General features: G+C 39.5%; 1 protein-coding gene across 6 annotated transcripts in view; it reads left to right on the top strand.

Moving 5' to 3' along the window:
- Positions 1-139,204: 139,204 nt before the first annotated feature.
- Positions 139,205-144,179, top strand: part of Igsf10 (immunoglobulin superfamily, member 10) — a 28,983-nt gene continuing 24,008 nt past the window's right edge. Inside the window, exons 1-5 of one of the 6 annotated variants that reach the window (XM_039102267.2) lie at positions 139,205-139,373; positions 139,906-140,004; positions 141,839-141,990; positions 142,411-142,605; positions 144,158-144,179. The exon at positions 144,158-144,179 is cut by the window's right edge and continues 108 nt beyond it. In XM_039102267.2, the coding sequence (XP_038958195.1) occupies positions 141,842-141,990; positions 142,411-142,605; positions 144,158-144,179 (366 nt within the window). In that variant the 5' untranslated portion in view covers positions 139,205-139,373; positions 139,906-140,004; positions 141,839-141,841. Of the gene's footprint in view, positions 139,374-139,418; positions 140,005-141,838; positions 141,991-142,410; positions 142,606-144,157 lie in introns of those variants that run through there. The other 5 variants (XM_039102266.2, XM_039102265.2, XM_017590862.3 and 2 more) reach the window with 5 other exon arrangements.

The raw sequence follows: 144,179 nt of genomic DNA, 5'->3' as shown, positions 1-144,179 counted from the left end.
TAGTGAACCGGTCTAGTTTCACCAGCAGCTTAATTCATAGCTGAAATTAGTGTTAGAAGGTTACTAACTTACTTACTTAGAGAAAAAGATTGCTGGGGACATACTCTAGGTCATACATGGAGTTCCCCCCCCTCTCTCCTCTCCCTCCCTCCCTCCCTCCCTCCCTCCCTCCCTCATTATCTATCCCTCTGTCTCTCTGTCTCATTCTCTCTCTGTGTCCCTCCCTCCCTTCCCTTCTGCTCTCACTTTCTCTCTACTTTCTTACTTCTCTTTCATCCCAAATAAGAAATTTAAATATACCATTTTGGACATATACACAGAATTACTTTAATTTTATACCAGACATGCTAAGATAAACTTTAAAACAGAAACCAATGGTTAGCAAGAGTAAATCTCTTGAGCTACCACAAATCAATGTTTAATTATTTTTAGATATGATTATAAACCTTAGTTCTGAGGAGTAGGTGTTTGATTTTATGCAAAAAGGGTGTTCCTTCAATTTTATTAATCCAAAATTCTCTATAATAAAAAATGAATACACTTGGGAAGCTAATGGAGAAAATGGTGTCTTGCACATTTCATAGAGAAGACAAATTATGTCAGATAAGTCTGCTTATTATATGTGCCTTAATAAAATAGGGAAAAATTATGTTTATTTTCTATTTATATTTCTATAGTCAACAGAGAGAACTTGGAAAATAATTTTTCTTAGGGTGTTCCTTTATCCATTTAGAAAAATCCCCTATAACTCCATTTTACCAGATAAATCTTATTGAATCATTTCTTATAAGGACAAATTATTGACTGTAGAAATAATAATGTACTGTTACTAGAATTAAGAGGATTTGTGTATATACATCAGCTAGTGAGAATACTCTACAAGAAAAGGTGCTGGCTTCAACCCTACCCATCTGAGGTAATCCTCAGAACTCACTTAATGGAAGGTGGTCTCTGACTACTTCAAGTTTTCCTGACATTCACCTGCCTCTTTGGTGTGTCCATCACACACACACACACACACACACACACACACACACACACACGATACATGCATGAATACATAAACAAATAAATGATTTAAATTTTAGAATAATGTCTATATATACACATGAGTTATAAATGCAATTCATAAATTGACTTCCAAAATGTTAAGGAGAAATTTGGAGTTGAAATAGTACTAGAAGTTCCAGGTTATAAGACCAAAATAGATTTAGAGTTAAAAGAATAATTTGGAGAGAAAATATAGGGATGAGAGGACCCATACCAAGAAGGTTCTTACAACTGGAAAGGAAGGAAGGAAAGAAGGGAGGAAGGAAGGAAGGAAGGAAGGAAGGAAGGAAGGAAGGAAGGAAGGAAGGAAGGAAGGAGAGGAAGTGAGGGAGGAAAAAGGGAGGGAGAAAACAACAACACAGCAAGGCAGCTAGGGAAATCGAGATGCTTTCCAAAATGAAAAACGAGGGAAGAAGACTCTCATAATCTCCTAGTGCAAGCCTGGCCTCAACTCAGTCAACCCAGCTTGTTCTGCCATGAGATAGAGTAAACCCAAATGTCCAGCTTCTACTGAAGACCCAAAGGCCAGGCAGCTCCTGAGTGGCCATGTCACTCTGAGCCGACATTTCTTAGTCACCCTTTAAGAGCACACAAAGCCTATAAAAAAAGTAATGCAATCTCCCACTCTGATGGTTTCCATCTTCTTTGATTCCTTGTGGAGAAAATGAGGATCGAAAAATGCAGTTGAATGTTCTTGCTGTGATTCCAGTTTTTCTGTAAAAAAATAGCCTTGGAACAAAATTATCTGCCACAAAAAAAAAAGTCAAAGGAAAGTTCAATAGATATTTGACATTAAAATCAAAAGTAATGTTAATAGTTTTGTAAAGGATCGAAACCACAGTCTAGGAAAAGTCAAAAATGGTTTTTCCAAATCAGCAGTTGTCAAGAGCAGAACATAGTGTCCCATAGTGAACAGATAATTCTTCCATATCTCCTAATCAGCACACAGAAGGAAGCCCTTTTCTTCTAGTCTCTGAATTGTTGGAGGCTTGCTGGCTAAAGGCTAAAGGCAAAATGCTACTGCTCCTGTTTTGTGAGGACATAATTAAATGAAGCTCTTCCATGTCTATGGAAAGCATTTTCTTGATATTAACAGTGAGACTTTTCAGGGAACTTTTCAGTGGGCAAAGCACTTTAAGGGGATTTTTCTGTCCTTATTCAAATATCTGCTTCTGCCATGACCCTAGTTTAAAGGCCAGCTGTCTTACAGTGAAGAGGTTTCTATGGAAGTACAAGATCTACAGACTATAAGCAATGGTAACTAACCTTCTAGCTAGCTGAATCTAGGAGACTGACCACATGGCAAGAGTCAGGAAGAGCATGCTTGTTTGTATATGTCTGTTTATCCTGTCTCCCTCGTCTTAGAAAGAAACCAGGATTAAGTCCCATTAACAACAGGATTCATTCAGTCTTAAAGACCTCCCAAAGGGCCCATATAAGAACTTCTCAGTCATATAATTTCCAGTTTTATTGCTTCCAATGAGGGATTGAACTTTAGCATGCCTGTGAGGTAAACACCATACAAAAAAAAAAATAACTGCCCAAAAGTCATTCATGGAAATTATCCATAACAGAAGATGAGTTTAAAATATTTAAGAGAAGAAAAAAGTTTGACTTAAGTGTGAAGTTGCTGTGCTAATAAGACTGTGAAGACCACAGAGAAGGAAAGGAGTGAATGAGAATATGAACTTCATTTTTGAGACACTTTAACTCCATCCCAAGTTACTTTCAAATATATCTCATCACCCGTTCTTCAAAATAGTTTTTTCCCCAAGTCTACTCACATTTTTCATCTTGATGAAGACATTATTCCTCCTCTCTGGGTAGAACTTTTAAATAGGGGAAAAGGAAAAATGAGACTTAGGAAAACTGAAGGATTGGAACAAAAAGTATTTGGGATTTGTTCAGTTTAGAGATCAAGAAAATAGGCAGATTTAGCAGAAGTCTAAGGGGCTTCATAGAGAAAATGGGAAAGTCCAAGGTGTCAGAAAAAAATGATTTTAGAAACATTTCCAGCATCTAAGAGGGGTGGGGAGGTCGACCATGGGCAGTCTTAGCAGTAAGTCTCTTAGCAATTACATGGCTTAAAAGCTCTGAAAAATAATTCCTACCACCTTTCTAACACATTGTCATTTATCATTGTGAAATTTTGAATGTATTAGTAGCACCACCAGAATACTAAAAACTGTGACACATTAAGGAAAAGAAAGTATTTCCCTTTGGAGTGATTTTTAACAAGAAAGAGTCCAGAATTTATTTGTCTACTTGTGTCTCCTTGTGTTTCTGTTGTCCTCCAGCTGTAATCTGGCATTTGTATGAGTCTACAGCTGTGCTTTCCTGAAGGTTGTCGTATCTGTCTGTCTGTCCCTCTATGGTTATGTGTAAATGTGTATGTGTTTTCCTTTAAAGATTTGTTCTACATTTATTGTGCAATATGGAAAGCATCACATGAGTAAGAATAGGGAGTCATTTACAGAAATCTTTTTGTAAAACAGGATTTTACAAGGGATTAAACTTTGTTGAGTCCAACTAACAAAATAACAAACAGTATTCCAAACATCACCACAAACTGAAAACTTGTGTTTTAAGTTGCTTTCTATGTTGCTTTCGATTTTGGTGGATCTGTGTTCTGCATAGCTGCTTCCACGTATTTTCTCCTGCCTTTTCAGTTAACCATAATTCACTGTAAACACAACAGCAATTGACCTTATTTCTAGCTTAAAAGTATGCTCTGAAGATCACGACAAAATGGAGAATGAGTTCATTTCAGAGAGAAACTCTATCCGCTCATGGCTCTGCTCAGTTGCCTCTAGTTCTCTGTGTAGGGTTGAAACTTCATGAACTTTCCCCAGTCGAGTTCACCGGTGTCACCATTGTTCAACATATGTTTGGTACATTGTGGAAGCAAGAGAGGAGTGCTTGTAAGAGCCAAAGAATCAAGACTTTGCTGTAAGATTGTGTCTCCTAGTAATATCAAGAAAAACACAATTGAGAGGGCACATTGGGTAGACTTTGTACATATATTAAGTTCAGGTTACATTATTGGTATGTCCCTTTAGAGAAAGAAAAATGGAGGATGGAAAAAAGGAAACTGTAGGGACAGAAGGAGGCTTATATTAATCAAAGTATTTCTAAATATTTACTATTCAGAAAAATCCTAACTTCCCTATTTTATAGATCTCTCTAACACCAACCAGTCATGACTCAGATCATTTAACTCATGTTTTCTTATTTTAAAACAATATCCTTGTGCATATAGGCCTAGAGTTATACATGAAAAACTGCATAAAATTAAAATATTCAGAATATATCTGAACCTACTGAAGTTTTAAGGACAGGTATTAAACATTTGTATTATCCTGAGTGAGGTAACCCAGACCCAAAAGGACAAACATGCTATGTACTCACTTTTAAATGGATATTAGTAAATGATAATTATGCTAGCACCCACAGTTCCAGAAAGGCTAAGTAACAAGGAGGGCTCTAAGACAGATGTATGAATCTCCCTAGGAAGGGAAAATAAAATAAATTTTGTGGGTGGACCGGGGTGGGTGGGAATGGGAACAGTAGGGATAGGGTCACAAGGGGGATGAGAGAAAGAGAATAGGGAGAGACAACTGGAATTGAAGGGCATTGAAGGAGTGATTTAGAAACCTAATGAAGTAGAAACTCCCAGGATTTTATGTGAATAAGCCTAGCAAGGACTTCTAGTAATGGAGGATATGGAGCCTGAACTGGTCATGTTCTGTAATCTGGCAACTTCCAGAGGTAGGACAAGGTCATCAATGTAGCCACAAAACCTTCTACCTATGATCTATCCTGCTTGCAAGATATACGGGGCAATGGTGATTCAGAATTGGTGGGAATGGCTAACCAATGACTGGTCTAATTTGGGGCAAATGCTAGGAAAGGGAGCCCATGCCCAACATTGACAGGATGACAAGGAACCCGATTCTGGACAGCCCAGAGACTCATAATAGAGAAAGTTAATAAACTGGTTCCTAATGGTATTCTGCTAAACTTCCAGATCAGTACTTATCCCCGTCATCATCAGAGAGGCTTTCTCTGGCAGCTAGCTGATGAGAGCAGACAGCTAAACTTATTCTAGGAGAGAGCTCAAAGTGGCAATTTCCATTGGGTTCCTCCCCTTTGGAGCTTGAGGAACCCCCAAGAAAGAGGGAAAGAAAGAATTGTGAGAGCTAGAGGTGTCAAGGACAACAGGAGAACACATCCCACATTGTCAAGTAAGCAGCGGTTCACAGAGACTGACGTGGCAGTCATGGGCCTGCATGGGCTCACACTAGATCCCCTGCAAATACATTATGGTTGTTTGTTATCTTGGAGATTTTGTAGACCTAATAACAGTGGGAATGGGGATGTCTCTGACTCTTTTGTCTACTTGGGCTCCTACTTGGTTGCTTCTCCGTTATGCTAATATGAAGGTGAGTGCATAGTCTTATTTTAATATGTTAGACCGTGTTTAGTTGATATCCCTGGAAGGCCTACCTCTTTTCTGAATGGAAATGGAGGAGGAGTATACTCTCCCCTGGGGGAGAGTGAAGAGTAAGGATCTGAGAAGACTGGAGGGAGAGGATTAAACTGCAGTTAGGATTAGTGTATGAGAGAGAATAAAAAGTTTGTATAATCACATGTAGAAAGTGATTTACATATATTATGCTTTAAAAACCACAATGAGCCTTTGAAATATTAAGATAATCAAAGGTAAAAATATAGCAAGAAAACACAACAAAGTAGATGAATATAAAATGAATATAAAATATGTTCTAAAAAGATGTGGGAGTTACATGTAAAGTGAACATGGATATAACTTGGTTATAATTAAAAGTAATTAAAATTTTAAGGGCAAGACTTAATATCATGACATTGAAACTATCTGATTCACTATTTACAACAAGGTATTTTAAGGGACTTTCATTCTTTAAATATATATATATAAATACATATATAATATCATATATATATATATATATGTCTACGGCTCCATATATGGGTGTGTGCATGTGAGTGCAGTGTCTACAGAGACCAGCACAGGTGTCTGGGCATCTGGAACTTAAGTTCAGGTGGTTGTAAGCTACCTGATGTGGGTGCTAAAAGAAATTCAGATGCTCTATAGGAGCGGTAAGCTCTCTTAACCACAGAGCCATCTCTCCGGCTCCAATATTGTTTTCAGTTGCTCTCAGTAGAATCTGAAAAAAAAATCATAGTAATAACTGGATTAGAAAGACAAACACAGAGTTTTTTTCTTCTTCCTAAGTAAGATACTCAAAGCCTATGATTAGATTTCATTTTTGTGTTTTATACATTTTCTCATTGGCAACGCCTTCCCTTGCTAGGTATCCATGGCCTTAATGGTAGGAAAATACTTTCTAAAAGCTTTTTTTTTCCTAGTTGGCACATTCCTACTAAGTTACATAATGATCAGGGAACTCGTTTTATTGTATAAATATTTAAACTTAACACAGCAAGAATATTCCAACAACCACAAGCCTGTGTATAAAAATCTCGGCAAGAAGCATGAGTAGATCTGAGTGAAGAGCATGCATTCACTTGAAATTGTACTGACAAATATGAGACAGCACTTGACCCCAGCAGGGGACCACATCCTAATGTAGGTAAGTGCAATCCCTCTGATGTGACATCTGAAGGGCCTAAGCTGAGCTCTCTTAATCACAGCACTCCTCGATTACAGCCAAGCCAAAGAAAGATTTCCACAGTGAGAAGAAACTTCAGAAGGTCAAATAGAATTGGGCCAATGCATGGTGAATGGGGTGAAACATGGAAAGAAAAGGCAAAGCCTGAAAGAATCATAAGTTGAAGAAGGAACTCTAAGGCCACAGATTAGGAAAGAACCAAATTCATCACCTCCTTGTAAAAGTTAGGAAAATAATATTGGTGAACTACTTAACTCAAAAAAAAAAAATAAGAAAGGAAGAAGAAAGAAAGAAAGAAAGAAAGAAAGAAAGAAAGAAAGAAAGAAAGAAGGAAAGGAAGGAAGGAAGGAAGGAAGGAAGGAAGGAAGAAAGGAAAGAAAGAGAGAGAGAAAGAGAGAGAGAAAACCAAGCAATCTTTACAGGCATAAAAGAGCACACAAAACAGAACAAAACCACATCCTGTTTTAAAATATACCAGTCACCCAGACCATTGCAAATGGAGAATAATATTGCCCATGGTATGAAAGAAACCTAGACTCATAATACCCCAGAAATTAGTGAATAACACACTACAAATTAGTCTACAAAATATAGTCACATCATCTAGAGTGTGCCATTGATCTCAGCCACTTGGGAGACTGAGGCAGGAAAACCACTTGACCTCAGGAGTTGAATACTAGCTCTGACAACAAAGAAAGGGACCCTTTGTCAAAAAGAAAACATCATAGACACTTGCTCAAACAAACTATACCATTTCAAAGACTATGAGTGAGATGCAAATGGGCACATGGGAAAATAAAACTGACATAAGATGTAAATGAGACAAGGGCATAGGGAAATGTAGCATTAAAACAAAGAAAGCATTGGATAAAGAGTGCTTGATGGGTACATGCTACATGAGTATACATACATACGGTGTCTTTTATTAACATATGTAGAGAAAGGGCCAGTAGCTGTAAAAGACGGGGTGACAGGAGAGTTTTACTAAGCAAACAGGAGTATCTGCAGTGATGGAGTTGTCCAGTGGCTCCCAAGTAGTGAAATTTACCTGACGGTATGCATATCAAGTGTAATGAACATTATAATACAAAACATAGGAAAATGAATGCAAAGAAGAAAATAGAAACAAAATGTTAATGATATTTAACAGACAGTACTGATTCATTTAGGGAAGGACAAGCCAACACAAAGAGAGTGAAATCTTCCATAGAATAAAACCAAAGGGAAAGAATAGAATAATTACTTCACTCTTTAATTCAATACTAAGTTAAAATATTTTGAGAGACATCAAACTAAAAATTGAAAGAAAGTATCTAGAGGAAAATATTAATCAAATAGACAACATAATACATTTTAGCAAGAAAAGATCTCTCTTGCAACACCAAATTACATGCATGGAGAAGAAAATTCAATTGACTTCAGATATTATACAGCAACTTTTAGAGCAAAGGGAAAGTTCATATTATCAATAATTCTTTTATTTGACCAACATTATTCTTAATAAGGGCAAGACAAAGTACTACCAATGTCTAAGAAGTCAATACAAATGCATCAGACCACAAAAGTCTTAGGACAGATAATAACATTTAAAATCTGATGCTGGGCTGGGCATGGTGGATTCCTGCCTCTGATCTCTGATCTTACGAGTCTTAGACAGGATGATAAAGAGTTTGAGACAGCAATGGGCTATATAGTTCGACTTTGCCTCAACAGGAAAAATAAATAAATAATAATAAATTATTACTGCCTGGTATGAGAACTTACATACAATGATAGTGATCGTTTCTTTTTGTTTGTTTGGGGGTTTTTTTGTTTTGTTTTTTTTAAAGTCAAAATCATTTATTACTCCTTTATGTGATAGCCAACCCAGTCCCATTAGCTCTAATACAGTCTGGAGAAAAATAACCCAATCTCCCAAGAAAGTCTTGAATCCATTCATGGGGGTAAATTCCCTTATGATCCCAGCTCCGTTTAGAGATTCCATCAACCAAACACATTGCAATAGAGAATTGAGGTTAATGTGAGCATTGGTGAGGCACACAGTATCAAACCACAGCACTGTTTTATAAGGCTGTTGAGGTTAAGACATCCCACATTCAGTTTCTCCCTTACTTTCCCCCTCTACCTCCTTCCCGCCTTTCCACTTTCCGATTCTCTTTTCTCCCTCTCCACTTCCTCTTTTTCTTCCTCACTCTTGGCAAGTTATCTCCATATATGTGTATGTATATATATATATACATATATATTAATATATAGTGTATTTTTTAACATAACTAAGTCACTTTAAAATTTTTTGAAATTGAAATTACATATACTTAATGTGTACAGTGTAATGTTTGGAAAATAGAAATAGACGAGGTGAACTGATTGTGGTAGTTGAGCTATTAACTATGGACATCTTAAGGTATCATCTTTTTTTTTAAATCGTTATTTTTTTGAAAAATTTTTTTATCTTTATTAACTTGGGTATTTCTTTTTTTATTATTATTAACTTGAGTATTTCTTATATACATTTCGAGTGTTATTCCCTTTCCCAGTTTCCAGGCAAACATCCCCCTCCCCCTCCCCTTTCTTATCGGTGTTCCCCTCCCCACCCTCCCCCCATTGTCCCCCTCCCCCCAACAGTCTAGTTCACTGGGGGTTCAGTCTTAGCAGGACCCAGGGCTTCCCCTTCCACTGGTGCTCTTACTAGGATATTCATTGCTACCTATGAGGTCAGAGTCCAGGGTCAGTCCATGTATAGTCTTTAGGTAGTGGCTTAGTCCCTGGAAGCTCTGGTTGCTTGGCATTGTTGTACATATGGGGTCTCGAGCCCCTTCAAGCTCTTCCAGTTCTTTCTCTGATTCCTTCAACGGGGGTCCTATTCTCAGTTCAGTGGTTTGCTGCTGGCATTCGCCTCTGTATTTGCTGTATTCTGGCTGTGTCTCTCAGGAGCGATCTACATCCGGCTCCTGTCGGTCTGCACTTCTTTGCTTCATCCATCTTGTCTAATTGGATGGCTGTATATGCATGGGCCACATGTGGGGCAGACTCTGAATGGGTGTTCCTTCAGTCTCTGTTTTAATCTTTGCCTCTCTCTTCCCTGCCAAGGGTATTCTTGTTCCCCTTTTAAAGAAGGAGTGAAGCATTCACATTTTGATCATCTGTCTTGAGTTTCATTTGTTCTAGGCATTTAGGGTAATTCAAGCATTTGGGCTAATAGCCACTTATCAGTGAGTGCATACCATGTATGTCTTTCTGTGTTTGGGTTAGCTCACTCAGGATGATATTTTCCAGTTCCAGCCATTTGCCTACGAATTTCATAAACTCGTTGTTTTTGATAGCTGAGTAATATTCCATTGTGTAGATGTACCACATTTTCTGTATCCATTCCTCTGTTGAAGGGCATCTGGGTTCTTTCCAGCTTCTGGCTATTATAAATAAGGCTGCAATGAACATAGTGGAGCACGTGTCTTTTTTATATGTTGGGGCATCTTTTGGGTATATGCCCAAGAGAGGTATAGCTGGATCCTCAGGCAGTTCAATGTCCAATTTTCTGAGGATCCTCCAGACTGATTTCCAGAATGGTTGTACCAGTTTGCAATCCCACCAACAATGGAGGAGTGTTCCTCTTTCTCCACATCCTTGCCAGCATCTGTTGTCCCCTGAGTTTTTGATCTTAGCCATCCTCACTGGTGTGAGGTGAAATCTCAGGGTTGTTTTGATTTGCATTTCAACTTGGGTATTTCTTATTTACATTTCAATTGTTATTCCCTTTCTGGGTTTCCAGGCCAACATCCCCTAACCCATCCCACTGCCTTGCTATATGGGTGTTCCTCTCCCCATCCTCCCCGCATTACTGCCCGCTAATAGCCACTTATCAAAAAATTCATCAAGCATTAGCCTCTTTGGGAACCACCAGAACAATAATAAATTAAAAGAATCATTGGACTTATACTCCACATGTATAAAGTGTATAAAACAGAAAACTTAATATTTACCTCAAGGACACACAGTAACTTTCAACTGATTTAAGTCTAGATTTAGATAAAAGAAACTACATTGTTATTTATACATCTATGAATTATCACAAGCTAAACTCCATTGAAGGATAAAAAGTATTATTTATACATTTATATCTGGCCAATATAGAGAGAGATATATAATCATATATAGGCATTAAATATGTCTAAGACCTAATGCATACAGATACATCTAATACACTAAATACATATGTAAATTAAGTGATGACGTGTATATGAGAGTTGTCTGTGGATTCTATCTCAGCAGGGTCGTGAACAGCTTGAACATTGATATTTTGAAATCCTGAAACATAAACAAGCCCAGTACCTCTTAGATCATTCTGACAGATAATATATGTTGGTAGCAATTTCTGTAACTGGGCATCACTGGACACCACTGCCCAGTAAGGGAGATGATCATGATTCGTCTTCGATGGCAGTGAGCAACCTGACCTTCCATGCACAGGCTCACCTTACACATGTCATTTCTATACCTGTCAGGAAGAAGAGCACTCACTTAACAAACCTGAACAGATATCTCAGTGAAAATAGGATACACAAAACCATCTGATTTTTTTTGCAAACTATTTAAAAAGCCTAAAAATTAATCATAAAGGAAAGCAACAGCAATTAAATTTATTATTATTAATAAAAAGCAAATGAATCATACCCCTGAGGGTTTTTTGTCTAACCATAAATTATTTCAGAAGTTCAAACCTCATGGTTATGATGCCTGTTGTTTTTATTGGTGGTGGTGGTGGCATTTAATTTGGCTAATATTCTAGTTTGTTTATCTCAGAGGAAGTTTCAGTCCACCAAATGATGGTATGGACACTAAAATACTCTCTAATTTCAAGATCAAATGTACCAAAAAAAGCCTTTTCAAAAAAGCAAAAAGTTGGGAAAAAAAAGTAACTATGGTTACCACAAATTGATAGCTCATGAGAATAGTTTTTCATCTGTGTTGTATATCTTGGTCTGAGGAGTCCACGCTTTGATTTTAGGCAAGAGATACTCCTTTAATCTTACTAAATGACATGTTCTTACAAGAAATTAGGCAAGTGTATTTGTGGAATAGACGACATGGAGATAATATTGTCTGGCACAAAGACAAGGCTTAAAATTGGAACCCATATATTCTTCTAAAATGTTTAAGGAATAGAAGAGATCTGAGATGGTGCACAAAGTCTCAGTTAAAAAAAAGAACTAGAGTTAAAAATAACAATTTGGAAGGAACAAATATCATAGGCAATTACATACCAAAGAGCTTCTTCTAGCCGGAGCAAATCAATAAAGCAGCTCATACCAAGATTTTCCAAATGAAGAAACAAGACTTTCATGGCTATATTCCAACACTAAACTCAACTTCAATCAAGGTTACCCTGCCATAAAATAGAGTAAACTTATGACCTCCTTCTACCTCACAATTTTCTGAAGCCCCAAAGCCCAGACAGCTCCTGAGCAATTACTCTGAGTCCTTGTTTCTCAGTCTTTAAGAGCCAAAGCCTGTGAAGAGAGCAATTCAGTCTCCCACTCCCCTACTCCGACGTTTTGTCTCTTTGTAGAGAGCATGGAAACCGGGAAAGGGAATAACACTCGAAATATAAATAAGAAATACTCAAGTTAATAAAAAAATAAAAAAAATATCTATAAATAATAGATTTGGAAAAAATGTCTGCCAGGAGAAAACAGGCTAAACTAAGGAAACTTCAAAACCTTTGACATTCAAATTAAAAGGGCTATTAACAGTTTTCCAGTACATAAAGGCCAAGTTCCAAGAACAGTCAGGAATGGCTTTTGTAAGCTTATGGATTGTCAGTGGAGGAATTCCATTAAAGGACAAGTAATTCCCCCACAGTTCCTGATCACCATACAGCAGGGAGCCCTTGTTGCTCCCGTGTTGTCAATACATAATTAAATGAAGCTCTTCCATATCTATGGAAAGCATTTCTTGACATTCATAGTTAAACTTTTCAGTGAACTTAGCCAAAAAATCATTTTAAGGGACTTATTCTGTCTTTAATATCCAAATCCCTACCTCTCCTAATTTAACAGCAATTCACATATCTGATGCAGGCTTCCTTCTATGGTAAACAGGTTTGTTGGTGATTAGTTGTTCTGGATATACAAAGCTAAGGGCCTGCATCTGGAAATGACTTCCTGACTATCAGAGTCAAAGCAGTCATCACATAGCAAGAGAAGAGGAAGGTGTGGTTGTTCATGTGTGTGTGTCTAGTTAGTCTCATCCTCTCATGTAAAAACACCAGGACGCAGTCATGGGGCTACACTTTAGTGAGCAATTTTTTTCTGAATCCTTTTCAAAAGCTAGGTGTCTGATGTCCATAGTCAAAACATTTCCAAATCTAACGGATCCCTGATGTGTCATGAAATTTTGATATTAGTGTGATGGAATTACACTCCAGTTATTTCCCTCCAAAAGTATTTCACAGAAATTATCACAAGCAGGGAGAATAGTTTAAAATGCTAAAGGCAGAAGACAAGGAAATTTTGACCTCATGGTCATTTTGTTTGTTCACTGATATTTACGCTATGAAGACTCTAGGAAGTGCAGGATATGGAAAATGAATGAATGAGGCTTTACACTTCATTTTTGATACATTTTAATTCCATTTCAAACCATGTTAAAACTTAGCTCAACCTCCTTTTCTTCCAAACAGCTTTTCTTCCAAGTCTATATTCATTTTCCAGTTTTTTAGACTTTGTTTTCCATCTCTATAATTTTGTAGTAAAGAGAAGAGGAGAAAGCCTTGGAAAAACTAAAAGGAAAGAAATAAAATTCAGTTTAAATTTGGTTGGTGCATACTTTCATAGGCCAATTAGAAGCTGTGTTTATGTCCATAAAGCTAGTATTATTTCATAATAAAAATTTTATTAAAACGTAGAGTCAATTATATTTCCCTTCCCTTGGATTTACATATGATGAAGCCTGACTGTCCACTGTGATTGTATATAAACATAGATAATTAAGGAGATGGGTATTACCTCTTGGTGACCCAGTATCTATTTCACAGGTTCTTTAAATCATAGATGAGCAGAATAAAGAATTTAAAGAGAGACTCAGAAGGAATACTGAAGAGAAACTTTTTGGAATTTGAAAGGAAACATAACACTATGCCAGGTAAGATGGTGGCTTCTGGAACCGCCAGAAGAAAGGAAAGGGAAAGGGAAAAGACAGAAAGTTAAACTTTAAAGAAAGAAGGAAAGCGGGGTCAGCAGTAGAAGTGAGTAGTTGTCCTCCACAGTGGAGGATGAGAAGAGGAGAGAGCTTGGAAGAAGGGTTGGGCAAGGGAGGAAGAAACAGAGTCCAAAAGTCCACAGCATTGTGGTAACCAGATTTAAAATTTTGAATAGTATATAAAGAGAAAAAAATAGAAAAAGAAAAAATAGAAAATGGGCATGTTTAGCAGTAAGGATCTGTAAGCAATTGTATGGTAGGGGGTTTTAGACTATATGTAAGTATATATAAGATATATATATAAATATCTCATTAAGGGATAAATATTTCTGCCATCTTCTCAATTCATCTTTAAGTATATCATGTTTTTACCGCCTTCTTGCCATTCTCTTGGGTTATAAAATGGGATTTTCCCCTTGTAATAGGACTTTGGTGTTGTTTAGGTAAGAGAAGCTCCTGTCATCTTCATCAAAGAAATCAATGTCTGAGCAGGGAGCAATGTCTAATAATGGGAGTTAGTGACAATTATTATAAGAAAGGACAATTTTTTATTTTTACCTTTCTCAAAATTAGTGCATTACTAGAAATACAAGAGGTAAAGTTCAATGCTGATTTCTGGAAAGATCCTTCCTCAATGATGTTGAAACTTTCTAATATCTGACTACTAATGATATTAAAAATATACAACTCATCACAAAATGGCTAAGAGATACTCTATTTGAGGTCATATTTCAGTGACCATGGATGTGGAACAGAGAAAATTTTCAAATAATTCCTAACTACATTCAGCTAGAGATATTTCATACTTGTCACAATTGGCAATAATCACAAAATTTTATTAAAACCAAAACCTGCTGGTGAAGCTATTTAACCGTGGGTCCCTTCACATGTTCCCATGGAGACCATACCTTGAGACCGCCTCTGAGATATGTGATTAAGTAATAGCTCCTCAAACTACAAATATGTATATCATTTAACCCTGACCCCATTTGTGTATTTATACTGATATTTGGCATATTTTAATGACATTCATATAAGAATTATTTATAAGAAGAAAAGATAAAACTAAAAGATAAAAAGATAAAAGATAACTGTCTATATGGTCTAGCTAAATAATTAGTCAATATATCTACATAATAGATTAGTTCTTTGCAGTTTCTATTTTTCTTATTCTTTCATTCCAACACTGTTTCTTTACTGAATCTCTAGTCGCTAGGTAACCAAAATGCACAACACTGGAAGGCCCCTGCCCATCTGTCCCCAGCATCCTAGGGCAAGAGAGCAAGGAATGATCAAAGCATAGGAAGCACCTAGGGAAGAATTTTTAGTCAGTGAAAAGGCATTTGATTTCTTTTGAGTATGAAGTTACCATAGAAACAAACTGAGCAAGAAGTTAAAAGCCTCTGGCAAATCAAGAAGTAGGTAGATCAACTTTACCTAACCTGCTCAGACAGTAATGGGGGGACAAGGTCTAGAATGTGACTGAAATAGGAGTTTGTTGAGAAATTACAATGGAGTGATCTATCAAATAACTTGGCTGTATAATCGATGGATTGAGAGGACTGAGCAGGGAAAGAAGGCAGCCAATGAGTTTAGAAGTCTTTTTGAAATTATTCAAAGAGGATAAGATGGGAGGTTGGTTCAAGAGTTTGCTGTAAAAATGAGGAAAGATGAGTGACATTTTTAAAATGTGGAGACTAAGGCTAATCTATAGATCTCTAGACTGCCAGAGTCAAGGGTGGCAGTGGAAAGCATGATTCTCAGTTTCTGTTAGAATTGAAGTCGATGTAAAAAAGTAGAATATCCAATAAAAAAATGAGTAATACACAAAAAAGAGGCAGTGTGGACTTTAAAATTCTTTGATATAGCCAGGCAGACATGAGGGTAGTCACTGATCTACATGAGCTCATAGCTACAGATTTGGAAACCATAAAGAGAAAAGTGTAATTATCCCAACCTTTGTTAAATGGAAACATCAAAATGGAATTTCTGAAGTTTCTTAAATCGAAAACATTCCCATGATTTTTCATTAAGAGTAAGAGTAAACAGAGTTTTTACAAATTTGTATTTCTTCTATGGGAAAACGAAAGCCACAGAATGGGCAAAAGTAATGAAGACAGACTGTTCAGCTGGTTTCCAGTTTGGATGAGAGGTGAGTTCCAACCAGGTCTGTTAGAAGCCAGTTTCTACTTGTGTCCGTAATATGTCATATGTGATAAGAGAAGAAAAAAGAGGAAGGAACAAAATCGGTGAAGAAATTTTAGAAAAAGTATTTATTTAACCCACACTTTTCCCAAAATAAAGCTTCTAGGGAAGACAACGATAATATTTTCCTCTTTCCCTCTCTTTAGAGCATGCTGGAAAAGGCAAAAAATAAATCATGAGAGAGGACACATTTTCAATGAGTGAAAGGTCTAGCCATGTTTTTTTGAATTTCGACCCAGGATGCTGGAAAAGGCAAAAAATAAATCATGAGAGAGGACACATTTTCAATGAGTGAAAGGTCTAGCCATGTTTTTTTGAATTTCGACCCAGGACACACACACACACACACACACACACACACACACACACACACACACACACACTTTAGAAAATACATGTTACATAAAGGCTTGGAGCAGTGCACACTTCACATTACAAATATCTGCCATGGTACTGTACAGCTATAAAATTATAGGGAAATTTTAATTAGGAAAGTGAATTGACAGGATATGATCAGGTTGTGAGGGAAACAGCCATGGGATGACACTCAAACCGTGGGAAAGATTTGAAGAAAAAATCATAGTAAGATATTCTGTCCTTCATGTATGTGACTCTCAGCTGGGAAGGTGAACAGAAGAAAGGGAAGGCAGACTGAAGTAAGAGTCATAAGATGATGTGAAGATATGAAGGTGTGTACTTTGAAGAACCTAGCCATAAGTACTCATCAATGTCTTGAAAAGACTAAGAGCTGAAAGATACAAATCCCAGAAGCATTGTACCTTGTGTGACTAACATCATTTTTCTACTCGATGCTCTACTAGGGTATTTCTCTGAAGGCAGATTTGTAACTCATGATTTCATAAATGAAGGTCTGCTGGTATTTTTCTACAGCATACGAAGTGCTGCAGATCACATATATGACTGGGTCCACATCTGCATTTATGAACCATCAAAACTCGTCAATAACTGTGTCCAATTTATTAACACTATCATCAACCTACTCTGCCTTATTCATGTTTGAAAATCCAAGGATTAAAAGATCATTTGGATGATTCTGAGTTCAGCAGTTAAGACTACTTGATGCTCCTGAAAAGTCTCTAGATTCCATTCCTAGCACCCACGCAGTAGTTCAAAACTGTCAATAACCCCCGGTTCCAAGGAATCTGATCCTCTCTTCTGCTTTCTGCAAGTATCAGAAACACACATAGTATGTGTATAAACTGAAAGATGTCACTGCTCAAAGGTATGACTGAGAAGATGGTTTTAACTGTAGCTACTGGAGTGAGTACAGCCAGAGGCATCCGAAAGAATCCAGAGCATGGAGAGAAAGTAGTATTCTGCACATGACCAGCAGACTGGGCCATGGGTATGGGAGAGGGGAAGACAAAGTGAGCAGATGTAAAGGAGACCAAGAAGAGTGGCATAGGAAAGAGGGCCAAAGGGTAAGATGAAAAGAGTGAGCAGATTAGCTGCCACAATGACTGGGTTACCTGGGAATGAGAAGCTGAGGGGGCGAGAGGCCAGCAGCTGATGAAGTTTAGGGTAGGGGCAGAGTGAGAAGAGCTGAGGAGAACAGATCATTGTGATACTGAGGAAGCCTGGAAACCAGCATTCGCTATGGTATACAAATAGATCCCACACACAGATAACAAATACATGTTTATTTTGGACCTGACAGTACTTGTAATTCATGTAGACACTCACTCACACATGCACATAAAATAAAAATAAATAAAGCTTTAAATAGTAAAAATGAGTGTTTTTGAGGCCATCTGTGAGACTTCAAGCAGTCAGGATAGACCACCTCCCACACCCTCATGACCCTAAAGGTTTCCTCTTCTGAACTGACAGCTTGATTCTTGGTAACAACTACTTGATAAACAAGATAACTAAAGACATCTTGAGCTGGAGAAGAAAGAAAGAAACAAAACAAAACAAAGACAGGCAGCCATCAATCTGCAGATTGCCACACTACAGTACCCACTGCCTTTGCAGAGAGCTTTAGTAAATTCCAAACAAAAAGCTAGGTCAAGGGAATCCATCTTTGAAATCCTTCCTGTTGGGCAGTTGTGGTGACAATTGTTACTATTGGTCCAAGCCTTTTTGTACTATTCTCTAGTTCTATCTCTCTTCCCTCTCCTTCTCCCTCTCCCTCTTTTTCTCTCCCTTTCCCCTCTCTTTCTTTCTCTCTCCTCTCCTCTTTCTCTCTCTCACCCCTCTCTTTCTTTCTCTCTCCTCTCCCTCTCTGAGTATCTCTCTGTGTCTCTGTCTTTCTATCTCTATCTCTTTCTCTCTTGCTTTCTCTCCTCCCTGTCCCCCATACCCCTGTGTGTGTGTGTGTGTGTGTGTGTGTGTGTGTGTGTGTGTGTGTGCTTTTCTTGCTGTTCAATAAATTTCAATTGCATGTACACACACCTACTATTAGAATGTTTTATTCTTAGGTCTCATGTGATGAACCTCATGTATTGCGCTCTGGTGACTCTTGATTGTCTAGTATCTTCATACCAATGCTAAGCACTCCCAAGTTTGTTAGCCAGACTCCATAGTGCTCAAGGAGAACACTTAAGTCTCACTTTTTCTCTTCCTAAAAATTCTGAATTCCAAGTGCACATTAGTGAAAGAGTCATCCCATATTTCTTTTTTTTTTATTAACTTGAGTATTTCTTATATACATTTCGAGTGTTATTCCCTTTCCCGGTTTCCGGGCAAACATCCCCCTCCCCCCTCCCCTTCCTTATGGGTGTTCCCCTCCAAACCCTCCCCCCATTGCCGCCCTCCCCCCATAGACTAGTTCACTGGGGGTTCAGTCTTAGCAGGACCCAGGGCTTCCCCTTCCACTGGTGCTCTTACTAGGATATTCATTGCTACCTATGAGGTCAGAGTCCAGGGTCAGTCCATGTATAGTCTTTAGGTAGTGGCTTAGTCCCTGGAAGCTCTGGTTGCTTGGCATTGTTGTACTTTTGAGGTCTCGAGCCCCTTCAAGCTCTTCCAGTTCTTTCTCTGATTCCTTCAATAGGGGACCTATTCTCAGTTCAGTGGTTTGCTGCTGGCATTCGCCTCTATATTTGCTGTATTCTGGCTGTGTCTCTCAGGAGCGATCTACATCCGGCTCCTGTCGGTCTGCACTTCTTTGCTTCATCCATCTTGTCTAATTGGGTGGCTGTATATGTATGGGCCACATGTGGGGCAGGCTCTGAATGGGTGTTCCTTCAGTCTCTGTTTTAATCTTTGCCTCTCCCTTCCCTGCCAAGGGTATTCTTTTTCCTCATTTAAAGAAGGAGTGAAGCATTCACATTTTGATCATCCGTCTTGAGTTTCGTTTGTTCTAGGGATCTAGGGTAATTCAAGCATTTGGGCTAATAGCCACTTATCAATGAGTGCATACCATGTATGTCTTTCTGTGATTGGGTTAGCTCACTCAGGATGATATTTTCCAGTTCCAACCATTTGCCTACGAATTTCATAAACTCGTTGTTTTTGATAGCTGAGTAATATTCCATTGTGTAGATGTACCACATTTTCTGTATCCATTCCTCTGTTGAAGGGCATCTGGGTTCTTTCCATTTTCTGGCTATTATAAATAAGGCTGCGATGAACATAGTGGAGCACGTGTCTCTTTTATATGTTGGGGCATCTTTTGGGTATATGCCCAAGAGAGGTATAGCTGGATCCTCAGGCAGTTCAATGTCCAATTTTCTGAGGAACCTCCAGACTGATTTCCAGAATGGTTTTACCAGTCTGCAATCCCACCAACAATGGAGGAGTGTTCCTCTTTCTCCACATCCTCGCCAGCATCTGCTGTCACCTGAGTTTTTGATCTTAGCCAATCGCACTGGTGTGAGGTGAAAACTCAGGGTTGTTTTGATTTGTATTTCCCTTATGACTAAAGATGTTGAACATTTCTTTAGGTGTTTCTCAGCCATTCGGCATTCCTCAGCTGTGAATTCTTTGTTTAGCTCTGAACCCCATTTTTAATAGGGTTATTTGTTTCCCTGCGGTCTAACTTCTTGAGTTCTTTGTATATTTTGGATATAAGGCCTCTCTATCTGTTGTAGGATTGGTAAAGATCTTTTCCCAATCTGTTGGTTGCCGTTTTGTCCTAACCACAGTGTCCTTTGCCTTACAGAACCTTTGCAGTTTTATGAGATCCCATTTGTCGATTCTTGATCTTAGAGCATAAGCCATTGGTGTTTTGTTCAGGAAATTTTTTCCAGTGCCCATGTGTTCCAGATGCTTCCCTAGTTTTTCTTCTATTAGTTTGAGTGTGCCTGGTTTGATGTGGAGGTCCTTGATCCACTTGGACTTAAGCTTTGTACAGGGTGATAAGCATGGATCGATCTGCATTCTTCTACATGTTGCCCTCCAGTTGAACCAGCACCATTTGCTGAAAATGCTATCTTTTTTCCATTGGATGGTTTTGGCTCCTTTGTCAAAAATCAAGTGACCATAGGTGTGTGGGTTCATTTCTGGGTCTTCAATTCTATTCCATTGGTCTATCTGTCTGTCTCTGTACCAATACCATGCAGTTTCTATCACTATTGCTCTGTAATACTGCTTGAGTTCAGGGATAGTGATTCCCCCTGAAGTCCTTTTATTGTTGAGGATAGCTTTAGCTATCCTGGGTTTTTTGTTATTCCAGATGAATTTGCAAATTGTTCTGTCTAACTCTTTGAAGAATTGGATTGGGATTTTGATGGGGATTGCATTGAATCTGTAGATTGCTTTTGGTAAAATGGCCATTTTTACTATATTAATCCTGCCAATCCATGAGCATGGGAGATCTTTCCATCTTCTGAGGTCTTCTTCAATTTCTTTCCTCAGTGTCTTGAAGTTCTTATTGTACAGATCTTTTACTTGCTTGGTTAAAGTCACACCGAGGTACTTTATATTATTTGGGTCTATTATGAAGGGTGTCGTTTCCCTAATTTCTTTCTCGGCTTGTTTCTCTTTTGTATAGAGGAAGGCAACTGATTTATTTGAGTTAATTTTATACCCAGCCACTTTGCTGAAGTTGTTTATCAGCTTTAGTAGTTCTCTGGTGGAACTTTTGGGATCACTTAAATATACTATCATGTCATCTGCAAATAGTGATATTTTGACCTCTTCTTTTCCGATCTGTATCCCTTTGATCTCCTTTTGTTGTCTGATTGCTCTGGCTAGAACTTCAAGAACTATATTGAATAAGTAGGGAGAGAGTGGGCAGCCTTGTCTAGTCCCTGATTTTAGTGGGATTGCTTCAAGTTTCTCTCCATTTAGTTTAATGTTAGCAACTGGTTTGCTGTATATGGCTTTTACTATGTTTAGGTATGGGCCTTGAATTCCTATTCTTTCCAGGACTTTTATCATGAAGGGGTGTTGAATTTTGTCAAATGCTTTCTCAGCATCTAATGAAATGATCATGTGGTTCTGTTCTTTCAGTTTGTTTATATAATGGATCACGTTGATGGTTTTCCGTATATTAAACCATCCCTGCATGCCTGGGATGAAGCCTACTTGATCATGGTGGATGATTGTTTTGATGTGCTCTTGGATTCGGTTTGCCAGAATTTTATTGAGTATTTTTGCGTCGATATTCATAAGGGAAATTGGTCTGAAGTTCTCTTTCTTTGTTGGGTCTTTGTGTGGTTTAGGTATAAGAGTAATTGTGGCTTCATAGAAGGAATTCGGTAGGGCTCCATCTGTTTCAATTTTGTGGAATAGTTTGGATAATATTGGTATGAGGTCTTCTATGAAGGTCTGATAGAATTCTACACTAAACCCGTCTGGACCTGGGCTCTTTTTGGTTGGGAGACCTTTAATGACTGCTTCTATTTCCTTAGGAGTTATGGGGTTGTTTAACTGGTTTATCTGTTCCTGATTTAACTTCGATACCTAGTATCTGTCTAGGAAATTGTCCATTTCCTGAAGATTTTCAAGTTTTGTTGAATATAGGTTTTTATAGTAAGATCTGATGATTTTTTGAATTTCCTCTGAATCTGTAGTTATGTCTCCCTTTTCATTTCTGATTTTGTTAATTTGGACGCACTCTCTGTGTCCTCTCGTTAGTCTGGCTAAGGGTTTATCTATCTTGTTGATTTTCTCAAAGAACCAACTTTTGTTTCTGTTGATTCTTTCTATGGTCCTTTTTGTTTCTACTGGGTTGATTTCAGCTCTGAGTTTGATTATTTCCTGCCTTCTACTCCTCCTGGGTGTATTTGCTTCTTTTTGTTCTAGAGCTTTTAGGTGTGCTGTCAAGCTGCTGACATATGCTCTTTCCTGTTTCTTTCTGCAGGCACTCAGCGCTATGAGTTTTCCTCTTAGCACAGCTTTCATTGTGTCCCATAAGTTTGGGTATGTTGTACCTTCATTTTCATTAAATTCTAAAAAGTTTTTGATTTCTTTCTTTATTTCTTCCTTGACCAGGTTATCATTGAGTAGAGCATTGTTCAATTTCCACGTATATGTGGGCATTCTTCCCTTATTGTTATTGAAGACCAGTTTTAGGCCGTGGTGGTCCGATAGCACGCATGTGATTATTTCTATCTTTCTGTACCTGTTGAGGCCCGTTTTTTGACCAATTATATGGTCAATTTTGGAGAAAGTACCATGAGGAGCTGAGAAGAAGGTATATCCTTTTGCTTTAGGATAGAATGTTCTATAAATATCCGTTAAGTCCATTTGGCTCATGACTTCTCTTAGTCTGTCGACATCACTGTTTAATTTCTGTTTCCATGATCTGTCCATTGATGAGAGTGGGGTGTTGAAATCTCCCACTATTATTGTGTGAGGTGCAATGTGTGTTTTGAGCTTTAGTAAGGTTTCTTTTACGTATGTAGGTGCCCTTGTATTTGGGGCATAGATATTTAGGATTGAGAGTTCATCTTGGTGGATTTTTCCTTTGATGAATATGAAGTGTCCTTCCTTATCTTTTTTGATGACTTTTAGTTGGAAATTGATTTTATTTGATATTAGAATGGCTACTCCAGCTTGCTTCTTCTGACCATTTGCTTGGAAAGTTGTTTTCCAGCCTTTCACTCTGAGGTAGTGTCTGTCTTTGTCTCTGAGGTGTGTTTCCTGTAGGCAGCAGAATGCAGGGTCCTCGTTGCGTATCCAGTTTGTTAATCTATGTCTTTTTATTGGGGAGTTGAGGCCATTGATATTGAGAGATATTAAGGAATAGTGATTATTGTTTCCCTTTATATTCATATTTGGATGTGAGGTTATGTTTGTGTGCTTTCATTCTCTTTGTTTTGTTGCCAAGACGATTAGTTTCTTGCTTCTTCTAGGGTATAGCTTGCCTCCTTATGTTGGGCTTTACCATTTATTATCCTTTGTAGTGCTGGATTTGTAGAAAGATATTGTGTAAATTTGGTTTTGTCATGGAATATCTTGGTTTCTCCATCAATGTTAATTGAGAGTTTTGCTGGATACAGTAACCTGGGCTGGCATTTGTGTTCTCTTAGGGTCTGTATGACATCAGTCCAGGATCTTCTGGCCTTCATAGTTTCTGGCGAGAAGTCTGGTGTGATTCTGATAGGTCTCCCTTTATATGTTACTTGACCTTTTTCCCTTACTGCTTTTAATATTCTTTCTTTATTTTGTGCATTTGGTGTTTTGACAATTATGTGACGGGAGGTGTTTCTTTTCTGGTCCAATCTATTTGGAGTTCTGTAGGCTTCTTGTATGTCTATGGGTATGTCTTTTTTTAGGTTAGGGAAGTTTTCTTCTATGATTTTGTTGAAGATATTTACTGGTCCTTTGAGCTGGGAGTCTTCACTCTCTTCTATGCCTATTATCCTTAGGTTTGATCTTCTCATTGAGTCCTGGATTTCCTCTATGTTTTGGACCAGTAGCTTTTTCCGCTTTACATTATCTTTGACAGTTGAGTCAATGATTTCTATGGAATCTTCTGCTCCTGAGATTCTCTCTTCCATCTCTTGTATTCTGTTGGTGAAGCTTGTATCTACAGCTCCTTGTCTCTTCTTTTGGTTTTCTATATCCAGGGTTGTTTCCATGTGTTCTTTCTTGATTGCTTCTATTTCCATTTTTAATTCCTTCAACTGTTTGATTGTGGTTTTCCTGGAATTCTTTCAGTGATTTTTGCGATTCCTCTCTGTAGGCTTCTACTTGTTTATTAATGTTTTCCTGTGTTTCCCTAAGTGTGTTCATGTCTTTCTTGAAGTCCTCCAGCATCATGATCAAATATGATTTTGAAACTAGATCTTGCTTTTCTGGTGTGTTTGGATATTCCATGTTTGTTTTGGTGGGAGAATTGGGCTCCGATGATGGCATGTAGTCTTGGTTTCTGTTGCTTGGGTTCCTGCGCTTGCCTCTCGCCATCAGATTATCTCTAGTGTTACTTTGTTCTGCTATTTCTGACAGTGGCTAGACTGTCCTATAAGCCTGTGTGTCAGGAGTGCTGTAGACCTGTTTTCCTCTCTTTCAGTCAGTTATGGGGACAGCGTGTTCTGCTTTCGGGCGTGTAGTTTTTCCTCTCTACAGGTCTTCAGCTGTTCCTGTGGGCCTGTGTCTTGAGTTCACCAGGCAGCCTTCTTGCAGCAGAAAATTTGGTCTTACCTGTGGTCCTGAGGCTCAAGTTCACTCGTGGGGTGCTGCCCAGGGGCTCTCTGCAGCGGCAGCAACCAGGAAGACCTGTGCCGCCCCTTCCGGGAGCTTCAGTGCACCAGGGTTCCAGATGGTCTTTGGCTTTTTCCTCTGGCGTCCGAGATGTGTGTGCAGGGAGCAGTCTCTTCTGGTTTCCCAGGCTTGTCTGCCTCTCTGAAGGTTTAGCTCTCCCTCCCACGGGATTTGGGTGCAGAGAACTGTTTATCCGGTCTGTTTCTTTCAGGTTCCAGCGGTGTCTCAGGCAGGTGTCCTGCTGCTCCTGGGCCCTCCCCCACGGGAGCCCAGAGGCCTTATACAGTTTCCTCTTGGGCCAGGGATGTGGGCAGGGGTGAGCAGTGTTGGTGGTCTCTTCCGCTCTGCAGCCTCAGGAGTGCCCACCTGACCAGGCGGTTGGGTCTCTCTCTCACCGGGTCTGGGAGCAGAGAGCTGCTGCGGGCCGGGCCATCCCATATTTCTAAAATGGCTTGAAGTGGAAAATAGAAGAAACAAGTACAGGATCTAGTCTGACCATCCCAATTGTGATACACACTCTATGTGCTCAAAGATTTCCATAGTTATATTACTCTTAAGACGAGGAAACATTGACTGATTAAGTCTCAAAACTTTTATTTTGTTCACACAGTGGGGAATTTTTGTATACTGTATCACATGGAAGCTGTTATTAAACTCAGTGAACTGGGCCTGGCATTCATGAAAGGCAACTGGGCATAATCTCATTTTCCTGTAATTGAATTTGGCAAATATTCAGATGCCTTTGTGAAGAAAATGATACAAACTTGAATCAAGAGAACTAAGTGACTCAGAAATGAGGGAGCATGATGCTGAAGCACATGTCTGATAGAGTGATGAGAAGAGAGATTTGTAAGATGGTCACAGAGGGCACACCAAACTACCATGTGCTACAAGGGCCCCTCATAAATTTTTTTTAAAGTCCATCATACAGTTCTCAATGATGAGCTTAATAACGAAATAAGCATTTCAGTTGTTCCTGGATAAAAAAGTAAGATCTCAAAATCAGCTTAATCCTTTGTTGGTCATATGCTTTTGAGGTAACATATATAATCTCAATTTTTTAATATAATTCTTAGGTACCATAAAGAGGACAGTCTTTTGTGGGGCATTTTAGCTACAATTCAGTATCTAGAGTCAAGCAGTCCCCAAGGTTAATTTCTCATCGGCAACAAGCGAAAATAAATGACTGAAAACTATGGAGGAACATTTGCTATTAATTACTACTTCATAAATGTCAAGATGTGGCCAACTCCTCTCTCTGGAAATACTATACATGGAAATAATATTCATCATTCTTATGTCTGCATGACAGGAAGCCAGGAATGCCAAGAACATATAAGCTCTTCCTCTGCTGGGCAATTCTTTTGGAGAAAAGAAAACTAACTTCATATGGTTTGGTAATCTTAAAGGCACAGCTGTCAACATGAATCAAGTTTAGGACATAGGGAAATGGTTATGTTGCTGCTCCCTTGTTCAAATAAGCAGAACCCTCTACCCTCAGGAATCTGAAAAGACAGCCAACTCATCTCTTTCAAGGCTGGTCCAAAAGAGTTTCCTAATCTCTCTCTCTCTCTCTCTCTCTCTCTCTCTCTCTCTCTCTCTCTCTCTCTCTCTGTGTGTGTGTGTGTGTGTGTGCGTGTGTGTGTGTGTGTGTGTGTGTGTGTGTGCAAGTCAGTATATAACTGTTTGGGTGCACATGGGTCAGAGTTCAACTGCGAGTGTCATAATTCAGGAGCTATCACTTTGTATTTTGGGACAGGGTCTCTTATTAGCCTTGGGCTCACAAAGTAAGCTAAGTAAGCAAGGCTGAGCAGCCAATGAGTCCTGGGGATCTGCCTGTCTCTATCTCCTTAGTGCTGGAACTAAAGGTTTGCTCCAGTGTGGTTGGATTTTATGCATGAGCTGTGGGAATTGAACTTAGGTCATGCTTGGCAGAATCTCCATATGTTTTATCTCCCAGTATCTTCTTATGCTTTTAACTTCATTCAATGCCATTACCCAAAGGGTAACCATTTCTTTTATCTGTATTACCTTTACTAATGGATAACTTAAACATAATTTTATATATTGAAGTGGATAATAAAATATAGTTTATAAAATCCTAAAAGAATTAATAAAAATATGTACTAAAAATTTCAATATTCTTAGCTACCAAAAAAATGTGAATTCAAACTTATTTGAGCTTTCTTTCTTACCATAGCCTGAACTACTAAGATGAAATAAAGGAAGTGTCAAGAAAAGAAAGCCTGGATATTGGTAAAGAGGAACACTTATTCACTGCTGATGAGAATGCAAACTGGTACAGTCACTGTACCCGGGATAACAGATGTCACATGTCCTCTGTCATGTATGGACAGTAGCTCTGAATCTGTAGCTCTGAATCAGTGCGAAGACCTCTCAAAAAAAAAAAGCAAGAAATATATCTCTATGTGATCCAGGTGTAAGACTCCTAGGCATATTTCCGAATGACTTTTTATCATATTACAAAGACACTTGTTCATCCATGCTCATTACTAATCTATTCACAATAGCCAGGGAGCAGAAATACTATAGATGCCCATTGACTGATGAATGGGTAATGGAATTGTGGTACAAATGCACAGTGGAATATTGTTAAGCTGTACAAAGATGAAATTTAAACTTCACAAGTAAATGATTGTATCTGGAAATAAGCATCAAACCCGGGATAACAGATGTCACATGTCCTCTGTCATGTATGGACAGTAGCTCTGAATCTGTAAGTGACTGTTTTTAAATTACTCATAGAGATCATGAACCTAGTAAAGGCCCACCTAGGAAAGAAAACACCAGTGTAGAGGTGCTTTCATGGGAAGCAAGAGATAAAGCAGTGATATAGGGAAGGGGAAATGATGCTGTGAGAAAGTTAGGCAATGGGGGAATGGGCGGGAAGGGTAATGGAGGGCATATGGGAAGGGACAACACCTTTGTAAAAGCTATATAGAAATAAGCTACTGTAGAAACTTTCTAAAATACATACACATGTACAAGCTGAGTTTAAATGGCCTTACCCTACAATGCCTATCATAAACACCATACTCTGTTAAATTGAAAGGCATATGGGTGATCTCACTTTCAGTTGCTGGTCAGTAGGGTCTCATAAGCTACTGGGGACAAAAGTTATCAACACTCTTATCCAGCTAAGAAACCTGCCAGCTTAAAAAAAATGGCTCACTGCCACAATAGTAGCACGACTACTACTATGGGAATAATCAATCACTTTCTCACTTAATATATAGCATGATCCACGAAAGAGAACTTATTCTTGGAATCATTATCAGGGCTAAATTCTTGAGGTTGTCTATGTCATGTACCCTAGGGGAGAGCTTAATTCTATTCTTCTTTTTTTTTTTTGGTTCTTTTTTCTTTCCGGAGCTGGGGACCGAACCCAGGGCCTTGCACTTCCTAGGCAAGCGCTCTACCACTGAGCTAAATCCCCAACCCCTTCTATTCTTCTTCTAAATAGGCATGGTAATAATCTGCCCACAAATCACCATCTTTACACCACAAGTTCCATAGAGTAGTAAATCTCTTTGTCCTCATCAGAGAAGCATTTTTTTTGCAGTAGATGGCAATCAATATAGAGTCCTATAATTATTCCACATGCAAAGAATAAGAGATGGAGTGGAGAGCTTGGCTCTAAATGAGACATATAACACAGCCTGTTCTCCAAGCCCAAGGGATTATTGAGGAGGATAGAGCTGCAAGATTGAATAACTGGGATAGATTTCTGAGGTGAAACAGTATTTGGCTTCCATGGCAGGGCTGTTGTACATTCAAGCTCACAGAGAGTGAAATAGCACACATGCACCAGACCTGCACTAAACCAAGTAAGCCACAACCCTAGCATAAATAGGGAGGGACTCAATAAGTCCCACCTCTGAGCTGGGAAAGGGAAAGTCAGACTTTTTTCAGGGATGCAGACCCTGAGACTCCTCATACTCTCCTGAGACCTACTCATTTTCTGGTAGATGGCACCATACCCATGAGCATATAGGCATCTGTAAGTGTACTTAAGTGGGTTTAAAAGGGAACCATATAAAGTTGAAATGTAAAGATGTTAAGGGGAGAGGAAGGATTTAGACAGGAGAAAATGGGGAGTTGATTTGATCAAAACCCATTATATCCATATATAAAATTTCTAACAATAGTAAGAAAAGACACAATAGCGAACAATACTGGAGGAAAAAATATGCAACTTATAGTATTTTATATGATATCTCAAATGATGAAATGAGTATAAAATTTTAAAGAAAAATTATTAAAATGATATACCAAATGCCGAAGTCTTCTCCTGTTAGCTTGCAAAATTTCAATGATAATAGTTTTTAGTTTTAAAAGTAAAGCTAATGGCGAGGATGTGGAGAAAGAGGAACACTCCTCCATTGTTGGTGGGATTGCAGACTGGTAAAACCATTCTTGAAATCAGTCTGGAGATTCCTCAGAAAATTGGACATTGAACTGCCTGAGGATCCAGCTATACCTCTCTTGGGCATATACCCAAAAGATGCCCCAACATATAAAAAAGATACATGCTCCACTATGTTCATAGCAGCCTTATTTATAATAGCCAGAAGCTAGAAAGAACCCAGATGCCCTTCAACAGAGGAATGGGTACAGAAAATGTGGTACATCTACAAAATGGAATACTACACAGCTGTCTAAAACAATGACTTTATGAAATTCATAGGCAAATGGATGGAACTGGAAAATATCATCCTGAGTGAGGTAACCCAATCACAGAAAAACACACATGGTATGCATTCATTGATAAGTGGATATTAGCCCAAATGCTTGAATTACCCTAAATGCACAGAATACATGAAACTCAAGAAGGATGACCAAAATGCAAATGCTTCACTCCTTCTTTAAAAGGGGAACAAGAATACCCTTGGCAGGGAATAGGGAGGCAAAGTTTAGAACAGAGGCTGAAGGAAAACCCATCCAGAGCCTGTCCCAAGTGGCCCATACATATACAGCCACCAAACTAGATAAGATGGATGAAACAAAGAAGTGCAGGCCGACAGGAACCAGATGTAGATCTCTCCTGAGAGACACAGCCAGAATACAGCAAATACATAGGCGAATGCCAGCAGCAAATCACTGAACTTAGAACGGGACCCCCATTGAAGGAATCAGAGAAAGGACTGAAAGAGTTTGAAGGGGCTTGAGACCCCATATGAACAACAAATTCCAACCAACCAGAGCTTCCAGGGACTAAGCCACTACCCAAAGACTATACATCGACTGACCCTGGGCTCCAACTGCATAGGTAGCAATGAATAGCCTAGAAAGGGCACCAGTGGAAGGGAAAGCCCTTGGTCCTGCTAAGACTGAACCCCCAGTGAATGTGATTGTTGGGGGGAGGGCGGTAATGGGGGGAGGATGGGGAGAGGAACACCAATAGAGAAGGGGAGAAGGAGGGTTAAAGAGGGATCTTGGCCTGGAAACCAGGAAAGGGAATAACAATTGAAATGTAAATAAGAAATACCCAGGGTAATAAAGATGGAGGGAAAAAAAGGTAAAGTTACGAAAGGATGTACCCAGTGCATCCTTCAGGGACAGAAAGAAAGCATCTCAAATGAGCATGAGTCTTCTCCCTTGAAAATACCCACACTAAAGACCCCATGATAGATGGCATTTAGCTAAAAGAGCAAATTCATCGGTAGCTTCAGGAACTTAAGGAAAGGCATCTGGTGTGTTTAGTTTTGTAGCAAACATGAGATACCTCATTGCTACATTTTGGTGGGAAGTTTGAATTTAATATCTCTACTTGGGTCAAAGTTTCCTGAAGGTTTCATGTGGTTTGGTTTTCAAAGAAAATCTAGACAGACCCACTGCTTGTCTGTCATTCCCCAATGTACATCAGGAGCATATGATGTAGGGAACCCTTAAACTCTGGTTTTCTCCTTTGTAAGATGTGATCAAGCAGTTTTAAGTTCTCACTAATAAGTAGATATTAGCAAAAAAAAAGTACAGAATAACCAAGATACAGTCCACAGAGCTGAGGGGTCCAAGTGAGGATGCCTCAGTCCCCCTTGGGCAGGAGAAGAAAGCTACCACAAAGGGGGAGAGAGGAATAGGGGATGGAAAGTGGATGGGGTTGAGGGAGAGGGGAACAAGATCTGATTTTGGGTGGGGGAAAGAACTGAAGCCCTGAGGGCCAGCAGAAAGAATGGAAACAAGCAACCTCGGGCAGAAGGAGATTGGGAAGATGCTCTAGAATGTACCAGAGACCTGGGAAGTGAGACACCCTCAAGATTCAGGGGGGAGGGGGCTAGATGAAAGGCCCTACAGTGGGAGAGGGAACTTATTGCATCTGCCTCCAGCAGAAAGACAGGGCATCAAGTGAGGGATGGGGTTGCTATCCCAGAGTCAAAGCTCTGACCCATAATTATTACTGTCTGAAAGAAATGCAGGGATGAAAATGGAAAAGAGCCTGAGGAAAAGAAGGACCAGCGACAGGCCCAAAGCGGGATCCAGCTCAAAAGGAGGCCCCAAGGCCTGACACAAAAAGGGACCTATCATGACTGCTCTCCAAAAACCCCAACAAGCAGCTGAAAGAGTCAGATGCAGATATGTGCACCCAACCAATGAACTGAGGCTCATTGACCCCTCTGGTTGAATTAGGGAAAAGCTGGAGGAAGCTGAGGAGGAGGGCAACCCTGTAGGAGGACCAGCAGACTCAGTGAACCTGGATCCTCAAGATCTTTCAGACACTGGATCACCAACCAGGCAGCCTACACCAGCTGAGATGAGGCCTCCAATACACATACAGCAGAGGACTCCCGGGTCTGGGTTCAGTCAGAGAAGCACCTAATCCTCAGGAGACTGGAGGTTCCAGGAAGTTCAGAGGTCTGTTGGGGTGGGTGGGCTGGAAACATCCTTGTGGAGATTGGGATGGGGGAGTGGAGGGGGTGGGGCATGGAGGGGGTATGGGATGTGGAACTGTTGTGGGGATGGACCAGGAGGGGAATAAAATCTGGAATGTATAAATAAATAAATAAATAAATAAATAAATAAATAAATAAATAAATTTTTTTTAAATTACAATTTTTTAAACGTTCATATCAAATTTAGAGAACAGACTAGAGATCTTCCAGAGGCTACCGCCATGTGCCTGCAGAGCTACCCCAGTGTCAGCCTTCCTTAGCAGAGTGGTCCAAGAAATGAAGCTACATTGCTGCACCATCACCCAGAGCCCATGGTTCACATGAAGACTCCTTTTAGTTTGGACAGAGTCACCATCCTGAAAATCCTCTGTGCTTGCTTATTCATTCTTCCCTTCCCCCCAACTGCTGGTACTCATGGGTCATTTACTTGGCATCTATAGTTTTGCTTTTCTTGGAGTATCTCGTAGCAAATGGTATGTGGCCCTCTTGCTCTGTAGGCTTCCTTCTCTGGGTAATATGAATTGACATTTCCTCTAGGTTGTCCAGGGCTTCATGATTAATATGTTTCTTTTTAGTGTTGGGTGGCAGATTATTGTCTACATTACCACAGTGAATATTTTCTTACCATTTCCACGCTAAAAGTCATGTGACTTACTCATGAGATTTAACAGTTATGAATAAAGTCACTAAAATAAGAGGTGAAGCTAAAGCAATATGTGATATATCTTTATATCTTTTTTCTTCTTTTTGATTAAATAATATGAATTTAAATAATAATATGAATGTGGATGAGTGAAAATTTTCTCATTTTTTAATTAAACATCATTATATATGATTAGAGAGAGAGAGAGAGAGAGAGAGAGAGAGAGAGAGAGAGAGTAAAAATAGCACATTGAGGTTTGACAAGGCAAATCAACAGAAGCAAAAGAGCCAGAGCTAGCATGGGATGATGCATCCTTTCTTATTATTTAACACAACAGCCTGAGATGTTTGGGGATTTCCATGGGATCCCTTTAGCCAACAACTCAATTGGATATAACTTCCAATTACTAGATGTAGTCCCAGTACTAAAAGCTTCATTTGATTATGAGATGGACAGTTAGGGCCTGATCTCCCTCATTAACTGGAGACCTCATTAGGATCACCTTCATATATTCTATGAAGTTTCCACAACACTAGGTTTCCCTACTTCCCTTAAATGCCCCTAGTATTCATTGTCTTTCTTCATATTTCCTCCTAAATCTACTGTGAGCCTGTGTAACACAGACTGAGATCTGTTATGATTATAATAGAAAATGAACTATTAAATTATCCCACTCACTGTGTGGAGGTCACATCCAAGTGACTGGAATGAAAGGGAAACAATAGGAATAACTATCTATTCATTTCCAGAGATGTACTTGGTACAGTGATACCTCAGTAAGCATGTGAAAGCTAGGAAAGGATGCTTTGCTTTAAGGCTCTGAGAATTTGGTAAAAAAAAAAAAAAAGGTCCTATAAAGGCAGAGCAAAAGAAGCTAACAGCCAAAGAGACTCTAAATCTTCCTTTGGAGAGTACAAGCCACTAAGGGGTAGGAACAAGAAGGAAATAAATGCCATGGCCCTTTCTGTTGTTCAAATCACTCAAGCATCTATAATGTTCTATATATGGTCTGTTCGCTTGATTATAGCATAATGTCTTATAACTGAAACTGAGTCGGCAGCTCAACCTGGAGGAAAATTCCATAGTTCTTTGTCAGAATGGAATACTTTTCATGTCTTTACGAATTTCTAAGCAATGAATCTTAATAATTCTTGAAAAAAGAAAGAGGCAGAATTTAAGTTGAAATAAAAGTAGTAAAATAAATATATGGTTTGAGCTGCTTTTTTACATGCAACTAAAATTGTAGAAACATTTATTATTATTGGGTCAGCACATATCCTATCATGAGGTCTATATTTTGGTAAGAAAGCTAATGGAATGTTTCTCTAGTTCATGAAACTCTTTTTTTAAAACATTCATGTAAGATCTCCATTAGAGACACTAGAGAAATTCACACAGAAAAAGATATATCTTTTCTATTTGCTTAGTTTTCTCTCTTTTTGTCCCCTTCACCTGTACTTACAGAAAGAAAAATTGGGATTTTCTTACTTAATAGGTTAATAAATCAACACTCTGGCTCTCCATGGGCTCATAAGTGAACACACTACCAGGGTGGCCTGAATAAATGACACTTCACATGGTATTTGAATGACCACATACTCCTATTTAGCTTGGAAAACTAAAGGTAAATATGTGGTGAGTTTCATGATATTTTCTCAAGTATTATGTTTACCAAGAAATCTAAAGACTGTTTATAGAAAATATTTACAGGACTCCGTCATTCTCAGGAATTCTTTCAACATATGTGAATTTTGGCGTACGACAAGTGACATTAGAAAGCATATGTTCTCAGTTGTTTCAGACAACATTATTTATAACATTATTATAACAACTAAGCAATATTTTCTTCCTCCCTTTTACCCAACCAACTATAAACATATTTTTGATGGTTACAGCTTGGTAAAACAGCCTGTTCAACCCAGTCAAGAAAAATCTTTTCTCCATGTAAATACATGTCTAACCTGATTTTAACTAAAACATATTTACATACAGCTTAGTGTGACTTCAGTTTCTCTACATAGTTTTATATCTGACTAGTCTGTCATACATGGCATTCATCCCATAATAAAAATAAGTCCACAAGAGACTAAGACATCCTGAGTAGCTCTCACACCTATCACCCCTCCCCCAAAGCACTCTCCATTTTGTACAAGTTCCATCTGACCCACATCTTGTGCCAGGACTCAGCTAAGCTCCAAATCCTAAGGTGCCAATTTGTGATTAGTTATGAGGAAAATTACGATTCTATGAAATCAATGGAGTCCACATTGGAGGTTAGGGAAATTCTTTCTAAGGATATTTAAGTGATTCATTTATTTCTCTGATTCTTTTCCTTTTCAATAGCATACTACATCTGGCTATACTTCATCTAAAAGTGCATTCATTTTCTACATGCTTCTCCTCCATTGGTAGCACGCTGTGTAAGCCACCATGTCAAAGATATAATCATCTTTCTATTGGGCTGAGGCTGCAATCTCCTTATCCAGTCTGTCCCTAGGTCTCTCCAAATCCATTTTCCATACAGCAATCAGGGTGTCCATTTATATGACATGGAGGCTTGTATGTTTCATCTGATTAAAAGTCTCCTGAGGTTTTCCTATTCCATACAAAGTACGAGCCAACGGTCATCATGAGCTACACTTTGCCTGAATCCTTGCATTTTCATTTTGCCTCTGCCTTTATTGTATTGAGTCTATGCTGATCCATGCTGTTTGCCACACGAGACAGAATTCTTTCTACACTACGGCCTTTATAGATGCTGTTGCTTTCTCAAGAGCATTCTTCTTCCCTCCCTTCCTGTTCTGTTCTGATCACTTCAACTTTGCCTCCTGTGGTGTTCTGATGGCCTTGCTTTTGTCTTCCTTCAGGGTTCAACTCACATTCGTTTTATCTTCAAAGTGTTCTCCTATGAAGCTCTGTTTCTCAGTCATCATCTTAGGTATATTGGAGTCATCTGAGAATCTTATAATGACTTTAGCTGAGAAGTGATCTTTTTCTTTCTTTATTAACTTGAGTATTTCTTATTCACATTTTGATTGTTATTCCCTTTCCCCGTTTCCAGGTCAACATCCCCCTAACCCCTCTCCCTCCCCTTGTATATGGGTGTACCCCTCCCCATCCTCCCCCCATTACCACCCTCCCCCCAACAATCACGTTCATTGGGGGTTCAGTCTTAGCTGGACCAAGGGCTTCCCCTTCCACTGATGATCTTACTAGGATATTCATTGCTACCTATGAGGTCAGAGCCCAGGGTCAGTCCATGTATAGTCTTTGGGTAGTGGCTTAGTCCCTGGAAGCTCTGATTGGTTGACATTGTTGTTCATATGGGGTCTCGAGCCCCTTCAAGCTCTTCCAGTCCTTTCTCTGATTCCTTCAACGGGGGTCCCATTCTCAGTTCAGTGGTTTGCTGCTGGCATTCGCCTATGTATTTGCTGTATTCTGGGTATGTCTCTCAGGAGAGATCTACATCCGGTTCCTGTCGGTCTGCACTTCTTTGTTTCATCCATCTTATCTAGTTTGGTGGCTGTATATGTATGGGTCACATGTGGGGCAGGCTTTGAATGGGTTTTCCTTCAGCCTCTGTTCTAAACTTTACTTCTCTATTCCCTCCCAAGGGTATTCTTGTTCCCCTTTTAAAGAAGGAGTGAAACATTCACATTTTTGTCATCCTCTTGAGTTTCATGTGTTCTGTGCACCTAGGGTAATTCAAGCATTTGGGCTAATAGCCACTTATCAATGAATGCATACCATGTGTGTTTTTCTGTGATTGGGTTACCTCACTCAGGATGATATTTTCCAGTTTCCTCCATTTGCCTATGAATTTCATAAAGTCATTGTTTTTGATAGCTGAGTAATATTTCATTGTGTAGATGTACCACATTTTCTGTATCCATTCCTCTGTTGAAGGGCATCTGGGTTCTTTCCAGCTTCTGGCTATTATAAATAAGGCTGCTATGAACATAGTGGAGCATGTGTCTGTCTTTGTTGTATGTTGGGGCATCTTTGGGGTATATGCCCAAGAGAGGTATAACTGGGTCCTCAGGTAGTTCAATGTCCAATTTTCTGAGGAACCTATCAGAAACAAAACAGGAAAACAAAAGCTTTTCGAAAGCAATTCGAATTACAGCCACATTATAAGGCGGCCATCTGATGATTCCATCACTATCCTTCTTCTGCTGTTTCCTTTTTATTACACATTATATTCTTCAATCATTTATCACTTTCTTGATGTATTTTTCTTCCATTAAAATGATAAATCAATTAAATAAGTGGAATTTGATAGCATTCACTATAGTGAACCCGCAGCCCCTAACAACTGGTAGCTCCATAAAAGGAGTGAAGATCTTTCAAATCAAGAGACAAACAAGCTGAGCAAAGGCTCTGAAAAACAGCACAGAGAAGCCATCAAGTAGAGAACATATAGGAAGGGAGAGGAAGAGAGTTTAAAAAAAACAGAAAAGACTAATCTTAAGGATGAATTGCATAAACCACAGATCACAAACTTGCTTTTAGACCATTAATTTCTAGTGAATGCATTCTAAATGTTTAGATGCTAAGCTTGAGTCCTTTTTATGAGTCCTGAGATGACTAAATCATCTGTGTCCTAGTTAACACATTGCCTGCTTTGCTTACAACATACTGAAACTATTTCTTAATGTTAGTACAGTGAAACCTTATCTTAAACTGGGTGCCTTCTCTTTCTCTCCTTCCTTCTTTCAGATCTTTGAGAGTTTCATACAACTTACTTTAATCATGATCATTCTTCTCTCAACTCTTCTAGAATCCACTCCTCCTCCTTCACTGACCCATCGTGATAGTGTTGGGGTTTGTTTTTATCTTTCAAGACATGTTTGTGTTGCCCATGATGTACGGAATTCCACTGTGGAGTGCCCTACTTATCAAGTTAACTTAGAGAAAATAGTTTCTTCCTCTCCTAACAGCTAACAATTGCAATGTTCCATGATTAGGGTGGGATTTCTGTGCCTAACTTCCCTCTCTATGTTGGCTTTGGCTTTACTAGAGCTTGTATAGGATTTGTTTGTGCTATGTATGTATATATATATATATATATATATATATATATATATATATATATATATATGTGTGTGTGTGTGTGTGTGTGTGTGTGTGTGTATACATATATATGTATATTTGTATGTATGTATACTATGTATGGGTACCCTGCTGTGTGAAGAAGAAACTCTTTCCTTGTGTGATGTCTCAAACATCAAAAGCTAGGCTCACAACCAAACCAACCAAAACTAAAACAAGAAAACAAACAAACAAAAGAAAACCCAGCTTTATCTTTTCATTTAAACCACTATTAATGGAAATATATTAAATATATATATATATATATATATATATTGACTTAGCTTTCTTTAAAGATTTTGCTGATGAACCAGCAAGATATCAGTTAGGTAAGGGTGCTTGTGGCCAAAGCAGATAACTGAGTTCCTTCTTCCTGGAACCCACAGAAGAAAAGGACAGAACCAAGTCCCAAAAGTTACCCCCTGACTTCAGCATGTGTGTTGCTCACACATAAACAGACACACACACACACACACACACACACACAGAGAGAGAGAGAGAGAGAGAGAGAGAGAGAGAGAGATTAAGAACTAAATAAATGTTAAAATGTGTAAAGAATGTTACAGAGTTTAGCATTATCTTAATAACCCTGGAGTTGTTTCACTATCTTGATATGCTTAATAAATCTTTGAACACAAGAATCAGGATTTTCATGTTTGTTCCTCCATCTGCTTCTCTTCAGCCTGTAAGAGTTAGGATTTAATTGGCCAGAGACATGACTAAATCAGTTTGACTCCTTAAATCAGTTTGTGTCTTAGATTTTTTAGCTGTCTCTTTTTGGTCCTAAATGGTTCTAGTATATGCCTCATGTTATAACACATAAAAGTTTAACAGAAATTTGAAATGACTTAAAATATCTACCTATTTTTAGGAATAATCATTCAATAATCCTTGACTCTTTTAGGTAGAAACACAGCCTGTCTCCAGTTAATTTCCCTTGCTTCCTTTCCACTAGGTTTGCCAACACTTGGCTTTGAAAATTGTAAATTCCCATTTATCAGACCATCTCTAGAATGGAGCACCCATTTTTTAATCTTCCTACAGCATACTTATGCCGACTACTAAACTTGAGAAGTCTCCTTAAAAATAGTCTTATCAAGTCCTCCTCTATTTACTAGCCAAAGGCTTGAGAGAGGAAAGTGATTGGCCCTCAAACACTGACGTTCCCAAAGCAAGGCAGCTTAGTGCTCTAAGCACTCAGAGCTGAAGGAGACTGGGAAGGGCTCAGACATAAACTTTCTGATCTTCTCACAGTTCTCGTGCCACAAAGGGGCATCATAGAAATCAGAATCTCTCATTCTCAAGGTTGTTCACAGACACATTGCAAACCCAAAGCAGGCCACAAAACCTAGGGTCATTAATTCTTTCTTTAAAGACCCTTAGTCTGGAGGGCTCCTAATTCATACCCAGGGGAAAGATCTACCATGAATCTGAGAAGTCTTGTGGTTTACTCTCCTCCATCTAAAAGAAGTTTTCTACGCATTCTACATGGCTGCCAACTCTTCATTAACCTTAATGACTAAAAATAGATTTCATTAAACCTAAGAACTAAAATGTACTTTTCTCTGAAAGTAGTGTCTCAGTTCTGAAAGCCTCCACGGTGTAACACTTGGAGTCCATGGGGTGCCTGTTATCCTTTTGCTGGTTTCTCTTGCTCTTCTTGTGAGGGTACTAGTGATGTTCATGACCCTCAGTATGAATGGAGCACCCCTCTGTCAACTGTAATAGAGTGCCAGCAAACATCTTAGTGCTGTGGTGTCAGTGTGACAGAAAACTTTCCAGATAGAGGCAGGTGATGCAAAACGTGGCTCATCCAGCAAAAATCACAGGAAGAGTCTCAGAGTCAACTGTGTCACATCCCTCAGCTACATACTTTCTGTTCCTCATCCTGATTCTGAAGATAAATGACAGCCTCCTGTATGTTACTCCTACATATTAATGTGTTTGTGGAACTCGCTGAATCTATTCAATATTTCTGTGTTCATTTTAGAATTTCAAGAGGAGTCTGAATCACCCCTGTAAACAAATAGCTTTTCATTCACTTTCAAACAAAAGAAAAAAAAGGGAAGCAGTCAGGTTGTAGAAATAAGGAAGAGAGGATATATCACAGTAAAATAGCATTCTGGAGGAAACATCAGAACATGACATCTCCTTATGCAGTCCTAAACAACTAGCTTACCCTTACTTAGTAGGACAATTCAACTACCCAAATTGTTGTGTCCCCAAAGCTCAGCTGTGGGTTTCTCTTTGGCTTGTAATATATAGTAAGATTGATAGTTTTTACTAACTGGGAGTTCCTGGCTAGCCCTATGTTAAAAGTTCCATTCCAGGAATTCAAGGCCCATACCTAAACATAGTAAAAGCCATATACAGCAAACCAGTTGCTAACATTAAACTAAATGGAGAGAAACTTGAAGCAATCCCACTAAAATCAAGGACTAGACAAGGCTGCCCACTCTCTCCCTACTTATTCAATATAGTTCTTGAAGTTCTAGCCAGAGCAATCAGACAACAAAAGGAGATCAAGGGGATACAGATCGGAAAAGAAGAAGTCAAAATATCACTATTTGCAGATGACATGATAGTATATTTAAGTGATCCCAAAAGTTCCACCAGAGAACTACTAAAGCTGATAAACAACTTCAGCAAAGTGGCTGGGTATAAAATTAACTCAAATAAATCAGTAGCCTTCCTCTACACAAAAGAGAAACAAGATGAGAAAGAAATTAGGGAAACGACACCCTTCATAATAGACCCAAATAATATAAAGTACCTCGGTGTGACTTTAACCAAGCAAGTAAAAGATCTGTACAATAAGAACATCAAGACACTGAAGAAAGAAATTGAAGAAGACCTCAGAAGATGGAAAGATCTCCCATGCTCATGTATTGGCAGGATTAATATAGTAAAAAATGGCCATTTTACCAAGAGCGATCCACAGATTCAATGCAATCCCCATCAAAATACCAATCCAATTCTTCAAAGAGTTAGACAGAACAATTTGCAAATTCATCTGGAATAACAAAAAACCCAGGATAGCTAAAACTATCCTCAACAATAAAAGGACTTCAGGGGGAATCACTATTCCTGAACTCAAGCAGTATTACAGAGCAATAGTGATAAAAACTGCATGGTATTGGTACAGAGACAGACAGATAGACCAATGGAATAGAATTGAAGACCCAGAAATGAACCCACACACCTATGGGCACCTGATTTTTGACAAAGGTGCCAAAACCATTCAATGGAAAAATGATAGCATTTTCAGCAAATGGTGCTGGTTCAACTGGAGGTCAACATGTAGAAGAATGCAGATCGATCCATGCTTGTCACCCTGTACAAAGCTTAAGTCCAAGTGGATCAAGGACCTCCACATCAAACCTGATACACTCAAACTAATAGAAGAAAAACTAGGGAAGCATCTGGAACACATGGGCACTGGAAAAAATTTCCTGAACAAAACACCAATGGCTTATGCTCTAAGATCAAGAATCGACAAATGGGATCTCATAAAACTGCAAAGCTTCTGTAAGGCAAAGGACACTGTGGTTAGGACAAATCGGCAACCAACGGATTGGGAAAAGATCTTTACCAATCCTTCAACAGATAAAGGCCTTATATCCAAAATATACAAAGAACTCAAGAAGTTAGACCGCAGGGAGACAAATAACCCTATTAAAAAATGGGGTTCAGAGCTAAACAAAGAATTCACAGCTGAGGAATGCCGAATGGCTGAGAAACACCTAAAGAAATGTTCAACATCTTTAGTCATAAGGGAAATGCAAATCAAAACAACCCTGAGATTTCACCTCACACCAGTGAGAATGGCTAAGATCAAAAACTCAGGTGACAGCAGATGCTGGCGAGGATGCGGAGAAAGAGGAACACTCCTCCATTGTTGGTGGAATTGCAGACTGGTACAACCATTCTGGAAATCAGTCTGGAGGTTCCTCAGAAAATAGGACATTGAACTGCCTGATGATCCAGCTATACCTCTCTTGGGCATATACCCAAAAGATGCCCCAACATATAAAAAAGACACGTGCTCCACTATGTTCATCGCAGCCTTATTTATAATAGCCAGAAGCTGGAAAGAACCCAGATGCCCTTCAACAGAGGAATGGATACAGAAAATGTGGTACATCTACACAATGGAATATTACTCAGCTATCAAAAACAACGGCTTTATGAAATTCGTAGACAAATGGTTGGAACTGGAAAATATCATCCTGAGTGAGCTAACCCAATCACAGAAAGACATACATGGTATGCACTCACTGATAAGTGGCTATTAGCCCAAATGCTTGAATTACCCTAGATGCCTAGAACAAATGAAACTCAAGACGGATGATCAAAATGTGAATGCTTCACTCGTTCTCTAAAAGGGGAACAAGAATACCCTTGGCAGGGAATAGAGAGGCAAAGATTAAAACAGAGACTGAAGGAACACCCGTTCAGAGCCTGCCCCACATGTGGCCCATACATATACAGCCACCCAATTAGACAAGATGGATGAAGCAAAAAAGTGCAGACCGACAGGAGCCGGATGTAGATCGCTCCTGAGAGACACAGCCAGAATACAGCAAATACAGAGGCGAATGCCAGCAGCAAACCACTGAACTGAGAATAGGACCCCCGTTGAAGGAATCAGAGAAAGAACTGAAAGAGCTTGAAGGGGCTCGAGACCCCATATGTACAACAATGCCAAGCAACCAGAGCTTCCAGGGACTAAGCCACTACCTAAAGTCTATACATGGACTGACCCTGGACTCTGACCTCATAGATAGCAATTAATATCCTAGTAAGAGCACCAGTGGAAGGGGAAGCCTGGGTCCTGCTAAGACTGAACCCCCAGTGAACTAGACTGTTGGGGGGAGGGCGGCAATGGGGGGAGGGTTGGGAGGGGAACACCCATAAGGAAGGGGAGGGGGGAGGGGGATGTTTGCCCGGTAACCGGGAAAGGGAATAACACTCGAAATGTATATAAGAAATACTCAAGTTAATAAAAAATTAAAAAAATAAAATGCATTATATTTTAAAAAAAGTTCCATTCCAAATTTAATTACTCGTAGGAGATTGTAAACAACTGAACAAATACATCAGAGCCTAATGTATAGAATATCCAACCACAGAAGAAACAACTCCACATTTAAGCAAGTACCCGTTTGATAGAGGAAGGGCTCTCAATGCGGCACAGCAGGGAAGCCCAATTGTCTCCCTGACAAAACTCATTGGATATGTTGTTCAGTGAAATTGGTTTTCAAGTACAACCGTGATTCTCAGAGTAGCCCAGCACCTTCAGCACTTCGTTCACCTGGAAACAAAGGAACCAATTACAAGGCTTCAGTAAGAACTGAATAATAAACCTGAGTTTTAAACAACCCTTTGAGTAACTCTAACAGATTATAAGTCTTGGGACCACTAGAATATTGTAAAAAAAAAAAAAAAACAAAAAACAAAAAAACAAAAAACAAAAAAAAAAAAGTCAGCATTTATTTTACATCCTAACCATTCTGTTTCGTTTTCCCTTCTAGAATTGGGTACTACCTCCCTTAAAAAAAGAGTTAAGTTTCCAATGAGCCAAACAAGGAAGCATGATAATACTGAAAGACAGGAGCCAAAGAAGAGTTTTCCAAACAAAACTCAAGTCAGTATTTTCCTACTTCAAACAATAGGGTAAAGAAAATAAATTTGTTTAAAAAGTCACAGTCCATTGCAAGCTAATGTTCAGGCGGGTTCTAGAGGTCTTCAAACAGACTGTTGTCTGTGCTCTTGATGGGTATACCAAGAGTAGCTCATAAGACCCTTTTGTTTTTGTTTTTTCAAAGCTTCAAACTTTACTAGGTCAGTGTTCCACAGTTACTTCCGGGTCACGAGTAAACCAGCAGCAGCCTTAGCTTCTTCTTTCAGTTCAATCCTCTCTGTTTGACCTCTTGAATCTTACCTATTTCCTTTTAAGCTCAGTAGTGTGTTTAAAAAGATTTATGTTACCTTTTGTCAAGAATTTATAGGTGTTTCATAGGAATAAGATATTGCCTGAGTATCTCACAGACCGTGTTGCCAGAAATATATATATTATATATATATACATATATAATATATATATATTGTAATCCCATTGCTGTAGTCTGATAACTTCCACATCCCATCTCTTCCAGCCACCCACATCCTCACTTGATTTTCTGACTGGACCTCATCTATGAGACATCTTATCTGTCCTGTTTCACATCTCCACTAGAATATCTACTAAACACATACTATGTTCAAAATACATACTATGTGCAACCCAGAGCATGCGCTCATCGCACCCAACCATTTCAGTCCATTAGCAGGGCTATTTTCATAACTTCTAGAGGCAGAAGTCTACCTGTTCTGCAAAAATGCTTCACTGTCCATCACTCTTACATCAGCATAGCCTGTCCTACCCATTGAAAACTGCATACTGAGTTCTCTCCCTGCCCTTCATCTCCATCAGAGCCCACTTCAAAGGCCCTATCAGTTCATATCAGGTTACTGCCATATCCTTCTCGGTTACCTACTTCCGTTCTTTTTTTGTTGTTGTTGTTATTTATTTTTTTAATTATTTTCTTATTAGATATATTTACTTACAATTCAAAGGTTATTCCCATTCCCAGTTTCCTGTCCATAAGCCCCCACTCCCTCCCCTCCCCCTTCCCCATATAGGTATTCCCCCTATACATTCCCCTTATTGCCCCCCATATTCCCCTGTACTGGGGGTCCAATCTTGGCAAGACCAAGGGCTTCCCCTTCCCCTGATGCCCCAACAAGGCTATTCTCTGTTACATATGCAGTTGGAGCCCTGGGTCAGTCCATGTATAGTCTTTCGGTAGTGGTTTAGTTCCTGGAAGCTCTGGTTGGTTGGCATTGTTGTTCTTATGGGGTTGCAAGCTCCTTCACCTCTTTCAATACTTCCTCTAATTCCCCCCAAGGGGGTCCTATTCTCAGTTCAGTGGTTTGCTGCTAGCATTGACCTCTGTATTGGACATGCCCTGGATGTGTCTCTCAGGAGAGATCTGTATCCAGTACCTTTCAGCATTCATTTTCTAGCTTCATCAATCTTATCTAGTTTTAGTGGCTGTGTGTGTGTGTGTGTATGTGTGTGTGTGTGTGTGTATATATATATATATATATATATATATATATATATATATATATATATATATATACATATATAAGTACATATATACATATATATATGTATCGGCCACATGTGGGTCAGACTCTGAATGGCCATTCCTTGAGTTGCTGCTCTAAATTTTGCTTCCATATCCCTTCCTATGGATATTTCCCCCCTTTTAAGAAGGAGTGGGAGCATCTGCATTTTGGCCATCCTTCTACTTGAGCTTCATGTGGCCTGTGGATTGCATCTTGGGTAATTTGAGCTTTACGGCTAATATCCACTTATCAATGAGTGCATACCAAGTGTGTTTTTCTGTGATTGTGTAACCTCACTCATGTTGATATTTTTCTAGTTCATAGCATTTGCCTATGAATTTCATGAAGTCATTGTTTTTGATAGCTGAGTAGTACTCCATTGTGTAGATGTACCACATTTTTTTAATCCATTCCTCTGTTGAAGGGCATCTGGGTTCTTTCCAGCTTCTGGCTATTATAAATAAGGTTGTTATGAACATAGTGGAGCATGTATCTTCGTTGTATGTTGGAGCATCCTTTGGGTATATGCCCAAGAGAGGTATAGCTGGGTCCTCAGGTAGTTCAATGTCCAATTTTCTGAGGAACTTCCAGACTGATTTCCAGAGTGCTAGTTTGTACCAGTTTGCAATCCAACCAACAATGGAGGAGTGTTCCTCTTTCTCCACATCCTCACCAGCATCTGCTGTCACCTGAGTTTTTGATCTTAGCCATTCTGACTGGTGTGAGGTTAAATATCAGGGTTGTGTTGATTTGATTTCCCTGATGACTAAGGATGGTGAACATTTCTTTAGGTGCTTTTTGGCCATTCGATAATCCTCAGCTGAGAATGTTTTGTTTAGCTCTGTACCCCATTTTTACTAGGGTGATTTGGCTCTCTGGAATCTAACTTCTTGAGTTCTTCATATATTTTGGATATTAGCCCTCTATCAGATGTAGAATTGGTAAAGATCTTTTCCCAATCTGTTGGCTGCCGTTTTGTCCTAATGACAGTGCCTTTTACTTTACAAAAGCTTTGCAGTTTTATGAGGTCCCATTTTTCAATTCTTGATCTTAGAGCATAAGCCATTGGTGTTTTGTTCAGGAAATTTTCCCCAGTGCCCATGTGTTCAAGACTCTTCCCCAGAAAAACTTAGAGCTGAGCTGGAAGCTTCCACTACTGTACGCTGTAGGTTAGATTAAAGATGCTATATAAACAAAGGTGAAAAGCTATCCACAGTCCTACTTGGCTATGCCTGGCAACAACAATAATAATATGCCTGGCAACATATGTCCATAGTGCAATAGTTACATAACTGTTCTTGGCTTAACCACCCACTCTCTGATTAGGCTTGTGGCTTGCCCAACAGGAAGAAACCCACAGAAGAGGCAGAAGAAAGAGTGTAAGAGCCGGAGGTTGAGAAAGAGTGTGGAACAACAGTATATTCTAGATGGAATATGGATATCACACCTGTACAAGGTTGGTCACCATTTCATCATGTCTGGTGCAGGGACTTCCAAGCCCTCTCCACAGAAGTTCATTGGGCAGTAAATGGTTGACTGAAGAAGGGTATGTCATTGTCCTCGGTGCTGTAACCACTGATTAAATACCCATGTTCTAGTAAATATCTCCCCACACATACAAGCAACCCTAATGAAATTCAATGGGTCCAAACAGAGCAAAATAGGGCAATATCAAGTGGAAGGGATATTGTTGGGGAGAAGAGTTTCAATACGAGAAATAGAAAATGAGAAAGAATTATAAGGCGTGAAAATGCCCAAGATGCAGCATAAACATGTATATAAGCATGTATGTATGATGTGTGTATGTATGTCTGATAACCATCTGATTAAATCATGAGATTTCAGATTAGTTTCTTTCTTACTGGTATTGTACATAAAGGTTAGGAAACTTCACTAAGGGTCTACCTGAAACTTACCTGCTTAGAAAATTTGACTGTTTTATCTCTAATCCAATTTTTTTCTTATAAAACCAGGTGCATTCAGGGAGGTATTGCTATAGATTAACCTTGATTTTTCAGTCATATGATTCTCAGCTTGATGACAGGGAGTTTTAACAGGACAATTTCTACTTTGAATTTTAGTTTTTGTCTAGGGTTTAATGCAGTCACTTAGTGCAAAGAAGTGGTAGCCAGTAATTTCTGTTTAATAGTAGAATGCTGCTGAGGCCATGAAAGGCCATGAAAGGATATCTGTCTAAACAGCTATGAAGAACACATCTGGTATTTATTGCTGTATGGCCTGGCAAATTCTGTGATTTGTCTTGTTTTTGTTTTTCAATTTTTAAAATGGAAAATCATGGTTAAAATGGAAAATTATGGTAGGTTTATAAAATCAAGTTAGAGGCTACATATCATAATTGTATCTCAAGTAAAAACCATGATACCATAATTGTCATAGATCTAGCGTATACCTGTTCTCAATACTGAAGCAGAATTTATCTTCATGGAGAAGGGAAATCTCAGCAAACATTACAAACCTGCACATATATCATACCTGACAGTGGACTGGGACTCCTTACATGCCTGCGCATATATCATACCTCACTGTGGATTAGGAAATTTTGTGTAGTGTCACATACAGCTGACTAATCTGTATTCGTTACCACATTTAACATGCACACCATGAATGAGTTCGACTTTTACCTCAAAGAGCAAATGAAGATCACTGAGGCATAGAAAGTCTAAACCATACAGGTGGAGGAGGAAGAGTCAGAGTCCTCAGGAGAGCTGTCTGCCTAAGGAACCCTGACCATGCCCCTGACCAGGACTCCTTCATTTCCTGACAACTCTGCGCGAGAGAACGCCAGCAGCTGTCAAAGCTCTACATGTAAATCCAAGCTTCTTTCCTAGCATAAGAACAAGAATCAAAAAAGACATAAACTTTCAAAGTGACCAGAGCGGGTTATTATTTAAAAAGAACTAATTTCAGGGAAGGAAATAAAATGTGGGAATGTTAATGATGGGTGCATTTTTATGTGATACAAGAGTTCTTTCTTAATCACTTTACCTGGACATCAAAAGGCCATTTAAATTACTCCATATAATATTAAAAGCAGAAGTTCCAAACCTTATAGGCTTCAAGCTAATCTATCACAGAATGACGCCATGCCGTGAACACGGTCACTTAGGCAAGCAAAGATGAGAAATTGTCACATGACGGTCTAAGAAAAGATGGGAGATCTCCAAGCAGGAAAAGAGGCTCTGGGGGTCCAGGCAGCATGTCAGTGATAACAGAGGACAATCTCAGCCATGAGAAATGGAAGGAAAAGGGGAGCTCTCATAGTGAGACTGCTGTGTTAGTCAGCCACTCATGATAGGAGTGAGCCGAGGCAACTCAATCTGTTGTTTGGAGATTTGGAAATTGTGATTACACTGCTGTCTAAACTACTCTAGAATGTATTTTGAAGGCCACACACACAGGATGAGGCCACTTAGACTAATGCTCAGCCAAGGAAATGTTTAGGTTCTGGGGCTCAGTGTACAACCATTGAGCACAGGAAATCAAGTCACAGTTTAATCTCAAGTTTAGCAAAAGCATGAAAGTAGGATTTATTAAAAATGGTTTAAAAATATTTTTCCTAATTTCAAATCCACAAAGAATTATCCAATTCCATAAATTCTCCACGTGGTGTTAGTGATGTCAACTGTTTTAGAACCCACAATACAACCTTTTCTTTGAGGTGAAAAACCACCATAGACATTCCCGGAGGTTGCTGCCAGTTCATTTTCCTATTAAAGACTGCTATTTGAATAATCAGACATTATTACTGAGTCTTCAACCTGATTTGTTAGAGTTTGTACTTAAGTGAGAACATGTTTGTCTCTGTCATCCCAGAAAGTACAAAAGTATACCGAGGAGAACACTGGTCAGCTTCTGAGGACTGTCACTCCTGTGCTATAGGGACATCACCAGGGTCTTGGGCAGAGCTCTCTATAAGGGCTTTCCTGAGATGAGAAGACTTTCAGAACTTCCGCAGTCCAATACCTTCATGTTCCTGGCACTCCACCTCTGATTCCATGTTGGGTACTGTGTATTTATTTCCTCAATAACTTATTGATAGAAGCATCCTAGAGTCACACCTCCAATGAGTATTCCTTTGGTTTTTAGCCCATGTTATATCTCATGGAATTTTCCACACCGGCAGAGAGTACTGTTTCCAGGGAAAAGCCATCAAGCATCATGTCACTTAAAACATGGCATTTGGACAAAGGTCACAGTTTTCCACTTGGCAAATATGTCTTTCCAAGACAATATGTAAGAATTGACTTTAAAATGCAAAATTGCATATTTCTGTATATAGTATACATGTGTTCTTTATTTTGAATTTCACCTTTAAATATATTTCTATACCATTTTTCAGCTGTTCTGCATAAATTAAACTCTGCTAGTTTTTTAACGAGTTTTTAATCACTATTCTGCCCTCTTGGGGTTTGATGTTACATAAATAGATTTTACTTGACTTTTCCTTCTACCCTGGACCTGAACTTATGAAGTTTTGTTTTTGAGAATTATTGTGTTTAAAATTATAAGTCTGTGTGAGGGAATGTGCACATAAGTGCAGATGCCTGCAGAGGCCAAACGCATTGGCCCCAGAATTATGAGCAGATGTAAGCCATCCAACATGGTTACTGACTGAATGCCAGCCCAGTCTCTCCAGCCCAGCCTATAAAGTTTTTACTTTATATTTTAAAGCAGTCGTTGGTTATTAAGTAGATAAACACATATCACAAAAACATTAGTTACATGTCACACAGACGTGTGTGTCTTCACACAGAATGGAGTATAAGGAAATCAAAAGGGTCAGTTGACACTGTTGGTCTTCCTGTGCTGTTGCCATCTCCCTATGGGCCTTTAATCCTTCTCCTAACTCTTCTTGAGCCACAAACCAAAGAGCATACACGGGCTGGTTGGTCCAAGGCCTGTAACAGAGGGCTGGATGTCTTGTCTGACTCAGTGAGAGAGGATGCATCTAATCCTGCAGTGACTTGATACTCCATGTTCAGGGGATAGCAGTGGGTGGGCTGTCCTAACAGAGTGGTGCGGGATATGGAGATGAACACTGCATGTGAGTCAGGGAATGGGGCAGCATTTGAGATGTAAATAAATACATACATATATACAGACATACAGACATACATAAATACATAAATAAATACCAAGAGGTAAAAACTATTGTTTTCTGGAAAACTCTTTAAAAATTTTGAACAATACAACTGACTTTTTATTTTCAACTAGAGAATGGGATTGATTTCTTTTTAAGAATTGTGGTATTTTAAAACCGAATATAAGACCAGTGACGGAAGGACAAACATGAATATAGAAATCACAGAGAAGGAAATGATGTTAAACATGGAAATAGATTCAGTCTTGTGGCAATAACGTAGACATGCAGTAGAATAAAAAAAAAAAGAGGTTCAAAGGTTTACATAGCCTTCTGTTGTACTTTATGAAGAAATAAGAAGATAAAGATATCTACAATATCTGCGTTATAAGTTAGTTTAAATTTGAGGCAAATTGGTTGTATTGTAATAGTTATGGGATACCTTGTCTGTCTTCTGTATCACCCTTGTCTCAAATGTATAATTTGCAAATAATTCCTCTGATCGGTAAGCCACCTTCTCACTTTAACCATTTTTCCCTTTCTTGTGCAAAATCATTAACTTTAGTTCAGTCTCATTGCTATAGTTGTTGTTGTTGTTGTTATTATTATTATTATTATTATTATTATTATTTTGTGTATGCATGTTCAGGCCTCAATTTTGGACATTGTCATAGTTTCCAAGTATGAATGAAAACTCTAAAACAGTAGTTCTCACCCTGTGGGTTATCGACCCTTTTGGGAATGAACAATCCTTTCACGCAGGTCACCTAAGACTATTAGAAAACACAAATACTCACATTACAATTCACATAGCAAAATTAGTTCTGAAGCAGCAATGAGAATATTTTTATGGTTGACAGTCACAACATAAGGAACTGTATAGTGGGATTGCAGCATTAGAAAGGTTAAGAAGCACAGCTCTAAAGAGTCTTTTTACTCTGTTATATAATGCAACAAGGAAACCCAACTCACCATTCCCTTAGGAACGACAACAAAGAAAGTAGTCGCTGTTGCCACAGGCTTCAACCACAGCCTGTCCAACAGCTCAGCCTGTTCTGCTAGAAGTCTCCAAGTTTCTTGCAAGTTTAAATTCCAGTGCAAGGCACACAGAAAGGTTTGAATTTTTTTAACAGTGTTTCAGTTTGCAAGGCAGTGTGATTTCAACCACAGAGAAACCACTCAAGCTTAACCACAGGCAAGAACTAAGACTGGAGAGGAGGGCAGAGTATTGGTGCCCAGGGGTGAGGTTGCCATGCCTGTAGCTAATCCCTCTCATTATTCCGCAGTCTGTGACACTTTCTCTTTGTGATATGAATTCTTATTGAAAGTTTATACGTTTGACTAATATTATAATTTTTCATTAATGCTTCCACAAGTCTCTTCCCCTATTCTCCCAATTATGCTCTTTGAAACAGACTCATTCCAAGGTCGTTTGCTTATTTTAAAATGTAATGACTGAAACACTCAACATTCCAAGATTATTCCTCTTTTTGCTAATGGTCCCAAACTCGCTTTTCCTTTTATAATATTTGTTTATAATATGTCTCTATTCTTCTATAAGTATCTATGTATATTACATATCTATGTATATATTCTGATGTAGAATTATGAACAAAACATTGTGAAAACCTGAAGTCTTAAAAGTATTCATCAAGAAGACAACCAAAAAACTATTTGCTGCATGTGAAAGTGGTAGCGACTTCTTTTTAAATTCAATTTAATTTTTTTTTTACTTATTCACTTTACATCCCGCTCACTGGCTTCCTCAAAGAAAGCCATCAGAAAATTAAATAGATCATTTGTTAAATTCAATGGTTTATATTCTGTGTTGCTTTGTAAAATGATAATATTGTATTTTGATGCCACAGTGATGAATAGATCCTAAAGTAGTCAAATGCTGCAAATTGAAAACAAAACTCCAAGTTTAACTAAGTATATCCCAGAAACATGAATTCATATGAAAAAATTTTACTTAAATATATACTGAGTCGGAATACATAAATCATATGTTCCTGATAATTATGTCTTCAAAGTTTAATGTTTTAAGATACATGGTCCAGGGCCCAATAAAGACAGCTTAGTATGGACACAGTAAGTCCTAAAAATTGTTAGAAAAGACAGTCTTCCATGTGTCCACATAAATGGGATGAAAATATGGCAAGACGTTTCAGTGTAAACCAATGTTCAAGACTAAAGCAGGCTAAGAAGAAAATATCTCCCACCAGGACCCTGGGGAAGCCAATTTACTGTCTTCTTCCGAAAGGATGGCTCATCGAGCCCATAGCCTTTCTCAAACTCCCTGTGAGCACAGCACCTACCGACAACATGGATCCTCTCTGAGTAATACCCTCCCCTCAATCAGGACTTTGGAACCGACTGAAATTGTGTTACACATGCCACTTGCTGTGCCACCAGTAGACTCTATCCAGGAGCCACCTGTATTCAGCCAAGTTTAGTGAAGCAGTGATAATGTTGTTTATCACCACATAATAAGGATTAAAAACTGAATCCCAGCCAGAGAGAAAGGCAGAGACAGAGACAAGGAAAGAGACAGAAACAGGGAGAGGGACAGATACAAACTTAGATTTAATTTCAAAGTTTCTAAGATACATATTACTCCAACTATTTTTATACCTAAAGAAACTAAAACAAGGGCTGAAGAGCTGGCTCAGTGGAAAAGAGCACTGGCTGCTCTTGCAGAGGATCAGGGTTCAGATCCCCAGACTCACATGAGGCAGGTCTTAACTGCTTGCAATTCCAGTGCCATGTGACCTGATATCCTCCACAGGCACCTTCATACACATGGCATATACATACATACATCCATCCATACATACATACATACATACACACGTACATACATACATACATACATACATACATACACTCACACATACTCATAAAATAAAATGAAAAACACTTTAAAGAAAGAAACCAAAAAATCACAGATAAGAGTTTCGTCATAACACTGGTAAAAGATAAGAGTGAGGACTAAGCCCAGGCAGGATTCAACTATAATTCATGATCTTAAGTACTATGCTTCGTTACTGCTTTAGGAAACGGAAGCTTTCAGCTTCTTTGTATTTCAAAAGACTTTCAACTCCTTTGTAGGGTACCAGATGTATGAGTATTTTGTCTGCTTATAGGTTTGTGCACTGTTTATATGCCTGATACCCTCAGAGGTCAGAAAAGGGTGTTGGATCACCCAGAACTACAGTTGTGGATGGCTCTAAGCAGCCATGTTACTGTTGGGAACGAAACTCTGATCTTCTGCAACAGCAGCAAGTGCTCTTAAGCCCCATGCTGTCTGTCCAGACTGTTATGACATTCTTTAGAGGCAAAGCCTAAGTCAACTCCACCAAGAAGCACAGGCAGAAAATATTACCTCGTTCTCACATGAGTTTCATGTAGAATCATGATGATATAGCCTATTTTGTGCTACCATTATTAAAGTGTGATTTGAGTGTATGAAAATGTATCCCACTGAAGGCTGTGTCATGAAATGTCCACTAGAGACTATTCCGATCATGCTTGCATTACGTAAAATATTTCAGTGTTTATCCTCACATAGACAAGCCTATCCGGCCTAGAAATCTGGCTTGTTCATTTTATAATTTCTTCTTACGTTTAAAACCAGCCTACTGAGAAAAGGTGGAAAATGGTATATTTCAGAGACTTACAATACACAACAGTTCCTGAAGTTGCAGCTGAGAATAATTATAAATACTTCTTAAGTAGCCAAAAAAAAAAAAAAAAAAAAAAGCAGCGGTAGGTTTTACAAGGGAAGGATTATCAGACTTCATCAGCGTCTCTGCCATTTCTCTCTGGTAAGCAGGGTGCAATTTACTGATTCTGTATGACTCTTCTCCTCGTGAAGGGTATGTGTGCATGTGCGCGCGCGTGCGGGTGTGTGTGTGTGTGTGTGTGTGTGTGTGTGTGTGTGTGTGTGTGTGTGTGTATGTACCCACTGCCACTGTCAAGTACAACTTCAGATAAAAATCTAGTTAAAATCACATGTGCGTAAATAAGCGCAAGCACTCCCTCGCTCAGACCGCTGTGGGAAGACAGTATGCCTCTACTGCAGCCAAGTTCCATTTGTGGACACCAGTCCTTGCCAGCTCTTAAATAATCTCCAGCTCCACAGAAGGAAAAGAGCAGCACAGCTGACAGAACCTGGAGTAACAGCTTGCTGCGCTTTCCATAAAATTTTACCAAAATCAAGCAAACCTTCCTTTGCTTCTGAGTTTCCAAAGAAGGCGCCAATTTCATACATTTTTAAACGGATTTAAGCAACTACAGAAAGAGCGGAATGATTCCGCTACACTCAGTGTATCATACATCCTCCAGATTATTAATACAAGAAGTATTATGATCAAACTAGAACTGAGCTTGCAAAGAGTCCTAGAGACAGTTAACCTTGTGCCTCTACCCCCTTACACTGTTTTTGCAACTTGTGCCTCGTTCTTCGCTGCTATTTTATCCCCTTACGTTTCCGTGTTTTCTCAGCTTCTCATAGCGTTCTGGTTCTGTCTCCTCACTAGGATGGAAGCTTCTCAAGACCAGAGATTCTGCCTTCCCTGCTATACTGTTCCTTGCTAGAGCAGGGCATGTGGATTCACAGTATTAGCCGTCGTGTGGGTCATTTACTTACTTTATAGCTCCTTGATTAACGTAAGTGAGATGAACCATGTCTGAAAGTGAGCTGCAACCTTACACCAGGAACATGTGATTGGATGCCCTTGAGTTTCTGTGCATATTTCGTGATGCTCATTAAATCCTCCGAATGGTGAAGAGCTCCTCGAAGCAAAGGAATTTTACTGTTCTTGGAAGCGTGCGCTCGTCCAGCAAACATCTGGAATGGAGATACATAAAGAGCCATCTAGGCAGGTAAAGGACCCAGAACCATCAGCGGATTTAAAACACTGTTTAATGCACAGATTCAGCTTCTTCTGTCTTTCCCTTATACCTATGTCTGGAACAGATGATAGTTGGTACATTATGCACTCCCAAATCCTGAAGTTTTAGGACCTCAGAATCAACTTACATCAAGCCTCTGACCACACTGAATGTAACAATGTCTACTAGACTACTCCTTACAGCTTCAAAGGGTAAAATTTGAGACCCAAACAACATTTTAAGAAATTTAACAAATGTAAACAAAAGATGTTTCTCATAAATGTTAGTGTTAGTTTTAAAACAAGCTTATAGACCAGCACAAACAATGAAAACTGAAAAAAAAGTATTCAGATCAATGCCCAGAAAAAAAGTAATTACCCACTTAACTAACCCCCACAGGAAGGAAAGCTGGCTGGTCTTAGAAAACAAACAAACAAACAAAACAAAAACTAAAATATTGCATTAGTTCAATCTACGTCAGAAATTATACATTCTCAACAAACTAATAAACTCTGATCCAAATTTACTTATTAGTTGGTAATATGACTCACAGTAGCCAAAAACATGATGGTCAAAGATGAATTCCCAATTTTTATTTTAGGAGAAAATTTTGACTGAACCCTCTGATTCAGACCTGGATGTAGGTCTGGAGATCTGTGAGTGCAGGACCAAGCCAGACCGTCTGCTTCAGTGTCCTGGGTGCAGAGAGACCAGGCTGCAGAGTTACGGAGCTAGAGTAGGATTCCTACAGTCATTACAGTTGCTTATTCCATCAAACACTTAGAACAAATACCCTCAACTGTTTTTCTTACTGAAACAAATGCTATAAGATTACATGTGTTCACTCAGGATGCTATTTTTAATTCTATCCATTTGCCTAAGATTTTCACGAAGTCATTGTTTTTAATAGCTGAATAGTACTCCATTGTGTAAATGTACAACATCCATCCCATATACAGACACCAAACCCAGACACTATTGCTGATGCCAAGAAGTGCATGCACACAGGAGCCTCATAAAGCTGTCTCCTGAGAGGCTCTGCCAGTGTCAGACAAACACAGAGACAGTGCTCGCAGCCAACCATTGGACTAAGCACGGGGTCCATAATGGAAGAGTTAGAGAAAGGACTGAAGGAACTGACGGGGTTTGTGACCCATAGGAAGAACAATAGTACCAACCAACCAGACCCCCCAGAGTTCCCAGGGACTAAACCACCATCTAAAGAGTACACATGGACAACCCATGGCTCTGGCCGCATATGTAGCCGAGGATGGCCTTGTTGGACATCAGTGGGAATCCTCCCTTGGTCCTGGAAAGATTCGATGCCCCAGTGTAGGGGAATACCAGGGTAGGGACGTTGGGAGTGGGTAGGTGGGTGAGGGAGCACTCTCATAGAAGCAGGGAGAGGGAGGATGGGATAGGGGATTCCAAAGGATAACATTTGAAGTGTAAATAAATATAATAGCCAATAAAAAGAAATGGCATGTGTTCATAAGTCAATCCCAAAAGCTGATTTCAATGTAATTTTAACTATCAGTATAGTTGGGTTACCAAATGCATCAGTGTACATTGAACCCATGCTAGGCTCAGTACAGGGTCTCAGGTACTTGTGCTACCATCTATCCTTTGCCAATAGTTTCCTGGTGTCCTTTTGTTTGCATATTTCCTTTTCCTGATGATGCCATGATGCTGAACATTTCGGATGGAACTGAGTCTCAAATAAGTTTTAAAGTGTAACCACCTTTCATTTGCCTAGCAAATATAATCAAGTTAAGAAGTTCAATTGTGTTATCAACCATCTAGACATTTTGTACCTGTCTGCAGAGATGCTTAGCTAAATGTCAGGAACAGTTACTAATCTTTAGTGCATGCATAATTTCAAGAGAAAATTGCAACAGAACTTTTCTTAGATTAATGACAGCAGACTGCATCCTGGTGCTTCATTGGCCTTAGTTATATGGGTTTTTTTCTGGAGTAGTTACATGGTCTGTATTATATTCATTTTCCAATAAAAACAGCATTTCCTTAGAATTTATTAATAAAATTATACCAATTATTCTTTATCCATATAGATGGACCTTCCTATTATTTGTGAAAGAAATTTACAAGAAGAAAGAAGAAATAACTTGTTAGAATGAGCCTGTAGAAAACCAGCTATTATTTTTTATTATAATATCCATGCTATTAATAAAAAGTTAATTCTGTCAAAGAAAATTCATAATGTTTCTGGATCTCAGAAATAGTTATACCCTGTAAAAACAATTGTTATTCTCTGAAATGCTTGTTACTCTGAATGGTTGCCTTGGGAAATAACTCACTCTAGGATAGATATTTAAATACACATCAACATTTTCTGAAATATATACAATTTTCTGAATTTATCAAGACACTAAGGAGTATCTCATTGACATTTTCATCTTCTTACAAATTCAGAAAGGGGAAAATTAACCCAAAATAAAAGTCTGCAGATGACTTATTAAAACAAAACAAAATAAACAAACAGACACAGTGGTTGAAATTATTTCCCGACAAACAAAATTGGAAAAAATATCAATAGAAGGCTTAAAATAAGTAATAACAGTAAGTGGTATAGTGTGGATGTTGACTTTAGTTGTCATTGTAGAACAAGGCAATGGTCGGCCTTTCCAAGCTGATTCTGTCATTAAGGGACCATTGGCCTCACTAGATCTGTCGGTTACCAAGGGTTCCCGTGAAAAGAATGGGCTCAGGACAACTGAACTTTTATGTGCAGACCTTCTCTTTGTCACATAATGACACAGCAATAAAGCCCTCACCAAACAAAGCCTTCACTTGAGTCTCCCACCCTACCTGATGTTCATAATTTCCCCCACATAAGACAGTCTATCAAGAAAACAAAGACAATAACATATTCAAACAGTAGAAAGTAATTGCAGAAGAAATGCAGAAATTCAGAAGTAGATGGGGTTAAAGGCAAAAAGAAAATTAAAATGTGTACAGGTATAAATTAACCTTACCTTATACTGATAGTGATCTGAAACTGAAATTTGAAATTATCTAAAACTCTATTTTTGAATACCATTACATGCTTGTTTGGTGAACACTAATTGTATTTCATAAACAGTGTGTGTGTGTGTGTGTGTGTGTGTGTGTGTGTGTGTGTGTGTTTGCAGATACTATGATTAAGGCAAATATCTCTAACAATTTCCTTGACTTGTTTGTATTTACTACTGGATTCTCCAATTCAGTAGCTAGGATCATGAGTAGCATCTGGGTTCAAAATGGGCTAGTGTAAATTGAGGCTTTCTTTTATGATTAATTTTAAAGCTTAGTAAAAGGCAAATATTGATAAATATTTTATATTTAATGTTTATATAATAGCTGACTTGAGAAAGCAAGAAGAGAAAAGGTAACTTAAACAAGTGAGACAGACAAAAATATAAATAATACTGTGAATGTAAACCTTAATGCACTAAAATGGAAGTCATTTAAACACACTTGAGAATGAAGAGCATGCCAGTCTTGACATTGCTTGCACACACTTAATAAAAGAAAGCTGGCTTTGAGATGCTAGGGACACGTAAGTTTTAGTGTAAGGAAAGAAGCATTCCTAAATCAGAAAAGGAAACTTTTATAGTAATAAAAGAGTCGAAACATAAGAATGATATAAAATGTCTAAGATAATATGAAGCTAATACAATTTGTAAGGCAAAACTTAAGAAAATTTAAAAATAAGACTTAAATTCACAAAGTTCAACTTTTTTGTATGGTTATTGATAGTCTAATCAACACAAGTAACAAAACAAAAATACTTTTGAAGGTGTATCAAAGGGCAACAGAATTCATCATTTTGCCATTGGAGTGTTGAATATTGCAAAAGTAGACCATGTGTTAGCCACAGTTATAAAATTTGAAACTCCCTATCTTCAAATATATCATATATTCATAGTAAAAGAATAGAAATCGAAATAAATACATAAAGATTAAAGTAAGGTTATCCAAAGACTGAAGCTAAAGAAACTTTCAAATGGCCAAAGAGTCAAATGATATAAACGCATGCTAAATGCTATGATCTAAATTATGACTAAGACAGGTGAGTTAGCTCTTACTGTCTTAGGAGATATAGAGTTTAAATTTACACATCAAAAAAGATAAAAGACTGGAATTGATTTTTTAGGTGTTCGTTCCAAGAAGCTAGGAAAAGACTCAATACAAGAAAGAATAAGAAAAAATTAAGTACAAGAACAAATAATAAAAATGGCTAAATAAATGAACTTTAAAACCAGTGATAAAATTGCAATGTCAAATTTGATAACCAGCTTTTATTAACCAAATTTATTAACCAGTATTGCACAAAACTTACAAAGATTTTCCTTTTTTATCTTATTTTATTTTTAGGATTATACTATAATTACATGATTTTCCCATTCCCCTTTTCTCCCTCCAAAGCTTCTCCTAAAATCCTTCTTGCTTCCTTTTAATTTCATGGACTAGTTTTATTAATTTATTACATTCATTTATGCATATATATACATATATGTACGTCTAATATACCTAAATATAACCTGTTCAGTCTGTATAGTGTCACTTTTATGTATGTTTTCAGGGGAAATTGTTTAGTATCAGGTAACCAGTTATTTTCAAAACTTAGCAAATTTTTAAGAAATTGTGTATTCCTTTTACATGCATATAAAGATCTAGAGTACTGGGAGTCAATAGAGACTGGTGGGATGAAGAGAAATCGTGGGAACTGCTGGCTTCTTTGGAAACAGCTGAGTCAAAGGTGAATGTTGCTCCAGAAGCACCATATTACATCACCTTGGGTCATATCAAATTTATCCTTACGAAGCACCACAAATATCTTGTGGCAGATTACTTCAACCCACAGACTAAGACAGAAACATGAAAAACCTGAGGGAAATATTCAGTTTAACCTAGAACTTTACCAATCAATCTATTCACACAGATGAAGGTTAGAAACATGTTTAAAAGAAATGAACTGCTTGATAGTTATTTCTTCCTCAAAACCAGCAAAACCCACAATATTGCTGCTACAATGAAAGATTCTTCTCACTCACACAGTGTCTGTCTCTCTCCCCCTCCCCCGCTCTCTGCATGTGTGTGTATGTGTGTTTGTGTGTGTGTGTGTGTGTGTGTGTGTGCCTAAATGTAGCTTTCCTTAACCTCAGATTTTGTTTCTAATTTACCATGTGTAGCATCTGAATCTATCATTTTCCTTCTTGCTTCTTCTCTAGGCACAGCCTCATCAGTCTGAAATAGGAGTTCTCTCTCTCTCTCTCTCTCTCTCTCTCTCTCTCTCTCTCTCTCTCTCTCTCTCTCTCTCTCTCCCTCCCTCCCTCCCTCTCTCCCTCCCTCCCTCCGTCCTTCCCTCCCTCCCTCCTCTCTCTGTGTGTCCTTTCCTTCCCACTCTTTCAAAACAAAACTGATTTTTCAAACCTAATCAAAGAAAAAAACTGACGTTTAATTGGCATGGGAAAAGTGCACAAGGGAGTATGTATCAAAGCACAACTGGAAAAATGATGTCTTTTCATAAACAGGATAGAATTCTGCTATGAATCCAACTGGGCAATTTAGCTCATTTTTGTCTGAGCACAAGAGATATAAGCATTACTAAAACAATAAGTCATTCTTTGGAATAGAGCCACAGTAAAAACCATCCCTAAATGTTTGTATAAGAAATGCCATTAAGTATAGCTTTTTTAACATGAAAATCTCTAGAAGAATTTGTTGGTTGTTTTGTTGCATGAGTATATGGATCTGGAGCTAAATGCTGGATAATGATTTTCAGTCACAACAAACTTTAATAAACTTTCCAGATATCCAAGTAGCAAGTCAGTCCAAATAAACATTTGTCTTGTATACACAAAATGCATTGATATAATGATGTCTAGTCATTTATCTCTAAAATTAAGAAAAATACATTTTATATTTAATTATTTTTTATCATTTCCAACATTTTATTTTTTTTTACATTTTATTTTTTTTTATTAACTTGAGTATTTCTTATATACATTTCGAGTGTTATTCCCTTTCCCGGTATCCGGGCAAACCTCCCCCTCCCCCCTCCCCTTCCTTATGGGTGTTCCCCTCCCAACCCTCCCCCCATTGCCGCCCTCCCCCCAACAGTCTAGTTCACTGGGGGTTCAGTCTTAGCAGGACCCAGGGCTTCCCCTTCCACTGGTGCTCTTACTAGGATATTCATTGCTACCTATGAGGTCAGAGTCCAGGGTCAGTCCATGTATAGTCTTTAGGTAGTGGCTTAGTCCCTGGAAGCTCTGGTTGCTTGGCATTGTTGTACATATGGGGTCTCGAGCCCCTTCAAGCTCTTCCAGTTCTTTCTCTGATTCCTTCAACGGGGGTCCTATTCTCAGTTCAGTGGTTTGCTGCTGGCATTCGCCTCTGTATTTGCTGTATTCGGGCTGTGTCTCTCAGGAGCGATCTACATCCGGCTCCTGTCGGTCTGCACTTCTTTGCTTCATCCATCTTGTCTAATTGGGTGGCTGTATATGTATGGGCCACATGTGGGGCAGGCTCTGAACGGGTGTTCCTTCAGTCTCGGTTTTAATCTTTGCCTCTCTCTTCCCTGCCAAGGGTATTCTTTTTCCTCATTTAAAGAAGGAGTGAAGCATTCACATTTTGATCATCCGTCTTGAGTTTCATTTGTTCTAGGCATCTAGGGTAATTCAAGCATTTGAGCTAATAGCCACTTATCAATGAGTGCATACCATGTATGTCTTTCTGTGATTGGGTTAGCTCACTCAGGATGATGTTTTCCAGTTCCAACCATTTGCCTACGAATTTCATAAAGTCGTTGTTTTTGATAGATGAGTAATATTCCATTGTGTAGATGTACCACATTTTCTGTATCCATTCCTCTGTTGAAGGGCATCTGGGTTCTTTCCAGCTTCTGGCTATTATAAATAAGGCTGCAATGAACATAGTGGAGCATGTGTCTTTTTTATATGTTGGGGCATCTTTTGGGTATATGCCCAAGAGAGGTATAGCTGGATCCTCAGGCATTCAATGTCCAATTTTCTGAGGATCCTCCAGACTGATTTCCAGAATGGTTTTACCAGTCTGCAATCCCACCAACAATGGAGGAGTGTTCCTCTTTCTCCACATCCTCGCCAGCATCTGCTGTCACCTGAGTTTTTGATCTTAGCCATTCTCACTGGTGTGAGGTGAAATCTCAGGGTTGTTTTGATTTGCATTTCCCTTATGACTAAAGATGTTGAACATTTCTTTAGGTGTTTCTCAGCCATTCGGCATTCCTCAGCTGTGAATTCTTTGTTTAGCTCTGAACCCCATTTTTAATAGGGTTATTTGTTTCCCTGCGGTCTAACTTCTTGAGTCCTTTGTATATTTCATTTCCAACATTTTAATTCCATCGTATCAGTGCAAGTTTTTTCTGTCTAGCATATTCCTTTTATCTAAATAACTTATTTTACACAATTTATAATTAATATGCAATGTGGATACTACCAACAGGATTAGGCATATATGTATATGTGTATACATATATATATATTATATGGAAACTTTAACAGCTGAAGAATTTGAAAAATGAGTCTATCTTAACTTGCATAACTATAGAAACTAGTCACTAGGAAAAGGAGAATTTTAATCTATTTTAAACCTGGTTAATGATGGATTAAAGAAAAAACTCTTTATTGCCAATTATGTTTCTTCCGTTGTACTTTTTGGTTATGTTTTTGTTTTTCTTTCATTTCCATGTATTTTGTTGGCATTTCCTTTCTTGGAAAGTGATGCAGTATTAAGGGAGGTATTCTCAACAAAGGCAATGAGCAGAATTTAAAATGTTCCTAAGGAACAAGAATACCCTTGGGAGAGAATAGGGAGGCAAAGTTTAGAACAGAGTCTGAAGGAACACCCATTGAGAGCCTGCCCCACATGTGGCCCAAACATATACAGCCACCAAACTAGATAAGATGGATGAAGCAAAGAAGTGCAGGCTGACAGGAACCAGATGTAGATCTCTCCTGAGAGACACCGCCAGAATACAGAAAATACATAGGCAAATGCCATCATTAAACCACTGAACTGAGAACGAGACCCCCATTGAAGGAATCTTAGGAAGGACTGAAAGAGCTTGAAGGGGCTTGAGATCCCATATGAACAACAATGCCAACCAACCAGAGCTTCCAGGGACTAAGTCACTACCCAAAGACTATACATGGACTGACCCTGGACTCTGACCTCATAATAGCAATGAATAGCCTAGTAAGAGCACCAGGGGAAGGGGAAGCCCTTGGTCCTGCCAAGACTGAACCCCCAATGAACGTGATTGTTGGGGGGAGGGCGGTAATGGGGGGAGGATGGGGAGAGGAACACCCTTAGAGAAGGGGAGGGGGAGAGTTAGGGGGATGTTGGCCCAGAAACTGGGAAGGGGACTAACAATCGAAATGTAAATAAGAAATACTCAAGTTAATAAAGATGAAAAAAATGTTCCTAAATATGTTCAAAAGACAATTATATCTGAAGAAATTTGTATGTGCTTGTTTGTATGGATATGTAAAATAAGATTTAGAAAAAGGAAATCATATAACAAGTGTTGGCATATATACAGGGAGAGGAACACTTTCATTTTTGATCATGAAATAAAGTGATGCAACCATCATGGAAGTGAGGTGAGGTAAGAGGAGGGAGTGAGATCAACCCAAGACTTTCTCAAAAGTCCTGATGAAAGGAAGATGGAATCTTGAGTTCTGTGCCCTTGCCTAGGAGTGGATTTGGTAAGGCTAGTCTAGGGCTGGAGCCAGTGCCTCAGAGGAGTACTAGTTGTGTCTTCTAAGGACGTGACTCTTTTCCCAAGGCTGTGGTTCTCAGTCCTTAGGCAGTTGTGTCTGAGGTACGCTGTATTCTCTTTACCAATATTGTTGGCTTGGTTCTCTGCTTACCTTGGTTTTTCCCCCTTGCAAATAAAATACTTTGTTTTTATCTTCTTTAGTTTTTATCCCTGGCTCTCCCACTTTACACCTCACTATTGAGAACCCTTATTTCTGATGATTGCATCAAGTGTAGAGTTTCAAAACAATAGGAATAGATCTACCACATGATATGGCTATAACACGCACAGGCAAATTTCCAAAGGACTTTATATTACATCAAATAGACACCTGTTCATTCTTGTTCATCACTGTTCTATTCACAATACCAAGAACATGGAAATGTCCTGTCCACTAACTGATGTCCATCAACTGATGACTGGATAGTGACAACATGGTACAAATACACAATGAAATATTATTCAACCACAAAGAAAAATGAAGTTATGAGATTTGCATGTAAGTGGATGGGTTGGAAAATAATCACTCTGAGTGAGGTGACACATCCAAAAAAGACAAATGCCTCATGTCCTCTTTTATATGTGGATGCCAGCTTTAAATTTTCAGACATGTGTGTTTCAACTGAAGTACCCACAGAAGGTAAGGTACTAATACGGAGCCATAGCTCAGATGTCAGGAGGACGAGAATGGAAAGCAGGTGAATGAAGAGAGATGGTAATAATAGAAAAGGAAGTGTTAAATGGGGTCAGAAAGCAAGGTAGAGTCTGATGAATGAGGAGAAATAATTAATGCTGAAGAACTTTGAAAATGCATGTAGGAATTTATTACTGCAGTCGCTTCTTAAAATACATATACATATACATGATATACACATACAGCATTATAATTATACATATACATTTATGTATACATATATAAAAAAGTTAAAATGGAGTTGGCCTACAATCATCAGATGATGGCACCCCTGACACCATAGGTTATCAAATAAAAAGCCAAGTGCTGGGTATGGGTTACTTCCTTTCAAATTTCTGTTATGTGAGGTTTCTAGACCACCTCAAACATTTCAGACTATTGTTATTGTTCCTTTTTACTTTTCAGAACTAAATGGTAAAACTCTATTGCTGAAGATATCATATATGTGCAATATAGGACATGGACAAATCAAGCTGGTACTGACCTAGAAGTTTCAACTCTAATAAAAAGCTTTCATGAAGCTGGAATATTTGAGGCAAGAAGAGAGGGGGGAATAAGAGAAGGAGGGAGGGAAAAAAGTACAATCTTAAACAGCTGTGAACCCTCATAATAATAATAACTGGGATGAGAAAGTACTGGTGTAGATATTATGAGAGTAATCAATCACTTTCTGACTAGATTAAAGACTCACTCATGTCACAAGGTGGAACTTAAGCTTGGTGTCATTAACTGTGCCAATAAACTGTGGCTAGCTGGATCATAGGCCCTAGGGGCCAACCTAATATTATTACACTGTGGACAGATTAATAAGCAAAAACAAGAGCCCCAAGTTTTCATCTTTATGCCTTCTCTACTTCTTGTCTATACAACCAATATTAATCACTACTCTTACTCTGATTTTTTCCATTCATAAGTAAAGCACATTACATAATATATTAACGACCATATAAAATCATGGCCTTTTAGTTTCTACCATTTTATTTTCATATTGGGCTTACCCCAGGATAATAATTTTTGTTTATGACAATATTCTAGTCTCAGGGGAGTGTTTGGAATCAAGTCTGGCACTATGGATACTAGCCTAGTAGAAGAAAACAGCTTCTCAATTACACCATAATCTAGTCCTCGTTGACCATTCTACTGAAAGGATAAAGGAGGTTTCTTAATTTTAATCACCCAATGACCTAATTCCAAATATGCAAATTCCAACACATACATACATACACAAACACATGTGAACACACATGCATGAGTGCTAAAAAGAAAAAATGAAAAGCTGAATCAATAAGACTCTTGAAAAATATGAGCAATCAAACTGTTTCAAGCAAGTAGTGAGGGCTAAGAGTACATTAGATGAAATATTTGATAAGGAATTCAAAATAATAATAAATGCATTGAGACAAATCAAAGGATGCGGTAATGAATTGCTAAGTGAATTTCAAGTGAACACAAAGATGAATAAAAATCTGTAGGTTAGTATATGAAAATACAATTCAATGAGGAGAGATTCTGAAAAGAAAAATAACTGAATTAGTACTAAGTCTAGCACATAGAATATATCACAAGAACAGAACATCAGGTAAAAGGAACCCTCCCTACATCATATCATATCATATCATATCATATCATATCATATCATATCATATAATAGGTTAAAGTACTAAATAAATAGACCAAAGAATATAGTGATTGCCACAAGGGAAAAATACTAAGTTAGAGTAAAGGCAGGCCCATCAGATTAGCAGTTGGAGACCCACAGAAACTTAAGAAGAAGAGTAGCAAAGAAGGATGTATCCTAAGTTAAAAGACTGTGGCTGCCAAGCCAGACTGAGTAAGAGATTTTGAAAAACTTTACATGACCAAAGTAGGCTAAACAATGTCATGATTACTAAGCCAGCATTACAGAAGGTACAGGGCAAAATCTTTCAATCTGAAGAAAATATATATATATATGTCCATGCAGATACATGAAGGAATAAGCTCTAGACATTTGAGAATTCACCTAGCCTTTGTAAAAGAACCATTAAATTCCACTTGTTTATAAAGCTAGGGATTCACAGTTTCTACACAGAAAATCTAATATAAAATAAACTACATGTCTTAAAACAAGATATCCCAGTTTAAGCTCTGATTCCATCATATGTAAGCTGTATGATCTTGTACAAATTCTTCTATCTCATCGTGCTTCCATTCCTATTTATTTTGTTCATATAAAAGTTAAAGATAGGTGTCTATAAGAAATAAGATGCTTAGCATGCATTTCAAGCGCGTTTGTCCATGACTATGATATTTTAAGCTAAAGGTGTTTAAAAGTCATTTTTCTTAGAAAATTTTTAGTTAAGTACTTAAGAAATCTCCACTCAGAGCTAGAGAGAAGGACAGATGGCCCAGAGAACTTACTATTCTTCCAGAGGACATAAGGTTGGTTTCCAATACATACATGGTATCCCCATAGGTATATGATATAAATGAACTCAAGCAGGCAAACAGAAACAAGCATAAACAAAAAAATGCAAAAAGAAAGAAACCTCTTTATAATGTCTCATTTTAGTGCTTAATTTATTAAGCAGCCTAATCGTTCTCTATAGAATCATATAATCACATTTAACTGTCAAAACCCCTAATGTGTAGAAATAGCAAGAGAGCAATCTAAACAGCAGCAAAAAAAAAATGGTGAAAACTTTGACCAGCAAACACCAGATTCCTCTAAAAGATCAGTCAGTTCTCAAATTGAGCCTAAATTTCCACGGCTGGATACAAGACCAAAACTTGTTATGGTGTGTAACTACTCAAAAAGATGCCAAAAAGATAGATTTTATGGTCAATTTCCCAATTTGTAAATGTTGTCAACTAAAGTAAAAGTTAGGATAGAAACACAGACCAGTAACTCAGTATTAGTATGATGGCCTAGCATGTGCCAAACCCTGGTTTCAGTACTCAGCAATACACGCACGCACGCACACACACACACACACACACACACACACACACACACACACACACACGTAAAATTTAAAAAGAGAAAAGCAAAACCTGCAAGTGTTTTTTGGCTAAGACATATATATGAGCCAAATTTGAGCTACACCTACCAATTTTCTAGCTTTGTCCACTGATGGAAAAAAGCATAAAGAAATTTATGTCATTCTCTCACACACTAAATGTGCACATAATTGGCCAAAAACAGACTTGCTAGTCATTTCTTAAAATCAAACTGGGGAAAAAACCCTGTGCCCTTAAGAAAAGATAAAACTTAAACAATTTCTAAGGAGTGTTGCTGCTGTTTACCCGTGATGTAAGAATGGCCACAGTGGGAAAGAGAACCTAAAGTGTCCAATCATGGGAAGCCCAGACATAAGGAATGAGGACAGCCAGCCAGTCTCAAATTCCCCAGTTGCTTTCAGCTGGGTGCCATTAGCCCCTAATTTGATATGTGTATCTAGTGATATTTATTGTTTTTCTTGGAAGCTTCATGAAACACTGCCCTCTTCACAAACTTGAAGCAAATTTCCTAGTCAATTTTTGCTAGATATTTCGAGCACACAGCTATATGAGTTTTTACTATCTATTTGCCTATTAATTTATCATCAATACCTGCCATCTGTCATCTATCTACTATTTATTCTTTTCTTTTGCTCCCCATATTTAATAAACTCATTCAAAGTGGAAGGTGTGCAAAAGATGCCCCAACATATAAAAAAGACACATGCTCCACTATGTTCATCGCAGCCTTATTTATAATAGCCAGAAGCTGGAAAGAACCCAGATGCCCTTCAACAGAGGAATGGATACAGAAAATGTGGTACATCTACACAATGGAATATTACTCAGCTATCAAAAACAATGACTTTATGAAATTCGTAGGCAAATGGTTGGGACTGGAAAATATCATCCTGAGTGAGGTAACCCAATCACAGAAAAACACACATGGTATGCACTCATTGATAAGTGGCTATTAGCTCAAATGCTTGAATTACCCTAGATGCCTAGAACAAATGAAACTCAAGACGGATGATCAAAATGTGAATGCTTCACTCCTTCTTTAAAAGGGGAACAAGAATACCCTTGGCAGGGAATAGAGAGGCAAAGATTAAAACAGACACAGAAAGAACACCCATTCAGAGCCTGCCCCACATGTGGCCCATGCATATACAGCCATCAAATTAGACAAGATGGATGAAGCAAAGAAGTGCAGGCCGACAGGAGCCAGATGTAGATCTCTCCCGAGAGACACAGCCAGAATACAGCAAACACAGAGGCGTATGCCAGCAGCAAACCACTGAACTGAGAACGGAACTCCCGTTGAAGGAATCAGAGAAAGGACTGGAAGAGCTTGAAGGGGTTCGAGACCCCATATGTACAACAATGCCAAACAACCAGAGCTTCCAGGGACTAAGCCACTACCTAAAGACTATACATGGACTGACCCTGGACTCTGACCTCATAGGTAGCAATGAATATCCTAGTAAGAGCATCAGTGGAAGGGGAAGCCCTGGGTCCTGCTAAGACTGAACCCCCAGTGAACTAGATTGTTGGGGGGAGGGTGGCAAGGGGGGAAGGATGGGGAGGGGAACACCCATAAAGAAGGGGAGGGGGAGGGGGATGTTTGCCCAGAAACCGGGAAAGGAAATAACACTCGAAATGTATATAAGAAATACTCAAGTTAATAAAAAAAAATGGAAGGTATGGCTATTGGAGATTACTGTTTGCATCTTACAGAAAATTAGAACCACTATGTAATTTTTAAAATAAATTTTAGTTGTTCCAACTAAAATTTTAGCTTTATACATTTGCTTTAAAATATCATATAACACAGATAGATAGATAGATAGATAGATAGATAGATAGATAGATAGATAGATAGATAGAAAGATAAACAGACAGACAGGCAGACAAATATGAAAATTACCCTATTATAAAACTTTACCTCAAAGGAACTGAATTCATCCCAATTGTCAGGAGCCATGATAGGACAAGCTAATAACTAGAAGGTGATTTCCCTGAGATGACCTGCTTTGAACTATTATATAATCTATGACAGGTTTGCCCTTATGAGGCAAGGCTGTAAGGGAATTCATTTTAGGAAAGATTCCTCCTATTAATATGCTTTTCCTGCTATTATTAAAAATATATAACAATCATTAAGTAATAGCTCACCCCTTTGAAGAAGTTCTCTGTAGATCTATGAAGATATACTGTCTTGTAGTGATGCTATATAGACAAATAGATGACATTTTAAATCTTAATGATGATCCTATGAGAATTCCTAAAATTATATCAGTGACTGTTAAGCTCTTTTATAATGGGACTGCTATTAGACACTTTTCTTTTTTCTCTTCTTTTCTTTTCTTCCATTGTTGGACTTTGAAGTATTTTTTTATTTTTTTTATTAGATATATTTCTTTACTTACATTTCAAATGTTATTCCCTTTCCCAGTTTCCTGTCCATAAGCCCCCATTCCCTCCCCTCCCGGTATATCCCCCTTACTGCCCCCCCCATATTGCCCTGCACTCAGGGTCCAACCTTGGCAGGACCAAGGGCTTCCCCTTCCACTGAAGGCTATTCTCTGCTACATATGCAGTTGGAGCTCTGGGTCGGTCCATGTATAGTCTTTTGGTAGTGGTTTAGTCCTTGGAAGCTCTGGTTGGTTGGCATTGTTGTGCTCTTTTCTAATAGTCAAAACTGCAGTGAGAATTCTGCCAGTCTCCCAAGTGTCACCAGTTAATTGCTCTTTGATGGTAACCAGACTTTCTCCTACTCAGAGCACATTCCAAGAGGTTGTAAAACAATTAACCAAAGGTCATAAAAAGGGAACTAAAGATTTATTATAGGTTCTAGGATAGAAGATAAAATATTAAATGGATTTATCTATACAAAACTTCACTAATAATTTAGTTATAGTTTTAAACCTTCAGTGAACCTGTGGAGTTGTGACAAGTGATGGATGTTTAGCCAGATATTTACTCCTAATGGATATGCATGTAAACATTCTCTGTTGTAAACTTCTATTTCAATGTTTGATTTGATTTTTTTGTGTGAACTTGTGATGAACTTTTTAACATATGACCATGTATTCTGAAAGATGTTTAAGTGCTGAGGAAAAACAGAAGAGAGAACTGATATGAGAGAGGAACTGAGCAGAGGAGAAGTTTTTAAACAGAACACTTTTTAGGCAGAACTGAACTCAAAAGAACTTAGAAGTATAGGCTTTGGGAGAAAAGGCATTGAGAATAAGAGCATTATTGCAACATCTGAGCAGGAAGAGAAAGCAAGATTAGAAGGAGAATGCAGAGTGGAATAACTTAGAAAATATATGTAACATGAAATACTGAGAGCAATGTACAGAGTGCAGAGGAAAAGAGGGAAAAAGAAGAAGCTGCAGAGAACAGAAGGAGCAGGCATGATTCTCCTTACTGTGGGACAGAACAGGTCCTTTCTTAATAACAAGGCAGGCTTAGTCTTATTAAAAGGAACAAAGCCTTTACTTACAAACTTGGGTTTAATTCATTTAGCATTAAAAGGGTAGAAGCTTTTTCTTTCTCTATGTAATAAAAATTGGAGCTCATTTTTCACCCAGAATGAGTGAGTTCTTTCTGTACTGGTGAGTGGTCTTTCGCTCCATATGCATATGTCAGTGTGGAAGTGTGTGGAAGTAAGTTGTTGTGAGAATGCATGCAAGCTAGACCTAAGTGGTTTGAGTGGAAATGTAGAAATGCACATTCGTGAATCTGTATATGAACTTATGTGAGTTTATGCATATTTGCTTATGTAAAGGTTTTTTCTTCTACAAATGCTATTCTCTTCTCTTGGTTCAATAGAAGTTTACTGCTCCAAACCTGTTAAGCAAGAGGAATCTGAACAAAAGGGGGAAAGCTCTAACAATCAATCCTTTATTTTATCTCCTGCTGTTTTAGGATGAGGTGCTAAGTGCCAGAAACTGCAAGTTCTGGCCTCAGAGGAACACAGAAGGCAGGTCAGCTATGCAGCATAGTAACTTAGACTTGGATAAGTAAATTTTTTATTATAATACAGCAACTCTAAATAGTTCGTAAGACAAAGTCTTACCCTCTGCTGATGTTCTTCCCCCTCCACTGCCTCAAGAAGAACCAACAAGAAAAAGGATCCCTTCAGGGGCTGGCTCCTGGTACTAATGCTTTAAGCAAGTGCTAAGTTCTGGGTAACTTTACTGTTTTGTGTCATGAGTCCTGAGATCTGGGTGCAGTCTAGTTAAGAAGAAAATCAAATTGTGATCACTGAGAAGGGTGAGATAGGAAGGTTTCTGAGACCTCTTCCAGTTCTGGGAGTGTTAATCTTACCTGGCAATGCATATGAAAACCACATTGCATCCTTGGAGATCTTAGTTCTCAAAACAATATAGATTTTCCTGATGCCTGACCCCAGGTTCAAATTAATGGCACCCAAGTCAGGTCACATGATTCTTGTCATCTAGTAACCAATGCCCAAAAGTTAGGCAGGAGATACTGGACCATGTGATCTAGTAGAGCCAGCCTTACAACCATTACCAGGAAGAAGGAGTGAAGAAGATCATTCATCCATGATGGCCCTGGGTGGAGAAAAGCCAAAACAAAAAAGCTTCAGGCTCTATGATGAACTTTAACACTAAAAGTTATGTTTTTGATCTTAGGTAAACTCTTCTACTCCAGGCAGAAACACCCTCAAACCTTATAAGGATTAGAAGAATTATAATATTCTCTCCATATTTCTCCCCATTCTCTCCTCTCCCCTCGTTACCTCCACATGTACCCTGTGGTTCTGGGTGTTGGGGCACGGAGTGGGCTAGGCAAGCACACTACCACTGACCTTTACTAGCCACACACATCCTCGAGAAGTCTCTATTCCTTTTATATAAGGGAAGAGGGAAAAGACAAACCTCAAGGTTTGGACTTGACTCAAAGGAAGATCAAAAGCTGCACATGTGGCTTACATTTTCAATGATTTATTTAATTTCAATTAGAAAAATCCACCACATGCTTATACATAAGAATGGTACAAAAGATTATATAATAATACAGTGGTTATTTTCCTCTCTTTCTTCCCTATACCCTTACTCTTCTTCCTAATGCATTTGTCTCCCTCTGCTTCTGTTTTCAAACCAGAAGTAAAAACTGACCTGAGTGTTATTCTGTTCCTTGCTTCTCCACTAAACATACACCAGAGCATGTTCCCTAGCTGTCCATATGGATCTTGGTTGTCAGTTTTAGGGACACAAAGTATAGCAATACATAGATAATATGTAATGAGTTAAGCCATCCCTTTACCAAATGGACCCATGTGTTTATGAGAAGCTGGCCTCTTACTACTCTTAATATGTCTGATTTACCAAGTTACACAAATCTCCTTGGACAGATGAGCCCAATGGAAGCTGAAAAGTACTCTTTGTTTTTCTTTTAATTCTGATGTTCACATATTCCCTATAAAAGAAACTATTTAAAAATATTTAACTCCTATTAGCATAACACACAACGCACACACACACACACACACACACACACACACACACACAAAGCCACACCAAACCATCTTTAACCCAGGATTCATCTGCTTTATTTTATCAAGAAGCAATCTTTAATTTTGTTTCTTTTTAGCACAGAACTTATCACAAACCTTTAGGAGACATAACTGCCTAGGAAACTATTCATTGTTCTTATTCCTGTCTATAATTGGTGGGCTGTCCTTTAGCAACACTGCATTGATGCCTCTAATAGAAGCTGAGTACCCAACACATCCATCCCCTTCCCAAGTGCTAGCAGATTCTGCAAAAGAATGAGTGATCTAAGGAAAGTTCACTCTGTAATAGCTTGGCTTGATTCACAAAGCAAATGAGGATTTAATCTTTTTCTTCCTTGGACAACCACGACAAATAGTTTTGTTAATTGTAAACAGGACTCTTGCACAAGTGGACTAAGATGGAAGGCACTGGAAGTTTGACGGTGTTTGGCCAAGAAGCTGATATGACTAGGAAAGCAGCCATGCATATCATTCTCAGGCTGATCAGTTTGCTCACACATTTGCAGCTTAGGCAGATTGCATGCCACAGGGACCAAAACTTATCAGTGACCACATCACTATGAGGAAACACATGCAAAGCTTAGTCGTTTTTGCTTAAGAGACTGTAAAGATAGATGTCAACAGCCAGGCAACACACGGTTAGTTATAAATAGGGAACATAAATGTTCCAGACCTTATCAGATTGTGTTTGTAAGAGACCAAGTTATTATAACAACTTACATTTCACTGCCCTTGTTTCCCCTGGCATATAACATGCCCAAAGGAAGGGAGATAGCTTCCCTCATTCTCCAGACATCATACAGTAGCGTGCCATTGTTTTCTAGTAAATGCTCTGCCTTAACATAGCACCAGTGCTTTCATGTATTCTGGAGAAATATTGATCTGTAGTTCATGACTTGTTCGCTTTGGTTTCATTCCTTTTTTGGATTATTCTACTAGCCTGGCTGGAATGTTCCTTCTGTTTTGTGACCATTCTTAGTCCAAGTAACTCAAAAGCTGAGTAGCCTACAATTACTTGGCTTGTTTCCCTCAATGCAGTGAAACTAATTTTTGTTGGGGGGGGGGGGTTATATTACATTGACCGAAGCCCTGGGGGCATTTTTGGGCTTCCTATCATTTAACTGAAACTGGAGGAGTTTGACTTCAGCATAATATTCTTAAAACCCAAGAAATGGAAAATGGATGGGTGTATCTAATGTTGGAATGAAAATTAAAATCTATCCATAAACATCTCTCATGCTCCTTTTAACAGCCTCATTATACACAACAATGGCATTGCAACTAACAGGGGTCCAGTGGAGGACTTTGGAGGTGGTAAACCTGGTTTATGCCACAGGATGTCAGCATTTTCATTGGCCAAGTTCTGGGTTCCAGTTTCTAACTTACCTAGGCCAACCAGGTGGCAGAAGTATTGGTGTGCCATGTCATGTGACAATAATCCTTATATACCCATAGTATAACAAGAATAAATTCTAAGTGGCATCTTAGAAATCACAGGCTACATTTGCACAGTCTATGTGATTCCTACAATACAAAATCTGTATCCTAGAGCAAGACCAGGTGACTGAAGCTTCTCACCCCACTACCTACTTTCTGCCATTGGTACTAAATCAGAAGCTATTGCCATAGAGTATAAGGACAGCAGAGAATGAAGAAGACAGGATTGATTTTTAGATAAAGAAGCAGCTATAGTGTAGTTGTAGTTCTAAAACATAGATGGTATATTGGAGCAGAATTAATGTTAACTTTGGGAGAAATTATTAAATGTGTAAATAATACAGCTACTTCTTGAAAATGCATACCTCAAGGTAGGGGAGTGATACAATTTCTTCACAGAGACACTGAACAATCCACTCTTTCTTCATGAGTTAGAAGTGAAATAAATCTAAGCTTTACAGGATTCTTTCTAGGGGTCAGTATCTATGCACAGAGTCCTTAATGCCAGATAAACCACTTCAGCTTCCGGACAAAGGAGACTGGGACACTCTAAGAACTGCTACTGACAGGGAGGAAAAGAGTTATTTGGCTTACACTTACACAGTACTGTTCATCACAAAAGGAAGCTGGGACAGGAACTCAAGCGGTGCTGGACCTGATGTAGGAGCTGATGCAGAACCCTTAGAGGAATGCTGCTTACTTGCTTCCCATGGCTTGGTCATCCTGCTTTCTTATAGAACCCAGAACCACCAGCCCAGAGATGGCACCGCCCACCATGGGCTGGGCCCTCCCCCATTGATTACAATGGAGGAAATGTCTTAGGACTGGATCTCATGGAGGTATTTCCTCAACTGAGTCTCCTTCCTCTCTGATGACTCTAACATGTGCCAAGTTAACACACAGAACCAGTCAGTACATACACTATCACTTAATAAATGAATTTGACCTTTTGGACTGTGACAATATCAAAGATTAATGTTATTGCCCCCTGAGTAAATTTGTTATAAAATGTTTTCTTCTGTGTTTGTTCTCTCTCCTCTGTCTCTCTGTCTCTCTTTCTCTTTCCTCCCTCCTTCTCTCTCAAACTCTCTCACTCTGTCTCTGTCTGTCTTTCTGTCTCTGTCTCTGTCTCTCTGTCTCTACCTGTCTCTGTCTCTGTCTCTCTCTCTCTCTCTCTCTCTCTCTCTCTCTCTCTCTCTCTCTCTCTCTCTTTCTCTCTATCTCTCTCTCCTGTTCTATTAAGCCTCAAGGATACCCTCACCAGACACAGTCACTTGGTTCTCAGAGCCCCAATACCAAACCTGTAGCAAATAAATGTACGTATGAGCATTTTACAGCAGTACTAAACACTTTAAGCTGTATAAATATATGGGGTTTTTTTCAATTTTGTTGCTTTGAAGGCATATTTATTCCTGAAAAGTTAGACTAGACAGGAGCTGAAGTTAAGGACACTAGAATCTTCTGTTAGTTCAAAGATGTGGATGAACTATAATATTAAAGGAGGGCTTACAAAGTATGAAGTAACATTTCCTTTCATATTTAGTCTGCATACAATTATGTCATCATCAAAACCTGTTTGAATTGCTGCTAACATTAGAATTCCCCACTTTTTCTGTTCACTTATGTTTGAATATAGGTTCTAGATTTTGCAACCTATTACTTTAAATTTCAAGAAGTATCCTTAAATTAGTATTTTAATTGTAATCATATAATTTCTATCAGCTTTGTGAGGAAAGCAACCCTTCAATGATAAATAAACATCACATCGACAAACATGCCTTAAAGTTTTACCTGATCAGCAAAACTTGAAAACATCAACAGTCTGTATCAGGTAACCCCTGTAATCATTTTCTGTTTCTACCATCTACTAGAGTCCACTAGATTGTGTGCATGTGCATGCATGCCTACGCATTTCTCTATTTTAAAACATCTAATAGCTTGGTATACATTTATTGAGCTTGACTTCTGATTGTTCTGTCAAATTAAATGATTACTTCTAAAGAAAAGTAAACTACACAAGGCAATATATAGCTCATTGAAAGTTCATAAGTATGCATTAAAATTACTTTTTATGCTTAAGAGAACCAAGGAGATTTCATTCAGAGCACAACAGAAGTGCCGTGCAAAGCCAACCACTCTTTTCCTCGGTTTGCCAATTTGACGCGAGTTCAATGAGCAGCGGCATTGGACACATTGCAAATTGAGCAATCCTGAGGAAGGGTTTCCAGAGGACAGACTAAATCATGTCATGCTGTTAACTAGAGAGTCTCAGACAAGTCCATTCTAAAGACTGAAAGCAGATGGAGAGCAAAGTACAGAGCCAAGTGTCAGCACCAGGCAGGCCACATCACCCTCTGATTTAAGAATCATAGCACAGCTTCAGGCCAAATGTCAGGACCAATGAACAGGGATAGCACAGGACAAAGAATGTCCACAGAAATGAAGAATGCTGATCGCAATACAATAAGAATACTGCCACACAATGTCTGTGACTCCAGCTGGAAAGACTTGATGGCCAGGAAACTCTGCAGATGAATGGCATTTTCTGAAGTCTCCTTTGCTCACATATTTATCATTTGATGCTGGCTATCAACTGGAAACTTGGCTGGGGCTGCTGAGAGAACCCTTCACAGTCTCTCTGTTTGCCCTGGGTTTTTATTTCAACACAAGGTTTAAAGCAGTCAACTTGTTATGCTGTTGCTCAGGGATCCACAAACAAGAATCCTTGGAAGTGAGGCAGAAGCAGGGTTGCTTTTCATAGACCAGTGTCAGCATTGTGGTCACGCCAAGGACCTTTGCTGACTGTAAGCACATTGTTCAGAAACCAGGGATTAGCACATGTTTCAGTGGGAGTGCAAAGTTACATTATTAAAAAGTATGGGAGTGGGGTTGGGGATTTAGCTCAGCGGTAGAGCGCTTGCCTAGCAAGCGCAAGGCACTGGGTTCGGTCCCCAGCTCCGAAAAAAAGAAAAAAAAAAAAAAAAAAGTATGGGAGATAGGGGAGAAGGGTTTTTTCAGTCATTTTTAGAAAAGACAGATCATACACAAATATAAAAAGTTAAAGCGATTTCAGATCAGTCACCTAGCAAACTGTAAGGTATATGGTAGTGGCATGAAACCTTTCAAATATATAAGCTGATACACTCAGTCTCCATATCCCCTGGGAGACACCCTACCCCTACCCCTACTCCCCCCTTCCAGGTCTCCAGCTAGTTCTGGATATGTTCCTTACAGATTTCCATTCTCTCTCCCAGTCTTCTGCCCCATAAGTGGCCACTTCCTGTAGCTAGGCAGGAATTTCAGCAGAGGAAGGAGACACTGACCCACCCATAAAACTTTCAACCCAAAATTTGTCCTGCCTATCTGATGTGCAGGGATAAAGATGTAGTAGAAATGAGAGAACGGCCAACCAACGGCTGGTCCAACTTGAGATCCATCCCGTGGGAGAGAGCCAACCCCTGACACTGTTAATGATACTTTGCTGTGCTTGCAGACAGGAACCCAGCATAATTGTCTTCTAAGACACTTCATCCAACAACTGATGAAAACAGATGCAGAGACACACAGCCAAACATCAGGGGGAGTTTAGGGAGGCTTGTGTAAGAATTGAGCCATCCAAATAGGTCAAAGACACCACAAGAAGGCCTAAAGAGTCAACTAATTTTGGCACAGAAACTGAACCATCAACCACTACACATTTGAAGAAGTGCAACTCAGTCTTCATGTGGGCTCCCTAACAAGTAGAGAGGGGGCTGTCTAGGTCTCTGTTAACTGCCATTGAATCTCTTTCCCCTAAATGGACTGCCTGGTCCTGCCTCAGTGGGAGAGGATGAGCTCAGTCATGCTATGATTTGACGTCCCAAGGCAGGGCAGGCTAGTACCCAAGCAGGGGTCGGGGGGAGAGTATGGGGGGGGGGACTTCTCTTTCTCTGAGGATAATGGGAAAAGGTAATAAGGGGAGGAATTTATGAGGGTGGGACTGGGAGTAGAGGAAGGAGGGGGCTTCAAATAGTATGTAAAGCAAGTAAATAAATAAACTAATATATTCAAACTTAGACTGTATATTTTCAAATAAATAAATACTGTGTGGTATTGTGACTCAGGCACAACTCTTTAGGCCTTTGAGCTGTCCTGTTGGGAGCGATGTCCTTGAAGCCCTCCATTGTTGATATTATTATGGTTAGAATTAAGTATGACTGGGTTCATGGAAAATCCCCAGCCAGCTGCAGAAGACTAATACAAATCTGGTGGTCAAAATGAATAATAATATGATACGTCAAGATACCCAAGGTGATGACCTATAACCTTTCTGAAAAACCAACATCCTGCTGACTAATAGATATGACAAACCTGTGACCTTTCTGACATCCTGTCAACATCAGCCTATTCCCTACCACACGAATATTGTGTCCTTGGCCTGTGTAAATGTTTCTTACTTCCCCCCTCCCTCTGTTACCCGTTATGGTATAAATTCAGCCTTGGGGAAAAATAAAATTGTTGCCTTGATCAGACTCTTGTCTTGGCGTCCTTCTTCGTGTCTCTTGCCCCCATTCTCTTCCAGGTACCCTCTGCCCCCATCTTTGACACTGTCCAATGCACAAATTCTCAAAAAGTTACAGAGGAATATATATAAAATTAAGACTTTAACCAATAAACAAGAATCGGTGGACTGAAGAAACCTGAAGGCTCAGCACAACCTAAGGCAGTCATCACCAGAGGAAGAGTGAGAGTTCAGGATGTCAATCATGCACCAGCTGGGATAAGTTCCAGAATGTTGTCCTTGAGAATCTAGTTTGTAAGCAGGAGATTGATAAACTATACAATGCCTCATTGGAGAGGAGATCTAGACAATTAACAATTTACATTAGAAAAACAATGTTCATGGAATTTTACCAAAAAGGGTCAAAAGCAAAATCAACATGATATATTTTCATACTTATCTCAAAACAGCTAGAAGATAGGATTTTTAATGTTAAAGTGATAAATATATGTGAGCTGACTTTTACATTGCAACTTGTACATGTATAAAGCCATTCATTACTCAGTAGACATTAATGTGTACAGCTTCTGAATTTTTATGTTATCAGTTAAAGCATAAATGTTAGAACTCATGTTTTATTGCTAATTTTATAAGGAACAAGAATTGTGCAATAATCGGCTGTGATAAAAATCCCCTACAAATATCATTTGCAGTTTAATGCATTTATTTAATGAAACAAAAATTTCTGCAATGAGCATAATTAATTAAAATGATTATGTGATAAACTGATGTGTGGGAGAGTTCCATTTCTATTTTTCATGACAAGAAGCTAACATAATTGTAATACCCAGAAACTGGAAACCACCCAGATGTCCCTCAAATAAAGAATGGCTATAGAAAATGTAGTTCATTTTCACAGTAAGATATTATTCAGCTATTTAAAAGGACATCACGAAATTTGCAGGCAAATGGACTGAACTAGAAAATATCATCCTGAGTGAGGTAACTCAGACCCAAAAGAACATGTATGGTATGTAATCACTAATAAGTGGATATTAGCCAAAAAGTACAGAATACCTATGACCCACATACCATAAGAAGTTAAACAAGGAGGAAGGCCCAAGTGAGGATACCACTTAGAAGGAAGAACAAAATAATCACAGGAGGCAGAGGAGGGAGGAAACTGGGTGGGAGAGGGGAGGGAGAAAGGGGAACAGAATAAGCTAGGGAGCTAGACAGGTGAGAAGCCCAGAGGGTCAAGAGAATGGATGAAAATATGCAGCTGTAGGCGCTGCAACCACCCTGCCTCTCAGCAAGGCCTCTTGGGAAGGCAGAAGACAGCAAGCTTGACTGTGCTTATCACACACTGTGGGTGCTGGGCTGACACTATTCCAGGGGTGGGAAAGCTCAGTCTGAGATGTGGGAAGACTGGAGCTGGTTCCAGGGTCGTGAGGCTCTCAGACTCTTGGTCGTCCAGGCGTTGCTAGGAATTGAGGAAGAGCAGAGTACAGAATTGGGGACCCACAGGCTGGGGACAGCATCTAGCCCAGTCAGGGAAAGAGGGGGAGCCCTGGCTTGTCCCAGTGGAGAGAGTATCCTTAACTTGGTGGAGGCAGGCTTGGTGGCAGTTGTGATTGGGCACACAGAGAGGCCTTCTTTGGGAGATTAGGTTGTGGCTCTATCGGCAAAGGCCTTCTTCATGGCTCCCCATGGTGGATCTTGATGAAAAGAGACAGTTCATGGTTCTAAACAGTTTATTGTTGGTGGAAAATGGATGCATAAAAATATTCCCCTTCTCAGGGTGAGCCTTTGCAGGGAGAAATGTTTGGGAAAGGAAGTTTATTGGCTAAGCCCTCTGGGCCCCTAGGTACCTCATTAGCATGGAGAATTCTGTCTTGAACCTACATGACCATAAGACATGGTTCTTTTATGTGAGTAGCATGGCACATGTTCTAAGTTATGAATCTGGCAGGGAGCTGGAAGTCATCTAATTCTCAGGAGTGTGTCTAGCAAGTCTCCAGGTCTCAACCTGCTCTACCATACCAAACTTCCTGGCATGGTTTTATATCCCACATGTAGCTACTGGAGGTAGGGGGAACCTCTAAAAACTCCTAGAGACCTGGGATGTAAGAGGCTCCCAGGACTTAAAGGAGGTGACCTTAGCAGAAATGCCCAACAGTGAGGAGATAGAACCTGAAGGGATGACCTCAAGTTGTTAGACAAGGCTCTTAGTAGAGAGATGGGGACATCAACCTACCTTCAAAACTTTTGACCCAGAATTGTTCTTGTTGAAAAGAAATTCAGGGGCAAAAATGGAGCAGAAACTGAAGGAGAGGCCAACCAGTTACTGACCCAGTGTGGGATCCATCTCATTGGCAGGCATCAAACTATGACGCTATGTTGTGCTTGCAGACAGGAGCCTAGCATGACTGTTCTCTGAGAGGCTCTACCAGCAGCTGAGACAGATGCAGATACTTATAGCCAACCACTGAACTGAGGTCAGGGACCCCTATTGAAGAGTTAGGGGAAGGACTGAAGAAGCTGAAGGGGATTGCAACCCCATTGGAAGACCAACAGTGTGGACTAACCTGGGTCCCTAGAAGTTCCCAGAAACTAATCACCAACCAAAGAGCATACAGGGTGTGATGGTTTATATATGTTTGGCCCAGGGAATGGCACTAGTTGGAGGTGTGGCCTTGTTGGAGTAGGTGTGTCACCCTGGGCGTGGGCTTTAAGACCCTACGGCTAGCTGCCTGGAGATTAGTCTTCAACAAGCAACCTTCAGATAAAGATGTAGAACCCTTAGCTCCTCCTGTACCATTCCTGCCTGGATGCTGCCATGCTCACCCTTGCCTTGATGATACTGGACTGAACCTCTGAACCTGTAAGCCAGCCCCAATTAAGTGTTGTCCTTTATAAGAATTGCCTTGGTCAAGGTGTCTGTTCACAGCAGTAAAACTAACTAGGACAGAAGTTGGTACCAGGAATATTGCTGTGATAAATCTGACCATGTTTTTGTTTGGAAGAATGTAGATTTTGGGACTTTGGATTTAGAAATCAATGGAATGCTTTAAGTGGGGCTTAATGGACTATCCTAGAAGGAATATGGAAGACTTTGTTGCTGTAAGTGATTTGAACTGTGTTAACCTGGCCCAAGACAGTTCGGTAGAGAAGAATTTCAATATGTGCCCTAGAGACTGTTTTTGTGGTATTTGGGGGAAAAAATGTGACTGCTTTTTTGCCATTGTCTGAAGATTATGCTTGAGGCTAAGGTGAAGAGATTTAGATTAATCTCTTTGAAAAGGGAAGTCTCAAAACAGCCTGGTCTTAATTCTTTTGTGTGGCTACTAAAGTTCACTCTTATGGAGAATATTTTAATGAAAAGGAGCAAGCTGAGAAAGGAAAATACAAATTATATGGTTGGAGTATAAAGGGGACACTAGGAAGTGAAATGGAACTTAATCTTGTGTTCAGGGATATTAAATTGAATTAAGGGAATAGTGACCTTGGGGCAAGATCTAACCCAGCTAAGTTTAGGTCCAGGCACCCTAGTATAAACCATTAATCCCAGGAGGCAAAGACAAGCAGATCTCTGAGTTTAAAGCCAGCCTAGAACAGATCAAGTTCTAGTTGAAGAAAAACTTAAATCCAGGCTTGGAGGACCACACCTTTAAAAATCCCAGGGTTTAGGAGACAGGCAGGCAATTCTCTGACTTCAAAGTCAGTCTACAGAGGAAATTCCAGGACAGCTAGGTTTAGGCAGTTTAGGAGTTGGGAGAAAGAAATCTGGTGACACTATAATATAACAAGGGGGCCATGTTCCAGCAAGCAGCAGAGCACTGGCAACTTCAGCCATGTGGCTCTAGCTTTATATTCAAGAGGAGAAGGAGACTATTGGGACAATTGATGCGGGTTAGCTGAAGGGGCTGGTCTGGGGGCCCTGGCATACAAGTAGCAGAGGATTCCTTTGTCTGGCATCAGTGTGGGAGAGGATGCTCCTAATCCTGTAGAAACTTGATGCCCCAGGGAGTGGGGATGCCTAAGGTGTGTGCGGAAAGAGACTAACAACCTCTCAGAGGTGAAGGGATGGGGTGAAGAACTCAGGAAGAGGGAACCAGGGTGGGGAGCAACAATTGGGATGTAAAATAATTAATTTTTAAAATGTCTAAGTCGGAGAAATCCTGAAAAATCAATGTAAACTATTATTTAGAAATACAGAGGAGACAGACAAGGAGGATATAACCACATTGTTCCTGTGGGATGAGGAAAAAAGACAAAGCCAATTTCTGCTTTGATCAAAAGACCTGTAGAAGCAACTTGTGTACAAACATAGCATTGCTAAAATTACACGAAAGCAGTAAAAGGTAAGCCTAGAAGTCCACTGAGCAGCTGACTATGTCTGTAGATGCTTCCAGGGTCTTGAGTTGGTGTTGATGCTGCTGGGTTTGGTTTGGGGAGTGCTCACCATTGTCAGTTGCATGGTAAAGGCTCAGAGAATTTGTTGAATTGCCAAAAGCAAGGTGTTGAAGAAGAGAAGGCACTGGAAAGGGTTGGTGGTGATTCTGTGCACTGATAGCTAGGAACTGTTTTCGGCTGTGCTGGCCACACAGTCTCTATAACAAACCCACTCCCCTTTTTCTGTCTTCCTTGTAGCCCTTTCTAGAACATAAAATGCAGGATTAGCTCTTGCCACATTCGGACAGCAGAATTGACTTGCAAGCCCTGCAGTGAAGATACCTGTCTCACCTTCAGCAAGCTTTAGCTTCCTCTCTACTCCTAACTATTTTCATTTAATATAACTTCACCTCTGAAGTTTCTCTTCTTTCCATACAAGAAGTGAGTGTTAGAGGGGCTTTTAAAAGACAAAAGTTAATGACCAAACTGAGAAAGATAAGATAATAATAGACAAGAAACATCAACAATTAACAGGAAAATAAAAATAAGTGGAAAGGTGAGGTCAGCAAAGCAAGATGGGGAAGCCAGAAACGGGACCCTGAGTTGAGTTGAACCAATGCCTGTATCTAAGTCCAGAAAGTCTTAAGTTTTGAGAGCCACAGGACCCAGCTTAAAAACAAAGCCAATTGATAGTAATCAAAGCAAAGTCAAATTAAACTAAAAGAACAGAGAAGAATAATACACTCTGATTAAAAATGGCGAAAAGTCCTCAGTAGGTTAAAAGCAATGGCAATAGTAACAACACAAGAGAAGAGATAGAGATGAAGCCTACAGAGTGGGTTAGGAATGGTGGTCATGGTACACGCAGTATGCACAGTCCTTTCTAAGTAATAGTTTCTGCATTACAATCCTCATAAATGGCAATCCTTAGGTGTACTTGCAAACAGGGGCCTATCATGACTGCCCAACAAGCAGCTGAAAGAGTTAGATGCAGATATGTGCACCCAACCAATGGACAGAAGCTGGTGATCCTTATGGTTGAATTAGGGAAAAGCTGGAAAAAGCTGAGGAGGAGAGTGACCCTATAGGAAGACCAGCAGTCTCAACTAAACTAGTACCAGGGATCTCTCCGACATTGGATCACTAACCAGGCAACATACACCAGCTGAGATGAGGCCCCAGCACATATACAGCAGAGGACTTCCCGGTCGGGACTCAGTCAGAAAAGATGCACCTAACCCTTGAGAGACTTGAGACACCAGGGAATGGGGAGGTCTAGTGAGGTGGGGGTAGAAAGGGACATCCTCTTGGAGATGGGGGATGGGGGTGGGGAGGAGGTGTGGGATATGGAACAGTAAGAGGGTGGACCAGGAGGAGGATAAAGTCTGGACTGTATTTATTAAAGAATAAAAAGGGGGCTGGGGATTTAGCTCAGTGGTAGAGCGCTTACCTAGGAAGCGCAAGGCCCTGGGTTCGGTCCCCAGCTCCGAAAAAAAAGAACCAAAAAAAAAAAAAAAAAGAATAAAAAGAAATTTCTCAATGGCCCCCATTCTCTTCCCTTCAAGCCTAGGCATCAGATCATGCATCTACTTATCTATATCTATCCGTCCACTCATAAGTATCCTTCCACCTGCCCACAAATGCACATGAATGTATTCATTCATTCTATCTATCCTCGACCAATATATGAAAGAGCCATGGAGTTCAAAAGAAGGCATTGGGTAGTCTTAGCAAAGTGAAGCAGTAAGGAAACAGAAGCACTGGGAAGGAAAAGGTAAGCATGAAGAGAACAGCCAATCAGGAAAGGGAGGAAAGGTAAGGAGAGAGGAGCTAAGGAGTGCAAGGTCAGTCGAGGAGACAGAAGGGGAAAGAGAAGAATGTATAAAATGAGAAACAGCAGCTTCCTTGTGGAAGAATGTTAATGTTAATAGAAGCCCAACAAGGAAGGCTCTATTCACGTTCTGTTTAAATCATCCAATCTGTAGAGTTGTATTTCTCATCAAGTAAATGAAAGAACCTTAGGGAACCAATTTCAAACCCTGGCGTTTAAAAAATAATTACAGTTGACATGACTTATGCTATACAGAGATAAGCCCCCCGCCCTGTTTTGTTCTCCTGGGATTCAGTGCAAAGATACATTGTTTCAAATCTGTTGGCCTTTAACAGACACATCTTATTTTCTGGAGCCAATTTCATAAAACCATATTTCAGATAACCATGGGAAGTAAAAAGTGTGATGTTTAGAAACTGACTATGAATTTTGTTTAATCTAAATCACGTCAGATATAATGGAATTTAAAATGATCTTCTGGTGCTTTGAGCAGATTTTGGTTGTTCCTTTTTAGTTAGTGTTTGGTTGGTTTCCTTTTCAGTTGTTATTGTTTGCTTGTTCAGCCTAAAACGCTTATTAGTACAGCCTACACACTAATAACTTCAGCCTGGTTTCCACTGTGGGGAACTGGCACGCCTGTGATGTCTTTTGCTGCAGTTTGACTAATGTCTTACAGCAGCTCTCAGAAGTCAGCTAACATGTGGAGCTGGATGAGGGTCATTTGCGGACAACTGAGAGATGCCCCAGAGAGGATCTGCATCACTAGTAAGTATGTAGTGGATCTGCAGCATTCCTTCTAGCAAAGCAGGGAACACACCTCAGGAGGTGGCCATCTTTGCAGCCTGCCACAGCCTCAGAGGAGTCTTAGACACTCATCTTGGGAGTACACATTAGAAAAAAAAAACTATAAAACTTCTAGTAACTACAAAAGAAAAAGAAATGCTCACCCTGTGCTCCAGAAATATAATCCCCAAAGGACTGCACAATTTCCACTTTCTCTTCACATAAACCGTGCATCATTTTTCAAAAGTATTGCACATATATATCACAATATCCATATCATGACTAAAACACCTCCAAATTGTAACCTAGCCAGATGCCATCAAAGTTTAATAACTAAACCAGAAGTAGTCATACAATGTAGTATACCGCACTAGAAAGAAGGAACGGTCTGTGACTGCATATGGCATTTTGATATGTCACAGAATAATACTAAGCAAACAATCTCAGACACCGAAGAGTTTTCGACATAATTTCACTCACCAGCAGAGAGCAAGACATCAGAAGAATTGGCAGTGCTCTGGTTTCTGTTTTAGGGTACACACGTATATTCAACTTGGGACAATCACTAAGATAGACATTGAGAAAAAAAATATGTGTGCAAAATTTTTTCTGTGCTTGTTTTTATACTTTTACTAAAACAAAACAAACAAACACATGAGTGTCAAATATGGCCTATAGAAATCAGAAGTAGCAGATTCCTCTTGGGCTGGAGTTACAAGAAGTTGAGAGTCACCTTTATGGGTTCCAGGAACTGATCATAGGTTCCTGGAAAAGAAGTACAATATATGCCTGAACTGTTGAGACATTTTCTTTTACTTGATTAACTTAGTTGTTTATTTACTTTACATCCCAATCCGATTAAAGCTTCCCCTCCCTCCTCTCCTCTCAGTCTCTACCTCTTACCTCTCCTCCCCCATCCATTCTTTCTCCCTTTCTCCTCAGGAAAGGGGAGGCCTCCCGTGGATAGCAACCAGCTCCAGCTGATCAAGTTGCAGTGGAATAGGGTCACCTTTTCCTACTGAAGCTAGACAAGGCAGCCCAGTTAGAAGAAAGGCATCCAATGGCAAGCAGCAGGCCCTGTGTGTCTGTTAGGAGTCCCACATGCAGACCAAGTTGCACAACTGTTACATATATATAACTGTGAAAACCAAGCTGTGGTGTGAACTTTCTCCCAAATGGAGCTTGAAAAAAAAATTGTGTATGAGCACCATTTACACACACACACACACACACACACACACACACACACACACCAAAAGACAGAAAAAAATATGTGTGAAAATACTCTAGAATAAGCAAGCTTTTTCCTTTAGAAGGAATACCCGCCCCCAAACTGCGCACTGAATACAGACTTGTAATTCCGTCATCCACCCAGGATATATAGGCAGATCATCCTCAGCCTCATATCAAGTTTGAGGCCATTGTGGGCTATGTGAGAAACTGTCTACAAAGGACAGAAGGACTCAGGGTGGAAAGGTAGGTGGGAAGGAGGGAGAGAGAGAGAGAGAGAGAAAGGAGGGGCAGGGGAGGAAAGGGAGGGGAAGAGGAAGAAAAAGAAGGTAGGGGGGAGAGGAAAGGAACGAAAGGCTTTCTTAAGGGTAAGTTTCTTGTTCTACCCTTTCGAGTTCCTAAAAACTCCCTAGTGGGTGATTTTAGGTATTTCACAGAAATTAAGAATCGGGCAAGTTTCACCAACACCCCCTCTGCTTCCTTTAAAGGGGGCCACAGGAATATCCCCATTATAGTTTTCCAGGTTTCTGCAGACAGCCTTTGTGGCCAGAGGAGAGTAGTGACTCCTACACCTTCCATTGAAATTCAGCTGAAAAGGCCCAAGGAAGAGTAAGTAGGTTATTCTGGGCCCTGTGTTGGCAGCCCCACCCTTACCAACATTTCTGAACCCTTGATGCAGCAGGGAAGCAGTGATCATAATCTGTCTAAGTTTGGTGTGTGTGTGTGTGTGTGTGTGTGTGTGTGTGTGTGTGTGTGTGTGTGTGTGTGTGTGTGTGTGTGAGAGAGAGAGACAGAGAGAGACAGAGAGAGAGAGACAGAGAGAGAGAGACAGATAGAGAGAGAGAGAGAGAGAGAGAGAGAGAGACTTCTATTCAAAATAAGCTACAGAACTGCAGTATTGGGGATGGCTTTTCATATGATCAATAAACAGTCCCCATATTCTATGACTCCTTCTGAGATTATTTCCCCCTGAAACCTTGCTCCCTGTAAAACAGCTATAATCACTTCCAGGGTCCAATATTTGACTCTCATTCTTCCTGATGTGTAAATTCAGTTCACTAAACATTTGGTGTTTTTTTTTTTTTAATCTCGTGACTCTGTTCCTAGTGGGCTTGAGCAGGTAAACAGAATGATGCTCTCAAAGCCACGTTTGTATTCTGGACATTTTAAAATTAAGTTTCCTTATGGAAACTCATGTTCAGACTGTAAAGTCAGCAGTGCTGATGAGAAAAACAGCATTGGCACTGTTTGTTTGAATTGGAACTAGACACTCCTCTCACACTTGTGTATGCCAATGTGTCATCCAAAGGTCTGGATTCTCCTTCTAGCTCAGCTGTAATCTGATTCTGCCACCAAGGCCTCACTGTGGAGTAAAGTGCTTAACTGTAGCCATTATAATCTCATCACTTAAACTAGTGAGAACTAAAAATAGAATGAAAGAAAAAAGAAGAAAATGGACACAAAAAAATTAATCTGAGTTCCTTTCATTCTTTCTAATGACTGATGTAAGCATACTAACCAAGCAATAGCAAGTAATCAATGACAGAATTGCCAAGGTTTGTGCACTTCTGGTCCCACAGCTGAACCACACTGTGAAAAACCCCAAGACTGAAATGGTTTTATTGGTTGTGCTTTAGAACAAGGCTCCCACTGCATCTGATGATGAAGTGGGTGCTTCTAAGGACCTCTGATTGGATGTGACCCTTGGCAATATTTAAGGTTCCCATGGGTTTCTTTTTCTGCCAAGTCATGGACCCAGGAAAAGTTAGGAACCATCGGGAGAATCTGAAAGGAAAGGAAGTGGGAGTACCCCCCAGGCCCCAGTAATTGGGAATTTTGGAACTCTTGGCAACATGGAGCTATATCCTAGGAGAAACATATGACAGTAATTACTGAACCACTGAGGCGAGTCACTGGGAAACCATGGAAAGCAGGAGAAGGGCCAGCATGCTGAAGAGTGGAAAATGTTGTTCGAGTTTTCAGGACAGAAAGAAGATTGACTGATTGAATTGCAGTAAGAGTGTTTGACCGAAAATAAAGAATTAAGGTGTTTTGCTTTGTTTTTCATACTATACCTACATTGGTACACAAGGAAAGTATGATAACATCACCCTTCCTTGGTTAACTAGCAGGTGATTCATGATACTCCTCTACTTGATAGGGAAGCAGTAAGCAGAATATTAGTACGTTAGCTGTTGTTTGAGTTTGTTGTTGTTGTTGTTGTTGTTGTTGTTGTTGTTGTTGTTGTTGTTGTTGCTGAGATAAAATACCGACCAAAAGCAACTTGGAAATAAATGGATTCATTTAATCTTGTACTTTGCATTTTGTCATACAGAGAATGAAGGCAAGAACTAATGTGGAGAACACAGAAAAATGCTGCTTATAAATTTGCTTTACTTGGCTTGCTCAAGTATCTCACTCAATCTTTCTTCTTTCCTTCCTTCCTTCCTTCTTTCCTTTCTTCCTATCTGTCTTCCTTATTTTCCTGCCCTCTTTCCTCATTTGTTTTTCTTCTTGCCCTTATTTTGTATTACTGCTTTGAGGATTTCATGTAATGTGTTTTTATTGTATTAAGTTATTCACCCATATATGGGTGAATACATGTTTCACCCACAAATCTTTGGATGTGTAGCCTTCCACTGGAGTGGTAGATGGACCAGAAGCTATATTCTTAAAGAAAACTACATCTCCCTTATAAAACAGCCATCAATTGTCAATAGCTCCTCAGTACTAAGTGGGATTTCTTGCCTATCTCCCTCCCCTAGCCATGAAGCAATGTGGTCCACCTTGAGCTTGCACAGATCTTTGTCATGCTGTTACATCTTCTGTGAGTTCATTTGTGCAGCTTCCTGCTGTATCCAGAAGACACTGTTTCCTTGTAATCATACATCTCTGGCTCTCTCACTCTTCTGCAGTAATCCATGGGCTTTGGGAGGAGGAGGTATGATATAGATGTCCCATTTAAGACTAAGCATTGTGTAGTTCCTTATCCTCTGCATCTTCACCCTTTGTGAGTCACTGTGTTAACCACTGTCAACTGCAAAAGGAAGCTTCTCTGATAAGTGTTCAGACATGCATTGATCTAAAATTATAACGATAAGATATTAGAATTCAGTTTAGTACTATGTATGTTTAGGCAAATAATAATAGGTTCTCCCATAAAGCCTATGACTGTCTAGCCATAGGTCCCTGACCCCATAGTGGTATGGGATCCATCTTGTAGAGTGGACCTTATATTGAATCAAAAAATGGTATAGTTACATCCACACTATTCATACCACTTTGCACCAGTGGTTGTGTTATGCCAGACAAGACTTTACTGAAGCTTACAGAATTCACAGCTGGATAAGACTGGTAACTACTTTTCTCCTCCAGTAGCATATGTAATATGTTCTAGAGCCATGAAAGACAGCCAGTAAGGAAGAAGCTTCCAGGTCACTTCTAATTTGATTTCTCCATGTTCTAAGACTTAAGTATGTAATATCTTCAGCAATAGGGGTTTTATCACAAACTTTTGGAAGATAACCAATGTCACTGGCAATAGTGTGTAATCTTTGGGGTCTATGATGCCTTTCTGGCCAACAACTTTAAAGAGAAGAGATGCTCTTGGAACCCAACCTGTTATTTATTATTCAGTGATGTCTCTAATGATCCTGAGCCATCAGTGAATTTTAAATTAAAACTACTTTGAGTTTTAGTCTTATCCCATCAAAATGGCTAATATAAAAAAATGAGGGCAAATGATGAGATATGTGGTTGTAGAAAGATAGAATTCTTATTTACTGCTGGAAAGAATGAACATGGATACAGCTACGATGTAAATCAGTGTCAAGTTTCCTCAAATAGTTGGAAATAGATCTACACATGATCCAGCCATACTACTCTTAGGCGTCTTCCCAAAAGACTCTGTGTCATACTGTAGGTTTAGATACCTGCTCATTTCTTTGATCTTTGACAGTTTCACACATTACATACAGTATCCAGGCTACACCCACTCCTTGACCTCTTATTGTTAGCTGAGTTCATGTACAGGACACCGCTGTTTGGCCAACTGGCATCAGAGTCCTATTTGCTTTCTTTTAAAGGTCTTCCCAACTGTATAAACTTTAGGCAGACAAAGCTTGGTGTCAGATTCTGAGTTAAATAAACTTAAAGTTAAAACAAACTAAAAAGTCCCAACAATGAAATTAATAAACAGTGTATAAGTGAAGGAAACTAGAATTTCTAAGAATCTATTGCTGTTTCAAGTTCAATGGTAATGACATCTGGTTCTTATTAAGATCCTTCTGTATCCAAGTGATCTCAACCTACATCATCACTTTTTTAGTCAACATGATAGTGGAAGAAAAGCGTGGTATTTGTGTTATCACTAGGACTTAAGAAAAGAATCTCAAAAACACAATATACTGTCCTCAGGTCCTACCTGCATTACTTGATGCAAATACAATCAAATCCTAGACATTAAAACCACAACCTCTCTTTCTACTTCTTGTCTGATCATCTACCTCCCTTTCTTTTCCCATTGTATGCAGAAATCACTTTCTAGAGTAATTAATAGGGAGACATACATACATGGAGTACATAAAGTAATATTAAATCAAATACCAAACCTTAATCAAAATACCTTAATCAAAAGTTTTTCATTTAGCATGGTAGAGAAGCTGTGAAATACTTCCCAAAGAACTTTTGAGGTTTTATTGGGATTAGATTCACCATAGTCATAATTTGATGAGAATTGCCTTAGAATAAGCATGAAGTATTCATAAACCAAGAGTGTCTCCAACTCCCTGTGTTATCATAGTGGCCTATTCAGCTAAGTAACGTCCAAACCTTCCTATTTTCCTAAGCCAGTGTGGACTCTTTTCTGAGATGTATATCAAAAATATGGGCAGGTAAATTTCCAAAAAAAGGATTGGCTATTCTAAAGTCATCAGTGGACTGGTGTAGTGGAAGATTTCTTCAGATTCTACAAATAAAAGAAAGAACTAGGTTTAGCAACTCTGCACTGCAAGCTCTCCATTCATATACATAACAGTATAACCTTCTCTTTCCTGTTCTCTCACGCCTAGGTTAAGACAAGGACAGCAGCCCAGGGGACTCTTAACCATGATAGTGTACATGCTTCCTTCACATGATCCTTAGAGCAAAAGGTAGGGACAGCTCTAGTGGGGACCTGCTGAGAAAGCGTGTGAGGACAACCAAATTAAAGAAAACCAGGATGACTAGGATTAAAGGAAATACAGCTAGAGGCAAATATAGAAGCAAATCTTTCAAAAATGGGTAATTAGAGCAAGAATAAATAACCTCAAGGGGAGAAGTTGGTAATGTGTTTCTATTAGATCAGTACAAGAGTCTAAGTAGCGTAGCCCAGAAAATCCACTAATGGATACACAAGGCATCTGAAAATTGCAAAAAGACAATAGAAACTGAGGTAATAAAAAGTCTGAGGAGGAGATACTATGGACCCATCTACTAGGAGTTTACACTTTAAAGGGTGTCAAAAGATGAATCAATGGTAATGATAGTGCAAATATCAAAAATATTCACATTAGGCCAAATATTCTTGTGTTGTTTGTAATTATTTCTTTTATCTTTAAGATTAGTGTGATTAGATTATTTCTCCATTCTCTTCCTTTCCTCTAAACACCTCCATATACTACTCTTTGCTCTTGTTCAAATTCAGGGCCTATTTTTTTCACCAATTGTTATTACATGCATATATGTGTGCATATATATTCCTAGATTCAATCGGGTTATATATAATAATAGTCTACATAATGTTACTTGTATGTATGTTTTCAGGAGTGAATGTTTAATATTGGATAACCAATTGGTGTGTTCTTGCCTGGGGAAGACGATTTCTCCTACTCTTGGCACTTACCTGCCTGTGCTTCTTTGTTTAGGACTTAGGACTTATGGGCCTTTGTTGTCTTTGGTGTTGATTTTGTCCAGCTAATGTTTAGGCAGTCATGTTGGTGAGACTTTATAGCTTCTAACATTGCTAGGAGATGCCCTCTCACAAGAAAGTCCTTGATCCTCTGGGTTTTACAATCATTCTTACCCCTTTCTTTAGCTTCCCTGAGCTTTAGGTGATGGAATGTTCTGCACGTGTGTATCCACTTGGAATGGGTTCTACAACTCTGCACTTTGGTTAGTAGTGGCTTTCTGTAGTGGTCTATTGCAAAAAGATGTTTATTTCATGGAGGGTGTGGAGGTTTGAATGAAAATGCTCCCCCAAAGACTCCCAAGGTGTGGCACTGTTAGGAAGTATGAACTTATTAGAGTAGCTGTGTCCTTGTTGAAGGAAGTTTGTCGCTAGGGGTAGGTTTGAGGTTCAAGAAGGTCAAGCCAAGTGTAGTTTACTACCTGCTAAACCAGATACATAACTCTCAGCTAGTACCATGTCTGCTTGTGTTCTGCAATGCTTCTGGTCCTGATGATAATGGACTAAACCCCTGAACTGTAAGCCAGCCCCAATTATATGGTTTTTGTCTTTCTATGTTAGAGTTGCCATAGTCACCATGACTCTTCCCAGCAATAGAAACCCTCAGACAGAAATTGGTACCAGGGACTTAGGTACTGCTGTGGTAGGCTGCACCATGTTTTTGTTTGGAGGAATATGGAATGTTTTGAGAGTTTGGATTAGAAAGGTGATCAGACATTTTAAACATGGTTTAATGGGCCATCCTAGTAGGAGCATGGAAGAGAGTGTTGCTGAAAGTAAAATGAACTGTAGGTGTCTAGCGCAAGGGTGTTCATGGCATAAGAATATTAATATGTGGCCTAGAGACTATTCTTATGATATTTTGGCAAAGAATGTGGTCGCTTTTTGCCCTTCTCTGAAAAGTCTGCCAGAGACTAATGTTAAGAATTTTGAATTAACACATTAGCAGAGATTTCAAAGTAGACTAGTCACATGGTTATTAGTGGGCAACTGTATGCAGATGTTAATGAAAAGGAGGAAGATAAGCAACAAAAAATACAGAATATGCAGGTTGAGAAGAGAAGAGTAAACAGATGAAAGAAAAGCCTGGTGCTTAGAGGAATAAAAGACCTCAGAGTAAGATGCCACCCAGCTAAGCTTTCAATCTGTAAATAGAAATTTAAGAAAAGCTTCAAGCAGAAGTTGGGGGCTGAAAGCACACATCTTTAATCAAAGCACTTGGCAAGCAGAGGCAAGTGGATTTCAGAGTTCAAGGCCAGCCTGGTCTACAAGATGACTAAGCTTAGGTAGTAAAGAAAAACATCAAAAACAGAAAGCTGGTCAAAATGTGTTTGGACAATGGGACCAAGCTCCAGCTCCAGCAAACAGTTGAAAGTGACAGCTTTTGCCTACATAGTTCTGATTTTAGAGTTAAGGATACAAAGGGTGGGTTATGGGATCTTACTCTGTAACTAAGGAAAGTCACTAAAACCAAGCATTTGTGGAGGGTGTCCATGTATGGAGGCATAGAGAGGCCATTATCTGAAGTTGTAAAGGTGAGGCATGGAGTGTCTTGGAGACTCTAAGATGTTGGAGATGTGAGAGCTGTGGAACACCTGTGGAAAAAAGCTGCTAACTGGGAATGGAACAGCCCAAGAGAGGGGTGTGTTGCAGTCAAAAAAGCTGAAAGGAGTTGGAGATAAAAAGAGCATGTTGACTTCAGACATAAAGATGCAGAGTTTGGAGTTTGCTCAGCTGGTTTTTTGCTATGGTCTAGTATTTCCTCACTATGATCCATTTCCTCCCTTTTTGAATAGAAATGTATAATCTGTGCCATTGTATGTTGAAAGAATTCGATTTTCTTTTTCATTTTGATATTACAGGGGATTACAGTTAAAAGATTGCATGAGTCTCAGAAGAGATTTTGGACTATGAACGATTAAGTAATGCTGATGCTGGGACATAGGCTATGGGGACTTTTGAAGATGGACTAAATGTATTTTTCATTATGATATGACTACAAGTCTATGGGAGCCATAGGGTAGAATATGTGATTTAAATGAAAATGGCCTCCATAAGCTCATAGGCAGTGGCATTATTAGGAAGAGTGTCCTTATTGGAGTAGGTGTACTTTGTTGGAGGAAGTGTTTTACTGGGGGTAGTCTTGAGGTTTCAAAAGCTCAAGCCAGGCCCTGTCTCTCTCTGTATCTCTCTCTTTCTGTCTTTTCCTGTCTCTGTCTCTCTCTGTCTCCCTCCCACCACCATTGCCTGTGGATTCAGATGTAGAACTCTCATCTACCTCTCTAGCACCATGTCTGCCCAAAGTGCTACAATGTTTCCTGCCCTGATACAAACTAAACCTCTGAACTATAAGTCATCCCCAAATAAATGTTTTCCTATATAAGAATTGCTGTGGTTATGGTGTCTCTTCACAAAAATAGAAACCCTAAGAAAGAGGATGAGAAGTACAGTTATCTATAGATATAAGGACTGTGGTGATTTGAATAAGAATGTTGCCCTAGGTGCATATATTTGAATGTTTAGTCACCAGAAAGTAGAACTCTTTGAAAGGATTAGAAGGGTTAGAACATGTAACCTTATTGGAGAAGGTGTGTTAATGAAGGTGGGCTTTGAAATTTCAAAAGCCCATGTTAGGTTCTCTCTCTCTCTCTCTCTCTCTCTCTCTCTCTCTCTCTCTCTCTCTCTCTCTCTCTCTCTCTTCCTCTCTCTCCCCCGCTGCTTTCCAGAACTCTAAGCTACTTCTCTAGCGCCATGCCTGTTCCCTTCAATGATTATAATAGACTAACCTTTGAAACTAAAAAAATGAAACCCAAAAGATGCACTTTATATGATAATAAAATATAACAAAAGAAGATAACAGAGAGAATGAAAGAGAAAACCAGGCAACAAATGTAAGAAACATTGGTGTCTGTCCACTTAATTCTGCTTTTTTCAGAATGTGTACGTCAAAAACAAATCTGATGAGATTGAGATGGCCCTGCAACTTTAGGAAGTTACTAAAAAAAAGTATTTAAATATTGTATGAATAATATTAACAAAAGTAATATTAACAAAGGTTATCTATTATACTTTCACTCCTGCTTTTACCGGTTTCTTACTGTCATGACAAATTGCCTCTCCAGAATGATATTATATCTTAGAGACACCCCTCTGAAGTCACATTCCCATCTTACCACAAGAAAAATCATTTATACTAGCAGTGTCTTACATGAAGGGAAGGGAAAGAACTGAAGTTCCTCAATTTACTAAATCCACCACAGATGAGCCAGACTATACTATATTTTACTAGCCAGCACTTTTCAAGCCTCATTTCACAAGTATGTTCTACCTCAGTGAGTTTCTCAGGGAAGTTAGGACAATTTAAGCTCTACACATGTGCAGGGCCAGTTGTTTCTTGGACTAGGTTTTTGGTTTTTGTTTTTGATTTTTTTTCCTGAAGATATCTGCTCCAGGGAGAATCATTTCTAATCTACCATGTCCAAACCCCTGAAGAAACCCTATTAGTTCCTGTGCAAAGAGAGAAATACAAAGACAGTGTCTCACCATGTAGCTTTGGTTGGCCTATAACTCACTATGTAGACCAGGCTTGCCTTAAACTCACAAGGACCTGCCTGCCTCTGACTCCTTCAAAGTGCTGGGATTAAAGGCATACACCACAATGCCCCAGGCCTTAAAAGATTTTTTAATCAATAATTTGCCTATCTACGACACATACAATCACTCCATGATGAAAAAAGTGTTGAACTGAAAATGTTCCCAGCTCCTCAAAGCTCACTGGCTGTGATGTTCACCTTGGGTAGGTAATGTTCTTCACTGGTTTGACAGCTCTGAAGAAGTCCTTGTAGTGGTTCTTCAGATCCTCATACAAAGTAAATAGTTTCTTTGGAGTGAGCCAAGGGTATCACTTTTTTATTCACTAGCATCTATACTTGGAATTCTTCTTTAGGGGTTTTCCAATGGTAAAGGATAAATATTTCCTTTGAGGCATAAAGATACCATGTGAACACTTCAGCACATGTGATAAAACTTGTTTAAAATGACTATAACTTCTGTTACTTTTCTTTGCAAATATTTTAGTTTCTATTTTATTGCTTTAAATATAGTAATTATAGTGTATATCTTTTCTGTAGCTAATATTTAGAGCCTTTGAAGGTCTCCTATTATAGATTGTGCCTCTCCTGACATAATTTCCCAGTGTGCCAGGGTATCTTTGCATATTGAGTACTGTACTTCCAGGTGTGCTGTTAGGACTCTATGGAGAGATTTCCCTGTATTTGTTAATCTTGCAGAGGACCTGGGGTCAGTTTCTACCACCCACATGGTAGATCACACCATATCAAATTCCAGTTTTAGTTGATACTATGCCCTCTTCTGACCTCCATAGCACCAGGCATATAGGTGGTACACACACATACACACAGTCAAACAGCCATACACATAAAATAAATAAATCTTCTTAAAATTGTAAGTGCCTTCCTCTAGTGAGGGTTTGTCAATGGTTGTGCCCTACCAGCCTTGGGCCTCTTAGTGTGAACCTAGATTAGAAGTTCTAGGCTTGAGATTTCTTCCCTGGAATCTGCTCTCACACTGAAGAGGTCCGGTGAAGGGTTCTTCTGATGTACTCTATCAGGGATGGTACAATTTCAACTTATTTTAAAGAAAATTTGCTACTGGGTTCCCACTTTGAGTAGACAGGGAATCTTAATTTTTGTCAATGATGGCACTATTGAAAGTTCATTTCAACTGTGCTGAATTCACAAGACCCTTCTTCTGGGGTTTATCAACACTCCGAGTCTCTGTTTTCTTTTTCAGGTTTGAAAGCCAGTATACTGTTAGCCCCTCTTGGTTTTTAGAGAGAATTTTCCAAAACCTTACTTGAGCTTTTCAGTTCTTATGAGAAAGACCAAATAATTCTGTTTGTAGTTCCTGGAAACTGGAAATCCTACGTCAAGTCTTAAAATAGTCTGAAGAAGCAGGAAAGATGACAGTGTTGCAGAGTACCTTCAAAGTGTTGCTATGGAAACAGAAAATTGAAGCACTGTACAATACTACACACTGTTACTCACTGAGACTCTGGTGATAACAGGAAGTTGTGAGGAAATGGAGGGACATTTGGTCTGTCTGTTTATTTGTGACTCTAAGAATATGAAACCCAAATATTGGGTTCAAAGTGACTGAAACATACCTATCACTCCACATAGATTTCTGTCCATTATTTTCAGGACATATGAACTCATGGACTTCTCAAATTCTTGGAGAATTAAGGGTTGCAGCTCTAACGTATTTATATCACCAGTGAAACTTTTGCTATTGAATATGTTTTGGCTGTTGCTATGAGAAACCTGAGGGCCAAGTCACCAATTCTATATACACAGCAGGAAAGAATGATGGCTTTTGCTGTTTGACACTTTGCAGATAAGACACAAAGTTTACCAAGTCTCTGGCTCCCTGGAGATGTGGCCATGGAAAAATCAAGCCTAAATAAGCCCCTACACAAGGGCGGGTCTTCATTTCAATCATGTGTCCATTAATTTCTTACTACCTCAGCAGTTTTAAACCTATAAAAGATGATCTATTCAAGCTGAGACTCCTGGATTTAAATTAGAGAATAAATAAAGAAAAACATGTTGGGAAATGAAAGTTGAACTCTTAGCACTTCATTGTGTAATGTTGCTGGCAAAAACCAAAAGGCTTTATCTTGGCTCCTTTTCCTAAGCACAATGCTAAAATTGTGTAAACAATAAATGTGGCAGGTCAAAAATATTTGCAACCTTGTGCTTCTCAGATTATTTTCTCAAATCTCAAAAAATCCTATATGAATCTGATTAATTATTTCTAAAATACAGAACTATTGAGTATTATTTTGTACTTCTGTGAGAATGCAAACATACTCTGTGCTAGGAAACACACATCTGGAAATGCAGTGATCATTCACAGAACTGGTATCAGTCACCCATGAAGCACTCTAAGAGTTTTGTTTATTTCTCCTGTGTTTTCTTCTAGGCTTTGACTCAGCTCTGCTGTCTTCATTTATGCTGTGCAGACCATGAATTATATTCTCATTCGTTCATGAGCTACAACAAGCTCGTAGCTTCTCTTGCAGTTGCCACTTAGCTTCCCAGAGCCTATGTCTTTCACCTACAAATGAGACCACCCCAGTGATCCCTAAGTTGAAGATTTAATACTAGAGATGTTGATGATAATGCACTTAGCATAATAAAGTCAAGCACGCCATGCGACTTGTCTTAAGCAATAATGGATGACCAAAAATAACTCTAAATGATCTGTAAAAAGCAACTCAAGATCTGCTGTGATTTCTTTTTTATTATTTAAATATTTCACACATGCAGGATGAAGTCAACCCCGCCACCTCCTTTCCAATCCTTTCTCTATCCTTTTGACCACTTTCACCTCTCTATTTCATGTGTTCTTTTTTAAGCCCACTGAACCCACACAGTGCTGCCTGTATGTGCATGGTATAGGACCATCCACTGCATCCTCCATAGCTATTGGGCTACATCCCTGAAGAAAACGGGCTCTTAGTTGTAAATTACCAATAATTCCTCAGATAGGGGTGGGACTTTGTGACTACTTCCCCTCTTCATGCTGGGACTTCAGTCTGGTATGGTTTGATCTTATACAGGTCTCATGCATGAAGTCATCAGCACTGTGAGTTCTCTCCTTGAGAGTGAGAGCTACCTTGTTGAGTCCAGAAAACACTACATCACCGATGACCTCTAGCTCTTACAATCTTTACATTACCTCTTACAGGAAGTTATTATAGATGTCCCACTGGATACTAAGCACTCTATAGTCTCTTATTGTCTGCAGTCAACCAGTTGTAGGTCTCTAAGATAATCACTATCGACTAAAGAAAGAAGTTTCTCTGATGAGGGTTGAGATATGCATTAATCTCTATGGGCAATAAGCAGAATGACTGCAGTAGGTTCTCAGGATGTATAGACTACCCAGCAATGGGTTCTTTGCACTGTTAAGAGTGCTAGTCATGAGTTCCATCTTATGGAATGAGTCTTTAATTCAATAACAAAAACATGATGGGAATGACATTTGTGCCACTATTTCACTAGTGGGTATATTTTGCCAGACCAGGGTTTCGGAGACTCCCAGAGTTCACAAGTGGCTAAGACTGATGGCTACTTTTCTCCAGTAACAGGGATAGCATCTTCCAACACTATAAAAGGTCACCAGTAGGGAAAAAGCTTCCAGGTCAGAACTAGCTTCATTTCTCTATGCTCTATGGCTCAAGTATGTCATATATTCAGCAATGGGGTCTCACCATCAAGTTCTTAATGGTGAACAGTGGCATTGGCAAGAGTGTGCAGTCTTTGTAGGTCTGTGAGACCCCACCTATCAACAACCTCGAAGGAGATAACCCATGCCTGAACTGTTCCTCTCAGACATCATAGACTATCAAATAAAAGGCTCAGTGCTGTGGCCTCCTTCTAACTCGTGTCAGAAGTCCAGTTTTAAAACATATGCAGAAATCGTATGACATGCAATATGTGATACAATATACCTGAAAAGAGAAGCAATTAGTTACGGTACCTATTTTTGTTTATTATTAATGTTTATCTGAACAATGATTCCACATGTAAAGTATATGACATCTAATTTGTGGTTTTGTGAGCATTAGAAGAAAACAAACTGAAAGGGCTAACCTACTCAATTTTTGAACCATGCATTTGTGTAAATAAGAAAGCAGATATATCTGAGCTTTCTGGGTTCTGGAGTAAATTTCCTCTTAAATTTAGGCCATTCAAATGAAAATAAGCGTTCATGCATGCACACGCACACACACACACACACACACACACACACACACACACACTTCTGTTCCTCTCAAATGTTAATAATTGCATGTATCAGACCTGTTTATTGCCTGGGACACATCCACACAAAGAAAAATTCAGTCCCTAAAGGAATGATAAACTTATTGAAACCTGGTAGTAAGTTAAAGCTTCAACATTGAGAAATTAATTAGAAATCAGGATTATTTTTCTATTTTAATATAGCTAGCTTTATTTCCTAAAAGGTGATCCCAACTATCATGGCCCTATTCATAAATGGATGAGTAATTGATAATAAATATTTATTTTATTTTTTAATAATTTTATTTTTCTTGGCTATTTTACATATTTACATTTCAAATGTTATCCCCTTTCCCCCTCTTCCATACCCCCTCTCCTTCCCCCTGCTTCTGTGAGGATGCTCTCATTCTCACCCACCCACTCCAACCTCAATGCTTTGGCATTACCCTACACTGGGAAACAAGCCTTTAGAGGACCAAGGGCTTTTCCTCTTATTGATGCTGGATAACACCATCCTCTGACACATATGTGGCTGGACTCATGGATCCCTCCATGTGTACTCATTGGTTGGTGGTTTAGTTCCTGGGAGCTCTGGTGAGGTTTGGTTGGTTGGTATTGTTGTTCTTCCTATGGTGTTGCAAACCCCTTCTGCTCCTTCAGTCTTTTCTCTAACTCCTCCATTGGGGTCCCCTTGTAAAGTCCAATGGTTTGCTGCAGCCATCTTCATCTGTATCAGTAGGGCTCTGGCAGAGCCTCTCAAGAGACATCCATATCTGACTCCTATCAACAAGCACTTCATCACATCAGCAATAGTGACTGGGTTTGGTGGCTACATAGGGGATGAATTCCCAGGTGGGGCAATCTCTGGATGATTCCTGCTCTCTTCAGTCCCTGCTCCACTCTGTCCCTGTATTTTCTCCCATGAGTATTTTGTTCTCCCTTCTAAGAAGGAATGAAGCATCTACATTTTGGACTTCCTTCTTCTTGGGCTTCATATGATCTGTGAATTTTTTTCTTAGGTATTCCAAGCTTTGGGGCTGTATCCACTTATCAGTGAGTGCATACCATATGTGTTCCTTTATGACTGGGTTACCTCACTCAGGATGATATTTTCTAGTTCCATCCATTTGCCTAAGAATTTCATGAAATCATTGTTTTTAATAGCTGAGTAATACTCCATTGTGTAAATGTACCACATTTTCTGTACCCATTCCTCCGTTGAGGGACATCTGGGTTCTTTCCAGCTTCTGGCCATTATAAATAAGGCTGCTATGAACATAGTGGAGCATGTGTTCTTATAATATGTTGAAGCATCTTTGGGTGTATGCCCAGGAATGGTATAGCTGGGTCCTCAGGTAATACTATGTCCAATTTTCTGAGGATGTGCCTGACTGATTTCCAAAGTGGTTGAAGATTCTCTCTTCAATCTCTTGTATTCTGTTGGTAATGTTTGTGTCTATGTCTCCTGATTTCTTTCCTATGATTTCTATCTCCAGGGTTGTCTCCCTTTGTGATTTCTTTAGTGTTTCTATTTCCATTTTTAGATCCTGGATGGTTTTGTTCAATTCCTTCACCTGTTTGGTTATGTTTTCCCATAATTCTTTAGGAGATTTTGTGTTTCCTCTTTAAGGGCTTCTACCTATTTTGTCCTGTATTTCTTTAAGGGAATTATTTTTGTCCTTCTTAAAGTCTTTTATCACCACTATGAGATGTGATTTTAAATCCAAATCTATTTTTCCAATGTGTTTGGATATCCAGTATTTTCTTTGGTGGGAAAACTGGGTTTTGATGATGCCAAGTAGTCTGGGTTTCTGTTGCTTAGGTTCCTGCATTTGACTCTCCCCAGCTGGTTATCTCTAATGTTACTTGGTCTTACTGTCTCTGACTGGAGCTTGTCTCTTGTGGGCCTGTGAGCCTGCGAGCCTGTGATCTTTGGAGTGGGAGTGCTCCTGGCAGACTGGCTCTCTGTTGGCAGGTTTTGTGTCTGAGGGCTGTGGGACAGTCCTGGCTCTGGGCGCAGATGGAGACCAGAAGGTTCTCATCCCAGACTGCTCTGCAGCTCCTGAGCCCTGTGCACTCCCGGGTGTCTCTTCTTGGACAGGGAATGGAAAGATAGTGGGGTCTCACATGTGGGCTGAGGGCTTAGGAGGGAGAGTGCTCCTAGAAGATCAGCTCTCTGTGGGCAGCTTTTGTGTCCAAGGGCCGTGAAACAGTCCTCTTCATTTTATTTTCAACTCATTTCCAAAATCATAGTCTAATTCTCCCACCACATCTTATTTACATTATAAATTTCTTTCATGCAAAGTGAAAACAAAATCAACTTTGCTCTAACTTGAATCCAAGGATGTTGAAGTTCTCACCAAAATATTATGAGGTACTTATATTCACGTTTGTCAAATATGTCATTCATCCATTTCTTAGATAGATTCTTCTTTCCCTATACAATTAGTGTCTTATTTTTTTGTTTTCCTTGTTCAGATACATTTTAAGATAAAGTTTCAGTCCTCAAAAGCTTCATTGTTGAATCAGAGGGATCCCTTGAAACTCCTACATGAGCCGAACCACTTGAGTGGAAAAGGCAGGTGTAAAGCATCTGTCAGCATGCAAGAGAACCCAGAAACAGCATCCCATCTCTACGGCAACAGACTGAAGATTAGAAATACCAGTTAGGTATCACCCATAAACACCAGTTTACAGGATTCCACAGATGTTAAAGTCACATGCCATGACCTTGAGGAACTTAGCAATCTGCACTCTGAGCAGAATTCTGCTGTAATTCTCAATTGCTGTCCATTGAAAATTAGGTGGGCGGGGGAAGTGAAATCATCCCCTTGCATCCTTGGGAAAATTCACTGTGTTGTACCACATGTTTTCTATTGCATAAGAGGATGCAGCCATTTCCCTTCAAGTACCAAACTGACATCGTTTAATTATTCTAAATCAGGTTTTCACTCACAACGCTGTTAATATTACTTCTTAGCAAAAGATCTGCAGCAGCCATGGGCAAGCATTTTTGAGTCCAGGAAAATGAAGGGATTGTTTTAGACAAGTTTTTTCCAGACTTTCTTAACAAAATTAATAATTCAATTGAAATTTACATACAGGGAATATTTCTTATGCTTTCTTTCACTGAACAAATTATCTGCAACTGTGTATAAAATGTATAGAGAGCTAAATTGCCCTTAGTGCTACCTTAAATAAAAATGTATCCTGTGGTTCTCTTTTCATATTAGGAAATCTTAGAAGGAACTTTAAGGAACGTCCAGAAAAAAACAAAAACAAAAAAACTAACAAACAAAAACAGCAAAAACCACCTTCCCAAGCCAATGGGTTCACTTTAGTAGACTATTCCTGAACCAGATTTAGCCTTTTAGAGTGTAACTGAGATGTTAGAATAGAAATAACCAGTATGTTGAGGTATAAGCCAACATTCTAAAAATGCATAAAAGCAAGACTTGTAATGAATGCAAGCCATTTTCCTTGCCATGGTCTCTTCAATTCAACATCAGAGACAGATGTCTACTTTTAGTTCATTTGCTACCAAAAGTAAAGTCTGTTCGAATATGTTGTACTAAAATTATTTTAATACAAAATGCACTGTATTAAAATTATGTGTATTTAAAATTAAGAACTATGTGACATTCAGATGACACTAACTTATTCAAATTCTGCATAGAAGCCATGAAGAGAAATATGTCATTTCGTTTAGTAATGAAGATGTTTGACAATTTTTTTTTATTAACTTGAGTATTTCTTATTTACATTTCGAGTGTTATTCCCTTTCCTGGTTTCCGGGCAAACATCCCCCTAATCCCTCCCCCCCTCCTTTATGGGTGTTCCCCTCCCCATCCTCCCCCCATTGCCGCCCTCCCCCCAACAATCTAGTTCACTGGGGGTTCAGTCTTAGCAGGACCCAGGGCTTCCCCTTCCACTGGTGCTCTTACTAGGATATTCATTGCTACCTATGAGGTCAGAGTCCAGGGTCAGTCCATGTATAGTCTTTAGGTAGTGGCTTAGTCCCTGGAAGCTCTGGTTGCTTGGCATTGTTGTACATATGGGGTCTCGAGCCCCTTCAAGCTCTTCCAGTTCTTTCTCTGATTCCTTCAACGGGGGTCCTATTCTCAGTTCAGTGGTTTGCTGCTGGCATTCGCCTCTGTATTTGCTGTATTCTGGCTGTGTCTCTCAGGAGCGATCTACATCCGGCTCCTGTCGGCCTGCACTTCTTTGCTTCATCCATCTTGTCTAATTGGATGGCTGTATATGTATGGGCCACATGTGGGGCAGGCTCTGAAAGGGTGTTCTTTCTGTGTCTGTTTTAATCTTTGCCTCTCTATTCCCTGCCAAGGGTATTCTTGTTCCCCTTTTAGAGAAGGAGTGAAGCATTCACATTTTGATCATCCGTCTTGAGTTTCATTTGTTCTAGGCATCTAGGGTAATTCAAGCATTTGGGCTAATAGCCACTTATCAATGAGTGCATACCATGTGTGTTTTTCTGTGATTGGGTTACCTCACTCAGGATGATATTTTCCAGTTCCGACCATTTGCCTACGAATTTCATAAAGTCATTGTTTTTGATAGCTGAGTAATATTCCATTGTGTAGATGTACCACATTTTCTGTATCCATTCCTCTGTTGAAGGGCATCTGGGTTCTTTCCAGCTTCTGGCTATTATAAATAAGGCTGTGATGAACATAGTGGAGCACGTGTCTTTGTTATATGTTGGGGCATCTTTTGGGTATATGCCCAAGAGAGGTATAGCTGGATCCTCAGGCAATTCAATGTCCAATTTTCTGAGGAACCTCCAGACTGATTTCCAGAATGGTTGTACCAGTCTGCAATACCACCAACAATGGAGGAGTGTTCCTCTTTCTCCGCATCCTCGCCAGCATCTGCTGTCACCTGAGTTTTTGACCTTAGCCATTCTCACTGGTATGAGGTGAAATCTCAGGGTTGTTTTGATTTGCATTTCCCTTATGACTAAAGATGTTGAACATTTCTTTAGGTGTTTTTCAGCCATTTGGCATTTCTCAGCTGTGAATTCTTTGTTTAGCTCTGAACCCCATTTTTTAATAGGGTTATTTGTCTCCCTGCAAATGAGTTCTTTGTATATTTTGGATATAAGGCCTCTATCTGTTGTAGGATTGGTAAAGATCTTTTCCCAATCTGTTGGTTGCCGTTTTGTCCTAACCACAGTGTCCTTTGCCTTACAGAAGCTTTGCAGTTTTATGAGATCCCATTTGTCGATTCTTGATCTTAGAGCATAAGCCATTGGTGTTTTGTTCAGGAAATTTTTTCCAGTGCCCATGTGTTCCAGATGCTTCCCTAGTTTTTCTTCTATTAGTTTGAGTGTGTCTGGTTTGATGTGGAGGTCCTTGATCCACTTGGACTTAAGCTTTGTACAGGGTGGTAAGCATGGATCGATCTGCATTCCTCTACTTGTTGACCTCCAGTTGAACCAGCACCATTTGCTGAAAATGCTATCTTTTTTCCATTGGATGGTTTTGACTTCTTTGTCAAAAATCAAGTGCCCATAGGTGTGTGGGTTCATTTCTGGGTCTTCAATTCTGTTCCATTGGTCTATCTGTCTGTCTCTGTACCAATACCATGCAGTTTTTATCACTATTGCTCTGTAATACTGCTTGAGTTCAGGGATAGTGATTCCCCCTGAAGTCCTTTTATTGTTGAGGATAGCTTTAGCTATCCTGGGTTTTTTGTTATTCCAGATGAATTTGCAAATTGTTCTGTCTAACTCTTTGAAGAATTGGATTGGCATTTTGATGGAGATTGCATTGAATCTGTAGATCACTTTTGGTAAAATGGCCATTTTTACTATATTAATCCTGCCAATCCATGAGCATGGGAGATCTTTCCATCTTCTGAGGTCTTCTTCAATTTCTTTCTTCAGAGTCTTGAAGTTCTTATTGTACAGATCTTTTACTTGCTTGGTTAAAGTCACACCGAGGTACTTTATATTATTTGGGGTTTGACAATTTTTTATTAGTTCTTTGGGAAGTTCATAAGAAAGCCACATATTCAGAGCATTTACTCAATTCCTTCCAACTATATACTATGGCATCATGTAAATACTGCTGTGTACATCAAACTGAACTTTAATGACAGGTTAGTATTACCCAGATAAGCAATAATCCACAAAATTTCAAACCACTTAACTTTTAGAAATAGAAGGTGAAATTTTGGTAGGCCTATTTCAGCCCTATTAGCCTATTGTAAATGTTCCAGGATTTAAAACTATAGGTTTGACCACATTTACGTGGGTCTAAATATGGTTCATTCCTTTTAGGAAAATGCATCTTTCTACTGTTTGTTAGTTACTACTCTAAATTATGAACAGTATATGTTTTAGGCTTATGTTCCACTTCTAGCCTTTGGCTAAATGTCTTTTATTTCTTGGCTTCTGTCTTAGTCAGGGTTTCTGTTTCTGCACAAATACCATGACCAAGAAGCAATTTGGGGAGGAAAGGGTTTATTCAGCTTATACTTCCAAGTTGCTGTTCATCACAAAGGAAGTCAGAACTGGAACTCAAGCAGGTCAGGAAGCAGGAGCTAATGCAGAGTCCATGGAGGGATGTTACTTACTGGCTTGCTTCCCCTGGCTTGCTCAGCTTGCTCTCTTATAGAACCCAAGACCACCAGCCCAGGGATGGCACCACCCACATTGTGCTGGACCCTTCCCCCTTGACCACTAGTTGAGAAAATACCTTATGGCTGGATCTCATGGAGGTATTTCTTCAACTGAGGCTCCCTTCTCTGTGATAAAACTCCAGGTTATGTCAAGTTAATACACAAAACCAGCCAATACAGGTCCATTCCAATGATAAGAGGAAAGGAGGAATTCTCAGAATCTGGTGTCAAGACCATCATTTGAAGTGAATGTTACCAGCTCTGGCAGAGATCTAATGGGGAAAGAATGAAAATTGGATTTGCATATTATTTGTGAGTCTCAATTATTTCTCCCTTTAAAATTCCCATGGACAGTATAAAAGGGACATCACATTCAAATGACACCATTTCTACGTTTGACATGTGTTATGCAGTAAGGCGTGAGCATTTTGGAGTGTTTATATTAGATTATATTCAAATGCAAAAAAATTTGGTTTTAATGCATTATGTCTACTTTTTATGTAACTAGATCTGAATTCCATTCACATCACAGATTACTCTTGGTATTATATGAGAAGAGAATTATAATTTGGAATCTTGAACAATTTGGAACTTGGAAAACCCAAAAGTTTTCCATTTCAATTACAATTTCTAAATTCCACAGGAACCAGCTGTGGGATGACATAGATTATGCTTATGGTACCCAGAGGAAAAGTATTGCCTTTAAAAATTGGGGGGGGAGGGGATTTTGGAGGATTTGTGGGAAAGGAAAGAATATGAACAAAACATCTTGTATTAAAAATACTTAAAGATAAAATAAAATATGATCAAAATCTGTATATTAGAAATACTTAAGAGAAACATAATGAGACCATTAAAATAAGTTTTTAAATATGTGGGAAATAGGAATGCCCTTTCCATTTTACCAAAAAATCTTCATAGGTGTGTGTAGTCCATATAATGGTATAAACAGTCAAGTTAGAACCAAGAGAATGCTCATTTTCAGTTATACTCACTGACTAGATTTCCAACTGATTATTTCTGTCTCTCAAGAACCCCAGTATTGAGTTTCAAAAAGTCCCAAGGCCTTTCCAGAAGGCTGCTAAAAACATATGGAATATCTTATACCAAAATGTGGCTTTAATTTTATGGCATTGGCTTAAAGAAAACACAATTCTTTGACAACTTCACACTGGTTCTTCTTTGCCAGGACATCATGGCAATATGCTACTGAGATGAAGCTTGGTTTGTTACTGTTCATGAGCAAGAGAGTGGTAGGCAAGATATGTGTAGGCAGTATCATCAGCAAAATATGAATTTTAATAACTTCAATGTTTTGTCTTGTGATATAATCAGATATACTTCAAGTCAATTCCAGTTCTTAAATAAAGAAAAATAAATAGAATAATTGTAACCTTGGATCATTTATATTATTTGCTCATAAAACCAACCCAGAGTTTCTGTAAACAATAAAGCAATCACTACCAGATGATGCAAGGAAGAAATAATCTTTCAAAAAATGTGCTTTGGGTGTTAAAATAGCCTTTATAATTGTTTTATACAATTAGCATTTTAATAAAAGTTTGAAAACCTTTTAATTCAAGGTATCTTGAGCTTTGTGAAGACATACCATTCCTTTCTTTGTAACTCAACATTTGGCTAATATTGGAAGATGATAATGAATCATCCTTTCTTCTTCTTTCTTCTCATAATTTCTCACCATAATTTCTTCTTCCTTTCTTCCTAAAATGCCGTATTTTATTTTTAAAAAATCAAGCTGGCAGTTGTATGAACTAAGCAATATTTTGAGCCTTTCCAGAAGACACAGTGGAGAAATTGAGTTCTGTAGGTAGGAATTCAAAGCTACTTTATGGAAATGATGTACTAACTTTCTCGTTTTCATGCATATTTATAAACAGTCAAAACGTGGGCCAGAAACACAAAGTAAGTTCTGCTTCTCTTCTTTACAACTCTCCCCTGGGTTTCACAGTAATTTTTACTGACAACAAATTATCTTCACAATTTAAGTGGCTTGAAGAGGCAACATGTATGACTTCTTAACCCCAGCTTAAGTATTTTGTGTGCTATTAGGATTTACAAGACCAGGTTACGTGACATGTGTGATAGAATGGTACTATAGTAGAGGAAATTACTGTACATGTCCTGTCAAATGTGACATGGTGTTTTAACAAAAAGGGCTAACATTCTAGTTCTTTTTTAAAAAAAGCTAATACAATGTTAACTAGAGTCCTCAAGTTATATATTGGATCCCTAGAAAGAGTTTTACTTTATATCTAGAACCGTAAATCTTTTCATTCTCATCTCCTCTCCCCACCCCCTGGACATGGTTTTGTTCTTTGTATTTGTTCTTTTATATAAAGGAAGGATTCTATAAAAAGCAAGAGGGAGGGATAAAATGTTAAGACAGAAGATATAAAAGAAAAGTAAAAAAAAAAAAAACAACAACAACATAAAACAGGTTACTTTAGCACACACTGTTTGCAAGAAGGTGAAACAACAGGATGCTCCAGGAGTAGATGAAACACTCCATTCTGCAGGGGAAGCTCTACTAAGGCAGGAAGTAAATAACACAATATAGCTTCAGGAAGTCCCTGAAATTGATGAGATTCATTAGGCTTCTCCCTCTATAAGAGTATATAAGCAGTAAAGACAGAAAACCAGGTAGGCTTCCCACAAAACCTTTTCTTCTCTCTCTGTTCCCAAAGATCCAACCCCCAGTCTCCTTCCCATCTCTATAGCAGAACACTCATGGCAATCTTCCTTGCCCCATCACATCTCCTATGGATTCCACAGAACTTCCCCTTCTAACCTTCCTCCCCCTACTTATTGCTTTGTACCAGATGTTAACCCCAACAGACACCTCCTCCTAACCCAAGGACAGATTCTCTCAGGGTAACAAATAAGCTGGAGGAAGAACCACAATTCTCCTGCTGCTCCAGAGATCCAACAACCCAGCCCCCTGTCTCATCTCCAGCTCTGTAGCATGAAATCTGCTGTGGTCTCCCTTCCCTCTCTGACCTCATCCACAATAGATCAAAAAGATCTTCTTTCTCAACCTCCTTTCCCTTGACACATTCCATTATCCCGGCTTCCCATACCAGCAAGTGTTCATTGGAAACACACCAGCTAAGCAGAATAAAGAAAAGCTTCCAAATCCAGCAAGCATCCCCTGCTAAATCACAAGCCACGTCAACCAGAAAAACAGGTAGGTGGCAGCAGACCTCTCTTCTCTCTGCTCTCCAAAATCCAATCCTCCAGTCTCACTGCCATCCCTGCAACAGAGAACCTTTGGCATCCTACCCTACCCCCCCCCTGGCACCCATCTCCTGTGGACCCCACAGATCTTCCTCTTCTAACCTCTCTCCCCCAACCTGTTGCTTTGTCTCTGACCTCAACCCCAGCAGACAGCCCCTGCTAACCCAAGGACTGCTCCTATCAGGACAAGTAGGCTGAAGACAGACCCACACCTTTCCAACTGCTCCTGAGATTCAATCCCCCCAGTCTCATCTGTAGCAGGAAACCTGCCATGCTCTCCATTTCCTCTCTGACCACATCTCCAAGTGATCACAAAGAGTTTTTCCTCCAATCTTCCCTCTCTAACTCATCCCAGTATCCCAGCCTCAAACAACAGAGGCATTTCCTGTGAACATACAAGCCAAGCAGGCTATACACACCAACCACTCTCTGAAAACCCAGAAAGGAAACAGAAACCAAGGAAGAAAATACTCAACCAACAAAGACAGATACAGAAATCAGCACCTAGACCTATAACCATCCCAAATCCAGATGCATGGTTATAAAATCTCAATCTATAACTCCTGGACAATAGGATCCCACTATAGCTAACCTACTGCAGCAGAACTTCAATATTCCAGCATAGCTTAAACACAAGTGGGGGCGCAAATTTATGAACTTAAAAGCAACTATGTGATAGCAACTAGATGATAGAGGTCTTCAAGGAAGAAATAAATAAAACCCTTTTTAAAAAATCCAGAAAAAAAATTTGGAAGAAATTATTAAATCACCTAAAGAAATAATAATAATTTAAAAAACTCATAATTTGTTTGAAGGAAACAAATAAAAACTAAAATGGAATCAACACTGAAAGCACGAACTTTGGGAATTCTGGACATAAACAATTTAAAAATTAGAACAGGAACTACAGGGGAAAGCTTTTTCAATAGAATATAGGAGATGGAAGAGAGATATACTGGTCAAAGAAAATTTTAATCTAAAAAAATTCCTGACACAAAACATCCAGGGAATCTGAGACACTGTGAAAGGACCAAACCTAAAAATAAAAGAAATAGAAGGAGAAGAATCACAGTTCAAAGGCCCCAGAAAATATTTTCACGAAAATCATAAAAGAAAAATGTCCTAAACCAGAGATAGAGATGCCTATGGCCCAAAAAGATACAAAAGCTTATAGGACACCAAATAGATTGGACTAGAAGAGAAAATCCCCTTGATACATAATAATAATAATAATTAAAATACTAAACACACAGAACAAGGAAAAATATTTAAAACTTCAAGGGGAACAAAACAAAAAAGCATATAATGGTAGACCTTTTAGAATTACCTGAATTCTCCATGAAGAAGTGCCAAAAAGATATGGTATGGAGTCTTAGAGAGCACAGGTGACAAGACTACTATAGACCCTGCAAACCTCTCAGTCATCGTACATGGAGACAATAGGATGTTCCATGATAAAGTCGAATTTAAACAATATCTATCTACAAATCCAGCCCTACAAAAGGTGCTAGATAAAAAACTCCAGCCTAAGGGTTATATGTGATCGAAGCTGTAGTAGCATCTCTTTTATTAATTTGTGCTTGGGGCATAGATGTTAAAAATTTAAATGTCGACCCGCGGATCCCGGCCCGCAGCAGCTCTCTGCTCCCAGACCCGGTGAGAGAGAGACCCAACCGCCTGGTCAGGTGGGCACTCCTGAGGCTGCAGAGCGGAAGAGACCACCAACACTGCTCACCCCTGCCCACATCCCTGGCCCAAGAGGAAACTGTATAAGGCCTCTGGGCTCCCGTGGGGGAGGGCCCAGGGGCGGCAGGACCCCTGCGCCTGAGACACCGCCGGAACCTGAAAGAAACAGACCGAATAAACAGTTCTCTGCACCCAAATCCCATGGGAGGGAGAGCTAAACCTTCAGAGAGGCAGACAAGCCTGGGAAACCAGAAGAGACTGCTCCCTGCACACACATCTCGGACGCCAGAGGAAAAAGCCAAAGACCATCTGGAACCCTGGTGCACTGAAGCTCCCGGAAGGGGCGGCACAGGTCTTCCTGGTTGCTGCCGCTGCAGAGAGCCCCTGGGCAGCACCCCACGAGCGAACCTGAGCCTCGGGACCACAGGTAAGACCAAATTTTCTGCTGCAAGAAAGCTGCCTGGTGAACTCAAGACACAAGCCCACAGGAACAGCTGAAGACCTGTAGAGAGGAGAAACTACACGCCCGAAAGCAGAACACACTGTCCCCATAACTGACTGAAAGAGAGGAAAACAGGTCTACAGCACTCCTGACACACAGGCTTATAGGACAGTCTAGCCACTGTCAGAAATAGCAGAACAAAGTAACACTAGAGATAATCTGATGGCGAGAGGCAAGCGCAGGAACCCAAGCAACAGAAACCAAGACTACATGCCATCATCGGAGCCCAATTCTCCCACCAAAACAAACATGGAATATCCAAACACACCAGAAAAGCAAGATCTAGTTTCAAAATCATATTTGATCATGATGCTGGAGGACTTCAAGAAAGACATGAACACACTTAGGGAAACACAGGAAAACATTAATAAACAAGTAGAAGCCTACAGAGAGGAATCGCAAAAATCCCTGAAAGAATTCCAGGAAAACACAATCAAACAGTTGAAGGAATTAAAAATGGAAATAGAAGCAATCAAGAAAGAACACATGGAAACAACCCTGGATATAGAAAACCAAAAGAAGAGACAAGGAGCTGTAGATACAAGCTTCACCAACAGAATACAAGAGATGGAAGAGAGAATCTCAGGAACAGAAGATTCCATAGAAATCATTGACTCAACTGTCAAAGATAATGTAAAGCGGAAAAAGCTACTGGTCCAAAACATACAGGAAATCCAGGACTCAATGAGAAGATCAAACCTAAGGATAATAGGTATAGAAGAGAGTGAAGACTCCCAGCTCAAAGGACCAGTAAATATCTTCAACAAAATCATAGAAGAAAACTTCCCTAACCTAAAAAAAGAGATACCCATAGACATACAAGAAGCCTACAGAACTCCAAATAGATTGGACCAGAAAAGAAACACCTCCCGTCACATAATTGTCAAAACACCAAACGCACAAAATAAAGAAAGAATATTAAAAGCAGTAAGGGAAAAAGGTCAAGTAACATATAAAGGGAGACCTATCAGAATCACACCAGACTTCTCGCCAGAAACTATGAAGGCCAGAAGATCCTGGACTGATGTCATACAGACCCTAAGAGAACACAAATGCCAGCCCACGTTACTGTATCCAGCAAAACTCTCAATTAACATTGATGGAGAAACCAAGATATTCCATGACAAAAACAAATTTACACAATATCTTTCTACAAATCAAGCACTACAAAGGATAATAAATGGTAAAGCCCAACATAAGGAGGCAAGCTATACCCTAGCAGGAGCAAGAAACTAATCGTCTTGGCAACAAAACAAAGAGAATGAAAGCACACAAACATAACCTCACATCCAAATATGAATATAAAGGGAAGCAATAATCACTATTCCTTAATATCTCTCAATTTCAATGGCCTCAACTCCCCAATAAAAAGACATAGATTAACAAACTGGATACGCAACGAGGACCCTGCATTCTGCTGCCTACAGGAAACACACCTCAGAGACAAAGACAGACACTACCTCAGAGTGAAAGGCTGGAAAACAACTTTCCAAGCAAATGGTCAGAAGAAGCAAGCTGGAGTAGCCATTCTAATATCAAATAAAATCAATTTCCAACTAAAAGTCATCAAAAAAGATAAGGAAGGACACTTCATATTCATCAAAGGAAAAATCCACCAAGATGAACTCTCAATCCTAAATATCTATGTCCCAAATACAAGGGCACCTACATACGTAAAAGAAACCTTACTAAAGCTCAAAACACACATTGCACCTCACACAATAATAGTGGGAGATTTCAACACCCCACTCTCATCAATGGACAGATCATGGAAACAGAAATTAAACAGTGATGTCGACAGACTAAGAGAAGTCATGAGCCAAATGGACTTAACGGATATTTATAGAACATTCTATCCTAAAGCAAAAGGATATACCTTCTTCTCAGCTCCTCATGGTACTTTCTCCAAAATTGACCATATAATTGGTCAAAAAACGGGCCTCAACAGGTACAGAAAGATAGAAATAATCCCATGCGTGCTATCGGACCACCACGGCCTAAAACTGGTCTTCAATAACAATAAGGGAAGAATGCCCACATATACGTGGAAATTGAACAATGCTCTACTCAATGATAACCTGGTCAAGGAAGAAATAAAGAAAGAAATTAAAAACTTTTTAGAATTTAATGAAAATGAAGATACAACATACCCAAACTTATGGGACACAATGAAAGCTGTGCTAAGAGGAAAACTCATAGCGCTGAGTGCCTGCAGAAAGAAACAGGAAAGAGCATATGTCAGCAGCTTGACAGCACACCTAAAAGCTCTAGAACAAAAAGAAGCAAATACACCCAGGAGGAGTAGAAGGCAGGAAATAATCAAACTCAGAGCTGAAATCAACCAAGTAGAAACAAAAAGGACCATAGAAAGAATCAACAGAACCAAAAGTTGGTTCTTTGAGAAAATCAACAAGATAGATAAACCCTTAGCCAGACTAACGAGAGGACACAGAGAGTGCGTCCAAATTAACAATATCAGAAATGAAAAGGGAGACATAACTACAGATTCAGAGGAAATTCAAAAAATCATCAGATCTTACTATAAAAACCTATATTCAACAAAATTTGAAAATCTTCAGGAAATGGACAATTTCCTAGACAGATACCAGGTATCGAAGTTAAATCAGGAACAGATAAACCAGTTAAACAACCCCATAACTCCTAAGGAAATAGAAGCAGTCATTAAAGGTCTGCCAACCAAAAAGAGCCCAGGTCCAGACGGGTTTAGTGCAGTATTCTATCAAACCTTCATAGAACACCTCATACCAATATTATCCAAACTATTCCACAAAATTGAAACAGATGGAGCCCTACCGAATTCCTTCTACGAAGCCACAATTACTCTTATACCTAAACCACACAAAGACACAACAAAGAAAGAGAACTTCAGACCAATTTCCCTTATGAATATCGACGCAAAAATACTCAATAAAATTCTGGCAAACCGAATTCAAGAGCACATCAAAACAATCATCCACCATGATCAAGTAGGCTTCATCCCAGGCATGCAGGGATGGTTTAATATACGGAAAACCATCAACGTGATCCATTATATAAACAAACTGAAAGAACAAAACCACATGATCATTTCATTAGATGCTGAGAAAGCATTTGACAAAATTCAACACCCCTTCATGATAAAAGTCCTGGAAAGAATAGGAATTCAAGGCCCATACCTAAACATAGTAAAAGCCATATACAGCAAACCAGTTGCTAACATTAAACTAAATGGAGAGAAACTTGAAGCAATCCCACTAAAATCAGGGACTAGACAAGGCTGCCCACTCTCTCCCTACTTATTCAATATAGTTCTTGAAGTTCTAGCCAGAGCAATAAGACAACAAAAGGAGATCAAAGGGATACAGATCGGAAAAGAAGAGGTCAAAATATCACTATTTGCAGATGACATGATAGTATATTTAAGTGATCCCAAAAGTTCCACCAGAGAACTATTAAAGCTGATAAACAACTTCAGCAAAGTGGCTGGGTATAAAATTAACTCAAATAAATCAGTTGCCTTCCTCTATACAAAAGAGAAACAAGCCGAGAAAGAAATTAGGGAAACGACACCCTTCATAATAGACCCAAATAATATAAAGTACCTCGGTGTGACTTTAACCAAGCAAGTAAAAGATCTGTACAATAAGAACTTCAAGACACTGAGGAAAGAAATTGAAGAAGACCTCAGAAGATGGAAAGATCTCCCATGCTCATGGATTGGCAGGATTAATATAGTAAAAATGGCCATTTTACCAAAAGCAATCTACAGATTCAATGCAATCCCCATCAAAATACCAATCCAATTCTCCAAAGAGTTAGACAGAACAATTTGCAAATTCATCTGGAATAACAAAAAACCCAGGATAGCTAAAGCTATCCTCAACAATAAAAGGACTTCAGGGGGAATCACTATCCCTGAACTCAAGCAGTATTACAGAGCAATAGTGATAAAAACTGCATGGTATTGGTACAGAGACAGACAGATAGACCAATGGAATAGAATTGAAGACCCAGAAATGAACCCACACACCTATGGGCACTTGATTTTTGACAAAGGAGCTAAAACCATACAATGGAAAAAAGATAGCATTTTCAGCAAATGGTGCTGGTTCAACTGGAGGGCAACATGTAGAAGAATGCAGATCGATCCATGCTTATCACCCTGTACAAAGCTTAAGTCCAAGTGGATCAAGGACCTCCACATCAAACCAGACACACTCAAACTAATAGAAGAAAAACTAGGGAAGCATCTGGAACACATGGGCACTGGAAAAAATTTCCTGAACAAAACACCAATGGCTTATGCTCTAAGATCAAGAATCGACAAATGGGATCTCATAAAACTGCAAAGCTTCCGTAAGGCAAAGGACACTGTGGTTAGGACAAAACGGCAACCAACAGATTGGGAAAAGATCTTTACCAATCCTACAACAGATAGAGGCCTTATATCCAAAATATACAAAGAACTCAAGAAGTTAGACCGCAGGGAAACAAATAACCCTATTAAAAAATGGGGTTCAGAGCTAAACAAAGAATTCACAGCTGAGGAATGCCGAATGGTGGAGAAACACCTAAAGAAATGTTCAACATCTTTAGTCATAAGGGAAATGCAAGTCAAAACAACCCTGAGATTTCACCTTACACCAGTGAGAATGGCTAAGATCAAAAACTCAGGGGACAACAGATGCTGGCGAGGATGTGGAGAAAGAGGAACACTCCTTCATTGTTGGTGGGATTGCAAACTGGTACAACCATTCTGGAAATCAGTCTGGAGGATCCTCAGAAAATTGGACATTGAACTGCCTGAGGATCCAGCTATACCTCTCTTGGGCATATACCCAAAAGATGCCTCAACATATAAAAGAGACACGTGCTCCACTATGTTCATCGCAGCCTTATTTATAATAGCCAGAAAATGGAAAGAACCCAGATGCCCTTCAACAGAGGAATGGATACAGAAAATGTGGTACATCTACACAATGGAATATTACTCAGCTATCAAAAACAACGAGTTTATGAAATTCGTAGGCAAATGGTTGGAACTGGAAAATATCATCCTGAGTGAGCTAACCCAATCACAGAAAGACATACATGGTATGCACTCATTGATAAGTGGCTATTAGCCCAAATTCTTGAATTACCCTAGATCCCTAGAACAAACGAAACTCAAGACGGATGATCAAAATGTGAAGGCTTCACTCCTTCTTTAAATGAGGAAAAAGAATACCCTTGGCAGGGAAGGGAGAGGCAAAGATTAAAACAGAGACTGAAGGAACACCCATTCAGAGCCTGCCCCACATGTGGCCCATACATATACAGCCACCCAATTAGACAAGATGGATGAAGCAAAGAAGTGCAGACCGACAGGAGCCGGATGTAGATCGCTCCTGAGAGACACAGCCAGAATACAGCAAATACAGAGGCGAATGCCAGCAGCAAACCACTGAACTGAGAATAGGACCCCCGTTGAAGGAATCAGAGAAAGAACTGGAAGAGCTTGAAGGGGCTCGAGACCCCATATGTACAACAATGCCAAGCAACCAGAGCTTTCAGGGACTAAGCCACTACCTAAAGACTATACATGGACTGACCCTGGACTCTGACCTCATAGGTAGCAATGAATATCCTAGTAAGAGCACCAGTGGAACGGGAAGCCCTGGGTCCTGCTAAGACTGAACCCCCAGTGAACTAGACTGTGGGGGGGAGGGCGGCAATGGGGGGAGGGTTGGGAGGGGAACACCCATAAGGAAGGGGAGCGGGAAGAGGGATGTTTGCCCGGAAACCAGGAAAGGGAATAACACTCGAAATGTATATAAGAAATACTCAAGTTAATAAAAAAAAAAAAAAAACTCAGGTGACAGCAGATGCTGGCGAGGATGTGCAGAAAGAGGAACACTCCTCCATTGTTGGTGGGATTGCAAACTGGTAAAACCATTCTGGAAATCAGTCTGGAGGTTCCTCAGAAAATTGGACATTGAACTGCCTGAGGATCCAGCTATACCTCTCTTGGGCATATACCCAAAAGATGCCTCAACATATAAAAGAGACACGTGCTCCACTATGTTCATCGCAGCCTTATTTATAATAGCCAGAAAATGGAAAGAACCCAGATGCCCTTCAACAGAGGAATGGATACAGAAAATGTGGTACATCTACACAATGGAATATTACTCAGCTATCAAAAACAACGAGTTTATGAAATTCGTAGGCAAATGGTTGGAACTGGAAAATATCATCCTGAGTGAGCTAACCCAATCACAGAAAGACATACATGGTATGCACTCATTGATAAGTGGCTATTAGCCCAAATGCTTGAATTACCCTAGATCCCTAGAACAAACGAAACTCAAGACGGATGATCAAAATGTGAATGCTTCACTCCTTCTTTAAATGAGGAAAAAGAATACCCTTGGCAGGGAAGGGAGAGGCAAAGATTAAAACAGAGACTGAAGGAACACCCATTCAGAGCCTGCCCCACATGTGGCCCATACATATACAGCCACCCAATTAGACAAGATGGATGAAGCAAAGAAGTGCAGACCGACAGGAGCCAGATGTAGATCGCTCCTGAGAGACACAGCCAGAATACAGCAAATACAGAGGCGAATGCCAGCAGCAAACCACTGAACTGAGAATAGGTCCCCTATTGAAGGAATCAGAGAAAGAACTGGAAGAGCTTGAAGGGGCTCGAGACCCCAAAAGTACAACAATGCCAAGCAACCAGAGCTTCCAGGGACTAAGCCACTACCTAAAGACTATACATGGACTGACCCTGGACTCTGACCTCATAGGTAGCAATGAATATCCTAGTAAGAGCACCAGTGGAAGGGGAATCCCTGGGTCCTGCTAAGACTGAACCCCCAGTGAACTAGTCTATGGGGGGAGGGCGGCAATGCGGGGAGGGTTGGGAGGGGAACACCCATAAGGAAGGGGAGGGGGGATGGGGATGTTTGCCCGGAAACCGGGAAAGGGAATAACACTCGAAATGTATATAAGAAATACTCAAGTTAATAAAAAAAAAAAAGATAAAGAAAAAAAAATTTAAATGTCATCTTGGTAGGTTTGTAGGTTTTCCCTTGATGAGTATGTAGTGTCCTTCTCTGTCTCTTTTAATTAGTTTTGGTTTGAATTGAAGTTAAATACACCCATGAAAACACAGGAAATAAATAATCTCACACCAGCAAAATCAAAATAAGGGAAACACACACATGCACACACTACCACTTTCATGACCACCACCACCACCAAAATAACATGAATCGATAATCATTGGCTATTAATATTTCTCAATACTAATGGCCTCAATTCACCAATAAAAAGACAGATTAAAAGGATTGATGTGAAAACAGGGTCTATCTTTCTGTGGCATACAAGGAAAGTACCTCAACATTAAGGATATGCATTACCTCAAGGGAACAGAGTTGGAAAAAAATAGCCCAAGCAAATGGGCTTAAACAGCAAGCTGGTATTTAATAGCTAACAAAATAGAGTTCAAACCAAAACTGATTAAAAGAAACAGGGAAAGACAATAAATACTCCTTAAGGGAAAAAAATCTACCAAGATGGCAGTTCAATTCTTACTATCTATGCCCTAAGCAAAGGGGCACCCAACTTTATAAAAGAAACACTACTACAATTTAAATCACATATTGACTCTCACATACTGATAGGGGGAGACATTAACACTTCACTTTCACCAAGAGACAGGTCATCCAGACAAAGTCTAAAAAGAAAATAGTGGAACTAATAAATTTTATGAACCAAATGAACCTAATGGATATTTACAGAACATTTTCCCCAAACACGAAGGAAGATATCTTCTTGTTGATACCTTATAGAACTTTCTCCAAAGCTGACCACATACTCAAGACACAAAACAGTTCTCATCTGATATAAGACAACTGAAATAAACTTTTCTCCTACAATCTTTCCCCCGTGTCTTTCACAAGATTTCCCAAGTTCTGTTTAATATTTGTCTGTGGATCTCTGCAACTTTTTCAGCCAGGTGCTGTGTGGAGCCTCTTGAGGACAGTTATGAAAGTCTCTGGTCTACAAGCACAACAGCACCATTAATAGTGTTAGGAATTAGTTTTCGGCCCTGGGATGGGTCTCAGTTTGGGCTGGTTATTGGTTGGCCTTTCCCTCAGTCTCTGCTCCATCATCTGTTCCTGCATTTCTTGCAGAGTCCAAAGTTGTGTGGGTAGGTTGGTGTTCTACTTTTGCTCTACTGGTGTTCTAGCCTAGCTACAGGAGGTAACCTTTTTAGGTTCCATATCCCCAACTCTGTGAGTCACAGCTAAGGGACCTCCATTGATTCTTGGGTGCCTCCTCTATCCCAAGTTAGGAAAGTGATTTGTTGGCCATTCTGTTAGTCTCTGTTCCAATTTTGACAAATTTTGGCTCTAAGGTTTTGTGAGTGGATTGATGTCCTTATCCCTCTACTTGGAGTCCTGTCTGGCTACGAGAAGTATTCACTTCACACTCCATATATCCCACTGCTAGGAGTCTCAGCAAGGTCCCCCTCATAGACTCGCTGGAGCCTTCCTCATTCCAGGTCTCTGGCAAATCCTAGAGACGACCCCCCAATCATTCAATCACTTTTTTTTAAATTTCATGAATAGAATATGCAGGAAATCTGGGACACTATGACTACACATTATGGGCATAGAAGAATTCCAGGTGAAAACCTGTCTTGGTTATGGTTTCTATTGCTATGATGAATCACCATAACTATAACCAACTTAGCTGTACAAATTATATTACTGTTCTACAACACAATCCATCACTGAGAGAAATCAAGTGAAAAATTCAAATAAGGCAGGAACCCCTGAGCAGGAATCAGTACAAAGGACATGGAGAAATTGTGCTTAGTGGAATCATCAGCCTGTTTCCTTATAGCTCCCAAAATCACTACCTCAGGGTGGTAACACCCACAATGAACTGCCCCCCCCAATATCAACAATCAATCAAGAAAATGCACCACAGGCTAGCTCACAGGCTAATTTTGTAGACAGAGTTTCTCAACTAAAGTTTCCTCTTCTCAAATGATTCTGGCAGTTTCAGGCTGATGTAAAATGACCCAACACAAAAGCATAGAACACATCTTAGCTGAAATCATAGCATAAATAAATAAATAAATAAATAAATAAATAAATAAATAAATATCATCCCAAACCTAGAGAATGGGATGTTCATTGAGGTACAATAGGAAAAAAATACAACAGATAGACAGGACCAGAAAAGAAATGTCCCATATCATATTCTATTTAAATGATTAAATGTACATGATTAAAATGGGAGAGGTGTGATGTAAAATGCAAGAGAGCACATACAAGTTACATATAAAGGCAATCCCACCAGAATAATAGCTGATTTCTCAACAGAAAATTTAAAAGTAGAGATTGGAGCTATGTGATTCAGTTTATTAAGAATACATATAGGACAAAAGTACCTGACATGAAGAATGAGGATGAGGAGGAGGAAGAGGAGAAAAAAGTCGAAGAGGAGAAAGAGGAGAGAGGAGGAGGAGGAAAAGAAGGAGGAAAGAGGAGGTGGAGGAAGAGGAAGAGGAGGAAATGATTATCTTCTGTTTTAGTCAGGGTTTGTATTACTGCACAAAATATCATGACCAAGAAGCAAGTTGGGGATGAGAGGGTTTATTCAGCTTACACTTCCACACTGTTGTTCATCATCAGAGGAAGTCAGAACAGGATCTCACACAGGACAGGAACTTGGAGGCAAAAGCTGATGGAAAGGCCATAGAGGGGTGGTGCTTACTGGATTGCTTCCTCTAGTTTGCTAAGATTGCTTTCTTATAAAACCCAGGACTACCAGCCCAGGGCTGGCACCACTCACAATGGGCCTTCCCACCCTTGATCCCTAATTGAGAAAATGCCTTACAGCTGGAGCTCATGAAGACATTTCCTCAAGGGAGGTTCCTTTCAAGTTGACACACAAAACAATCCAGTACACCTTCCATGATATAAGTAAACTACAACATTAGAAGACCAGCAAACCAACCCCACAAAGACTACCGAAAAGAATGCTGAAGGAAAGTACACCTAAGTGGCCACAGGGAAAACTAGTAATACTGGGATAGCAATTATACAAAGTAGGAGTAATAACACAGACGAACACAAAAATCAAGCCTGGTGTGGCAGTGCATATCTTTAATTCCATTAGAGGCAGAGAGAGGAGCAGAGGCATCTCTATGAGTTTGAGGCCAGCCTGGTCTACTTAGAGGGTTACAGGACAACCAGGGCTACATAGAGAGACCCTGTCCAAAAAAAAAAAAGAAGAAAGGAGAGAGAGAGAGAGAGAGAGAGAGAGAGAGAGAGAGAGAAGGAAAAGAAAGAGAAAAAAGAAAAGAAAAATTCACCACTAATTACATATCTTTCAATGGTGTGGTGGTTCTGAGAGGACTGAGTTATCCAGAGCCAGGCTGACTCTTTGACAAGCTACAAACTAGCAGTTTAGGAGATTAGGCCTTAGTTTCCATTTTCCAGAACTGGAGCAGTCCAAAACAAGTCAACTGCAGGAAAAACCATCCCTCACAGCCAGCCAATCTGGAGCTGTCAGGAGTTGCTCTAGCACATAACCTGAGCCAAGTATAGTTAATTAGCAAAAGTCCTCCAAAATCTCAAAGAGCCCTAACTGATTACAAAAGCATCCATACCCCTAGAGATAGAGCCAATAAATCAATGGAAAGAAAGGGAAACATCACCTATTCCTATCCTAACAGGCTTTAAATTGACCCTGCAAAGCCACACCTCTGTCTTCTCTAGTGATACAGACCCCTGCATGCTGGTTCTCTGCAGAATAAACGTTCTTTACTGCTGCATACTATTTGAATCTGGGTTATATCATTCTTAGCAAATCATGGACTCTTACAGATTGATTAAAAATGACTTCCATAGGCCACAGGGAGCATCACTATCAGAAAGAGTGACCTTGTTGGAGTAAGTGTGGCTTTGTTTGAAGAAGTGTGTCATCACTGGGTGGGTGGGTTTTGAGGTTTCAGAAGTTCGAGCCAGGCCTAGTATCTCACTGTAGCTTTCTGAGGCCTGGAGATGTAGATGTAGAACTCTCAGTCTTTTCTCCAGCACTGTGTCTGCCTACATGCCATCATGCTTTCCGCTAGGACGATAAAGCTCTAAACTGTAAGCTGGGCTCAATTAATGTTTCCCTTATATGACAGTTGCTAGTCCCGGTGTCTCTTCACAGCAATAAAGCCCAAACTAAAACAAATAGTAACTCTGAATATTAATGCCCTCAACTCCCCTAATTGAAAAGTCAATAGTAGCTAACTGGATCAGAAGGCAGTATTTTCCTGGTTTTTTGTTTGTTTGGTTGGTTGGTTGGCTGGTTGGTTTTTATTTTATTATTTTTGTTTATTTCCTTTACTATCTACAAGAACTAAACCTAACTCTCAAAGACAGGCACTAACTTAGAATGAAATGATGGGAAAACATGTTTCAAGCAAATGGGATCAGGAAGCAAGCAGGTATCACTGCTCTCGTGAGTGATAAAACAGACATCAAACCAAACTAATCAAGAGAGAGCAATAGTGTCAGGTAAGTATGACAACTGGAACGGTCTGCTAAAAGGACATTACAATTCTAAACATAGACGCACCAAATTGAAGTGCACCCAACTTCATAAAACAGACACTAGTAGGCGTTAAGAAGAAAGTTTAACCCTAATCCCCAATACAGTAACAGTAAGTGAATTCAAGACCCTAATTTCACCAATAAAGACATCATCCAGATTTTTAAAAACAACAATGAAACATTGGTGCTAAACATCCTACACCAAATCAACTAAACAGCCATAGTCTACCAACACTACAGAATCCTCAGAAGAGCCGCCCAACACTGCAGAGCATATATTCTTAGTAACTCATGAAAAATAGTTTTTCTTAAAATCAATACCAAAAGTAACTTTAGAAAATGCTTGAAGATTAAGCAATATACTACTAAATGATGAATGCACATTTGAAGATATCAAGAAGGAAATAAATTATTGAAATTAAATGAAAGCAAAAACAACATACTAAAAGCTCTGGGATACATTGAATGCAGTCCCAACAGGGAAATGTATGGTGCTTCATACCTCAGAAAGGGGCTGGAGAGGTTACTCAGTGACTTAGAGCACTGATTGCTTTATGGGAAGGTCCTGAATCACTTCATATCACTACATACTGATTCACATCCCTCAGTAACTTCAAGCCCAGAGGATACAACTCCCTCTTCTGCTCTCCAAAAACACCAGACATACAAATGGTTCATACATACATTCAAAGAAAGGACTCATATACTAAATAAATGAATGAACAGATAAATAAATAAATCTTTTAAAAATCATAAAAGGTAAGTAATAACTTAATGAAGCACCTTAAGAGTCTAGAAATACAAGAACAAACCAAACCCAAAGTAGTACAAGGGAAGAAATAATTTAAAAAAGCAGAAATTACTGAAAAGAAAACAAAAATTAGTAATATAAGGAATCAATGAAGTAAAGTATCAATTCTTTAAAAATAAAAACATCTCCCATCATTCCCAAGGACAAGAAATAATCAAACAAAACTATTAATTATTCAAAAATCAAATATTTAAACAAAAAGGGGGAAATATGGTATAAGCACACAGAAGTAACTTGCTAAAATAGCTTAAACTTCAAGTTGTTCCTCTCAACTTGCCTTCCTAATACTTATAGAAAAACATTATAAGAAGTAAGAAGCTTTACCAAAACCCACTGTTTATATAAACTTCCTCAAAGATTTAACCAATGGCTGGATCCTGGATGGTTTGCATGTAAACGGCCCCAATAGTTTCATATGTTTAAATGCTTGATCCATTTGATGAGACTGTTCTGTGAGAGTTAATAGGTGAACCTTATTGCAGGAGATGTGACCCTGGGGTGGGCTTTGAAAAGGCTTCAAAACCCCACAGGATTCCCAGTAAGCTCTCTCCTGTCCTCTCTTCTCTTCTCCTGTCTTCTCTTCTCTTCTCCTGTCCTCTCTTCTCTTCTCCTGTCCTCTCTTCTCTTCTTCTGTCCTCTCTTCTCTTCTCCTGTCCTCTCTTCTCTTCTCCTGTCCTCTCTTCTCTTCTCCTGTCCTCTCTTCTCTTCTCCTGTCCTCTCTTCTCTTCTCCTGTCCTCTCTTCTCCTGTCCTCTCTTCTCCTGTCCTCTCTTCTCTTCTTCTGTCCTCTCTTCTCCTGTCCTCTCTTCTCTTCTCCTGTCCTCTCTTCTCTTCTCCTGTCCTCTCTTCTCTTCTCCTGTCCTCTCTTCTCTTCTCCTGTCCTCTCTTCTCTTCTCCTGTCCTCTCTTCTCTTCTCCTGTCCTCTCTTCTCTTCTCCTGTCCTCTCTTCTCTTCTCCTGTCCTCTCTTCTCCTGTCCTCTCTCTCCTCCATCCTCCCTCTTTCCTCCCTCTCCCTTCTTTCCTCTCCCCACTCCTGAGTCTTTCTGTCTTTCTGTTTTTCTTTCTGTTTCTGTTCTTTTCTCTCTGTCTTTCTGTCTCTGTTTCTTTTAGTCTTTCTCTGTGAGTCTCTCTGTGTGTCTCTCTTTGTCTCTCTGTCTCTGTCTCTGTTTCTGTCTGTCTCTCTGCCTCTCTCTCTGTCTCTCTCTGTCTCTGTCTCTCTCTGTCTCTCTCTCTGTCTCGTCTCTCTCTGTCTCTCTCTGTCTCTCTCTGTCTCTCTCTGTCTCTCTCTGTCTCTCTCTCTCTCTCTCTCTCCCTCTCCCTCTCCCTCTCCGTCTCTGTCTCTGCTTCTTGCTTGTGGATCAGGTGTAAGCTCTGAACTGCTCCTCCAGTGCCATGACTGAAATCACAAGCCCTCGAGTCAAATGCTTTCTTCCTTTATTGGTTGCCTTAGTCATGGTGTCTCTTCACAGCAAAAGAAAAGTATCAAAATCAGCTCTGATATACTCATTACTTAGGGCTGGGACTGGATCTATGCTTTCTTCTAGATCTCAGTGAACCTGGTAAAGCTGTACCATGAGATTGTAGTCATAACACAAAGAGAGACCCTCCCCTGAATTTCAACAATATGTCAATTAACTCAACATCTGGGGTGAGCTGCGGTAAGGGACAACATAGATGCTATCAATAACTTCAGGGCCCAAACCACCAACCAATATGGAGAGACATAAGAATCTTGATCAGTGTAGTCTATTGCAGCCTCAACAATACTGGGTTTGAAAATTTTAAACTGAAAAAGCTGTTTTCTGTTATGATCGACGCAATCTCTTTCAATTCCAATAAGGAGTCAGCATCTCATTCATTTATCTACTTTCAGTACTACCCTGCCTTTGCTGCCAAAGAATCACTGAAACCAACATGATATAGATTCCTGGCATTCCTCTAACCATAGCCAGCTGACTGTTGGTGACCACCTTGGGCTCCATTATTGATGAAACAAAAATAGATATGTGGGTACGGAGAGCAGCTGTATACCTTGTCTGAATGAACATTCAGGAAATGACAGGGATTAGTTAACCCATCTCTTCCTTGTTTGCTGATATGGTAAATAAGCTGAGTTTCTGAGTGGCTGCTGTGTGTCTCCATCAGAGGACAGAGCCTATCTGATCCTAGATTTCCTGAATGTGTGTCTATTTTTCTTCATTCCCTGTGCCCCATTAGGAAATCCTAAGCCATGAAGGTCATGAATCTAGGAATGACTTTTCTAACCATGAGTACCTTGCATTTCAACCTTTCACCCCACTGTAACCAAGATAGACAGTGCACATTTTATAATCATAGTGAGCTTTGAAATACTTTAAAACTCCACAGTTATTCTACTTCCCTGCTAAACATTCATTCCATCTACCTGAGGGGCCACCAGCGTGTTAGAAAAGTGTTGATTTGTGACCTTCTTCATTCTGTTACTATAAAAGCTTCATGAAAGTGCTGCCATGTTGGAACATGGAACTTGGGCTAACCTGAATGTGTGTTCCTGGGTCATGTTCACTAGTATTTGTCATCAGAATAAATGAACTTATCAACTTTGAGGTAAGAGCTGTGTGTTTGTGCAGCATGCCTATGGATTCCCACCATTCTATGTCCTATAAGCTGTATATGGTTAAATAAAAGCTGATTTATGTGATTCTTCCAACTCCAGATTTTTCAAATCTTCCATCCCTGAAGCCTGGGATTTCTTTGGCTAAGTCTACCTCATTTGGAAGACCTCAGTGTTTAGGACTTGGAGCCATGATGTTCATACATCAGGCTCAGCTGAAAAATAAGACAAACGAAATGCCAAATGTCATGTGACTGGAAATTTGAGTGTTGGGAGGTTTTAAAGAAACAAATACCTACCCTAAATAGTTAATTAATACTATGCTTCTATTCTTGTTTTGGATAATGTTCCCTAGCAGTCATCAATTTCATTGGACATGAATAGCTTTTATTTGCTCTTATCTTGACCAGTCTCAGTGACTTCATCCTTCCCAAGTCATGTTTTCATATCCATGAGGATGGGTCTCGTTCAACCACATGTTTATCATTTAGGATCTGCATTTGTTTCTGATGCAAAATGATTTATTCTCCCAGAGCATGGGAATTGGATTGAGTCATCTCATAATGGCCAGAACTAAATGACTCTGTGCTAAACAGAGAATGACAAGACTACATAGTTCCTTTTTTACGTGGACGGCAGCAGTTTAGTCATCCTTATGATAGAATGTCAGAATAGAGCTCTTGCTGGGGGATGGGCTGGCCCTTGGCAGGATTTTCTTGGAACATTGCACGAAGAAATCCCAAATTATGAAATGCTTGTGATCCATCCAGAATGTGACTTTTGACTTCTGAACATGAGCTTTTAAAGTACGTTTGACTGTTTAGACCTCAACTTTGAGGTGAAGGAAGGCTCACCAACTCCTTTTTATAGGTAATATAATATATTAAGATCTCGTAAGCCAGTATGCCAGTCCCCAGATCTGTCACTATGACTAAAGACGCAGGGTAATGTTATCGATAAGGCAGGAGAAGTCCGACTACAGAGAAAACTAGTTCACTATTAATTCTTTATAATGAATTAAATAAGAAGGGTTTCTAATTTTTAATTAAATATAAATTCAAAAGAATAAGAATTTGTAACACATTAAAATAAGAAGTTCAATTTTAAGCGACTAGAAACAATTTCATTAGAACATACTCTTGCTTGTTCACTTGCCTTTGCCTACCATCTAGTTTGCTGTAAATGCAGAGATGGTTACTTGTGATAGTGATCATGTGACCCACTAAGCCTTACATGTGAAGCAGGTGTGTGGTGTGGCCTTCATGTGGGTCCTGAACAACTGGAATGGGGGTTAGCCCAAAAGCTGTTGTTGCCTGTATATGGAATATGTTCTGACTGAGCTGCCTAGTCTGGCCTCAGTGGGAGAGGAAGCACCTACTCTCTAGCTTTGTAGAGATTTCAAGTGCCAAGGGGGAGGGGAAGATACCCAGGGAGGCCCTTACACACTAGGAGAAGGGGAGGGGGTGGAGGGAAGATTTTATGGAGTGGGTGACTGGGAGGAGAGCAGTAAGTGAGTTGTAAAGTGAGTAAGTAAAAAAAATAAAACCACCCTGAGATTCCACCTCACACCAGTCAGACTGGCTAAGATAAAAAACAGGTCACAGTACATTGTGGCAAGGATGTGAAGAAAGAGGAACGCTCCTCCATTGCAAGTTAGTGCAACCACTCTGAAAATCAGTCTGGAGGTTCCTCAGTAAATTGGGTATAGTACTTACTACCTGAGGACCCAGCTATATCACTCCTGAGCATATGCACAGAAGATGCTCCAACATATAACAAGGACACATGTTCCACTATGTCCATAGCAGTCTTATTTATAATAGCCAGAAGCTGGAAAGAACCCAGATGTCCCTGAATAGAGCAATGGATGCAGAAAATGTGGTACACTTACACAATGGAGTACTAGTCAGCCATTAAAAATGATGACTTCTTGAAATTCACAGGCAAATGAATGGAACTAGAAAATATTGTGCTGAGTGAGGTAACACAGTCACAAAAGAACACACATTGTATGCACTCACTGGGTAAGTGGATATTAGGAAAAAAGCTTGAAATACCCATGATACAACTCACAGACCACATGAAGCTCAAGAAGAAGGAAGATCAAAGTGTGGATGCCTCAGTCCTACTTAGAAGGGGAAACAAAATAATCATGGGGAGGTAGAGGGTGGGAGGGACTTGGGAAGAAGAGAGGAGTGGAAGAGGAAAAGGGGGGAAGGATGAGGTGTGGGAGGAGATGGGAGAGATGTCCAGAGAGTCAGGGAATTGAACAAAGGTGTATAGCGATGGGGAATGGGGAACTGACCAGAAAGTCCCAGATGCCAGAAAATCAAGAGCCTCCTAGGACCCAGTGGGATGGCATTAGCTCAAATACCCAACAAAGGGGAGAGAAAACATGTAGAGACCATATCCAGAGGTAGGCGTGGCCTCAGGTTGAAGGATGGAGCAACCCACCCTTCTCAAAATTTTAACCCAGAATTGCTCCTGTCTAAAGGAAATACGAGGACAAAGAGTGAAGAAGAGACTGAAGGAAAGGCCTTCCAGAGACTGCCCCACATGGGGATCCATCCCATATGCAGACACCAAACCCAGACACTATTGCTGATACCAAGAAGTGCTTGCTGACAGAAGCCTGATATGAATGTCTCCTGAGAGACTCTGCCAGAGCCTTACAGATACAGATGGGGATGCTTGAAGCCAACCATTAGACTGAACAAGGGGACCCCCAATGGAAGAGGTAGAGAAAAGTTTGAAGGAACTGAAGGGGTCTACAACCCCATAGGAAGAACAACAATGTCAACCAACCAGACCCTCCAGAGCTTCCAAGGACTAAACCACCAACCAAACAGTACACATGGAGGGACCCATGACTCCAGCCACATATATGGCAGAGGATGGCATTATGTGGCACCAAAAGAAGGAGAATCCTTGGTCCTGTGAAGGCTCGATGCCCCAGTGTAGGGGAATGCTAAAGAGGTGGGGTGGGAGTGGGTCAGTGGGTGGGGGAGCACCGTCATGGAGGCAGGGGAAGGGGGTGGGGAGAGGAAACCAGGAAAGGGGTAACATTTGAAATGTAAATAAACAAAATAACCAATAAAAATAAAATAATGAATTTTTTAAAAAAAATTAAAGATAAATAAAATTAATCTTAAAAAATGGCTGCTGAGCCCTACTCTAAAAGCATTGAACCTTTTCTGTATCATTCTGTAGCTTAATTAAAATCACTGTAAGTAATGACAGATGTAAAAAGCAATTGCAACTTCGCTGTGACCACCAGTGGACTTTGGAACCTTTTTTATTGACTCTTTCACATGAAGCTCTTTCTTTCATCATTTCCCCATACATGAATGCAGCTTAACAGTGTTCAGTGAATTAAAATAACAATGAAAAATAAAGAAAACTGTAATTTAAGAAGTCCTTGTATGTACTTAAAAATCTAAGATGGCCACCCCCAAGAAATTTCTTCAGTTATCCTACATATGTTTACGATATCATATATCAATTAATTATATGTAATGCTTCATAAAATCTAGGACATAGCATGTAATTTATAAGAATATAAAACATTCATAAAATTGTGAAGGTTACTTCTCCTTACCATTAGAAACACTGGGTTTGAATAATTCTTATTTTGGTATTAGTGAAGAATGTTAAGAATGTAATATGGTATTAAGGCAAGCATAGACATTGAAATTAAAAAGAGTAGACAGGAAAAGTAATAAAGCAAAAAAAATGGACATTCGCTTTAAATAGTTTTTAATGCATCATCTAATTAGGGTATGATTCTCCAGACCTGGCTCTATCCGAAATATCCAAAATGACTCTATCCACAGTCATTAACACAATGTTGAAAATAATAAATGTTTTCTACTTGAAAATTCAGATTTGTCCTACTTTGCTTTCTATTGCTGTGATAATCACCATGACAACAGTGGCCTGCAGAGGGGAGGGTTTAGCTGTCACAGGAGTCACAGTCCATCATGGGGAGAAGCCAAGCTGGGAACTCGGAATAGGAGCTTCAAGCAGAAGCCATGGAGGAACACTGTCAGAGAGGTAAGCCACCCCACATAAATCAAAAACCAAGCAAAGCTCTACGGATGTGCTCAGAAGCCAACTGGATCTGGGTAATTCTTTGGTGGAGATGCCCAGGTAATCTCCGCTTTGTCAAGTTGGCAGATGAATCTAACTATGACAATATCACATAATACCTCCATGGTGTGGAATCACCCCATGATGGTGACTAACCATATACTGTATACTCTCCACATCATGATTATGGTTTCCGATTTCTTCACTCCTCTTCTTCAGTGGCTGACCTCAGAAACCAACCGCTTGCTGTTCTTCTAGATTCAACTCCTCGGGTGGTTAGTGAGGCAAGTAGAGAAGTAGAGTTTTCTCTATGTGTTTGCACCTCTAGCTTGTTCTTAGAAAATGTTCAGAAAGGCTTGGGATGCTCAGTGAATAAAGTGCTTGCCAAAGTTTGGGATTCAGTCTCCAACACTGCACTGCAAAAACTTGGTGTGGTGCTGCATAACTGTAATCTTAATATTTGAGAGGGAAAGATTCATAGTCATCCTCAGCCACATCGTGAGTTGAATCCAGAATAGGATATATGAGACTGCATCCCAGGGGGGGGGGCGGAATGAAAGGGAAAAGAAGGGAAAGGAAGAGAGAGAAGGGGAGAGAGGGGAGAAGAAGGGAGGAGAGAGGAGGAGAGAGAGGAGGAAAGGGAAGGGAGGAGATGGAAGGGAAGGAGAGGAGGTAAGAGAAGGGGGAAAGAGAAAAGTTAGGATGATATCCTAACTACATGATCATCTTTACTTGTACAACATTCACCTTGGAACAGCTTCTAATACATTATCTGGAAGAAACTGAGTGATTCCGGATCAGGCCAGGAGAGAGCCAGGACCATTGGGATGGTTTTTGTAGGCATAAGGCATTTTATACAAGTTGGGCAGGGTCCTGGCAAACATTACATCTGTGCTTGACTCCCTGGGACACTGGGCTCCTTGCTATCACCACCTGTGACATCCAGCAAGTTACTGCAAGCTTCTAACTTGTGGATCTTATCTTCAAAGGAACAGAAATCATGATTGGGGTTTCGGAATGACTATTATGCCCATTTAAATTTAATTGTTGTTAGTGTTTGCTCTAAAGACTTAGATTGTGGGGTTGGGGATTTAGCTCAGTGGTAGAGCGCTTGCCTACCAAGCGCAAGGCCCTGGGTTCGGTCCTCAGCTCTGAAAAAAAAAAAAAAGACTTAGATTGTGCTTCCCTCCTAGTTCTGACTGAACTAGGTTTGCCTTTTAGGCCTCTGTGTGTCAGTATACTTCTGAACTGTGCTCAGAGAGCTGCTGGCCCTCTGTCCTTCCCATATTCATCAGAGCTCAGCTTCCACTTGCTGATTGATTATTCCTCATTGATAACTTTTAAACTGTCAAAACAGAAAGAGTAAAGTGCACAGGTAATAATAGTATTGATGATGTGCAAAGAGAGCAACACAAATTACCTCATTTCCCAGGTAATAGCTATAACACTAAAACCACAGCTTTAATTTGGTCATGTAAGTAATGGGAAATCTTAATGTGGTCAGGCATGCAGTCATTTCCAACTGGGTTAAAGAATTGTCACAGAACAATTTCTAATATATGAAATTCTTTTAAGGAAAAGAACATAAATATAAGTCACAGCAAGAGGGCCGGGATGTTTACTGATGGCAACATGTAAGGTTATCACATACCCTGTCCACTAGGGACCATTTACAGCAGTCCACAAAATTGGAGCCCTATGGTGGAAACATCTGTTCCCTTCTGCATTTAACTCTATTGTGCCTTTTAGATAATGTGAAAAATTCTACTCTGCCACCAGTGTTTACCAGCCACCATTAGGAATTCAACATTGAAATACTTTAATGATAAATAATGCCCACTTTTCTCTCTAATGATGATTTCTGAGACATTCACTTAACACATTTACACAAGTTTCTCATGCTCTGCCCATCCCTTCCACTCAACATACTTCTAATGAATATGTTATTTAAGGAGGTGTACTAATAGGTTAAGAAGCATACTGTTTAAGAAGTTATTCTAAGTGACTTTGATACTAGAGCCCAAGGCAGTCTCAACATAAAGTCACTTTTTTTACACGTAGGATTTAACATTTATATGTGCATTGCAGTATAAAGTGGAGGCTTTTGTCACTGTAAGAGGCCGAGCATCTGAAACATATTTAACTCCCGTTATAGAGATGTAATGTTCTGCAGGTCAGCATGAACTGCTCTGCGAATGTCCTGAATACATCCTGTAACTTGTTAGGTTCAGAGATGTGTGGAGCGTATATTTTTAAAAGAATTTTTCACAAAACTTATATATCTGTTACGTTTACAAATCTCCCTAAAATATTGTCTAAAGAATTTCACCCAAGAATGCAATGGCTCAATAATTTAATTCAGATTGAGAGTGGTGGTTTTTATTACATTTTGACTATTTTGTAGTAATGCCATGAATGTAGCGTTGTTTCACAGCACAGTGTTATGACACAAAGACACACATATAGACACACACACACACACACACACACACACACACACACACACACATACACACTGCATCACCAAAAGCCCACCCCAATATGGGTGATAATTCCTGAAAGCTGCATCTCTGGGGCTCTCTGAGCAACTTAAAGACATCTTGAAAGGTATGAGAAATTCCTCTGGAGCTTGGATGGCTGTAATATCTCCAGACGGCTGTAATAATATCCTCCTTTAACAGTTGTTTGTTATTTTTATAAAACTGGAGAGGCACCTTTGATAATCTCTGGAATTTCTCACAAGTGACTTGTCTCTTAGTTAATTCCAGACCTAGTCAGTTTGAAAACCAAGAATAACTATTATAACATGCTTAAGAGTCCTGGTGAATTCAGTAAACTTCTACTGAGGGCCACTGATATAGGTAGTGCCTGCAAGACAAGCCACATGCAAGTCAAGACAAACATTAAAGCTAAACTTCAGTATTCAGATTAACAAGGTAACTGTTGATCTGATATCTGTGTCTAAACTCTGGACCCCTACTGTTCCTGGGTCAATATGGTGCTATTTCTGCCTTTGTCTTCTACCCAAGTCTGTATCTACACATGGTTGTCACACTTCTTAGCTCCAGCTAAGAACGTGACCAAGCAATCTATGTTTTAACAAGTCTAAATCTTAAATGTCTGTTTATGAGGGATTACTGAAAAGAGGAAGGGACCCAACAAGAGGGAGGAGGGTGGTAGGAGTAACATTAAGACATATTATTTTAAATGGTACATATTTTAAAAGTCACAATAAAATCCATTAATTTGTGTGCTGACTACAAAATAAATCTGAAGAAAAATTATAAAAAGGGAAAAAAAACCTTTTCTACCTTATATATTGATTCTTTATCTTAAGGGTAACATACCAGAATCTCCTACTGGGTCATTTTTTCTATTTCTTATACTGATATACTCATACGGGAAGGCTGCGTTGATTTCAAATTATCTCTGCCCTTTCCACTTGCACACATCACTTGAATATACTGACATAAGAGACTTGCGGTGGCGGTTGTGTTGGTTTCACACAAGCTGGAGTCATCTAGGAAGAGGGAACTTTAACTGAAGAATTGTCTCTCTTGGATTCACCTGTGGGTCTGTCTGTGGCCCAGCATCCCTCCATGACCTTTACTTCTGTTCCTGCCTCCAGGCTCCTGCACTGAGTTCCTGCCCTGGCTTCTCTTGGTGATGGACGGTGACATCAAAGTATAAGATGAAATAAATCCTTTCTCCCCCAAGTTTATTTAGTGTTTTATCACAATATAAAAACCTAACTACGATACTCATAATGCTATTATTAATTGGCATATAGGTGACTAAGACCTGAGGTTTGACTTAGGTTGGTTAGGAGTCAATTGTGTCAGAACAGGACTCGCACTAGTTATTCTTTCTCTCTCCTGTTTCAAGTGTATATTGATTATTCACCCTAATTAATATGAAAACTATGTAACTTAGACATAGCAATGAGTGTGCCTAATTAAAAGCCCATGTATGAACCCGGGCATCTGTTGATCTGTCTTCATTAATGTAAGTCTTGAGATCCATTCATTGTCAAGATTGTCAAGAGGCTTTGTTTCTTGTATTTTTTTTTTAACTGCTTGGGCTTGGGATAAAATACTTTGATTTAGGGGCTAAACTATGAGGAGGTATAAGTGTCACATCAAATACCATAAAGGATTGTAAATAATGTCAGTGGCAAACAGATGTCAAGCAATACAAATTCTATGGAGTGACTTAAACTGGGAAGAAGACACATAGTTTTTGTATGTAGAATATTGATCTGCAAATTTCCCAGTGCTGTTTCACTCATGACTTAATCATCTCCTTTTAAGGGTGGATTATTGGAAGAAAAGTTTTAAGTGAACCACAGGAAGAAGTCATCAAGGTGACAAAGTATCCTGACATATTGGTATAAGATCACAGTTCAGGAAACTAAGACTTAAGAATTCATATTAATACCAGTTCCCCATGTGCAGCCCCAAGACTTTGGCAAATCAGACACTCAACTTCACCAACTTCCTACACAAAACAGTATCCTTGCATTTCACATACTGAGTGTGACCATTGAGTTGCATTGAAACATGAGACTGACTTGTTAATAATCTAAAAGCACAAATTATGTTGTTAAGTATGTGACCAAAGAGCACGGTCATGCTATTAACCTTTGATATGCTGTGGACTCCATTTTGTGATAGAAATGTCAACGAGCTTGTGGAGGCTGGAAGATACCAAGCTTAAGAGCCTGGTCTTTCAATTTTGAAAGTAATTCAGTATGTGTGCTGGCATCCCTTTCTCAAAAGCAATTTAACCCCAAAATAGGCATAATTTTAATGCCTACTTCATCGGAATATGTCTAATTGACTCTTCTAAAAAGCCTTTGGTATACATAGGATCTAAATGTAAATGTGATAATTAAATAGGAGAAACTGAACTAGAAGAGATATAAAATACGCTTTGATTTCCTAATAGTTCTTATAGGTTACATAAGAGGTGGGAATGGAATATTTGAAACATCTAGAAATAAAATGATCCTGAGTCCTGAGAAAATAAGTACTCTAACACACTGTAATCATCTCTCTGTGGTTTGCTGGAGTTGAGGTCTGAAAGGCCTGACTTTGGTTAGAAATAACCTAGCGAACACAGAGCTATGACGTTAGTCTAGAAGAAGTTTTGGAAGAATGACAAACTGTGACTGCCAAGAACACACTAGATACCATATTTCCAAGGCAAGTGCCCACGTTTGAACACCAAATATGAACTCTTAAGAATATGGTTGTTTCTGCAGTGCTAAGGACCTTGTTCATGCCACACAGGTCTCCAGGGGTAATTCTAACTCTGACTCCCTGACTCTTTAATTTTACCTTGATAATTGACTTACTCATTACTAACTAGAAATCACTTGGTGATCACCAACTAAATATGGAACATTACTAGTTTTTAGTAAAAACAAAGTATGGAATATTACTAGTTTTTACCCAAGCAAGCCAACCTCAGCTTTGTCAGCTACATTCATTCTATGGAGCCCAATTGCTTGGGTTTGAATCAACTGTAGTGTTTTTACTTATAAGATGTATTACCTGAGGTGAGTCATTTTTTAAAAGACATATTCATTTATTTTATTTACATGAGTAGACTGTAACTAGTGTGTCTAACACACCAGAGGGGGCATTGGATCCCTTTACAGATGAATGTGAGCCATCATGTGGTTACTGGGATTTGAACTTGGGACCTCTGGAAGAGCAATCAGTGCTTTTAACTGCTAAGCCATCTCTCCAGCCCGAGGTGAGTCATTTATCTTCACACCTATATAAAGTGAGTGCAGTATGAATGTGTTCCTTGTCTGTTCATGGAGCCTATTATAACGTGGAAATAAACTGACTTTTCAAAAAAGCTTATGATATCTGTCAGAGTAAAATCTTCCATAAATATCATCTACAGTTATAAATTATTCTCATAATCCATCAATTAAAAAACTTCAGGAATTTTGTTAACACAGAGATCTCTAGGCCCCTGCCCTAGAATGTCCCATATGGTGGGTCCGAGAAGTGGAGCTTAAGAACTTGTCTCAGGTCCTGCTGACTTACTTGTTCTAGGACCACATCTTCAGAACATCTGCCTCCAAACATTCACCCCAAATTCTCATCAAAGGCTCACGTGTGCTACAACTATAGGGGTGAAACAATCATATTAGTCACATTCCTCAAATAGCGGAAGTTTCTAAAACAGCGGGAGCTATTAAATGTGACCAAACTGGTAGGGGCAGCTCTGGAGGCAGCCTTGACCCTGGATGATGTGTGTAGGGGTGGATGGGTAAGGAGAAGGAAATCTCCAGCAGAATTTCAATCCAGTTCTCAGATACTATCTTTCAGAAGTTGGGTTTCTCACTCTTTAGCAGTGGGGCCTGAGGAGGTGGGGAGGAGGGTCCAACTAGCCTATGAACTCTTCACTAAGTTCAGCAACATAGCAAGGCCCATCATTTCAAAGAGTGGGTTCCCCCCCTGCAGCTCTGCCCCCCTGCCCCTATGTGTGTATGTGCTATGTGTATCAGGATGATACCCAACCTTACAAAACAATGCTATGACCCTCAACACAATGTAAAAAGATATATATATATAGAATAGCAAATGAACTAAGCCATATGCAGAAAAAGTATTGTTATGTTCTCACTGTGGGTTTTTTTTCTAAGTAGCCAAATATAAAGAGTATAAACAAAGGTGAATTGTTCAATTGCGGTTAGAGATGAATTCCTGTAGATTAGAGGACATAGATCGACAACTACAGAGTGAAGCAATCCAGAGACTTAATGTATGGTATCAGGACCATATTTAATGATTCTGTTTAAAACACACAGCAAGGGCATATCTTACTAACATACACATTTACACACTGAGAGAACAGTTAAAGTGATAGATCCCTTTACCTGTCTCATCTTCATGTAGCTCACAATGCCATATTATACACCTTAAATAGGTATAACTAGAAAAGAGGAAGAGTATAGGTGCCTCCCCCAGGGCCCAAGAATACATGCAAACTTCAGACACCTCACTTCACTGCTCTCTCTATTTGCAAACAGAAGTAAGGGGAGCAACAAACCCAGGACAAACCACAGTGATTAAAGCATCTTTGAATGGTATTGCTGTTGTTATCATCATCATCCTTAGCATATATTCTTTGTGAAGACTGATGGGGTTCATGCCATTTTTATTCAAATAAATCACATGCTGTCAGTATATTTGCTACCACAACCTGCCCCACCCCTTCTGTCCTTCTCCCAAGACGCACACCTTTAGCTTCTCTTAGGTATCCACTCACCCACCCACCCACCCAAGCTTAATCTTTTTCCTCCCCTCTCCCAAAAGTACCTCTCTTACTTTTGTGTCTAAGTCCCCCCTCCCCATGTTAGGAAGTAGAAGAGGTCACGAAAGGAAAGAACCTGTAGCTCCCAAACCAGCCCGGGGCCACAGAGCCAGCCACCAGGCGGGAAAAGCCCAGGGCTTCCCAACTAGGGAGGAGCAAACGCGCAAGCGAGCCTGAGCCTGCGTTGGCGCTGGTGGTCCCCGGGTCGATGGCCCGCCCATTCCCAGAAGCTGCTGCTATAGCTACGTCACCTGCCCCGCCCTCCTCCTCCGGAGCGAAGACCCCTGGAGGCTGAGCAGACCCCAAAGGCGGTGCAATTCCATTGGTCCAAGGCAGAGGTGAGCTGCTGCTAATTCTGCTTGGGAAGTGAAAGGGCCCAGAGAGTGGTAGATGCGGAAACTGGGGGTCAGGGCGAGACAGAGGGTGGGATGGGCAGAAGGGTCCAGAAAAAGGAAAGTGCTGGAGGGGAGTGGGGACAAAAGCAGCGACCAAGTGAATGTCACTTCAGTGACTGAGGCCAGGCAAAACGCGCGGGAAGGATTTTGTGTAGCTTGGGACCCTTTCATAGACACTGATGACACGTTTATGCAAAATAGAAATTTGAGGAGAAACGCCTGGGCCTTCGGAAAGGAGTGATTGATTAGTACTTGCAAGTTTAGGTGACTTTAAGGAGAACTAACTAATGTATACTATTGAGGGAGGAGGAAGAGCATTACAGAGTTTCCAGCAGCAGCAGGAAAGCTTTGGTTAGTTTGGAAATGGATGATAGCATTAAAATAACAGAAGCGCCTCCAGGTCTCTGAAGCTTCAGTCCCCCAGCTGAAAGCCAGAAAAGACTAAGCCCACTAAGCCTTTTGATCCCTTTGGAAGCAAAGAACTTTCCTTCCCTGGGGTGAAGACTCTCCTCAGAAGATTTCCTGTCTCTGCCTATGTTACAAGAGGAATCAAAACCAAGACAGAAGAGCTCAGGTATTGCTTTTTTGTTAAATACAGTTTGAGGCTTAAGTGTACTGGAATTCATGCGGTATTTATTTATGGCGCTATTCGCTTGTAACTTAACTCTTACGGTGCAAATAGTTGTTTCTGTTTCCCAGTCACCTTGTTCTGTCTTTGTTCGTCTTAGGATAGCAAAGTCACTTGCTTCTTTTTCCCCCATCGCGCAGGGAGTATTCAAAAATATTCTGTGATCCCATAGTGACGGCATAGGCATAGAAGTAATCACTAGTAAGTCTTAATTTGGGTTAAACTCATTCATAATAATTCCAGGTTGGGAGAGAATCATTGAGCTTTTGTCAGGTGTGGGTTCAAGATACTTTCTAACAAGCTAAGCATAATTCTTCCTTGGTCATGCTCCCCATCCCTGAGTCAGTGAGGAGAGGGGTGTTTCCAAGCAGAGAAAGAGCAGACAGCGTTGTGCCTGCAAAGTCAGAGTGGCTGCTATCCTGCTGGGCTGAGACTCAGCCCGCCCAGCTGGTCAGTTCACTGTCCTCATGGTCATTAGTTGGCTCTGAAAAGGCCAATATGTCCTTTTTGGCAAGGACTTAAAGACATGTTAGAAAGAAATTTAATATCTTCTGTACTGAGTTATTACAGCTGTAAAAGTGTTTTTGGAAGGTTAAAATCATATAAATAAAACATATTAAATAATACAATGTTACAAAAATCGATCATATAAAGAAATACATATATAAATGCATATGTGAACAATACATACATATATGTACATTTATCTATCTAATTTTATATATTTACTGATGCAGTTTTCTAAATTGCACATGTACTATTTTTATGTTTATAAAAATATAAAAAAGTATATAAAAGTCTAAAAGGTTCTTGTGCAAACAAGAGACTTAAATTTATGAACTTCAATTATCCCAATATCATAATCATGATCTCTAATAATAGGAATCTTGCTTTTAATTAGGAAATGAGAAGCCATGAAGACATGTTCACAATAATAAACCCATTAAGTGATAAAGTCCAGTGGGAGGCTAGCACACACTAGTCTATAAACAGAACATTTTCTGTAGTGTCAACGCCAGTTTATATCCCAGGGGATAAGGGATCCTCTTTCCCCAGATTTCACTAGCATTCGTTGTCATTTATCTTCTTGTTGATGTGCATTCTGAGTGGAATGAGATTGAATCTCAAAGGAATGTCAATTTGAACACCATGGTGCCTAAAAATATCAAACAGTCTGTCAGATCTTCCTTTCAGTTCACTAGTCCATTCATTTATTGGATAATTGGGAGGGGTGAATTTTTTGCAGTTCTTATGGAATTAAAATAAAACCCACCTTGAGACTAGAACTACCAGTCCAGGGTGTGTAACAAAGAGAAGGTTGTGCAGCATTTATAGCTACATTATTCACCACAGCCAAGAGTGTGGAACCAACTTACACAACCATCAAAATATGAACGGATAAAGAAAATGTGGAAATGTGTATAACAGAATTCCATGTGGCCATAAAGAAGTGAAATCATGACATTTGCAGGAAATGACTGCAACTGGAAGTCAATTGGGCCTATCAAAATAAGACAGGCTCAAAGAGGAACTACCATGTGTCTTCTGTTGTAAGCAGAACCTAGATTTACAGTTGTACATGTACATGTGTGTTTAGAATTTTATTTAATTATATACTATTCTAATCTGTACATGGGATGCATGTGATAAGAAAACAGACACAAACTAGTTGGGGGTGGGGTGTCTGAGAGAAAACAATAAGGAGAGGGGTTAGCAAGAATAAAGCATAACATAGGTGCCCTGAGAAAACACATTCATTTCTATGTTATCGGAATCACAGACTATGACAGAAGGCACAACTTCAACCGGGGCGAAATCCCAGCACAGAGAAGGGGAAGTAGACACCAAGTTCCACCACCAACCAAGAAGCCATTCGCAATTGCTGCCTGCTGGGAGAGGGAATATCAGTTTTCTCCAATGGAGTGACACTGGGTATAACAACCACACTGCAGGGCAGCCCCCATGCCTAATAGCATTTGACAATAGAAAATTGACTCCATGGATATTTTTGTGCTATTTTTTTTTCATTTTTTCTTCCTGTCTTGTTGTTGACGTTGCTGTTGCTTTGGTTTTCATTTATTTATTTTGGCAGAGAGAAAGAACATGAAGTTGGGTGGGTAGGAAGTTAGGAAGGATCTGTAAGAAGTTGGGGGAGGAGAAAAATTGTATGGAGCACATTTAAATGTTTAAAACGATCCATTTCGCCACAACAAAAAAAAGTGTGAATTAAGTTAACCAATTATGACTCTTAAAGAAAATATCCCCAATTATTCCCAGAGTTGCTATGTATGGTGTGTGTGCCCAGGACTTTGCTCGAACTGTGTATGTAACTGTGGTGTGGTGTCTTTTCAGGATGCAGGTGAGAGGCAGGGAAGTCAGCGGCTTGTTGATCTCCCTCACTGCTGTCTGCCTGGTGGTCACCCCTGGGAGCAGGGCCTGTCCTCGCCGCTGTGCCTGCTATGTGCCCACAGAGGTGCACTGTACATTTCGGTACCTGACCTCCATCCCAGATGGCATCCCGGCCAATGTGGAACGAATAAATTTAGGGTGTGTGGACCTTGCCTGATCCCCTTCTCAGAGAGGGACCACTGATCTTCCTGGTACCTTGACCCCCCAAACACATATGGTTACTTTTAATAGTTTTCTTCTAAAATGGGTTCATAAGAACCTTATGTTATGGAGACAGTAAACCTTTTTCTCAGGACTCTTTTACTAGAATGTGAAGCCCCTCTTAGTTGTTTGGGGGCCTCATAATCGTGGGGCAGCTTCATTCTGAATACATTTTCACTGGAAAAGATACAGTTTCTGTTAGCAATCATCATTCTGGTACCAAGCAAGAGGAATTGTCTTTTTATGTTAAAAAAAAAAAACCCGCCATTTCTTTTGTGACTTATAAATGCCCAGCACATAATGGCTTATTTAAAATACTTGACTTACAAAAATCTGACCAATTATGGTGATAAGGTGACATTTTGAAGGCTTATGAAAAATTGTTTATATGTATACATGCACAAGTAATGGGATATACCATTGGCTAAGGGACACTAGTGAGCACCTACAGTATGCTAGTTTGTGTTGGGAGGAGGTGATAAAGAGGCAGGGCCGATGTACGCAGTGCAAGCAACCAGGATTGTAGCAGCAGCATTCCGAGTGTCTTGGAAGTGATTACCAACAGTGAAGACTGACCCTGTGTTCTCCCTATGAGGGAGTGGCCTTGGGCTGAACACTGTGCATGTAGTCATTTGTTCATTGTGCTGGCAAGTTTTATGTTGACTTGACACAAGCTAGAGTCCCTGGAGAAGAGGGAGCTTCAATTGAGAAAATGTCTCAATAAGATGGGATTATAGGCAGGCCTGATGGACATTATCTTAATTAGTGACTTATGGGGCGGGACCTAATCCATCATGGGTGGTACCGTTTCTTGGCTGGTGATACTGGGCTCTATCAAAAAATCAGGCTGAGCAAGTCCTAAGGAGCAAGCCAGTGAGCAGCAGCCTTCCATGACCTCTGCATCAGCTCCTGCCTCCAGGTCTCTGCCCTATGTGAGCTCCTTCCTAACTCCCTACAATGATGAACAGTGCTGTGGAAGTATATGCCAAATGAATCGTTTTCCCCCCAGCTTGCTGTTGGTCGAGGCGTCTCATCACAGCAATAATAACCCTCAGGAAGACACCCGTGCTCATAGCACCTTTGGACTAAATTCTGCTATCTATAGAGTGTAGTCTGGACCTAAGCTCAGAGTCATACCCCATGTGGACTCTGGTGCCCAGGCTTCTTAACCACTAATTACCTCCACTTGGGAGAGGGAGGAGAAGGTGCCATAGACAATGGTCTATGTGATCACAAAGGGAAAACGGTAGGCTTACGTGGCTGCTAGTGCGTGTATAAAATCTGAGGACAGGGAGAGTGATTATGAAGCTGCAAGGACTGGGTGGGAAGTGAACTCCCCATTTCAATCTTTCAAATTGAAAATTTCAAGTGCTTGAAAAACCTCTTGGGAACACGGACGCAAAAAATGGATTTTCTGTTTGTGTCTGCTTTGACATTTGAATTTTAATTGGCAGATTCATCCGAAGTCTAAAATGATTTATTTTTTCAGATATAACAGCCTTACTAGATTG

Source organism: Rattus norvegicus, chromosome 2 (genome assembly GCF_036323735.1).
Source record: "Rattus norvegicus strain BN/NHsdMcwi chromosome 2, GRCr8, whole genome shotgun sequence".
Classification (NCBI taxonomy): Eukaryota; Metazoa; Chordata; class Mammalia; order Rodentia; family Muridae; genus Rattus; species Rattus norvegicus.
This window is presented reverse-complemented; position numbering and strand designations above follow the sequence as displayed.